The sequence below is a fragment of the Phalacrocorax aristotelis genome, chromosome 3, assembly GCF_949628215.1.
Source record: "Phalacrocorax aristotelis chromosome 3, bGulAri2.1, whole genome shotgun sequence".
NCBI classification, from domain to species: Eukaryota; Metazoa; Chordata; class Aves; order Suliformes; family Phalacrocoracidae; genus Phalacrocorax; species Phalacrocorax aristotelis.
This window is the reverse complement of record NC_134278.1, coordinates 125013098-125134993: the sequence shown is the minus strand read 5'-3', so window position 1 is coordinate 125134993 and position 121896 is coordinate 125013098. Positions and strand designations below refer to the sequence as shown.

The 121896-nt window shown below is 44.7% G+C and overlaps 3 protein-coding genes and 2 long non-coding RNA genes across 7 annotated transcripts; 2 read left to right on the top strand and 3 right to left on the bottom strand.

The window, feature by feature from the left end:
* The first annotated feature begins 7126 nt into the window (after nucleotides 1-7126).
* COA6 (cytochrome c oxidase assembly factor 6) lies at nucleotides 7127-9577 on the top strand. Its single transcript, XM_075089473.1, has 2 exons — nucleotides 7127-7519; nucleotides 9198-9577. Exons 1-2 carry the CDS (start codon nucleotides 7376-7378, stop codon nucleotides 9291-9293), a joined length of 240 nt encoding a protein of 79 aa, XP_074945574.1. The 5' UTR covers nucleotides 7127-7375; the 3' UTR covers nucleotides 9294-9577.
* Nucleotides 9578-10265: 688 nt separating this feature from the next.
* On the bottom strand, nucleotides 10266-48867 carry TARBP1 (tRNA guanosine 2 -O-methyltransferase TARBP1). 2 transcript variants are annotated; one of them, XR_012659939.1, is made up of 30 exons: nucleotides 47978-48867; nucleotides 47788-47885; nucleotides 46864-46933; nucleotides 45843-45991; nucleotides 44647-44699; nucleotides 42731-42828; nucleotides 41316-41451; nucleotides 40198-40294; nucleotides 39240-39329; nucleotides 38174-38312; nucleotides 36392-36488; nucleotides 35921-36096; nucleotides 32708-32805; nucleotides 30990-31151; nucleotides 29225-29418; nucleotides 28284-28539; nucleotides 28011-28199; nucleotides 24601-24800; nucleotides 24395-24466; nucleotides 22552-22672; nucleotides 21084-21194; nucleotides 20398-20547; nucleotides 18512-18598; nucleotides 17441-17637; nucleotides 16175-16256; nucleotides 14660-14831; nucleotides 14219-14410; nucleotides 13056-13236; nucleotides 11921-12057; nucleotides 10266-10646 (listed from the first exon to the last, which is right to left on the bottom strand). XR_012659939.1 is itself a non-coding variant. In XM_075089472.1 (30 exons), the coding sequence occupies exons 1-30, from the start codon at nucleotides 48825-48827 to the stop codon at nucleotides 10481-10483; spliced, it is 4764 nt and encodes a 1587-aa protein (XP_074945573.1). In that variant the 5' UTR covers nucleotides 48828-48866; the 3' UTR covers nucleotides 10266-10480. The 2 variants fall into 2 exon arrangements, 1 of the variants encoding a protein (XP_074945573.1); XM_075089472.1 differs by having other exon boundaries at nucleotides 13112-13236; nucleotides 47978-48866.
* A 6806-nt stretch (nucleotides 48868-55673) lies between these two features.
* Nucleotides 55674-66085, bottom strand: LOC142055464 (uncharacterized). 2 transcript variants are annotated; one of them, XR_012659937.1, is made up of 3 exons: nucleotides 65992-66085; nucleotides 59143-59223; nucleotides 55674-57415 (listed from the first exon to the last, which is right to left on the bottom strand). It is a non-coding gene; the product is annotated as an uncharacterized LOC142055464 (long non-coding RNA). The 2 variants fall into 2 exon arrangements; XR_012659938.1 differs by lacking the exon at nucleotides 55674-57415 and adding an exon at nucleotides 57819-57909.
* Nucleotides 66086-94374: 28289 nt separating this feature from the next.
* Nucleotides 94375-100276, top strand: LOC142055830 (uncharacterized). Its single transcript, XR_012660077.1, has 4 exons — nucleotides 94375-94564; nucleotides 95097-95313; nucleotides 97036-97122; nucleotides 97676-100276. It is a non-coding gene; the product is annotated as an uncharacterized LOC142055830 (long non-coding RNA).
* Nucleotides 100277-116086: 15810 nt separating this feature from the next.
* Nucleotides 116087-120051, bottom strand: IRF2BP2 (interferon regulatory factor 2 binding protein 2). Its single transcript, XM_075089470.1, has 2 exons — nucleotides 118873-120051; nucleotides 116087-118642 (listed from the first exon to the last, which is right to left on the bottom strand). The coding sequence occupies exons 1-2, from the start codon at nucleotides 119903-119905 to the stop codon at nucleotides 117927-117929; spliced, it is 1749 nt and encodes a 582-aa protein (XP_074945571.1). The 5' UTR covers nucleotides 119906-120051; the 3' UTR covers nucleotides 116087-117926.
* Nucleotides 120052-121896: the final 1845 nt, after the last annotated feature.

Genomic DNA, 121896 nt, shown 5'->3' with positions numbered 1-121896 from the left:
GCTAACTTGCACAGATTATTTACACCAAACTCCAGCTTCTGCACATACCCACAACTGACCCAGACACTTAAAAGATTCTTAGAAGATTCTTAAAAGAACGCTAAAAGCTGGATTCCAAGTAGCAGGATTTGTAAGGACTTACAAAACATGAACTTCAGCTTGGATTTCCTGCCCTGCTGGCTATGAGCATACATTATGGGCCAGTGAACATAGCTTTCCTGCCTCCCAGCAACAGGTCTCACTGTCCCTCTTGCTTCTGAAGCTGCCAAGTCTTTAATGACTGCAGTCTAGTAAGCAGAGGAAGTTGCATAATACTCTCCTTGTGATTTTGGGCCAATTATACATTTTAAATGCCTTCCTGACTTGTAAACAAAACCACCTCTCTGTCATTGTGTGATTTTGGATTTGGTCAAAGGCATGTCACTGGTGAGCTTGGCTGCTAAGACAACTGATGTTGGTCTTAGTAACAAGTACGCACATGTTTGAGAACAGTGTTGCCTGTGTGCATATGTGTAGGCCATCCCACCTGGTACAGTACACCTATGCTTCACAGATAATGTTTATAGTGAACATAAGGTAATTGGTGCAGCTGATGGATTATTAAATACAATACCTGAAGGTAAGTATGCAGCTGGATTTTTTATAAAGAATTTTAGGTTGTGTTTCAGTCTCAGAGAGAACTAGGAAACACTTTGCTTTTAGGACATAACATGCCACAGAAATTTGAAGGCATCCAAAGGAAACTCAAAAGACGAGTTTTCTTCGATTCACATTGCTTTGAAAATCGGAGTCTGCTTGCAGAACAGGCAGATTCCCAGTTTCCCATCTAGCTTTCTTGCAAAAAGCTGAGCTTCAACACTGCTGCAAAGCAAGCTTGTCTCTTCCTTGGTCGGCTTGGAGAATTGCTAATCAGGAGCCAACAGAAGAGCAAGAATTAGTCAGTCTGCCCACCTTACCATCGCCTGCTTTTCCCAAAATACTCCTTTTTCTGTTTCCTTCCTTCCTAACAGCTGAACAAAAATGGAATGTTGGCATTAAAAACAAGTGCCTATAATTAATGTAAATGACTTCATCACCTTAAAAGAATCCTAAACCTCCAGTTGTTCAGTTATTTCTTCACCATAATCACCACTCCTAGTGATTTTCAGCCTGCGTTCCAGAGTACTCCACTGACGTCCGTGAGAGGTCACAAAGACAAGCAAGCTTTTCCTCAGCAGGCTTTGGATCACTAAACAGAGGTTTGGAGAAGGTGAAAATCACTGTTCTGTCTATTCTTTCTCCTTCTGTCTCCATAACAGCCTGCACAGATGGCTTAGTCCTTTCTAGTCAAACCCCCTCCAGCACTATCTGATGAAGCCACACACCCAGCCCTCCAGCACCGCAGAAAGGTGTGGTAGCCTCTACATCTGCCTCACCCTCAGCCTCCCAAGCCATGTGCTTAATTCTCTGTGTTCACATCACATTGGCACTCGCTGGCACAGGGGTCCTCATCACAACACCCAGCAAATACAGCATTATGGGGAAATCAAGGTAAGAGCCCCAACACACATTTAGCTGAAAATAACATTATAATGCACATTCTCTTAGGGATTCAGAAAATTGATTTGCTAAGGCTGCCAAACAAAAGCTACAGTTTTCTTCCTCCTCTTTCTTTATAATCAAAAACCTACATTTTTGCTAACTCATCCAAAGAAGCTTAAGCATGCTATTGTTAAAAGGAAATTCATAAAAGTAAAACTCAACATGAACTCTTTATGAAACAATGAAAAGAAGTGCTTTGCATAAGGCCATAGAAAGGTCAGTATACATTCCTTAAATGTTGAAAATCTAATACGCCTTTTTCAGATCTTTATTTGCAAATGTTTGGTATTAAACATGAGGTTATGTAAAGGGAAAGAAGTTTTATTTATAAACATAGACAGGACAGTTAGTGTTATCTGTGGCTACTAAATAATGAACTTGTTAATTATTAACTATGGAATTAATTAACTGTCTGCCAGTTCTTAAGCAGTTCTCTTACAAAGCTCAGACAATTATTGCTCAAAAAAATCAGTTGTCTTCTCTGAAGCCTGATTCTTCAAGAGGGAGATGTAGTTTTTAAAAGATTTTTTAAAAGCGATTTTAAAGATAAAAATGACCTGTTCAGTTAAAGAAGGACCTATCTGAAAGAGAACTTAAGTCTCACTGAAGCTTAATAAGCCACAAAAATAACCTCAGAAAGCAACATAAGGAAGACTTTAAACAACAAAGATGTGTAAATGCTTCCCTTCCGCAAGAATAGTGTTTCTACACTTGTCTCTGCAGACTCCATCTTCAAAGCTGACACTTCTGCCAAGAGTAATCCGTGAGGGTCTTTAGTCATCAAAAGGATAAAAGTAGAATCTGAAATTTGGTCACACAGGATCTCAAGAGATCCACTCAGAGAGATGCTTGACATTCAACCATTTAAGTAATCTCTGTTAAAACGTTTTCAAAGAGAAGCAGAAAGAGGTGATTACTGTTTGCAGTTCATGGGGTTACTTTGCTTAATTTATTCCTCTTTTTAGTAATAAACTCAGCCACAATTAATCATTGTCATTATTTTGATTTTTTTGTTTAATTATTTTCTTTCACCAGGCATAGCAAGGAACTCTGTAAGACCAAAGGAGTTAGAGTTACATCCTTAATGGACCTCTGCAAAGCAAGAAAGAAAAAAATATTAATATATGGTTCTCTAACACTACATTTTTTAAATTTTTTATTTAAAAAACTTCTTGGTGCTCAACAACAGAAGAAAATGTCCCAGGCTACCTCAGGTAAGATTTTGTTATTATTTCCAGCAAAATAAATAGTGGGACACAGGGCTATATTGCTTAAAGAACTCATTATCAAATTCAGCTCCCTGAAAGCCTATTATGCATAAGGATCATATATCAGAATCTTTCAATGCAAGAAAAACAAATTAATTGAGCTCCTGGTATAAGCACAAAGCTGAACACAGCTACAATACACCAGGAGTGCTTGCATTATTAGTCCTAGGGGCACCTTTAACATGCTAATTGCTTCCAAAGCAGAGGGAGAAATCATTACGGTTGCCAGTCCAGAATCTGCTGGGCAAATTTCAATTAAATATGGGGTAAGTAAGGCTGTAGGTGAGGAGGGCTCTGTTAGATGTTAACTGGAAGGCAAAGCACACACAATGCTGTATCCCAATTAGCAAGAACAGGCACAAAAAAGGGTCTGAGAACTAAAGCACTGTATTACCTCCACACGAGTCACTTTAACGCATTGCTGGCTAGAGTGGGAGATGGGCAGAATCTGAAATTTGGTCACACAGGATCTCAAGAGATCCACTCAGAGAGATGCTTGATGTTCAACCATTTAAGTGGGAGGTGGGCATCTATTTCTTTAACATCTATCTCACTATCCTCTAAATGGAAATGTAATTCAATGGCTCCAACTGTGGCAACCAATGCACCTAACAAATCCGGAATTTTTTCAGCCTCCCATCTTTCTAGAACATTTGCCTCTGCCTGGCTATTATAAATGTTCCACTTATTACTTACTGGGCACATTTCCCAAACATAAAAAGCTAAAGATAGATACTTAGAATTGGCTAACTAACAAAAAGAAAAAAAACACCTCCTTATGATAGCAGTTTAACCAAATAGAAATATTGCCCTTAAAAATGTATTAGGTAAAGCTTTTTTACATTCTTGTACTTTCTAAAACCAGATTACTAAATTTCCATAATGTCCATTACACAGAGTTATTTACAATAGTCTCTAGTGAGTATTTCTCGGGCTACAGGTCATTAAAGAATAAACTATCACAAATATCCCAGATGTGCTATTTGGGCTTTGTGATTAATTATATATAATCATCCCCCCTGTTTCATGAATGCAGTAACTAAACAACATAACACGCACCATAAATTTTGTAATCTAAAACACAACTGACATTTCCTATTATCACATTTCAGTCATGAGAATTAACATTCATTTTCTTTTCAGTATTCATGCTTGTAAAAGCTTGCTTCGCAAAAGCTTGAGTGCAGAAGGGTTAAGTAATCTGTAATATAAATTTACTTCTATATTAATTCTTTTCAACACAAAAACAACTGAAATTCTACTTTCGTAATGACTTCCACTCACCTTCTGCGAGTGGAATTTCTTGTTCTATTAGAAATTAAATTACTGCATTTCTGTCTCTTACCTTTGACAGTCTAGCATAGCCGCATTCGCTTTGCTCCAAAAAAAGTATCCCTTCCAAGGGGTTGGTAAGGTATTTTGACAAACAAAATCCCCTCCAGATCTGTCTGGCTTACAGGTGGCTCTACTGAAGAAGTGCAAATCCTTGGTCTTCTCTTAAGACACCTATCCTTGTATTAAGACAAGTGAGCCACCTGCAAGGAGGACCAGGAAAGCATGCCCACCACCACCAGCCAGAATCATTATCACATGCTGAGGAAGAAAACCAGCTCAAGGTAGGTTGACAGCTACACCCGCTCCCTGCCCCGGCTGCCGAGTGGCCTCACACACCAGAAGGAGCACCGGCTATCAACAAGCTCCTGGTGAAGCCGCTGGCCTGGGAGCTGCCTGGGGCTCAGCACCTTGCAGGCTTGGGCTCTTCCCAGCTGCCAGAATGTCACCCTTCCCAAAACCCGATGTGCATTACTATGGCAACACGTGCCATAGCTTTTAAAACCGCAAAACTGCTCTGCATTGCCAGGTGGCTGATACATAGAAGGAAGACTATCAGTTCCTGGCCTCAGGGACGGGCTGCCACGAGGACATGCCACCAAATCCCAAACAAAATAAGGAAACAGAGATTGCTCCTGGGTGCTCTTTACTGGTGCTGCAGGATTCGTGCCTGGTGTTGCTGCTGGGCTGAGCCCAGAAGGCACCCACCCAGCTGGCCCTCGCTCTTCTGGTGTTATTTTAACACCCTCACTACAGGTAAATATTTCTTCCACTGGGGTAAACCAGTTCTTCTTCCTTGCTTTTCTTGACTTAGCACCAGGGCCCATCCCAAGACACATTTCCAGAGTGTTCTTCATCAGGTGTGGGCAGCCATAGGGAAGCAAAATGGGATGACAAAAAATATTTTTACAAATACATTAACCACAAAAAGAGAACCAAGGAGAATCTCCATCCTCTGTTGGACACAGAGGGGAACATTGCCACCAAGGGTGAGGAAGAGGCTGAGGTACTAAATGCCTTCTTTGCCTCAGTCTTTAACTGCCAGACTGGTCACCCCCAGGGTATTCAGCCCCCTGAGCTGGAAGGCAGGGACAGATTGCAGAACAAACCCCACAAAATCCAGGAGGAAGCAGTTTATGACCTCCTGCGCCACCTGGACACTCACAAGTCTATGGGGGCGGGTGGCATCCACCCAAGAGGATGGAGGGGGTTGGAAGAGGAGCTCACCAAGTCACTCTCCATCATTTATCAGCAGTCCTGGTTAACAGGAGATGTCCCAGACAACTGGAGGCTTGCCGATGTGACCCCCATCTACAAGGAGGGCCAGAAGGAGGATCCAGGGAACTACAGGCCAGTCAGCCTGACCTCGGTATCGGGGAAGGTTATGGAGCGGCTCGTCTTGAGTGAGCCCACCAGGCAAGTGCAGCACAGCCAGGGGATCAGGCGCAGCCAGCATGGCTTCGTGGAAGGCAGCTCCTGCCTGACCAGCCTGATCTCCTTCTATGACCAGGTGATCCGCGCCTGGTGGATGAGGGAAAGGCTGTGCATGTTGTCTGCCTGGACTTCAGCAAAGCCTTTTACACTGTCACCCACAGCATCCTCCTAGAGAAGCTTGTGGCTCATGGCTTGGACGGGTGCGCTCTTGGCTGGGTAAAAAAGTGGGCGGATGGCCGAGCCCAGAGAGTTGTGGTGAACAGGGCTAAATCCAGTTGGCGGCTGGTCACGAGCGATGCTCCCCTGGGCTCAGTGTTGGGGCCGGTCTTGTTTAATATCTTTATCAGTGATCTGGATGAGGGGATCAAGTGCATCCCCAGTAACTTTGCAGATTACACCAAATTGGGCGGGAGCGTCAATCTGCTCGAGGAAAGGAAGGCTCTGCAGAGGGACCGGGACAGGCTGGATTGATGGGCCGAGGCCAACTGTATGAGGTTTAACAAGGCCAAGTGCCGAGTCCTGCCCTTGGGTCACACCAACCCCAGGCAACGCTCCAGGCCTGGGGCAGAGGGGCTGGGAAGTGTCCAGCGGAGAAGGCCCTGGGGGTGCTAGTGCAGCCGGCTGGGCATGAGCCAGCAGTGCCCAGGTGGCCAAGGAGGCCACCAGCCCCCGGGCTTGTGTCAGCACTGGTGTGGCCAGCAGGAGCCGGGCAGGGATGGGGCCCCTGTGCTCGGCCCTGGGGAGGCCCCACCTCGAATGCTGGGCTCAGGTTTGGGCCCCTCGGGATAAGAAGGCCCTTGAGGTGCTGGAGCGTGTCCAGAGAAGGGCAATGGAGCTGAGGAAGGGTCTGGAGAGCAGGTCTTATGAGGGGCAGCTGAGGGAGCTGGGGGTGTTTAGCCTGGAAGAGAGGAGGCTGAGGGGAGACCTTATCGCTCTCTACAACTACCTGAAAAGAGGTTGTAGCGAGGTGGGGGTTGGTCTCTTCTCCCAAGTATCAAGCGATAGGGCGAGAGGAAATGACCTCAAGTTGCACCAGGGGAGGTTTATATCGGTTATTAGGAAAAGTTTCCTTACTGAAAGAGCAGTCAGGCATTGGAACAGGGTGCCCAGAGAGGTGGTGGGGTCACCGTCCCTGGAGGCAGTCAAAGAATGTTTAGACGTGGCACTTGGGGTCATGGTTTAGGAGGCCTGGGGGTGTTGGGTTGACGGTTGGACCTGATAATCTTAGAGGTCTTTTCCAGTTTTAATGATTGTATGATTCTATGAAAGCCAGTCTCTGGGGTTTTAACTAGGCCTTTCACAAGCTGTCGCTCCTCCCGCTGAGAGGCCGCGGCGGGAAAGAGCCCCCGAGCGGGCGTGTGCGGGGACACAACCCCCGCGCAGGGGAGAATTTGGGGAGCCCCGCCTCCGCCGTCCCCACGGCAACGGCGGCCCCGCGCGCGCGCGGGGGCGGGACAGCAGCCGAGCCTGTCAATCTCAGCCGGGGACAGCCGGGCCGCGCCTGCGCACTAGGAAGAGCGCTGCGCCGCTCCGGTCCCGCGCGGTACCGCTTCCGGGCCGTAACCTTGGCCGGGCGAGCGCGGTGCGGTGCGGTGCGGGGCCCGGGGCCTGCCCGCCGCTCGGGCATCCCCTTCCGCCGTGCCTCGGGGCCGCGGCAGCGCGGCGTCGGGCCCCGCTTGCGGAAGCGGCGAGGCGGCGGCGGAGGCTGGCAGCCGGCCCGGGTCGGGCGCCCGCTGTCTGCGTCCGGGTCGGTAGGGAAGATGTCGGCGCCCACGATGGAGGAGAGGAAGGCGTGCTGGGGGGCGCGGGACGAGTTCTGGCAGTGCTTGGACAGGCACGGCGACGATGCCTCCCCGTGCGAGGAGCTGCGGCTGTCCTTCGAGTCCCGGTGCCCGCAGCAGTGGGTGAGCGTCCCCCTCCGCCCGGCCCCCGCCAAACCTAGCGCTAACCCAGCGGAGCTAGTAAGCCATCGACGAGTAATTACATTGACATTGGGAATGGTGGCGGCTCCACCTTCTGGGCTTGAAACGGAACGCGTGGGGTCTTACCCTTTCTCATAGACAACCCAGCACCCTGGTCAAAAGTGGCGTGGCTTGCACGCCAAGTCTTTCTTGCTGGGAAATTCTTGCTGGAGCACGTTCAGCGGAGCCACAAAGATGATCAGGGGACTGGAGCATCTCTTTTGAGGAAAGGCTGAGACCTGGGTTTGATCAGCCTGGAGAAGACTGAGGGGGTATCATATCAGTTTTTATAAATATCTAAAGGGTGGGTGTCAAGAGGATGGGGCCGGACTCTTCTCAGTGGTGCCCAACGACAAGGGGCAACAGGCACAAGATGGAACACAGGAAGTTCCACCTCAATATGAGAAAAACCTTTACTTCACAGTAAAGAAAAAACTCCTTTCCTGTGCGGGTGCCAGAGCAGGGGCACAGGCTGCCCAGGGAGGCTGTGGAGTCCCTTCCCTGGAGCCATCCAATCCCCGCCTGGACGCGTCCCTGTGCCCCCTGCTCTGGGTGTGCCTGCTCAAGCAGGGGGTTGGGTGGGATGATCTGCAGAGGTCCCTTCCCACCCCTGCCATTCTGGAAAAAAAAAATAAATTTAGAACTCCTGAGCAGACCACTGTCTGGCCCAGGAACTATGGACAGTGGTACGTAGTATAAAGGGAAAAGAAAGTAGGTTCTCAAACTTTCAAATAAATATGCAACTATACAAGCATACAGGCTGATTGTTTTAGATAATAAAGTCCTGAAAGATACTTAAGTGCACAGAAATAACTGTTACTGAAGAAGAAAGGCTAATATGGAAGGGAGGTGACACACGGGGCTTGCAGTTGCATGGCATCTTAAGACTGGCGTCTGATACCTTCTTGTGCATAAAAATACCCTTCATACAGCGTAACTTCACAGTAGACCACCTGCTTACATGTAACTCATTCATGTTGTGCTTTTTGGTTTCCTAAGATTGAGCTACAATTATTCACTTTTCTAATAGGCGTTACCTTCTAGTACAGTAGCATCTGAGGGGCTGAACAGTTCCTGTTGGAGCTAGTAGACTGAAGTCGGTTAAAAAACAAGGTACATCTACAGCTGCTGTACTGATTTATACTTTGAATGCTGCAGTTCTGCCATACATCATCTTTAGTGATGGTGGTTTCATCTGCCAGTGCTTTGCACCGTGCACATCAGTGGCTCTAGGCAGTGAATTCAGATGTCACATAATGTGTGATAACAGAAAAGCTGCTGGATTTAGCTTTGCCTTACCACTAATCTCTGTTCATACCAGTGAAAACAGCAAAGCAATAGACTGCTTTTATTAGATGTACGTGGAATGGGAATGGTTATGACAGGGAACTGGAGTTCACTTTCAAAATGCAAAATAAACACACCCACAAAAACCCAACACACCCCAACCCACCTATAGTGTTCTACTTCAACAGAGTGAGAAACTCCTAACAGGTGCATTTAGTTAAAGCCCTCCTGAAGTTCAGATATCAAAGACTGTTTATTCCTTAGTCTTGTATTGCACAAAGCCCCTTCCCTCTGCTGGTTTCTTCTTCTGAATGTCTTTTCTCTTTTTAAACAGGTTAAATACTTCAATAAAAGAAGAGACTTTTTAAAATATAAAAAAAAGCTTGAAACAGAAGGGTATCATCCTGCAGAAGCTGCTGGAAAGTCTTAGATACTCTGCTTTTGAAATAAATCTGGTTGAGAATAACTATGGAAGGAAGAAGGAAGTGACAGAAGCTGCTTGAGCCCAAGAACTGGTATCCTGTCTCCCTCCCTAAACTGCAGGCTGCCTTTCTTGCTGCAAGGTCTCTGTCAGCTGAAGAAAAGATGGGCACGGACAGATTTTTCATGAGTATAAGTCAAAGAAATAGGGTGCAGGGCTGTTCACAGATCTAAGGTTTTGAATGTATAATTAGTCAAATTGTTTCACAGGAATAAATGATTATTTAAGTGTAATGTACATATTTAAAAAGAACAATAAAATTCTTACTGAAAAAGTTTTTCCTTAAAAAAGTGGTATCCTAAGGAGATGGTGGTATAATTAATTTGTATTTATCATTTACCAAATATTTCTAAGTATTTTAAAACACAGTTTAAGTCAGACATCAGTTTATAAAACAGCAGGCATTATACATGATAGGTAATTTACATATTTTGAGTGTACTGTTTACACATGTAAATTAATGTTTTACATTAGCAATAAGAGTCAGTTTTCAATCAGTATCTCTGTTAGAAGTATGGCAGGTTTTTATCACGATACTCACATTATGGCCTTTTGTGTAATTTAGTTGTTTGATTACCTTACTGATGCAACTCCATTAAAGATGCAGACTCTTTACAGCAGGATTAGTGGACTTGACCATAGAAGGCATATGAACAAGGGAAGCACAGGCCATTTTTAAGAATGTAAGTAAATTTACCTTGCAAAAATTATATAATCCAGTATATCTAGATGCTGGAGGCATTAAATACTCTGGCTACAGTAAGTTTTGATTGTGGTTACAGGAAAGTGCCACTTCGAATTCAAACATGGTCATAACAATCAAAGTAACTGCAGTAAAAATCCCATGGTTTAGTTTTGGATTGTTCATGGTACTGTGCTGATGTTCTAACAGTAGGAAAAAAAAAAATCACACATACCATATGCAATATAAATAGTATTTATTCCCAATGCAACAGTTTTATTTAAGGAGGTAAAGTATTAAGGCATTTTAAAATCAGTCTGAACTAGAGAATAAAACATGCAAAACTTAAGAATCCACAGTCACCCTGAGTTTGTATCTCATCTATTCAGAATTCCATGTTGTAGCACCATAGGAAGTCACCCAGCTGTACTATAAGGCACGAAACTCTTGGCAGTTATTTCTGTTGTTTTTGCTTGATCACTTGCTGCCTCGTATACTCCCAAATCAGCAGAGCTCCGCTTACGTGAACATTGAGTGATCGAATAATACCCTGCTGAGGAATTTCCACACAGACATCCAGGTGGTGAATCAGGTTTGCTGGGATTCCTTCATGTTCATTTCTAGTAAAAGAAGAAACAGTGACTTTCATCTGGAAAAAGATCAGTGTTCCAGAAAGCAGAAGATGCAAAAGTCACAACAGCATCAAAACACCATTTGACAAATGGTGTATCTGCCCTCAATAAAACTGATGGGAACAAGAAATGATTTTATTTAAAAGCAGTAATACATTATAGATACAAAGACAACGTGGGAGACCTGACTAAGCTTCGACGCAGCAGAACTGGTAGAACACTTCATGTTTAATTCGCTGTTCCAGCAATAGCTGAACACCCAACATAAGGGCTTCCTCTCTGCCTTTATTTTGAAACTACCCTTACATAGCAAAACCGCTATAGATGAGATGATCAGGACACGAAGCTGCTGGCACAGCAGGGAAGCTCAGTCACGCACTTTACATTCAGTGAGGTCTTGGTGCAAGGGAAGCCTTGAACTGGAAATGTTTCACCTCTTCAGAATGAACACACCAGAAGATACCAAAGGTTATCAGTAATTAAAACTATGTTTTTAATCAGAAGAGAGCAAAGTGATTATGAGAACTACATTCTGAAGACAAGCTACATACAAAAAGGTTTGAAAAACAGGTATTTCTGCCCACTTTGTCCTCAAAGGATGGAGAGACAGGACCTTCCTGGTCTCACTCAGTGACCCTGCAATTCCAGTAGCTTTCTGACTTGTAGGCACTTTCCTCTAGATTTCATGAGGTAGCCTCCCCTTTGTTGCATCTAAGGCTTTCCTCATTATAGGAACTGGTTACTGCTATTATCTGAAGTCGCCCCAGCCTCTGCTTGTACCACAAAAGCTTGCTACTTCATCCTGTGCCTCACTCTTAATTTTTAAAGCATCTCCCAGCTATGCATGCCCCTACTCTGCTCCAGCCCTCCTCACTAAGTTAAGCAGGGCAAACAGGCCGCCCTCCCTGCTGAGGTCACTGCAGCCTACACATACAGGGCCCCATATTACTAAAGAGAACAGATGGTATCTCTGTCCGACCTGGAAAACTATAATCCATGCTGTTGCTAACTCTACCTATTTAAAAAAAAGTCGTAGGGTATGGAGAGGTTATTAGCATGAGGAAGATGATTCAGGAGTAGATATCAATACCTCCCACTCCTCAGCTCCTCAGCACACAAAGCCAAGCTCTGCTGTTTCCATAATCCCTTCCCATTCTAAATCCACCTTTACCAGTGTCAGTTGGTTTTCATTTGACCAAACTCGGAGTAGCAGAAGGGATGCACTGCAAGAGGTCGATTTACAAAAAAGTGTGTGTTCTTACCCCAGCAGTAATAGTGACTTCTCTGGGAAGCAGTATTCCGTAAGATCAAAACTTTTAGCTGTCTGCTCTACACCAATAATAGTGTAGCCTTCTGCTTTTTTCTGCTGTAAATAATCAACAAGCTGAGGTGGTTTCACCTGTCCATCAAAAGTAGAGAGAAATGTACAAATATTTAAATACTGTCATTTATAGATTTCTGAAGTGACTGTAAAAATCAATTTACTTACACAGTTTTTAAGATTAATGACTTCTATCCCCAAAGACTCTGTCCATATACGTAGCTTACCATTTTAAAAACTCTTCAGCGATAGCACACAAGGTTAAGTAATGCCACAAATATATGAATACAATGAACAAAGGCTTTTCTATGTTCTGACACCTACAGACCTCCCGTGAATGTAAAAGAATCACTCTTGTATAGGGATAAGGTGCATAGTTGTTATTTAACCTGGAACCCCTTCCCAAAACAATGTAACAGCCAGTATTGAAGTTATGTGGTTGCCTCACATGCCTGCATGACAACTTGTGATCGCTTGCAGGGAAGGATTTCTTAATTGTCTTCATCCTACTCTCTAAACTGCTTATTTGTATTAAATGACAGTTTCTTCATGCAACAGAAAGTCTATCATCAGTACAATTCAGTACAGAGATTAGGCACGACATCATGTGTCCATCAGCATTCTGTTTTAGGCAGAACAGACTTCAGTTATCTTGTTCTGAAGAAAAATCTTAATAGGATGAAAATAAACACCGTGGAAAAGAAAAAAAAAAGTTGCACTGAATTTTTCAGATTAAACAACACTGATCTTGAAAAACAGATTATAATAAAATATTGCAAACATTTTCTACCAAATACTAAGCATATGGGTTGACACACTCATTTTTATAAGCGAGTTAGTAGGTTCTGAAAGCTCAGCACAAGTTAGCTTCAGGCAACTCAAAGATTACACCGATGAAGTTGCCAAAAGCAATGGACCAAGCAAGATAAATGAAGTGTTATTCAACTTTTATAAATACACATTAAATTCCAACACACCACCATAAAACACACAGTAAGATGTAACAATGACAGCTCACATAATCAGGAGCTTCTGTTAAATAAAAAGGTCGTTTTGCAAGATTCTCAACTATGCACCTGATGAACTGAAGACGTACAGTACACTTTTTAGGTATTAAAATGTTTCCATTCACCTCAACAAGGGGGAGCCACTGCTCTGCCGAAACACTAAGATGCTGAAACTGCTTATCCTGTATATAATGAAGACTGCCGACAACTAGTGCAGATGCCCCAAATATTTCACTTGTACGACACAAGCCTACAAACAGAAGAATTAAAGTGATTTTTCTGTAGAAAATGAAGACCAAGCCAGAATATTTTAGCAAGAGAAAACGGACAAAGATTCGGAAAAAGAAATGGTTACATTAGTACTTTAGTCCTCTATTTTTAATCAGTTTCAGGTGCTTCTTACATCTGTTCAAGTCACACCTTGTTCCGTATAATTTACCAGAAAAAAAAATGTTTTCTAACTAACAGAATGATAAAAATTAGAAAAGCACCATGCCTGACAATGTGCTTCTACAACACTAATTAAACACAGTAATGGGTCAGTGTAAAAGCCTAGGCAGGGATGGATGGACACATACACGCCTAAGATCTAAACCCAGTCCCTGTTAAATGAAAGGCTTAAGAGAATGACACATTACAGCATTACAGCGCAGACAGCACCAGCTTGTGGGCTTATTTTTCAGTAACAGTCTCACTGCAGATATTTAAAGTACCAAAAACAGCAGGCACAATGCAATGAAATATTGCACAAGCTGTGATATAATAAATCCTGCAAATTTTGTGGAGTACTTAATCAGAAGCAGGCACTTTCCTGTCCAACAGTCATGAGAAACTAGTGGGTCTGCAAGATTTGGTTTAATTGTTGTAGGAAAATAATGTAAAAGCATATTATTTCCTTTAACTGCATACACAGTTGAAAAACTCAACTGTAACAAAGAATATAAAAAACAGTAAGAAACTGAGCATGCTTTAGAGCAAAGTTCTTTTTAATTAATGCATGCTATGTGTAAGTACTGGTTGGTTTTTTTTCTTAAAATGTAACTATAGAAATCCCCTTCTTCTGAAGCAGGTAGCATTTCCTTTGGTTACCAGTTTTTTGCAGGATAATTCTCTTTCTCTGAGCAGTACTTAAATAATTTTCTAATTATCAATATACAATGAAATTCATTCTTATTATCCAAGTGGACTCTAAGGTCTAAAATAAAAGTTTACAAACGTGTAATCAACCTTACCTCCTAAATTGGTAGGTTTATCAATAAGTGAAGCCACGACAATCAGTCTGCTGTTTGATTTACCGAGTTTAGCAGCACGATCCTGAAATACCATTTCCAGGTCTAAACTAGGAGTACTGTTCTTCCAGGGTATAATCTTTTTCTGAACATCAGTCCATTCTGTCTGGCTATCTGTTTCAACGGAATTTGAACCTGTAAAAACAAGTATTTGTCATACAGCTATGCAAGCCGTAGTGAAACTACTGCTTCGGTGAAGAAGATTATCTACATGGTAATACTGTAGACACCATTAGTCATCTACTATTATTTTATGGCACATACTCTGCTCACACAAATACAAGGCTACTTGAGCAGGATAGCACAGAGATCAGACTAAATACAGAAGTTATACAGCTACTACCTACAAATAATTATATTTAATACAGATGAGCTATATTTTACCCATGTCTTGCTGAGACCAGTCACTTGGTTTCAGATCAAGAAGTTCTGTTCGAGAACGATACCACTGAAATGTTGGTGGCAAAGCAACGTCAGTGAATCTGTCAAATTTAGCGAGCGAGATCCATTCATCTTCAGCAAGTTCCGAAAGGCGGGGAAGCGTGTAAAATATTGTCTGCAATGTAGCACAGTATTATTAGCAGAGCACCACTAAAAGCAAGCAAAACAGGAAATAAATTAACCTCTGGTAATTTTATCGCACCCATCTTTTGTTTAGTATTCTATGATTTTAATACTTGTTTCTCTTGGCACTTGATATGATTTACTAATATGTCTCTCAATATCCATCACTTTACACATAGTGCTATCGCAAACTTTCATAAATCTCATCTTTTTCTCTCTTGATTAGACCTTTTTTAAGGATCTGCATTGATTACTGTTCTGAAATTCTAGAATACCACAGAATTACTGCTGTGCTTCTCAGCACAGAGGTCTTGTGAAAATGTTTTACGTGTAATGCTAAAGAGTTTTCAGATGCCCTTATGAACTTCTAGTAAAGAATGCGGATTGATTTGATGTCAAAAGGAATATAGTCAAAAGCATTAAAATCTAGTGGTAAAGTCTAACTCAGCACTGCCAATAGATCTAACCACAATCTATCAAGGAGGAACACGCACACCCCCAAGGGAAAGGCTGAATAAGATGACGAGTTTAAAAGCCAGACATTTTGTTTATCCCAGTGCACCCTCAAGATGAAGGTGAAGACGTGCCCTGAATGCATTTAAATACTTAACAAATATTAGCCTTGCTTTTTTTTTTTTTCTTTCTTGTTCAGGATTTTCACTTCCAAAGTTTGCTACGTCATATCTAGTGTATTTAAGTGTTCACAAAAATATTTCACAGAACATCAGTTAAAAAAAAGAAGAAAATTCCTCCTCTGAAGATGGCACTGTTTATGCCAGACTACACGTACCCCTCTTCACATTTATGTTTGTCTTCTATTTTCACCCTAGTTCCTCTATCTCTCATTTTTATCTGCATTTTTGCCTGCCTTCCCTCAGTGTTTATTCAGCTCTCCATTACTTAAACTACAGCAAAAAGGATAGCTGAAAAAGATGCTCTAGGAGTTATATATCTGTATCCCGTTCCCATTAAACAACAATTTAGTTAAGCAACCTCAAATCACTTCCAAGAACAGGACGTGTCTCAAAAATCTTAACAAATGACATGAAATTAAGTAGATGCTCTTCAGTTATTAGAAGTAACTTTTCCAGCCACAAATATAAAACCTGATTAACTCCCACACAGATGGGCACATCCATCACACGTACCTCTTCTTAATTGAGCTAGGTTTTTAACACAGTATAAATTAGAGAATTAAGCTGCAGTCTTAGTCTAAAATGCATCACAATTTAGGTGAAGTAATTTTTCAGAGTTTTAAATGAATAATAGTTGTTCATTATTCATCCTCCATTAGAACTATGCAAATACAGTGATCATCAATAGTCTTGGACTTGCCTCTAGACTATAATCCTCAAGTGGATGAAATGTTGCAAAGAAGAAATGATCTTGGATTCGCTGCCAGTTCCTTCTAGCATTCCTGCAATTGCAGAAAGGAACGCAAGATGAACAAAAAAAGCAACGTTCTAGATTTTTTTTTTTTTATATGGTCAAATTGGAATAAGGCAACCTGATTGAAATTGCTGTATGGGAAAAAAATACTTTAACAGTTAAGTAAGGATCCATTTAAAAACAAGCAAACAAACCCCCCCCCCAACCAATCAACAACAAAAAAAACCCCAAACCCCAAACAAAATAAACAAAAAACTTCAAAAGACCAAAGAAACAGCATTCCAGAAATAAGTTTTATTTATGTTGTTTCAAGAAAGGCCCATAACATGTCACCAAATTCTATTATCGAAAGAGGCAAGTTCCACAAGAAAGGGTATCCCACCTAGGCCCTCTGAAGGAAACAGAATACTATCCTACGGTTCAGCGACAACTTCTGGCTGTCAAAAAAAAAAAAAAAAAAAAAAAGGCAGCAGACTTCTCTGCTGCTGCTTTATTCCATCCCATGTCTTGATGTGGGTGATTTAACAGTGACTCTGATCAGAGAAATGAAAAACATGGGACTGCTGCTGACATTAGTTATGTCAGCTGACAACACTGTCGGAAATTCTAAATAATTTTAAACAACTCCTAAGACAGGGCTAAAAACAAACAAAAAAAGGATATGAACACACCGACAGTACAAAATTTAACTGAATTGTTTTATTTCCAAATCAGTAAGCAGAAAAGCATTTCTGTAAAGCTCATTTAATCATCACCCAAAATTAATTTCCCTATCCATTTTTCTCCCACAGAAGTTCTTTCAAACATTAACACTGAAAAACATTTCAGATTTTATATTTGAGAATTTACCGGTACCAGGAAGTTTGGAAGAATGACTTGTATTGCTTCAAAACCCATCAGGTAAGAAAATTAAGCATTCCTGACTGTCTTTTTTAACCCACCCCTAAACTATGAGCATTGTTTGAACATGCCTTGGTTTTTTCCTGTTGCGCTTTTAGACTGTAATGCTACACTGAATTATCACTTAATTTTCTTTGCTGATCATTAGACTTCCATTTCCAAGTCTTGGTTTCTTTTTTAACAGAATAACCACCCCACCCGACCCGCACAAAACCCCAGAGAAATCAGCAAGTGCTATTTTAGAAAATTACACTTGCTGCAAATGGCTCAGAAGAACAATATTAAGCTGTAAGTCAGAAAAATGTTACTAACCCTGTGCCATGCATGTTTTCCACTTGTTGAAGGCTAGATTCAATAACTGGTGTCAGAGCTTCAAATTCTTCCACATGCAACATTCTGCACATACTCCAAACTTTTTTAAGGGCAACTAACGCATAAAGTCGAACACTGAAATTATGGTTGAAACACCACTGTAGAACAACTATGAGGGCTTTCTTCAAAGCTGGCTTCTAAAAAAAAAAACGAAGCAATTTCTTCCATTTATATTAAGTCTTAACATACCATTTAGAAGTATGGCTCAAGGAACAGCGGTTTCCTCATAAAACAGCCTTTCAGAAAGTCCAAAGTTTTAACAGTACACATATGTGCAAATAGAGGCTTCATAATGTGGTTCTGATTTCCTTTCTTCCTTCTCACTAGGGCACAGACCTACAGCACCACTTGTGTTTTGCAAATTTATTCATTTGGTTTAAACATTATATTTCTGCATACAAGGAAACCTCTATTAACTTCTGATTTTTAGCACTTAGAAAGCTGATCTTGCAAATGTATACAAACAGTAAAAAAAACCCAAACAACAAATGCCTGGCTTGCTACAGGTGTGAAGTACTTGACCTACTGTAACATCTGACTGTACTTCATCCTCTATTTTAAAGTTCAGTTAAAAAATTGAGAATTTCAAATAAAGAATTCTAAATGTAACATGGACTAGCTATTGCCAAAGAACTCCATATCTGAGTGCTATTATTCTATAGCAAGATCACCTTCTTCCAGGTTCTCTCTGCCCAATTTCATGCAGATTAAAAAAGAGCAGCAAGAAAAACAGACCCAGGTGCATCCACATGTTTAGTTAAAAACTGGAGTAGCTATTCTAGAAAACCTCACAGTTAATAAGGTCCTATGTATCAGAACATCTGCCATTTAGTGAATTTTCCTAAGTTCAATATGTGACAGAGGCGACATGAAGAGTTAGTGTTTTCCACATCCAAGGATACCTTGGTAGAAGTAGGTATTAAAAAAGTTTTGAAAACAGACTGCAAAAACGCTTTTTATTTCACATACAGTGCAACTGAATAAAGAAGGAACACTTTTAGTCAAACTTACCTTCTCTGAGGTATTTTGAAGAACAATGTCAAAGTGTGATAACACTGATAAAAATGTACAGATGCTTGTTTTAAGCTTTTCTTCATCCTAAAGCAGAACAGAATGTAACAAAAAATACAGGGTATAAAAACATTTTATATATGTGTAAGTTTTCACAGAATGTTCTGCAGCTGCAATATCAACAGTATTAAAAAAATAGGTGTTTCCATAACAATGTTTACTAAAATACAAAGTTCTATTATTAAGATTTCATTTCCCTAACACATTATTTGCTTTCTACTAAAACATCAATCAGAACGAAGTATACAGCAGTGTAACTGAGCTAAAATTCAACGCAAATTCACTGTATTCTGCCCACCCTGGAAAACCCTAAACTCAATAAAACCTTGGGGATTCTCTTCAGTGCTCGCACTTTTCCACATCAATACAAATGTGGGTATCAGACGCAGAATGATCAGCATCATCCATGGTCTGTACTGGAAGAAATGAGTGTCCACACTTCTGCTCCCCACTTCTCTTCACACACCTAGTTCCTATTCATCCATTTTGCCACAGCATTGCACTGCGTGCTCAAGTTCAGTTTATTTTTCAATAGGATCCTGACAATCCTTTTCAGAGTCACTGTTTTTCAGGACAGCCTCTGAAAATACAATCTGTATTCCTTTTCCATAAATCTACATTTGTTCTGCTTGCTCCATTGGTTTCAGTGGGCCCCCTGTGATTCAGTACATTTGTTATCAGCATGAGATCGTTTTGATCCAATAGATTATCATCTACCAAGACGATAGCAATTCCAACTGCCTGAGCTCTTGGAAAGAATGCTGAAATAGAAAACAGTTACATCCCCTACAGCACTTTCCATCAGTTCAGATAGGCATGACAAGCCATCTTTATGCACTTAAAAAAAAGTATAAATTGTAAAGTGAAAGAGAAATTTTTTCCCTCCAAGCACAAAAAAGAAACAAACAAAACCCCCAAGAAACACAGCACATATCACTGGCAAGCAAAGTTGTCTCAGAGCAGTATTAAAAACATGCCTGGTTTGGGGCAAAAAAGTACATACAGTTTTCCAATTTTTCTATTTGATTTTAATTCTTGTCCTACTGTTCGGCTTTTTAAAAAACTACGGTAGCAGCTAGGCTATTTGAGAAGCAATAAGAAATCTACATTTAACTACTGCGAGTGGTGAGCTTCATGACTTCCTACCCACTGGAGGAGATGCCAGTACATACATTTTCTACTCAGCCCAAATGTATAATGCGAACAAATTCAAGGGTATGAAAATACAAACAATTGATACAGGTCAACTCTTACAGGTAATTACTTAAAGAACCCAAGACATAAAAATAAAATGCTTGTAAGTCAGTTCTCCTCAGTCAACCCTTTCATGACTTTTGGGTACCGTAACTCAAACCTGCCTCCATTTCTGGAGCCACAGTACGGAACTCCATTGTCAGAGAAGTCCATGTTCAAAGCTGCAAATTGAATAGGTGTTATGCAAGTCATGCTCCCACTGACAAACAAGATGCAGAAGACAAAAGCTGGGTGTGGCAACCACAAGTGACTTTGCGGTATCTTCCCAAACTCACAATCTAGGGCATCCATGTGTTCCTTGGTAACTGCAGAGCACTCTGAGCAGAGTAGCATGTCATAAAGGGAAATGTCTCCACTGGAAGAATTCCCTTGTCTTTAGCCACTTTGATGTCACAAATTTCTAAATGCCTCAGACTATAGTCCAGACTGACTTCCAAGTTTAAATTAATCTGCTTGACAACCTACTGCTTCTTAAGGATAATTGGAATATATAGAAAGTAACATATGGGAAGACAATCTGTACCCTCTTTGTTTAAATTACCCTTCAAGTGAATGCCAAAGTTCCTACTTACATAGCAAAAGCAATCCCAGAATTTTTTAAGGAATTGGGGGTATTTATGTAGACTCAGGATAACAAGCCATTCTATGAAGTATTTCACAGATGCCTGATTGTTACCAAATCCAGCCTGGAAAACTTTGTCGAGGGTTCCACATAAAAAATTCTGAGAAAACAGATAATCATTTAGTATATTGTTAGAGTTATTTCCATGAAGAAGAAAAGTCTAAATAAAAGAACATTCTCAGCTTTATCACAGTATTAGAAATATCCTTAATACTCAGATGAAAACATTTTAGAACAATCTAATTTCTGTATTATACTTTGCAAATATTATTATGAAGGGTTAGATGAAACTAAAATTTCTCAATTTTCTGAGTGTTCATAAAGTAACAATATTTTTACTGAAAGAAAAGCTTTAAATCAGATAGTCAGTACAGAGTTTTACCTAGGTTTAATAGGAACAATCTAGTCTCATGTAATTCACACAAATCCAAAACCCAGTTTTCAGTGACCTCTAGAAATGCATCATAAATCCATGGCTTCAGACTGAGAGAATGAAATGACACAAAACTTTTACATCAGCCATAGAGATTACATGTCTTTTATACCCTGCTATAATTTAACACACTCAGTTTGCATGACACAAAATTATTCCTGAAAGTAGGCACTTATTTAAGAATTCATAGTGAGGAGCAATACCTGATCAAGCTTCGGTAGAAGAACTAAGAGTGTCTGCCATACCCGGGTTTTAATTCTATGCTGTAAAGAGTTTGCATAATAGCGTGTTCTAGATCTGGATGCCAGTTCATCCTGAAAGCAATTTAAAAAGGTTTATTACCTATTTTTCCTTTAAAATGGAATACATGGAAATATACTACACTGTACTGAGAAAGCAGCATCTGCTTCACAGCTAGTATCAGCATTAAAGTTAGGAAAAATATATTAATTTCATTTATTTACAATTAAATTTTGAAGCTTGTCCACGAGAAGTTCGGAAAGTTGAAAAATATACGATTCCATTTAGTACTTTTACTTAAGAGCACAAAAATATTAGATATTAAGACTCTTCAAACAGCAGAAAGTTGAAGAATTTACAGCACCTACTGTATATGAACAATTAAAATAGTACTACATAAAACAGAGCATGAAGGCTCAAGCTGTCATTTAGTTATATAAGAACTAAAGATCTAAGTGAAGAGATGAGTATATAAATGAAAACATTTCTACTTTAGTGTCTACATTTAAAAAATGGGTTTAGTCATGCTATCAGTTACATCAGCTTGTAACTACAGCTCTATTTTTGAGACAGAAATTGATATTTTGCAATAAGATGTTTTCCATGAAAGAAAGTAGATGAAATAAAAGGAGCTTTATAAAGATTTGAAACTCCTGTTCTCATATAGCTTAGATTCTTTCCCTAAGTACTCCCTTTTGGCCATCAAAATACACGACTCCCAAAACTATTTCCTTAACTTTTAAAAAGAAAATTACTTGGTGATCCAAGTCTTACATTAATATTAAAATGCAAATGCAATTTTTACATGTTTACCCTTCCTACCTAACAAAGTAAGGAAATCACTTTTAAAGCTCGCTTTTCCTACTTGATCAATCTTACAACACAAATATTAACTATTTTTCTCCAGTAGTTAACTGACAGCACTGAAGGACTACCCATTTCTTGTTCTTCAGACAAAAGCAGAATTCTATAGTACCAGAAATGCATGGGTCATGTTCTAATAGCAGCTGTAGTAATTTACCATTGATTTTACACAAGTGCCAATGCATACGCAGCTATGATATAAATGGAAAAAATCAGACCCCAGCGTCTCCATATAAAAGTCTAAGGAGACAACAGCTCTCTCAATTCAAAAGGTAGTCTGCAATTGTTGAAGTGAAATGTGGTGCTTCAAAATGCAGCCTAAAGGGAGATTCTTAATGGAACAATGGTTACAATTTGGATAATGTTCCATGAAGTTAGAAAAACCGCTAAAAAGAGAGAAATAAACCTGAAAGACAATTTCGGTTTGGCTGAATTAACTCCTGTCTCATAACCACAAAATTATACTACTGGGCAAATCGAGACAGGCCATACAAACAACTGTAAATACTTTGCATGTTAGTAATTCTACTAACATTACATTTATATACCAAGAGAAATGAAGTTTACTTTATCAAGCAGCTTGATGAAAATGTCTTCCATAAATGTCTTATGCAAGGTATTTGATCCGTCCAACAAGCACAGAAATTTAATAGCACAAACCCGAACGTAGTGATCATCTCGATTTGTACTGTAAAATATTAATCAAAAAAAAAAATCAAACTCTACTTGTTCAGAAATAAAGATAATTCCTAAATTATATGTTAAAAAAGCACCTAACATCATCTTGAACAAGTTGTCTGCAGCAAGATAATAGGCAAATACCCAGAACCAAAATTTTAAGTTCTGTTCATCCTTGCTGATGAACAAAACTAGTGAGCTCCAGATAACCTGCCCCGTTTACATCTACAGGTCTTTAATAGCATCTCAGTGTTTAAAATAATTTTCTACAGAAATAGGTGTATCATGGAAAGTTTTTGTAAAGTGTAACCTTAAAACCACTAGTTCATGCTTACAGTTTTGGTCAAATATTCTAGTCCAAAACAACACTTGATTCCTATTAGTTACTCAAGGACACCTGGAATAATTAATGCCAAGAGTAGAATTAATGCCATTACAGGTAACAAAGCATCAGACAGCTGCTGGCTGTTACAACCAGACATTTGGAAACCAAGCAGCTCTTGGGAGAAAAGGCAGGAGTATTGAACTAGAAGTGGTAGTAGATTTTTAGAAACTCAGGTTTTAGCTAACACTTCCCAAAGCACTATGTTTGACTGTTTCTCTGACCTTTTTCCACTAAGTAATGGAGGGAAGCTACAAAAAGAGTTCAATAATCCAATAGCCAATGTCCCTGTTTCAAAAACTGGAGGCAGAACCTGTTGCCTGTATGCAAGCTAAAAAGGCCTACAAGCAATGTTAAAAGGCCAAGCTCCAAGACTGGCTGCATTAAAGCCTGAGTTTAACTGTCTCGTCTACAATGATGAGGTACATACCAGCACTCGGTAAATTATCTGAGTGCTACTTTTATGAGGTGAAACAATGAGGGAGTAGTTATTTCAGTTCCATTAAGGTTAACAAATGGGATATGTTTTCCTGAGAATAGTTAATGTTTTTCTACATTTTGTATATGAATTATGAATGTAACGTGATGTATATCCCTTTTACCAATATTTAAGGAGGTTGTGGATATACTCATAAAAAGCTGACTTCAGAACCAGCATCCAAGAAGGCCAACAGTATCCTAGGATGCATTAAAAGGAGTGTGGCCAGCAGATCAAGAGAGGTTATCCTCCCCCTCTACTCTGCCCTAGTGAGACCACGTTTGGAGTGCTGTGTCCAGTTTTGGGCCCCTCAGTTTAAGAAGGATGTGGAAGTGCTCAAGCAAGTCCAGCAGAGAGCTACCAGGATGATCAGGGGACTGGAGCATCTCCCATATGAGGAAAGGCTGAGAGACTTGGGCTTGTTCAGCCTGGAGAAGAGAAGACTGAAGGGGGATCTCATCAATACCTATAAATATCTAAAGGGCGGGTGTCAGGACGATGGGACTGGACTCTCTTCATTAGTGCCCAGTGACAGGACAAGGGGCGATGGGCACAAGCTGGAACACAGGATGTTCCACCTCAATATGAGAAAAAAACCCTCCCCTGTGAGGGTGCCAGAGCAGGGGCACAGGCTGCCCAGGGAGGTTGTAGAGTCCCTTCCCTGGAGACATTCACACCCGGCCTGGACGCGTTCCTGTGCCCCCTGCTCTGGGTGTGCCTGCTCAAGCAGGGGGGTTGGACAAGATGATCTCCAGAGGTCCCTTCCAATCCCTACCATTCTGTGATTCTGAGATCTTTCCTATTGTAGCATCAGTCATAACAAAGACACAATTCAGACCAAATATTTTAAGTTGTATCCTCAAAATTATTACCTTTCTGTAACAATGTTTGCTGCACATTTTTCTCCCAGATTTTCTATGAAGGCATGCACATCCTGAATAAGTCTTCACAGATGAAAGACAAAGCAACAAAATTAGCAGAATAGTATGCAAATTATTTCAATAATTATCTCAAAGTTTAAAAGAGAACAAAGTGCATAAAATTATAACAAATATAATCACAAAGATTTTTTTTATACCTTTGATCTCTCCTAAATACAGTTCCAAAGACACAAGCCTCAGTGATAAGTTCGCAATAATTTCCAGCATTTAAGAAAGCATTTGTCAAGGCACTTCTCTCATCAACAGTGGGAAACATCCAAGATCGACAACAATGACTAAGGACTACATTGAAGACTCCAGTCTTTGTAGCAGACATATCTATGAGCTTGAGAATTATCTGAAAAGAAGAAGAAATAAAAGATTCAAAATCTAGTTTTCAAAGTGCCAGAATTAGCAGAGTAATATTACAGTGGTATCTATTTTAGCAGATCTGATCTCCTCCTGTAACCTCGAGCTGCTCAAGCTAATGCTGTCTTCAATCCATTTACAATTCCCTGGTTCTAAGGGCAGGTGAATGGGCAACAATTGGCCCAAGACAGAACTGATCTTTGCCTAAACAGATGTAACACCAGGTGCTTTACATGAATCTCCTGATAACTGGAACAAATGCACCTGGGCTTACTTCAGTGAGTACAAACCTGGTGTTTTCAGTCAATCCTTAGCAATTTAGATAAAAAATTAATCATTAAACAAAATTTCTTCTATAGGTAGCCGTATCACTAGTTCTCATCTTCAACAGGGATTATATTAATGTTGATGTTAAAGTTCATATTTGAGCTGGAGTGGAAAAATGTCTTTGTACCATTTACGTTTTTATTTTTTGAGGAGGTTATATTTAAGATATATGAAACAGCTATCTAGGACTTCTCCAAAAACAAGAAAAATACAACAGAAAAAACCAAAGGCCCCAAAATTTTCCTTTCCTACTCCCTTCATTAGGCTAAGTGCAAAAGTAAACTTCAGTTACAAAGTAAATTTTTTTCTAAGGAATTGCAAGCTTTTGGGAGAGGAGATTCAGAATGAATAGGTGGGTTTTTATAACTTCCTTTTTAGACAACATCAGTCAGAGCTGTCCACAAGAATGGCTTTCCAGAAGGTGTGACAGCTCTTACAAGACAAAGCTTCTCTTCCCCACTCTGAAATGATACTTTTGATTACATGACAATTCTTTGACAGTAACTGTTTTTAAAGAGAAAGTTGCTCTGAATTGCTAAGGATTAAAGCACCAAGAAGCTCATGAAGAGCCTAAATTGAAATACTGGAATGGACTCTCAAGAAACCCTTTTTTTTATTTTTGGAGGGGGGGAACAACACTAAAACACATCCTAGAAACATTTGGTCTTTTCACAAAGAATTCGAACTTTTCTTTTAGTGCAAAGAAAGGCATTGTAACTTTCCTAATAATTCCAAAAAAGGAACTATTGTGTTTCACTTGAGGAGAAGAAACAAAACATTTACTACACATTTCTCAGAATCCTGGAATATTTTTCAACTGTTTCATTAATATAGTAAAGTCCAGCACACACAAAATAAAAGAAATTTAAGTTCTAGCACAATTAACATTTGAGTAAATCACAAACAAAAAGGAAAAAGCAGCAGAAGAAATGAAGCCTAAGAACACAGTGCTCCAGGCACCTCTGTGGAAGCCTTTCTGCATTTTACCATAGCAATATTCCATTTTTGGCTCAAAAATACCCCTTTGTTCCACCCCTTCTAACTATTATTAAAAAAAAAAAACAAACCAAAAAACAGAGTGCCCTGTGGTAGACAAAATTAAAATTATCCTTCTGTGACAAGTGAGTATCAGGCAGTTCCATTTTTTTCTTTCTCATTAGCTAAAACTATATAGCCATTGCACAAGAGATCAATGGCATAGAAACTGCCAAGGAGTGGGATAAGAATATACATAAGTCGACACTTGCTTGGGAACTTTATCTTCATTTCCTTATGAAGGGGCAGAAGGTGGCTCAACCAGATGCCCTTTGTTGAGTATAGGAGACGTTCATTACCTCCTTGATGCCTGCTGTCATGGTATGTCCCACTGCAGACAATGGGATAGCTGTCACATAGACTCAAAGACTCTCAACATTGGCAAAATACACCTTACACAACGCTTGAAATACCAACGCTGAAGTTAAGACAGTAATTCAAATAATTTACACAAATTTTAAGATCAAAGAAAAATAAAATACTTCTCATCAGTTAGTACAACACTGAGCATACAATTATGCATTACAGATATTCATTAAAAGCTAACAGACTCGTAGAACTGAAGAGATATTTTACCTTCTTTGCATACATATCTTATTTTGGCTTGGGTCCACATTAAGACTACAAATACAAAGTGTTATCTGCTGCTTAAAATAGATGACAGTAACATTCTTTGAGGCAAGTTTTCAGAAAGAACAAAGAGAAAATAAATGGGACTATATTTTAAGACACTTAAGTCTAATATGGAGATATCACAGCCATTTTAAACTCCTGAGAAGTGTCCATTTTTCTGTATTTTATTAAAAATCATTTTGGCCTGTCTGGGCTGAAAACAAAGCTGAGACATTTGCTATTATTTACAGTTATGAGTGTGACACCAGGACACAGCTACTTATGGTGACTTCAAAGCAAAACCACAACCCCTCCTAGTATGATTTCTGTGCTAAGAGCCAAGCAGTGCATGAGACTAAGTCTAAGCATAGTCTAAGCATAGATATATACTGGTAATTAATTTGTAATGTATTACTGCTCTGGTAAGTCTTGCAGCCATTGTGGACTGTCCAAACACTTAACTGATGCTCAGAGGCTAAAAAAGCAAAACACCCATGAAAGATTATTTAGAAAAGAAATAGTAAACAACTTTCCTGTGTATAAAGCCAAGATGAACCAATATCCCAGTATTCAAAATGCAGTTTTAGTGACTCAAAATGAAAAAAGAGCACGATGACATATGCAAGAGCTTCTGGAGTACAGGAGGCTGCATTCATCTTACAAAAAGAGTAAAAATTAACTTTGTCTCTTCTTAACTATGTAGGCAGCATTAAATTGAACTCTGAGGTGACTATTATTTCTGTTTTCTACACCTGGACCCTCAGAGGAAAAAAAAACAAACAAAAAGCCCTTAAAGAAGCAGCTGGCTTATTCAATAGCATCTATTAAAGTTTTGCACGGTTCTAACTTTTAAGAAAGTATTTTCATTAAAACGTAACTGTTAGAAAAAGGCATAATTTTAACAGAATATTAACAGTTCATGACAGTTTGGGTGGCAAATCCTAAACAAAATATTCAAGAGGACATGCATAATGTAAAAACAAAGACAAAAAAACCTGTACTTTGTACTTTTCATTTTCTGTATTAAAAGAACAAACAATATGGGTTTTTTTACCCTCAATCTAATTCTCAGATCTTTTGCCTTAACACTCTCTAAGTAGTACCCTTTTGGAAGTGAAAAATTCATTACAATAGCTGAAGGGAAAACAAAAACTAAATCACATTTTTAGATCCAGATAAAGTTTATGTTCATATTCTCCTCCCAAGAAAGAAACCTTAAACTGACCTCTTTTATTTTGGCATACGCTTGACCCTTTGCACTTGCAGCAACAGCTAGAACCTCAGTGTCAAAGACAAACTGAACATAAGCTTTTAGATTGGACCAAAATATTAGCTGTGTGTTGCTCAAAGAGGATATAATTTTCCAAGCCAAATCAAATGCTTCTATGCAGAGAGACTCCGCTGAATCTAAAAGCTGAAAACAAAGAGAAGAAAGTGTTACATTTGACAAAACCCACTCTCCAAACTGTTAATACCGTGCAGTAGTTTTATCTTTTACCTTGGGAACGAGGACTTTCATGCAGTCAAACACAGGTAAAACTTGGTCTGAAGGAAGAATAGTCAGGGCTTCTAATGCAGACTCTAGAATTTTTCTTGACCTTTTAACTGTAGATAATGACATTTCTGAAGTTTCTTCATACTCCTGGGCCAGTGTTGGAAATGATTTTAGAATGAAACGAAGGCAAATCCACTGGTCACGAACATAGCGTGCAACAATTTTTCCCCATCCTTGAGATGGTGTTTCTTCGCATAAGCTGCAAGGAGATTATTATTCTAAATATATATTGTACTTCTTTATCCTGCACATTCCTACTCCAACAAGAACAGCTTAACTGTACAAACTCACTATACTTCTTCAAGATGCTAAAATTTACACAGGTTTGAGGGGAGATTGGACAAGTTCATGGAAGAGAAATCTACAAATTAAATTTTTTAAACACAGTTCTGGGCTCAGGCAGACTCATTAGTCATAAATATCTGAGAGAGTATTTAATGGAAACATCACTACATGCTGGCTGTCTTTTTTTGGTAACCAAGTATGTGGTTTCTGGCCCTCAGACTTGCTCTGGGCTCCCCTTCCCAACAGTAAATTATTTCAATTTAAGCTTGTCTGCATACATACTATAGCTTTGTGCAGTGTATATAAATTTAAGCTGACATAATGATAATCAATGTTCAAATCTAGCTCTGGCTTCACAGCACTAGAGGACTGAGCAGAACCACCTTTGGTCTGATCAATTATGGCTGCTTTAACGTTCCAAAACCTGAATGTTAAGACAAAAGAGCAACTGAATGAATAGTTTGTGTTCAGAATTCTTCATTTTTATCTCGACAAAAAGTTATCAAAACAAAACGACAGGAAAAGCCAGCATCTTAACCACTACTTCACATTAATCAGATTTAGTCCAGATAATTACTGAAGCTATAGCACAGACATACCTACTTTTTTCTTCAATATAAGATGGTTTCTTTAATACTTCATTGAATTGTGAAAAGGAAATATATCTCTTCAGAGCATCCACAGCAGGCAAAGATTCAAGGTGCGCTTCAGGTTTCTGATCCATTATCTCACAAACTGCTGAAAGTGAAGCCATGCTAGCTACTTTTTTAATTTGTTCTTTAAGCTTCGGCTCCTAATTAAAACCAAATCATACATGAACAAACATGCGCCAATTTCTTATAAAATGATACATATACATTTGATAAACCTCCTATTAGTATCACCTCAAACATCATAAGGTAGCAGCTCTGCATCTTTCTACTTCCCTGTTTTCTTACCATAGGCACAACACAGCTTTGCTTGGCTGGGTCAGTGCAATCAATCACAAGCTGCAAGCATTGAAAAGAGTATAAATCTTGCAAGTTACAGTCACTTATTCGTTAAGTGCAGGCGCCTAGTTTGACTATGATGGAACGCTTCTATATTGCCAGGTAGCTAGCAATTAGATAGCAATTACAAAAATGATGTGGGTCCACGTAGTCAGAAAACCAGTGCAACGACCCAGCTGAAATTTGGAATATGACATGCTAACTGCTCCAAGAGGCTAAAGGTCACAACACCTGCTATGATTATTTTATGTAACAAATGCATATATTCAAAGAATAATGAAATAAGAAGCCTCAACAGAAAAAATTCAAGAAGCATATAGTTCCCTAATAGTATTTTAATATCTTCAAGTCACTTTCAGCTGAGTAGAGCACAGAAAGATCCTCCTCTGTAATTACTCAGCTTTTTCTTTCTTCTTCTTAAACTGAAGATGTACTATATGTGCAAGTGAAGAAATTATCATGACTATATAATTCCACTGAATTCAAAAGAAGGTGGTAGAGGCCCCCAGTGAACACTAAGTTTGAACCATAAAACGTTTACTTTGAAACTACTGGCATAAGTATGTAATTCGCATAACCAAAGGGAAAAACAAAATACATCTTGCTCTTTGTTTCCTTAGAAAAGTAAGCCTACATACTAAATACTTAGAATTTTTTTATATGTGTTATTAACTGTTCTTGATCAATAATTCAACCCAGAAAAATATCGAAGATTATACTGCCCAGAAATCTTAAATCTCCTCCTTTTATAGAAATTATTGTTTCTTTACCTTTTGAAAATATACCTGTCTCAGATATACTGGCCTAACAGATACAACTATGGGACAATGAACATAACTATATCAAAAAGCCAAAGCAATGCTGGGTTCTGGAATTTTTTTCTTCCTCTATATGTTCCAGCTTGAAAATTCAACAGATCATTAATACAAAAGGTATTTTCATTTAACAGTAACTTCCTTGGTAAGACTGGTTCATATTTGAGGGAAAAGCTTTTGAGTACACGAACTCCATTATTACAACTGAAGTTTTACTTTAGCTATATAGGCTTCTAAAAAATGTAATAAGAAAACAAAAGTACTAAATATCTTAGCTACAAATATTTTACATTAACATTACACTGCCAACTATAGATACATATGCCTTAGGGAATATATACACACATACATATTCACACAAACGTATATATTAATATGTAAAATAAATTATGTTAATAATAAAAATAAAATATTTTAAATTAAGTTCCATTTATAGTATGTTTGTACATTTTATAGAATCTAAATATTATATAAGCATTACAATGAAAATATTCATTTTAATTAGGATTTATCGCTTTATTTTATATTAATATTTACTGTTGTAAATAATGTTAAATTACCTCTTCACAATTTTTCTCCTGAAGATTACGAATAGATGCATTTGTCAGGGACAGAATGAAATTGTTGATAGATTGTACTTTCTTCCAGCTGACTTGCGAGCACAAATTCACTATCTCTGGAATTAAAGCTAAGTAAAGATCACAACGATCCAGATCGCCGACCTAAAAATGAGGAAAGAAAAGGTAAACTGAAGCATTAAGAGAAGGAAACTTAAACTGAAAAGAAAACTAACAGTAACAATGATAGCAGAAGGAAAACAACAGTCGTCATTGTAGTTGAGCAATATCGAGTCTTTAGTTTGGGGTTTTTTTAAAGTTATTTTAAAAATCTTTTCATCTTTCAGGTTGTTTTAGTATTAGGATCTGGAGTACACCTTAGAAGAGACAGTGTGAATTTCTGAAAGAAGTCTCCACTTCTTTTAATTGGTAAGTTTACTTAACTTCCCTTCCTGAGCCCAAAGGAATGCCATGTAAAAACACGTGAGCTAGCCTGAGTATCAGAAGCAGCGTTCAAAGTCAACTCAGTTGCTGGAACACATCACAGCACAGCACCCTGTACACATGCAGCAGTACACCTTGCACTTCTTCCCCAACTACATGTTATCTCATGGCTATATTCTTGTTTTATGGCTTTTTATTCTTCTCTTGTATTTGCAACTTTTCTCCACATATCATAAAAAACCACCCCTGTATAAAGCCATGCACTCAAGGAACTGAATGAAGAAAGATCTTTTCCTGCTTTAGTTCTGAGAGAAAATACACCTTTGAATTTTCACTTAGTTCTCCTGATTCAACCTTAACTTTTGCTTTAACGCAGGACCACTTTTCACATCAATCTTCCATCGCACTCATGTTTTGGAGACGATGCACTATTAGATCTCTTTTCTTACCCTGTGTTTCCCATTCAGTTGTACTTTCCGTACTGTTTCTGAGAAAGTACCCCAGAGCCCCATGCTCCTCTCCAAGACCCTTGCAGAAACACACACTTTCGTTTCCCCTCCACCTTACATACCAATCCCTCTTTCTCATATCTGTTTTCTTCCAAAAACAGTATCATTGTCCTCATCAGCATTACATTCTAATTCTTCTTTCTCCATCTGGAAACGTGTGCAGATATTTTGCTTTACATGTCTTGTGCCTTTCTATTTACAGATGACTTTAAAGCTCTTTAGAGTAGGAAACATGCACCGCACTGCCCCCCAAAAAGCAGCACATTTCTTTCATACATCCAACAGGGTATTTTTAAAGAAGTCAAACTCCTCTACCATCATGTGATTTTGCTTCAAAAGTCACAGGTTTCTCTGGGGTATAAACTTAAACACTGGCCACAGCACAGAGCAAACAGTGGATTCAATAAAGTGGAGTCAATGAAGATGTTAACCAGGCTGAGTACTAAAAGTCTCCAAACTTCAAACATCTTCTGTCCACAACTGTACCAGTAGATACAATACCGTATCATATGATACTCATGATTTCTTACTCTATGGTTTCTTTAGATTTGAGAAGAACCAAGGAATATGAACTACAGGCACTAAACGCTACTTGTCAAGACACCTTTTTTTCCTGTATTCTTAACTGTGCCCATTCAAAGGAAGTGTTTCTATGCAAATTGACTTTCTAGATGTTTAAAGATTTGATCTGAAACTAAACTAGGAACACTGGTAAATCAAATTAACAAGCAAAACCACACCAAAGTACATCTCTTGATAATTACTTACAGTGCTTAACTCATTTGTAGTAAGCCGTCGGAGAACAAAATCAAGAATACTTTCCACAGGTATCATTAGAGATTTCCAGATAAAAACCAATACCCTATCTGTGTGAAGAGAAAAAAAAAAAAAAAAGATATCTTAACATAGAGAAATACACTTTAAGAAATTTATTATATCATGCAGATTTAACTAAGTCACAGAATTAAAGTTATACAGCAATAAGTATTCAAATACCTAAGAATACCTTAAAACAGCTCTGTACTCTTTGGCACTGTAAACTACAGGGCTGAAAGAATCAAACCAGATGATATTCGTTCCTGAGATGTATCATAAATTAGCGACCCAAAACCCCCACAAAAACAGAAGACCAAAGCATAACTTTCCAACTTTTGATGCACACTTTCGCCCTATTCCCAACCCTCTGCACAAACCGCATATTAGTTTGTTCTTCATTAAAAAGTTAAAGTTTACAATAATTGCTGGGTATGTATGTGAGAAAAAGGCAGTTATCCATTTCTAGTATGTACAGCAGTAAAAACCATTTTTTGGTTTGGTGTTTTGGCTTGTTGTTTTTTTGGTCTGGGTTTTTTTTGTTGGTGTGTCCCCTCCCCCATTTAGAAGTAATTCAGCTTTGCCTATAGTCTTAAGATTCCAGTCAAGTAGCTTCCTGGCTTAACATTGTAAATAAAAATGCAAGGTTGTAACACAAAATAGGATACTTTCTCTAAGAAAAGGCTAGGCTACAAAGTATGCCACATGTATATAGCATTTCACAAATGAAAAGACAAGAAATAACACATCAATATGAAAACGGAGTTAAAATACTCTGCATGACCACCTCATTCTAAAAATGTCAGTGATTAGTTTCAATATCTAGGAAAGCTACCCAGAGGTTGTATCTGCTGGCTTTTTTCTGGAGTTAACCCTGAATTGTATCTCATGTAGTGAAATTACTATGAAATGAAAAACCTTCAAAAGGCCGAAATATAAAGGGACAGATTTCCAGAAGTTCCAAATCGATACTGTACTTGCTTTCAATGTTCTCTGTTAAAATGGCTCATTGGACTGCATTTCTAACGCTTAACTTGTTAGGAACAGTTTAACTATGTCAGATTATTATCACATTTCGTAAATTTCAAATCACTAAAACACCTTCTGCAATTAAAATTCAGAAATTCTTCAGATAAACATGCAAGCCAGTAAAATCCAATTCACTACCAGTGGCTCTGTAACACTATCAAAAAAATAATTAGCAAAAACTTCCTGTTTAAAATAGTGAAGTCTAATAATGGCACGGACAGCAAAACCTGTAGAAAAATGCTGCTGCTTTCAGCATGCGTTGCAGACATGTTTATCCCCATTAAAGTATACTTAAACACTTCCCAACTGTTGTTATTTTTGTTTTACAAGCTTAAATTCCTTTCTTCTTCCCTCCTGTTTTACCATTTATCCATTTGACAGATAGGACTTTTCACCTCATGTTTAATCAATGCAGAAGCAAAACTTCTGTATTTCACATTACTCTTCCCATCTCTCAACACAGCCAATTCACAGCTGCGGAAACAAGACTTATTATTTGGCTCTTCTGTGCAGGAGAAAGAAGCACAAAAACATTGTAGGAAATAATACAAGAAAATAAAAGTAATCCTTGTTTAGCTTAACACAAGTCCAATTCTGAAAGCCTCCTGGAAGACTCTACCGACGACGAGGTGTACTGGAATACCTATGGGGGCATTTAAAATGACAGAGACACTGTGATCCTCAGCCTTGCCATGTCTCAAGAGCTCTGTTAGCAGAACTTAACATGTTAAGTCAGGTATCAAAATTCTCAAGGCAGGAGCGATCAATTATATGTCTACATTAGCAAGCAGAGTGGCACATAAGGAAATGATTTACGATCATTTTACTTGACACTAAAAACTTAACATGCGCTTGCACGTGTTTTGGAGGGTTCTGCTTCAGGCTTGCTCTAGCCTCATGCTGTGGACTGAATGCACACTGGCAGTTGAGATACACCTTCCAGTCTAGTTTCACCTGAAGGAATCCACTCCAGCGGTCAGAGACCACCCCACAATATGAACTTCAATAGTCTGCATAATTAGTGCTCAGTATTTCAGTCAAACAGCAAGAATGCAAGAAAGGGGTGACTGTATAAATCACTTTTTAAAACTAAGTTAAACATTTACTTCAGGGCTGCGTTTAGACATCTTTATGAAACCTGGATGCAGAATCTGAAATAATTCTTTTTCAGGTAAGAGCCCAGATCCATGGCTCCTGCTCCAAAATTATTTTTTTATTTCATGTTATAAAAATAGCAAAAAAAAAATCCCCAAAAAATCTGGGGAAGCAGAAACCAAACGACAAGATTCCTCTTGTTCCAGTTCAGCATCCTAATTAATGAAAAAAAAATTTTTTAAATGCAATTTTTCACTTGCTCTCAGGAAAAAATTATAGAACTATTCTGGTTACAAATTGACAAAGTTCTAATAAAAGTAGTACGGGCTCCATAGCTTTTGTTCAGACTCTCCTGAAAGATCTACAAGTTAAAATGCTCAATCTGAGGGGGGTGTGTGTGTGTGTCAAAATTCACAGTCAGATCATCAGGCTTGTGCTTCAGTGGGCACCCCTTAACTAACTTTTTAACTAAGGTCAAATTGAAGCAAGTCAGTTAAGCATGCCTACTGAAATCATGCCTAATACTGTGAAATAATCAAAGGTATCCTGCCTTTTGCTGTCTAATCAGCATTAGTTGAGACGGGTATCTACCAGTTAACTCAGAAAACAGTGTGTCTAGCAGGATCACTGCTCTGGCTGAACCCAGGGCAAATAAGCAAGTTAGGCTGGGTTTCTGTACTAACTTCTTTTTGAAAGGTCTAAATGATTTATGGAATCCATATGTTGGCAAAGAATAGGCCTATAAATATTTGTAATACGGTCACGATCTCCACATTTTAACTCACCACTAATCTAATCCTAATGGGTAACAACTGGAGGGCTTCCACATTCTCAATTCCCAGTCCTTAGGACACCTTCACAAGAGCCCCTGTAGGATTGGACCCACAGCTCAATTTTGTAACAGATACGCCAGATTGTCAACTTTTGCATTTACCACTTCTAGACTAATAATAATTTGACAGTATAGCCTTAAAACATTAAGTACCTTAGCTTTAGTTAGACTATAATTAATAGACGACACAGTATACTGAAGATATCACTAACCATCTTGTGTTTTGGAACATTTTAACGAACGGGTCTGCAATAACTTCAAGAGAAGCTGTAGGCTTTTATCTGTTTTCAGTGTTGGTATGTAAGCATTACTGCCAAGTTTCATCAAGACATCCAGAAGAGGGTTCAAGAAAGCCTCTAGTTCAATCCATTCTATGTTGCTTTTTCCACTACACAAAAACAAAAATTAAAAAGAAAGTCTTCTTCTGAGTATCTGCCTTAAGTGCTGAAGTCACTTATGGAAATAAATCGGACACAGGTTTCCAAGTCACTTAAGTATCTTTAGAAATGTTACCCAGTATGTTTGCAGCAGCAGTTGGACAAGGCCTAAGGAATGATCAGGCTGACCGAAAGTCCACAGAGAAAAATGGACAACTTCCTGACTTGATCAGGCTTCTACTGGATGCTTCAGGAGTAGGGGGGTTGAAAAAGAGAGAAACATAAAGTAGGGTATTTCTTACTTACCTGTATTTATTCCTCATCTCCTCCACATCTGCAGCCAACAGAATCACTGTTGCGACAAGCTTAGCTTCAAACCAGTCAGGCATAAAGCAATTTTCTCCTGATTAAAGATATTTTAAAGTTTCCATAGTATTTAAAAAAATACCTTTAATATTAATTTTTACAACTTTTGGTTTTATAACATAAAATAAATTAGTTGTATAACAATTAATGCTAACAAGAATATTACTACTAATTTTTTTGCATTCTTTTATCTAGATACAAACTAAACTCAAACACAATTGTTTTTCCTCTGAGCCTCAAAGAGGCTTATCTCATTGGCCTCTATGCTCAAATCAACTTTAGGCAATGTGATACGTTATTTAGTAGCTCCTGATAGGCTTTTCTCCTGCTTTTAAAGATACATTAGCATATTCAAATGAAGTTAACCAAGAACATAATTCCACTATGCCTTGTCAGAAACATCGGCTGTGATTTTGACCAGCTAAAAGTTACACGAAGAACTAAAACTATTCTGTCAAAAGGAAATTAAAAAACTAACTGAAGTTACTCTTTTCATTGATCTTCTATGCGGGACCACATCATCATACTTATAAAACTGTTTCTTAAATAGTAGCACATATGCTGGTTTAAGGTTTTTTTGACTGGTATGGTTTTGGATTTGGTAATTTAGAAAGCACAACACACTTTGGAGGTCCAGTTCAAGCAGCTGGACATGGTTTGATTCCCCCCCACTCCCCCTCCACACATAAGCTAATATTCAAATCAAACCAGAAAATTACAAACGTAACTTTTTAGAAGTGAAACACAGATGGTTTGTCTTTGGAATTACAGATAATATAGACCAAGGACTAAACAAACATTTCAAGAAGGAGAGAATATCTGCCAAGATTTTTAGCAAAGCATTTACCTTGGAATATCAATAGCCAAAGTTTGCTCACAACAGGAAGCTTCTGAAGCTATTCATCATTAGGAAATTCTGACCTAGCTTTTCTATTTCCTATAGGTATAATATTTTAAAAGCGTTCAGTTTTTACATTAAAAAACTATATAAAATTCACTACAATTGCAGTACTTAAGTAGCAAATAAGTGAGTGCCACACAAAAGTTAAAGTAGTCAAAAAGTCAATTTGCCATTCCTTTCAATATATCTGAAAGAAAATTCTGCCCTGAAGTAATAATATTTGAAAATGTGGCAGTGAACAAATAAGTCCCTTCAGAATTTATCTGCATATTGATACAGCATGCAAAAAACCTTCTTTGGCTGTAACCTGTGGCGGCTCACCTGCTGCACGTGGTTTAAGATCAAAAGAACCTCACTACACAGGAAGGGGCATAACGAGCTGCCAAACTGCTTAACTGTACGGCATCTCTCTCCATAAATATACTTGGTCATTTTACAAACCTCTGCTGAAAAAGGCTACAGAACCTGTATCTATTTACCTTCCCTCGCGCCTTCCTCTGCCCCCATACTCTAGTATTTTCAGGCACCACTTAAAAAGTAACAAAAGACATCTAACAGACAAGCATCAGTGCAGCATTAATACCAAATATTAAGGCTCAATTTCAGGTAATACTGCAGGACTGCGTTTTATGAAGGAAAACTGGAATTAGAAAACAAAGTTCAAACTAAAGAAATGTGAATACCACAAATTGGACAGAATTTGAATAGGTAAAATATAAATAAAAAACCAGCTCTTCTATCCAAAGGATTTTTGTAATTTTGTCATTTTTTGCTTAAATTATCTTCAAAAATCTTTTTATATTAATAAACATTTAACTTACTTTCAGATGCTGGTGTCTTAAGAAACTCTCCCACAAGACTGCGTACATATTGACATAAAGATGATGTCTCTCCATGTTCAGAATCAGAGGTTATCGACTTTCTGAAGCCTCCATCATTCACTTGTAACCAACTGCAAAGCTAAATTAAAACCAGTATGTTACTATTTAACCATCAATGCCAGTTCTGTACTGACATTACCAACATAACAGCTCACTAAAGCACTGTTAGTTGTGGGGAAATGAGAAGTAGCCAAAAAAAAATGATGTATGATATACAGAAATAACGGTCTGTAGAATCTGATGAGCAAGAGCAGCTTCAGCTGATGATGTTACATCCACTTGGTACCCTTATTAAAGGTAGAGAGAGAAGCCAAAGTCATGGCTCTGTGGATTTAGTAAGATGCTCTGCTTCGCACTCTCTCCATGAAGTTACAGACCATGCAGAGGAGTGAGCACGGATCCCTGATGGGAGAGATTACAGATACTAGCACAGGCTTACCAATAGCAATTTTAGTTCCTACAGTCTTGGCAAAGATTGCAGACTAGGACTGTGATGAACACACAGAAGTCTCTTAAAGGACCAGTATTCAGGGACCAAAAGTCTGAGTAAGACCTGATTCTCATTTGCATTTCAATACGATTACACCCAACAGCTGTAATACCAAGATGAACTCTAGGAAACACAATGAACTGGGGCATACAAGCTCTGATGGAGTTCAAAGAAAGCTCTGCCTCAAGAAAGAGCTTTTCCTTCTGCACAGTTGAGAATTTCTGCATTAAGAAAGAAAAAGTCATATTTTTCTCCCAACCCACCTTAGAATTCTTCTACTTTGAATCTGTTGAATAATTTTTTTAGGGTTAACATTAACATCTCTATAGCATTAAAAAAGAATAATCACAGCTTTCAAGTGAAACAAAACCACCAGGACTCACACCCGGAAATTCCATAATGTACCAATGCAAAACTTGCTAACTATTTAAATATTAAATTAGCAAAAATAAATCATGCACCCATATAGGTACTAAAAAAAAGTTTGACGAACATAAAACCAGCTTCAGTTCTCACCTCCACCCATAACAGAGTATCTCTCCTTAGGGACTCCTCTGGTCTAAGGGACTGAAGAAAGCTTGCAAATTCTGGGAAGGACACTTTCTCCTGGAGAAATTAATCAAGACACAATAGTTGTCAACATAATACACAACAGATAACATCTATATAAGGACTTAAGGAGTTTGCCATCATCTGCCAACAGCTTCAGAAGAAGAAATTGACTTTTCCCTTTCCATGACACAGACTCGTTTTTGCCTCTTTGGGACCAATTTATCTTTACCTTGGAACACAATTCAGATTTCCCAAGTATAAAAAAAACCAACTCTGAAAGTTAATGAATGATTAGAAGAATAGTCCTAGTCACTGATGACACCTTTTAAATGAAGGTACATAAATGAGTAAGAGTCACCAATAAGTACTATTTCTGTATTTCTAAAAGAAATTCTGCTCAGAGAATGGTATAGCCGTAACACACAACATGGAAGGCAATCTACCAATCTAAAAAGCAAGCATGTTATAAAACAACCAAAACATGAATACTTCACTGCATAATTAAAATCTTGCTATTTCAACACTAATGGCCATTTTAGCATTCTGGGATTATGAATACTTTTATTCTTGTAGGTATTTCAGAAAGCCCACTTAGTTTCTATCTGTTAAAACCTGAGTTTACACAACAGATATCATAATAGGATATGATTCCATAAGTACTGCATGAAAACCCTAGAAGAAAACATCAACTAATAGAAGGTAATGAAAAAATACATCTTACAAAAACCAAAGTTAACAGAAGCATACCCACACTTACATAGTACTGATTTTTTTAAGTAGTCAATAGAAGAATTGCAGATCCAGCAGAGCCAGTTGTTCCATGTTATATTTAGCAGTTTTTTGAATCTTGTTTACCCTGTAAAAGTGCTAGTGTATTCCTATTACATCAGAAAGAAAAAAAACCAACCAAAACTAAACTCACCACATCTGTCAAATGCATAGCTGTTTGAAGAAGATAGCACTGAGCAGCTCCACGCAACAAAATCTGATGGGTAATCATAGTACACTGGAGAACATCTCTGGAAAGAGGAAACATAATGCACGGTGGAAAACACACACTTAGGATGTTTAAACATCTTCATGTATTTGCTAATTATTAACCATCTGCGGTATATTAGATTGTATTTAACAAACATTCTACTAAGCATAACATAATGATTGCCTGATCAGGCAGCGTACAGTCTGGAACCAGGACTACTACTATATGTATTTTCAAAAACTGGTATTAAAACTTGGATAAGCATTACCTGACGAGATCAAAAGCATGGTGGGGTGGGGGAGCGCAAAACAAAACTGAAACTACAGGCACAATGCCCATGATCACATCAGTTCAAACTGCTATTTTATTTCTATATTTATTACAGATAGAAATGCAAATACTAAATTAGGTTCGCCACCAAATTCCCACTCTAGCACAAAGCGGTAAGAAACCTGCAATGATCTTATCAGCAGAGGTGTGTCACTTTTGGTTTTTTTTTGCAAACTACTTTTATCCAATATTCCCTCAACCACCAGTAAGATTTTATTTCAAAGCTCAAATTTGATTGAAGTGGAATAATTACTGATTTTTAGTGGCTCTAGGAAGCAAAAGCAGACACTTAGGAAACACCAGCATGATTAAGGACAATATGCATGCCAAGAACTTTCACCTAGCCTTTTATTTACAGGTCTTTCAGTTTCCAGTTTTTTGGGCTGTCCCGATATAGCCCTAACTGCCATAAAACAGTTTTTAATGTAATTAGGAGATATCAGTTAGGAATTATGGAAGACAAGGGAAAAATTATGCCAAAAAAAAAAGGCGATAACAAAAGACTGAAATGCAAAACACCCATGCTTTTAAGTCACACAGAGACATAAACACATTGGTTCTTAAATTGCTTTCCTCTGTGAATTAGACATAAGGGAGACAGAACCTTCCATTCCCATGCACAGCCACCACATCCTCCCATAAGTAATAAACATTAATTAAATCCTGGCTCCCCAGATGTTCAGCACATTTCTTTACAAATCCATAAGAACACAATGAAGCGTACGTTCTACCTTAAAGCATGAAGTCCTTCAGAGCCCAGTACTTTACACGCAGGGATATATGCCAGAGCCATAGAAAGAAACAAAATGGGAACAGCACACCAATGCCTGTTTGTCATCTTCTGAATAAATTTTAACAGGAAACTACCTTAAAATAAAAGTAAACAAAACAAACAATCCAGAGTGATTTCTTGTTCTCCAATGCATTTAAATTACATGGACCCCAGCAGGAGAGACTTATGATCATTTCTGAAAATTAGATGAAAGACAAGAGAATAATTTCCTAATTATTTCAATGAAAAAAGTATGTTCCAAAGAAGTCTGTCAATAAGGTAATACGATAAGGAGATAACCAGAAATAAACCAAATTTTGGCTTTGGTGATCTAACTAATCACCACATTCAGTAATGGAATTTTAACTCTGATTGTTTTGACTACTAGATAATGCCTTTTTTAAGCTGCTACTCAGCGTGCAATGGCAGACCAAGGTACGTAGGGATTCAACCAGTTTAATGGGCGCTGGCATGGCCAAAGCAAGCCTCATCAAGACACCGCAACTACAATTTGCAGAAGCAGGTCACCCAGTCTCAGGGTTGCTAATTGCAGACCCTCCATTTTGTGATAAAATACATGCCTGGGACAGGGCAGAGAAATGGGGCATTACAAACCTTAAGGCATTTCCTACCAGAACATGTACCTGCAGATAGAGGGTACTGAACAGAGCTGGTTCTACTGTTATTTAATCCAGTTAGACCAGATAGTAAATTCTAGTCTGTCAAAGGCTGCTCCTTCTTTTCAGCATACACTAACACCAAAATTTTGAACAATCTCAGAAATCTTGCTTCATCCAACCTCACAATAACAGAATCCTTACTCAGCTTCAGACTTGGAATGGCTCTTTTGAATGACTAACTACACAGGTTGTGACCAAAAAAGTCTGCAGATAGGGTAAAAAAAAAATCAAAAACCAAAAAAACCCAAACAAACAAAAAACCAGACAAACCCAAACACAACAACAACAACAAAAAAACCACACCAAGACCCCCAAAACAAACAAAAAAGCATAGTTCTAAAGATCCTGCTCAGCAGTATTATTTACACTGACAAATAAAGAAAAAGAGAATCTGCAAACACTGTTCACCTTCAGAACTTAGGAGTCTGTTTGGGTTTTTTAATAAAAAAGTGTCTGCTTCAGCTTGCCCCTAAAACAATTTTGTAGCTTAATACTGCAGCATCCCTCAAAGCTTTTGAAGACCTCTCTCTTCTCTGGAAACTTCACTGCCACAAGAAGAACTACTCCTTCTTTTCTCTCAAGTAATGTAGAAATACAGTGGTAAATGTTTATATGAGATCCAGAAAATAGGTCCATAATTTTTATTTGGTTTCTTTATTTAAAAAAAAAAGATAAAGGTGAAATTGAAACATACCCTTTTGTTCCTCTGGAAGAAGCATGACATAAGTAGTCAAAAACTTCTGTAGCCTCATTCCCAAAGGAGGACAGGCTCCCATTAAGTGACCTGGTGTCCTGTTGTGTTTTAAACATCAAATACACAAATAGCATGTTAACAGCTACAAGTAGGATTGCCCCTAAACAAAAAGAAAGTGCAATTCAGTGGTTACTTCACTGCAGAGACTGCTCCAACAGGCCACAGAGATGGAGTGCATCAGCTTACATCCTCCCACTTATCCCAGTATTAGAACAGCATCCAGCAAACACAGAGGATGGGGACAGTCACAACAGCATGACTCTCCCAGGCCACCTACAAGGATGTGGTGGCAGCACATCGGAATTGAAGCGCAGCCTCAAGTCAAGTTATCAGGCCTGAGAGCATCTTACGTTGAGCCCACAGTAAGAAATGGCGCTGTCAGGTCAACCCCATGCCCACACCCACAGAATGACACAGGGCTCCAGGAGTGGGTGGCCAAGCCCCACAGGACAAGGCCAGTGGTATGCAGCAGGGATGTGACCAGTCTGATCTGGAGAACAGCAAAGACAGATTACCTACACAAGCGTGCTAGGGAGCAGGATTTTAAAGTCAGTATAAACCAAACTACCAGCCAGCACAGAATGTTTTATGTCAAGATGCAAGAAATGCTCCACGAGACCAACAGAGACAACCTGTGTCCTACCAGGAGTCTCAGGATCCTGACTATCAACGATTAGCATCAGACAGTCATGAGGTATTACAGTTTCCTCTCACACAGCCTGACATTAACCATAACAACTCTGTATATTCTTGCTATACTCAGACATGCACCCTCCTCTACACATCCCAATGCTTTCACCAGAAATACGGAAGCTAAGAGAGATTATAAAGCATCGATCCAACACAGCTCTAACACACCCCCAAACACTCAGCACAGGCATCAACTTCTGACTTCCCGTCAGTGTATGCCCATGGAAAAGCATACCACAGCCAGCTAATTGAGATGAGAAATGTGTTAACTGCTGCGAAACCCAGAGAGGTCACATTTGTCCTGTCGTGTTTAGAAGAAACAACCTATTTTGACTACACTTTATCCAGAATCACCCAATTCAAACTTACCACAAGTTTAATAAGCGACAGCCACATTTTTCCCTCCCCCAAAAAAGAGTGCATAAATAGACAGTGTCAACTTTTGTAGCTGCCTAACAAGGTCAGCCAGTCGAGGCTCCTCCAACACTGTTCTGAACTGAGTTTCAGAGTGCTAGCTGAATCACCCACGCCATTGCATTTGGCAAAATGCTGAGTGCATGAAGTGCATTCAGCACTTTACATTCTCAGTACTCTCTGTGCAACTAGCACAAAGGACTGAATGCCATCAGTACACTGAACGCGTAGCAACCTGCAATGCCTAAACTTTTATCTGTTCTTCATATATTTACACCAAGGAAGGCCACTGTCATCTGTTGACCTCAAATAGTTTCCTGGGAAAGAGTGTTAATTTCCCAAAACCTAGTCAGGCACCGTTGAAAAAAACACCTTATCAGTTATGAATTAGTAATAATTCTTTCTGTATGGCAAGAAGATAAAGAAGTATTTTTTTATCTTCTCAAATTATTCATTTATCGTATCTCAATTAATTTCCAAATTAGTATTTCAAGATCAGGTGTAAAGTAGGACCTTGAGGCATCCCTATGTTGTTATTACTAGGATAAAATTGAACCTACTTCATCTCACTCAGAGCCACCCACCTTTCCTGAAACAGTCTTTACCTGTCAGGGAATTTAGTAACACCTTTTGTTTATTAATGCATTTTCTTTATCCAAGACCTTACCCACATACTACTAAAACTGGTATTATTAGAATACATTTCCAATAATCGATATATTTATTAAAAAAAATAAAAAACAGTGCCTTACCTGCTATACAGGGAACTTTCTGAGAGGGCATCCATTAATGGTCCAATAATAAACTGATCAAAGGAAACAAGAACAACGGCTAAATGTACACTTGCAACACACTGTTACATAGAGGCTACATAGACTTATTTCACCAGACTTAAAAGGACGAAGTCAGAAATCAGAGAACGTTCTAGCAAGTAGTAACTAGCAGAAGCAAGAAGAGGAGGAAGCTAAAGAGAAGGGGGAGCAAGAGAATAAACAAGCAAAGCTTTTTTTTTTTAAACTGGGAACATTTCACAAAGCATTGTGAAAGGTGCAGACAAATAAAAAATCCTTTTGGGAAATGGAGGAAACATATTTCAACATGAAATAAGAGAAAGACTGGGGCCAACACAGGTAGAAAAATTTAGGGGGTGTTTTTAAGGTTGACTGGATTTCAAGTTAGTCATCAAGAGGCTGACTTAACTGGTATAAATCAAAAATGTTAACTTCTGAGGGCAACACTCCTTCTATGAAGGAGGGAAGGAAGAAATAATAGTACAATATATATCATTCCTTACTAAGGTGTAGGCTGGTTAGGGAGTTAACCTACAAGCAACACTAAATAAAAAAATAATTAACATCTTAAAACATTTCTTCCCACATACAGGATATTTTAAAGTGTGTTTTTTTTAATGGGATACAGTAATACACTGACAGTCAGATACTCTGATACTACAGAGACATTCACCTCCTCACTTGGTTATCTAACAATGCATCTTCAAAATCCATCCTTGTGTAGGAGACACTATACACAGACTTGAAGTCTGTTGACCAGGTTTATCCAAGACTTGTGTTCAATCAATTAATATTAACTAATGATTTTTGAAAGGTTCAGAGGGCTCTGAAAATCTGAAGCATCAATCACCCCTCTGAGAATTTCACTGCTGATAACAAATTTCAATAAATTGGGAGCCAACTTCAATTAGAGAGGATTAGCTTGAAGTATAGGAACGAACCGCTGCACTCAAAAATGTGCTCCCTTTAGCCAGGCCATTTTTCAAGTAATTACGTATTTGACACCACTTACAAATACTGCTATCACTTCCACAGCTAAGTAAGATGGTATTTTTACAGAATGTCTCTTATTTCAACACTACTGAGGCAATCGGTGTTAAGATATATTACAAATTAGAACATCTGCTTGTTCTGGCAAGTAAGGGTAACATACTTACCTCTGAAAAACCAAATGCATTTGGAAGATGCTTTGTTTCATAAAGCTCCAGAAAATGAAGAACGCCTTCCTTCATCAATGTTTTATTCTCACTCTCAAACATTCGTTTATAGATGCACATGTGCCATGATGGGTGAAACAACCAAGAACCTGTTAAAAAAGCAAACTCTTCTAAACTGACACAGAAATGAGAGGGACACATTAACATACTAACATACAGCATACTGATGTTCTGGACAACATCATAGCCAATTCACAGGACATTTGAAAAAGATGATTACAGCTATTAGACTTATAAAAGTACCCTGCTAAATCTCCAATAAAAAAAAAAATTATTAACATGGCTTTCAAAACTTACCCTCTAAATTTCAGTAGTTACAAATTAAAATGACTAACAAATGCAAAAACCATGGCCTTTTTCCTGGAACTCTCCTCATCTCAACACTGCATTCACCTACAACACCTTCAAATTAGCAGTCTTCCCACTTTACGAATCTCTGAACTTTAACTTCTAACATCTTGTACTACCTAATTAGATGTATTCCATCTCCCCTACAAAAGAAGACATTACTTCCTTCACCCTGCTGTCTCGGCAGTCGCTTTATTTCTCCTCTTCCCACTCCCAATGAAGGAGTTGTGCATGTAACTTGGCTCATATGACCCACCCCAAGAACCTCTGGCTTTCTTTTACTTTCACATTAGCTTAAATAAAGCAAAACATAGTGAAAAAGGACCATTTAGTTGGGTTTGCTGACAGAAAAAAATATTTCATTATGACATAAGCGATAAGCATATACTAGGATTTCTTCTTGTTGCATCTCTGAGCCGAGCAGGAACTGCCCATGCGTGTTTGCCAAGCAGCCTACGCATATAACAGACCCACAAAAACTGGAAGAGCCACCTAGAAAACGGCTAATCTGAGAAACAAAACATAACAAAAAGCTGCTACTAAAACGGTAAAGAAAAAAGTGTGACTCAACTGCCTAATATTTAGGAGATGTTTCAGAAACGTTCCTTCTTACCTTTCTCCCCCGATACAGCATGCTCATACAAACCGTTTAGTTTTGGTAATACTGGCTTTATGACATGGATCTGAAATGCAAATGAGATGTAATTTAAGTAGTCGGTATACATCTCAAACCTAAGAACTGGTACTTAGTCATGGGCAAGAACTTACTAATATATAGCATTAATATAGTAATTTACAATATAACTGCATTTAAATAAACCCTCCACACCTGTGCAACCGAGCCCAGCACCTGGTACGTAACACTCAATGGTAGGTTAGTGCTGAAGAAAAACTGATACTTCTGCGCTACTGTATCGTAAGAATAATGCTTCCTAATAACCAACCGTGCTGTTCATCGAAAGTATAATAAAACAGTACAAATCTCTATAATTAATCATTTCGGTAAATGCTATTTCTCTCTGTTACGGGACAACGATGTACAAATGAAGTAACTACAAAGAGGTACTTGTGACTAACAGTTAACGCCACAATACCATACCGCTACGGAAGCCTCGGGTCAAGAGGAACCTTTTTGCCAAGTACACTGGACGCTGAGTCAAACTCAGTGATTTTCATCCAAGGCCACTAGTGCTTCACTACACAGATATAGTCCCCCCTCTACTGAAAAGAGGTTATTAAGTTGCAAGAGTCTGATTTTCACTAAGAAACGGGTTGCCCCTAGTCTTGCACAATAAAGCATTCCAGGTTGTTCTTCCTTAGTTCAACCCATTGCTTTAATCAGAATTTTTCCAAAGACGGGAGAGTTTTGCATTTATTCCTGATGAATTACACGTACCATACTTTAGGCATTTAAAATTAGAACTAAAACCATTCCTGTTAATGCTTACTTAGCTACCCTCAATCACAAAAACTGGACATATTTCAACCAATAACAACATACCAACCCTGACAGCCGCAGATTTGGTGGTGCCCCTACCTGGTTTCCTTCCAAAGTTTCCATTATCAAAATGTAGGTTTCCCAAAACTGCAGGAGTCGCTCATTCTTCTCGGCAGACCACCAGAACAGACTCGATTCTAGTAAAGAAAGAAGAAAGGAGGAGGAGCGGTTGGTTTCCCCGCGCCGCCGGGCCGTGCCGGGGCCGCGCTCCCGCCCCGCCGGGCCGTACCGTCTCCGCCGTCCGCGGGGCAGCGCAGCTCGCCGCCCTGGCCGCCGCTCACGTCCAGGGCCCGCTGCAGCAGGAACCGGGCCCGCTTCCGGCACAGCCCGTCCCGCTCCGTCAGGCCCTCCTGCACCAGCCGCCAGAACCGCGGGCACAGCCGCGCGTCCGCCACCGGCCCCGGCGGGCCCCGCGGCAGCAGCGCGTCGGCCAGGGCGCTCAGCGCCAGCAGCGCCCGCCCGGGCGGGGACGGCGGCCCGCCGGCGCCCAGCAGCCCCTCCCAGATGCGCCGCAGGGCCGCCCCGTTGCCGCCCAGCGCCGGCAGCAGCCGCCCGGCCACCAGCGCCGCCGCCGCCTCGCCCTCGCCCTCCTCCCGCACCAGCGCCAGCGCCGCCGCCACGCACCGCCCCACCAGCTCCGGCTCCTCCAGCCGCGGCGCCGCCGCCACCAGCGCCTCCACCGCCGCCTCCGCGCTCGCCCCGCCGCCCGCCGCCAGCTCCGCCAGGGCGTCGCGGGCCAGCCTGGCCGCCAGCGGCGCCCCGCACAGCTGCACGCAGTGCCGCAGCGCCCCCCGCGCCGCCCGCGCCACCCGCACCCGCTCCCCGCACCCGCCTCCCGCCGCCCCGTCCCCGCCGCGCAGCAGCGGCCGGCACCGCTCCAGCGCCACCTCCCAGGCGGCCCGCCGCAGCGCCTCGGCCTGTCCCGCCGCCGGCGGCGGCAGGCCGTCCGCGGCCAGGCGCTGGAGCAGGAGGCGCAGCGCCTCCGCCCGCTCGGCGGAGAGCGGCGCGCTGACGGCCCGCAGCAGGGCGCAGGGATCCCCGCCGGCGGCCAGCAGCGCGTCGGCCAGCACCACCTCCATCGTCCGGGGGGACGGCAGGGGCAGCGGCGCGCCTGCGCGCTGCTGAGGGGCGGCGGGAGGAGGCGGGAGGCGAGGCGGGCGCGGCCGGGCCCGGCCGGGCCCCTGGGTCGGTCGCAGGAGTCGTGCGGGGGTTGTGGCTGTTGTCCGAGGGCTGAGGGCGCTCCGCGTGCGGGGCTCGCGTGGGGCCGTGTACCCCCACCGGCCCGCTCAGGCACGGCCCTCCCAGTTGTCCTGGCTGCTGAGCAAAGCCCGATCCCCTCACGTCTTCTCACGGCTGAGCACAGGCGGGCCTGGCAGACATCTCAGGTGTCAGCCCCATATTTGAGGGGCTGAAGTTCCTTCTTCATGTACCTTAGAAACTTTCGTTAAGCTTCATGCACATGGCAACACAAGATCAAGCAGCAGTAATATACAAAATGCTCAGGTTTTCCGTCCGTTGGGCTTAAATTTATGCCAATATAAGTTGTTGAAACCAGTCTACGTTCATAGAATTGTAGAATTATTAAGGTTGGAAAAGACCCCTAGGATCATCTAGAACAGTGGCACAGGCTGCCCAGAGAGGCTGTGGAGTCCCTTCCCTGGAGACATTCAAACCCCCCCGGATACGGTCCTGTGCCCCCTGCTCTGGGTGTGCCTGCTCAAGCAGGGGGGTTGGACAAGATGATCTCCAGAGGTCCCTTCCAACCCCACCATTCTGTGATTCTGTGATCATCAAGTCCAACCATCAACCCAACACCCCCAGGCCTCCTAAACTATGTCTCCAAGTGCCACATCTAGACATTCTTTGACTGCCTCCAGGGACGGTGACTCCACCACCTCTCTGGGCACCCTGTTCCAATGCCTGACCGCTCTTTCAGTAAGGAAACTTTTCCTAATAACCGACATAAACCTCCCCTGGCACAACTTGAGGTCATTTCCTCTTGTCCTATCTCTTGATACTTGGGAGAAGAGACCAACCCCCACCTCGCTACAACCTCTTCAGGTAGTTGTAGAGAGCAATAAGGTCTCCCCTCAGCCTCCTCTCTTCCAGGCTAAACACCCCCAGCTCCCTCAGCTGCCCCTCATAAGACCTGCTCTCCAGACCCTTGCCCAGCTCCGTTGCCCTTCTCTGGACATGCTCCAGCATCTCAATGTCCCTCTTGGAGTGAGGGGCTCAAAACTGAAGCCAGGATTCGAGGTGCGGCCTCACCAGTGCCCAGCACAGGGGCCCCATCCCTGCCCGGCTCCTGCTGGCCACACCAGTGCTGACACAAGCCCGGGGGCTGGTGGCCTCCTTGGCCACCTGGGCACAGCTAGCTCATGCCCAGCCGGCTGTCAGCCTCCACCCCCAGGGCCTTCTCTGCCGGGCAGCTTTCCAGCCCCTCTGCCCCAGGCCTGTAAATTGTCATCACAGCATCCCAGAAGTCTACCTGAACACCCTGTGTCTGCCTCAAAAAGGGACTGGAGGCGTCCCTGGGCGCTGGCTCTGTGGTGTTGGCTTGTTCCAAGGGTCCAGGCCACGGGCACTGGGGCCTGAGAACAACTCCCAAGCAGCTTAATGTACTAGTGCAGCCAAAACATAACGAGGAAAAGCAACCCAATTTCCAGTAAGTGTAAATTGACTGTACAAGACTGCAATTCCCTTGAAAGAAGTGTAGAGATCGGCACGTCAGAAATGGTGGCAAACCACTCTCGTAGAAGACATGGTCATAGGAAAGGGCAAAGCTGAAACCTTCCGATCCTGGGAAAAAAATGTACAGCAAATTCCCTACGCAGCAGCACAGATACAACATGGTTTCCAACGGGTACGGGAGTTACCTCTGCTAAGCTGTAGCTGCCCAAGCATCTAATGCAGAAAAAAAGTCTCATGGAAATTTTTCAGTGTGAGCTCCCACTTGATCACTCTCTCCAAATCACATCAGTACAGTCCCTCCTTTTCCTGGCTGTCCATTTTCCCCAAACTTTATTAGAAATTTGTTATCTTTCAGAGACTACTGGTGGCAAAATGGATGAAGCTTCTTATTAGAAGCGCACCTGTAGTGCGACTATATATGCAATATATTCCAGAAAAAGAAGGTGGAAAGGAATTATTTTAAACCTGCTAGCGAAGACAGTTTCCATATGCTTTACCACTCTGCGTGTGTTGTTACATATAAAATACAGAAAGCTCAATAAAACAGTTAAAGCTGATAAGTTTACTTAAATGTAAAGTAAAACCTAGGCCTTTGTTTCACATGGAGAAAAACGTTTTTTTCAGAGGAGGAATGAGTATATTGTATGTTAGTAAATAGGATGCTTACAGTTGAAATCTCTTTCACACCATAATACACTTTGTTTGCCTTTCCATTAGCTCTGATGTCTTCAGTAATTTTTCCATTTCTTACTTAGAGCATGCAGTCTGATGAACTGTGGGTGTTTCTTTTATCAGGCTTGAAAAAGTGCCAAGCAGGGTATACCTTCTTTATTACAATCTTGCTCTTTCCTTCCAGGCACCTGTAAAACTTAACTAAATGAAGCGTTAAAGGTCTGCACAAGTAGTAATCAAACCGGAATAAAATACTAGGTGCTGTGCTGTTTCTCCATTATTGTCTGAATTCTGCCTTGCCTTTGTTTTTATCACAGTGGGGCGCCAACCCTGAAGTCTTATTACATCAGGTTAAACATCAGCATTTAAATAAAAAGAATTTAAATTGAACTGTTTCACTGCAGATTGTTTTACCAGACAAAAATAAGTGGGTGAGAAATTAAGCCCATGGGGGATTAGGCTGGGGAGCTTCAGAGTGGAACGTGATGTGGAGAGATAAACAACAACAGCAACAACAAAAAAACCCCAGAGAGGTAGATATGGGAGTTAAGAGAGAGAAAAGGAGCAAGAAGCAGCATTTTGTAATTTTCAAATGGCAAGAGTCACAGCGTTTGCACCCTCGCACCATACAAATTAAGTGTCCTCATGCTCGGACCCTAAATCTGTGCTTTCCAGCCCTATGCTTGCAACACGTACCCCTACCTCACCAAAGACCAAGTCCCATTCTGTTTTCTCCACTTTCCAAGCTTATCCCAACCCTTTTTGTGCCTTCTTCCCACGCCAGCCCCGCTCACAGGCCCCCAGCCTGCCAACTGCAGCCACCTCTGGGATCCCAAAGCCCTTTCAGCTGAGGCTTACCGCACCAGCCTCAGCACCCAGAACATCCCACACCTGCCAATCTCTCATATACTCTGCACTCCTATTTAGAAGATATTCCCTATTCCCTGACCTATCCTGGTCCCCTCCAACCTCAGCATATGGGGTAGATCAAAGGTTGAAATAGCTTGGGATTTTTTAAAAGAGGACAGCCTGCAGCTGCTTTCATTATTTCTGCCACATGAGATATTCTCTCTCAATCAGATTAATCTGTTTTAGAAACCTAAGATTAAGAGGAATTATCTGAAATATCAAAACCAGTCCAGTGTCTCTTTGTGCCATTTAATACCATTACTGAGCCTATGGGAGGCAGGGCAGAGATGAGAAATACTTATTATTGTTTATTCTTATCTGAACTTTGTAACAGCACCTTTGCTGGTGATTTGGATTCCCAGCTGACCAAGTTGGGGCTGATTTTACAACTCGGATACGTAACAGTAATAGTTTATTTATTGGTTCTCATCAGGACACATAGTGCTATACCAATTCAGCAATACAAGAGGACTGAGGTTCCTTCCTCACACCCCTAGTCAAAAAATCAGTGCCTTCGTTACCTGTGTGCTCTTTTAGACAAATATATACTTGTTCTGATGTAAATATTTTACCCCGTGATCACACAGTCAGGCAATTCTGTACCAGGAACAATCTGTGGATGATCATTCCAGAGGTTGGTTGTATTGGAAAAGGATAGTGGAAAAAACTAGAGATGATTATTTATAAGTCTTGGAAATCCCCACTTACAATTTTGGACACATGTGTTATGCCATTGCCTTAAGCCACTGCTGAGCTGAGCCACCACATTAGATTATTAGAGTCCAGGCCAAATATATGTCTTTAAAAACTTTCATGTTGATGGTGGTTTTGGATCACACACAATACCTTTCTTCTCATGAAAACTCTTACAGTCCCGTGCTACCACCTGCACATTTACAGGTAATTCTGCAGTTTATGCGGAGGAGGGCTTAGCTGACCCTGCAGCGTGATTTTCTTTCCTTGCTGGAGCCCATGGGAGCGTGTCTGTATAGTATAAGCTCTCTGGCAGGGCTGGGTACAAAACACAGCCTTTTCTCTCCTCTCCCACTGCGTGCAGAAGTCAATGGGAGATTTATGAAAAAGAGTCATGCACAAAATTTCCTGCCACATCCCTATCCCACAATAAAACAGGAGAATGAAATGAAAAGCACCGATGTGCACCATACAGTAAACCTTACCAGATATTTAGGTATATTCACATTGTCTTCTAGATTTCCTCAGTGCTGTTGTTCAAGAAACCAGCAGCGCGCATGTATCTCGCTCCAAGAGAGCACTTGCAGTGAGAAGCGCACAGTGGAAAAGGGGACTGGGTACCATGGTAAAGGTTCATACCCAAGTACAGACATAGATACATCTTCTAGGTCTAAGTGAAGCTGGACAAGATGAGTGGAAGTGGATGGACTAGAAAAGGGCAGTTGATGAGAAACTTCTGCTCTCTTCCAGGGAATAAGGAAAAAGAGAGCTACAAGAGGTGAGAAAGGGAAGGAATAAAGTCACCTAATTTTTGTCAGTTTGCCCTAAAGTCCTTCAGCGCCCTTGCTAAGAGGAATAGAGGCAGAAGTGTTCAAACTGAAAGAGAAAATAATCGATTTGCAGCCAGAAAGGCTGGTCACATTTCTACAAGGTGGCTGTGCTGTTATCTCCTGATCCTCTCATACCTGTTTCATTCACCACCCCTACATTGCTTCTAAACGTTTCTTCTGGCTCTTTAGTGTCACAATGCAAGCATGTCTTAATCTTTGCTATTTTAAAATAAGATTCAGCTTGTCCCTCCAGCTGTCACCTTCTCTCCTTCCTCCCTTTAATTTCTGAACTTACTACCCACTTACTATGAGCCTGGAGTTTGTCCTCTCCAGTTCCGATCAGTGTTAATTTCAACACTTGCATCCTAGTCTGATTTTTATATCACAATCTGACTAACAGTATGTCTACTGTTGTTATAGTATGTCAGCTATCACTGCCACCAGCTACCTGTTGAGTATCTCCACGTTTCTATCACCAAACTCCACTGTGAAATACAAACAAACCCTGTATCTTGCACATTCTGCCTGCAGAATTTCCCTTAAACAGGCCCATTCCTATCCACCCACATACTTAGAATTATTGTCTGGGCTGTCATCATACCACATCCCCATCCCCTTCCCTGGCTTAACAAAAGCAATCTTACCCTAATTAGATCTTGCCATTTCGAAGATCTGTTTCTTAGCCTGCTGTTTTGACCTTGCCACCTCTCCCTTTATGTCCCTCTGCTGGCTCCCTCCTCTGTGCTGCATCAAACACATGCTGCTTCTCTTCCCTTTCCAGATTCATGAGTCTATCTTTCCCCATCCTCTTATCTAATACCAAGGCATCGACTTCCACACTGACCTACCCATGCTGCCAGTCTTAACTGTCCATACATTAGACTTTCAAATAAGACTTCATGCTTCATGCTTTTTCTCATGCTAACTCCCACCTCATTTTCCTCTTCTGTACACCAAACACCCCTTTGTTGTCACAGTGACAAATTTTAGGCAGCCTCTAAGGCCTTCTGTGGTTGATGGCCTTCTATGTGGGCTGATAAGCTGATCCTCTCTCTGTGTGCACCTTGTCATCTATTTGGCCTGCATATTTCCCCTGGTGACAGTCAGCGCAGTACTATCAGTAGGGAATAAGGGTAACACTAGTTGTGATAAATAAACAAAATCAGAAACTGGCAACGTGTCAAGCCACCGGGAAGGAAAGCAAAAGTAGCCTAAGTTTTGCAACTGAGCTTTTATGAGGAGAATAAAAGACAAATGTAAAGGTGCCTCATGGAGGTAAGTGCTATGAGAGCTAAAGTTTTTGTAGCTTTTCATACATCCATACCCCCCCCATACATTCAGACTTGTTCAGACATTGAAACTCATGAAGAGTTAGTTCAGATCTAGCTCTAGCTCCACATTTTTCAACCAGACCCATCTCCGAAGGACTCACAGAAACATGAGAGTGAAGCCTTCATGATCTCTGCAGAACAGAAGATGGTGCTGTTGTCACTGACATGTGCCTTCCAATTTTTTTTTCTGGTGAAAAGAAAGCAAGTGATAGCGGAGAAAAGGAAAGGAGGGGAAAGTAAAAGGAAAGGTATAGGAAGAAAGGTAACTGCCATTTCGCCGATTTTTACTGGAGAAGTTTAGAAACTCAAAGAGAAGAATGATAAATGCAGTGAAAACCAAAAGGACTATCTAAAAGAGAGCCCAGATTTGGAATTTTCAAGAGGTGTTAGTACAGAGGGAGGTATAAAAGCAATTAGGAGAAGCAGAGAGGCAGCACAGACTGTATGCTGGATGCACTCTTCCCCATTTCCCTGAATATACTATAAACTAGGCTTGGGAAGGTGCTGAATACTGTCAGTTCACCATTGACTCTGTGAGGAGCTATTTTTGATCATCAACGCCTGGGAAGATCAGGCTCAGTGTGTATTGAGTCAGGCATTTGAAAACAGAGACATCAGAAAACAGTGGGAATTTTCAAAAAATAGCTTTAAATAATTGAGCTGGGAAGAAGGAAGAACAGAATCAGGCAGGCAGTGAGAAGCTGTGACTGCAGAACGAGCCCTCTCGCACTGAATCATGGACTGCACGCTTTCGCCGTTATCAGGGCTGTGCTACATGGCTTCCCTTCTTTATCTGCACAGGAAAGAACCAGTAAGGTATCTTTAGGACAGCTCTGTTAGTATTGTGCTGTGAGATTACCCACATCTAGGTAAGAGATTCCAGCCTGAAATTCATCTTTGCCTGAGCAGGACAGATACATTCACCAGAAGCACTCTGATATTCCTGGGCTTTTTAGGATGTTTGCTTTAAAAATGAAGCTGGAATTCTACCATTGTAACACTGCAAACATCATTCAACCAGAAGCAGCATTTAAAGGCAGCTGATGAAAAGCAGTTGTGACCAATTAAACGTTCCTAATGATGGGATGTTGCAAATCTATACGCGGTTTGTCACTGTGAGTTATGGAGAGGAGGTTAGGTTGGTATATCTCTAGTCAGACTGAGTGCAGTGGAATGGTCAGGAAAAGATAAATTAGGAAAAAGAATTAGATATAATCCTTTGCCATCTGTCTTTATCTTGCTAACCTACTTGACAGGACACTACAGAAATCTGCAGTCATTTTTTATATGCTTCATGTAGCTGAACAGCGTTTGCGGTACAAACTGGAATGAAAATGCTTCCCAGTAACAGTCAGCTTTCCCATTTGTTGACACCCTTTGCTTTCCTTTTAAAAAAAAAAGTAGGACTTTCCATGCAGCTGTAGGCTGCACCATTCAGTTTTGGTCTCTCCCCTTCGCTAGGACTCAGGGCAGGTGGTAAAGCTGAAATAGATTTTACCATTGGCTCTTCAGGGAAGTAAAAGGGCTGTTAAAATGTAGGTAACTCATGCTTCTCCAGCTTTCAGCCTGTAAAGGATATGTAGAGCTGGAAGAGATGTGACAATTGATCAGTATGGTATCACAGTCTCTCCATAACAGCTTTTGTCTATAGGTCTAGCAAATCATGTAAACATGAGCTTATCTCTAAGCACATGCCTGAGTATTTTGCTGCCTCTGGATTTTAGTGTACACGGGATTCTACTGATAATGAACCAGATAAGAGGATCTACTGTAGTGGGGAAAATACTCTGTAGCTTCTGCATGAAAATTTACCAGCTGCAACCCTGGGAGCCTTTAGTCTTTTTAAAGCCCTGGTGTTATTACTGGGAGTCATACTACAGGAAGGCAGTTAAAAAAAATTACCAAATATAACTGAAGCAAACCTCGAGGACCAATCCAGTTCTCAGTTTTGTAGGAATAGAGCAGAATGCCACTTTATCTTTGGGAGGGAGGAAAGAAGGAAGGAAGAGAGGGCAGGAGGCAGGGAGGAAGCTTTCACTTTATTTCCAGCTGCTGGGTATTTTTCTTTGCGAATGTGAAGGTTTGCAACTCAGTGTCTTTTCAGAATGCAGCATATGAAGAACTTTGTAGCTCCTTGGCTTCAGAAAATACAGCATAGGTGAGTAGCTCTTCAGGCATGAGCTGAAGTTAATCTGCTGTCCCTTCTGGGATCAGAGAGAGCGCCCACTAGGTACAGAGAAGTTACCCTCGGTTTTCAGATCAGTGGAGGAATTGGTCAGGCACTGGTTGAGAGCAAGGTTATGTCCTCAGTGGGAAGTCAGGCCATGAAAAGCCCAGACCACTGCTGCTTTCCATGTCTCACGGTCTTTTACATCAATGTAAAGCAAGGGAAAAGAGGTTTAAAAGAGATTATGCTGGTTTAACTAACCTCACAAGGAAGAAAAAGCAGGAGTCAGTTGTGTCAGGATGTAATTTTCACATTTTTGACTGGTGCATTAGACTTCAAAGAACTTCTTCCAAGTTTATTTTGAATTTCCCATACTAAAAATAAAGACACAGAGCAACTCATCAGTTTAGCTGAGAACAGCAGCTTTGAAATCATTAGGCAAGAAGAAGCCGTAGTGTTTTGAGAACAGCTCCTAATGCTGTTGTCTTTAATGGGGATGGCTAATCTTCCCTGTTTCCTCATATTCCCAGTGATTCTCTCTAATTGGAAGCCTGCCAGTTATTCTGCAAAACTCCTGACTCACTCTGACATCATTTAGGGCCTTCTTAATTGATGGCAGGATAACTTCAAAGTCAGAGAAGGGCTCTTGTTTGATGCTGTAAAAGGTTTTCCAAGAGGTTACAATCTCCAGTTTTTGTAGCATACTTTAAAGATAGTGGGATCAAAGGACAAACCCCCAGATCAGCTCGGTTTTAGAATACCTCACTTTTACAATTTCATTATAAAGTCAGTGGGTGACTTTTATTTTTTAATGTATCAATTAATTAATTTACCTTGGCCTTGCAGTCTATCTTGGGTTCTCTTCCTGCTGTCCATACAGGAATAGTAAAAAAGAGGCATTTGTTATATTGTCACGTTTCTTTTTTGCTTCACCCCTTAAATCTCAATCTTGTAAAAAATTATAATACTAGTCTTTTACACATTTATGAGGTCTTGCATTAAAGTTCATTCAAAGCATTTTATAAACAATAATATATGAAGGTTCAAAGCACACTGCTGAGGCATTTATTACCACATTTTTACACTCAGGAAAATATACCACAATAATCACTCATCTTGAAGACCACAATAACTGGCCATCAGGTTTTGGGCAATAGAAACACTTTAATGGAACCCAGCATTCAGAAGCTGAATCATTTTCTGAAAGCGTGGCTCTCGTCTAGTAACTGCCCAAGAACGGAGGCATTCAAAATGACTCTCCATCTTTGAGAATCGTGACGTTAAGATGTTTTCTTTGACCTCCACCTCCCGTCACTGCGTCTAATTAGTTCTTTTTTTTTTAATTCAGTGTTGCATAATTCTTGAATCTTCCCACTGTAGAGGCATAACACTATATTGTGAAAAACGCCACTTTATTTAAAAACAAAAAAAAAAAAGAAAAAGAGATGGCATTTTCCAGAAGCATTTGGCCTCAGCCTAGACCCCTTCTGGTTTCCATTGAAATTACTGTATATATGAATGCTGAGCAAAGTTGTTTCTTTGGAGATCTTGCAATGTTTTTCGTGGGAAACTTGTTTTATAATACATGCTCAGATTGGAGTTACATTTGTAAGCCCACTCTAGAGATCTCTGACCATGTGTGCTTTAAAAAAAAAGGGTGGTTACAGATCATGGTGCAGATTTTCCCTCACAAAAACATTTGGAAAACAAAAGCCAGAGAGAAAACTCCCAACTTTTTGTAAGCTTTGCAAGGAAGTTCTCAGAGGAACTGTCGTAAAAGCCCATTTTAGATTCAGTGTCATTAGCAGGCCAAAATGCATATTCCTTCTTTACCTTTCTGAGGAGGTCCTCTCACATACCAAAAAGATCCTAACGATCTGTGTTGATACATAGTTTTTCACACTAAATGCAAAAATGCTAGCTAGCTCCATATTCTGGTCTGTAAGGCATCCTAAAATGTGCTGCTACTAAGAAAAGCAAGTCTAAGAACAGCATTGAGGTGTGTGCATGTTTGACTTTGTGTGGGGAAGGGGAATTCAGCATTTCTCATCTCCTGATATTCTATGTCAATATAATCAGTTTATATTATAAAAACACTTACCCCACCTAAACAGCATTGAGGCAGATTCATCCTGGACTCATAAGACACGAAACATTTGTGTAGCTTCTAATTTGTGGATCGCTGTTAATAAAATGTTGCAAAAGGTACTTGGTTAGTCATGGCTTATGATATGAAGTCCAAGCCAAATCCTGTTCATGCCAGTATGGAGTAATATGGAGTTAAGAAAGAGTCAGAGACAAGGAACAACCTGCTTCTGTCAATAAAATATTCTTTCACCTTAGAAAGAAAAATAACCAAAAACGAGTTTTTTTCATACTCTCAAAAACAAACTAAACCTTTCCCTTCTCTTAAAAAATACCTTTATATCTGGCAATAAATTTGGTAAGATACAACATTTCAGTAAGGATTAGCAATACTTCTTCATTCAGAACTTCATAAGTGACAAAATTTACCTGAGAGATGAGGGAAAGGGAGATTAAAATAAGTCATCATGTTCTTAAAAAACAACCTGACTTTTAACTCGTGCAATAACAAAGGAAACCCAGCAGATGGTGCAAGGAGACCACAGTGCTAAAGGAGCTTGTCATTTTGCTCCACTTATGGACATCAGCCCTTAGAGGAGTTACTGTCTTATTATTCATAATGCACTGTAAGTGTTTAAAACAAATAGGACAAGAATTGTTTCAACTATGCATTCTGTGTCCAAAATTTTAGGTTAGATCGTGTAAGACTGATTTTGACTAACATGGCAAATGTATTCTTTTTAACTGTGAAACTGAGGCTTTGCTTTAAAAGCAATTAACATAAATGACAGTACAAAATTACTTAACTAATAAAAATGCTGGTGACTGCTTTTATTTTGAGTCTAATTGTTGTTGGGGAGGCAGTGTATATTATTTATCTGTCCTTTTTTGGGGGGAGAAATGTTTTTGTTTTGTAAGCATTTTGACTTATTGTTCCGCTGGTAGCTGAAGATCGTACCTGCATTACCCGAAGATGTAACAAGAAGAAAAAGACATTACACTTTTCAGACCATAGTTGCCCTCTGAGTAACAAGACCCTGCAGAGCTCCCTATCTGCAGCAGCTCTCTCTCATGAGTGCCAGCGAAGACCTGGAATCCAGCAATATGTCTGCTGTAATCCTACAAAATGTACAACTGGGGGCTGGCATCTGATTTTTTTTGGTTCATTCTTTAAATATTCTCTCTCTCGAACTTCTATGTCTGGCTTATGCCATATCAAGATAGACATTAAACACCTGAGAGATGATCCAGATCAAAGGCACCCCAATTTTTCTCTGTAAACTCTTATATAAAAAACAGTAACAGTGTTATTGCTATTTTGGTTGCACTTTCAGTTATTAGAATGGGCTTCAGAAACACCAGGACAGAAAAGTTGGCAATGGGGAACCCCTCTCTGCAGTGCTCTGCAGAAGCACTGGGCGACAGGAGGTAGGTCTGAAGTATCAGTATGACACACCTCTTCCTACTCATCATTTTGGCACCTAACCCTCCTGTCCCACAAGCACCCCAAGCACTCCTTGGCCGTAGCAGGCGGCCTGTAAAAATACATCCTCCAAATATGTTTTCAAACAACTAGGCTTATTTTATTCCAGCAGGCTGAAAATAAAACTGATGGGAGCTTAGGCCCTTTTTTGATTAATGGACGTCCTATCATTTTCCTGTTTGGTGCATGTATCTCCTACTGAGTGACTCTAAGAGGGTTTATTTTGGTGGGTGCTTTTTGCAGCCTTGGTGGCCGAGGCCCATGGACACCCACTGCACAAGCTTGAAAAGCTTGCCATCATCACACCATCTTTTACAGTCCTCGGAGACGAACAGTGGTTGCTTATTCCTGCCCTCAGTGTAGTCCCCTAAAAGGACATATTTATAAGGTGCACTTCCAAGGTCTCCCAGGGCTGACAGGTACGTCGGTCCTCCTGCCCTTTGCAGCAGGCAGGGAAGCCTGACCGGCCACGTCTGCGCTCCCTGATGTACTGGGGCCCTGCTGAACCCTGCCTCCTCCCTGCCTCCCACCCAGGCTGCCGGCTGCCTGCTACCTGCAGCCCAGCGTTCCAGTGCCGCAGGTTTATCCCTTTCTCTGTGCCTCCTGTGCTTCTCATCCAGCGCTTGCTAAGGGGACATTATCCTCTGCCTGAGCATCCAAGTCCATGGCAAGTCCCAGCTGGGCACTTCAGTTTTGTAGCTTTGGTCACAGTTGATACCACAGCGATAAACATGAATAGCACAACCTGTATGAACCTTTAAGGTAGCATTGTACATGTTTAACATCTGCCTCATTTTATAGATAATGTACCAATTTGTTTTTTGGTTTTTTTTCTGTTCACTTCTTTTGGGAGCAAGGCTATTTTCCTCTGCGTCTGAAGAGGCTGTTCTTTCATGCCAGAGTACTGTACTGCCTCATGTGTACACCTGGAAGTGGGCTTGATGTTGGGAGTCAGTGCATCGTTCACACATGATCACAGATGACTGCATTCTGCTTGAGTTATTCAGCAATGTGTTTTCTGGGGTATTGTGTCTCTTCCCACAGTTACTGCTTTTTTTCTTCTGCGTCTATCTGTGCCCTGTCAATCAGGCCTGCAGAGTGCGTAATTCACTGCTATCTCCGTGTCGTCTGTGCACAGCAGGTTAATGTATTTGAGGTTTCATAGAAATATGTGTTTACAAATACTATATTACATGAGCAAGAATTTATCTGCTCAAGAAAATAGTTTGCATCCCAGAACACGGTATGTCCAGAGGAAACAGTCTGATAGGAACACCTTCTCCTGCTGGTAGTTCTGGGAGGTCTTTATTTCATCACTCGCGGGGGGCTTTGGCTTTCACATGTTTCTTCTGTTTGCCTGTGATTCCTTTCATTACTGCTAGTCACATTAATGATGCCACTGCTCAAGGCGTCAGAAGATGGAAGCAGATTGAGCCGGGCTTTCTGTGAGACTGTTTCTCCATTAAGAAGAAAGATGCTATGCATTTTCTTTGTGTTCGTCGGCATTAATAAAATTTCAGGCATTTTAAGTGCTAATTTGGCTTTGCCATTTGGTGGCGATGCTGTGGTGATGCTCAAAGTGAGTAAATTTGAGGATGGATTGGAAGCAAACAGATCTGTGTTCTCACTGCGTGGGATATTCTGCCCACTGAAGTACTGCACTGCTTTAAACTCCTCCACTGACCAGAAGACCGAGTAGCAGCCCAAATAGCCAGATTTGGGGTGGGGAGGCGCATTCCTGTTCTCCCAATGGACTGTGGGAAGAGCAGTGTGTTCCCACTTCTTCTTTGCTGGTTGCCCTATACATGCCAGAACAGACCACCAGATGTTGGCTAGCCACTGTCATATTTGGCCAAGAAAGATTATTACTGGCTTCCTCTGCACAGGCTGTAGCTCCAGGGGAGAGCTGGGCAGTTCCCAAAGAAAGTGTCCATTCCCCGCAATCTGGGTATTGTGATTTCCTGTACATTCAACCTATCTCAGTAGATGCAGTACTGTTGAAAATGGGGCCATTTTTCCCTGATTTCTGGCCTTTCCAGTAGAAAAAATGGAGGCCACCACATGATTTCATCTTGGATTTCTTCCAAATCCTTTAGGTGGTGAACTTGGCTTGACTGAGGCTTTCTGTGTCTTTATGTTGTTTCTGTCAGATTCACATTCAGCTGCTGCATTTTTTGGGCTGTGTACAGTGGCAGCTATAACCATGTCAGCCTTTTTCTTCGTGTTGGATACCCAAGGCTTAGCGTGAATGCTTCAGAGGCATGTGCTGAAGGTGATGTGGGGCTGCCAGCAGCAATCTAAAATGCTCGCCAGTAGTTCACAATCACTCTCTGCTCAAGCGGTTTCCTATTCATGGTTATGCTGACAGCACCTTCCACTTGTAGATATTATTGAGAGATTTAGCTCTTCTGTTTGGATGTATCTCTCCATTCTGCTGGAGACAGTAAAATCAAGCTATAGGTTAGCAAGTGGAACGTGTCTTTTTCTAAGATGTAGCACTCCTCATTAGCAATGTGTTATATATCTGGCTCTTTATTAAAGGTGGGATAAATGAGTGTCTGCATTTTCACACGTGTAATAGTTGCATCCTGTGATGATACCAGTTGTCCATACTGCATCTTTATGAAGGTGCGGTATCAATGACTTGCACATACGTGAAAACTGTGGAAGAAAAGTTGTCAGACAGGTTACGAATCCCAACGGACTCTGGATGAAGTCTGTGCATTTGAGAGTAGGAAGCTGCTGTATTGCTCTAGATTGCTGAGGTCAGTCCCAGCCCTTGGGAGATCAACATATGTCTCATAAAGGGTACTGCAAACAATCCCAACACCATTATGGTTTTATTCAGCTCCGGATCTATTCCCTGACTCTTTCTAACCGACAGAAGAAGATGGGATCATGATGTATCACAGCTTCTGCCACACGATCTCTGCCTCCATCCCCAGAACATCAGCAGCCATTACCCTGATCCCTCAGAGTCCTTTTAATACATCTTGCTGACAGTGCTGATGCTTTCCCACCTCACATCTGATCCCAGTGGTGCTCTCAACCATTTGCATCTGCTCTTTTCCTGGATGTGATGAGGTAGTTTCTTTCCTCATCCAACAGTTCTTGTCAATACCCCATGTACCATGAATATGTTTGTTCTCACCAAGTTGGGTATTTCCTCACTTGTAGCCATTCAGTTGAACACTCCTTTAGTGCTTGTTGAAGTTACTTCAGTCTTCAGAAGGGGTAGGTTGTCTGGCTCCTCAACATCCATACTGCTTATGTGACTTGTGGTAGGCCCTGACATTAGTTAAAGATGTCTTCCTTTTCCATTCTCTCTACTGCTCCAATTATTTTTTCCTTTTATGCTGTAGTCACTCCTGGAGGCAGAAGTTGTAAAGATGGAAGTAGATGAAGGCATTTGTATGCCTGGAAGACATCCTCCTCTTCAAACGCTTCTTGATATGCCTCCTAACAGCTTCATTGCAGGAACGCTAGTGGATATTGCCAGCTCAGCATGTTTAATATTTTTTTAAAATTTGTTCTGCTTGCATTGCCTGCATGAGTTGTTTGCTTCAAACTTAGAGCCCTTGTGTGGTGATGAATACACCGGGTGCAGCTGAAAGCAGAGGATTTGGTGTTGCCAGCAACACTGATTTGACTTGCTATGTACTCTGCCTAATGCATGGAGTCATTGAATTGCTTTAATTCAGCTTTGCATGGTTAAAATTCCTTTCCCTCCTTGGCATAGCTCTAAGGAAGCCTTTGCAACCTAACACACTTAGTAATGTCCTACTGTCTCCCTAGCATTTATTCTCCTGACTAAGTGCTGCTGCTGTCTCTTGGCACAGAGCTCAGAGTTTTATTTTTGCCCTTTTGCACCATATTAACGTCATTGCTGTACAAACTTTCCTACCCTGTGCACATTTTTCTCACAGCAGCAAAGGTCTTCCCTGATGTTCTCTGCTTCATATTTATGCATTTGCTTTTGATGTCATTTTATGCCTCTCAGTTCTGCCTTCTGAGCTAACTGTGTCCACACCAACTATGCTCCGCTTTTGGTTGGGTGCTTTTGCAGCAGTTTTAGACACTCCTGTAGTTTACTAGCAGTGAGGACAGCTTTTCTTTCAGCAGTCTCATTGCACTTTTTTCCCACTTTTGACTCTACCACTAATTACTTAAGGTTTTAAGATTGCATACTCGCATGAATCAGCCATCTTCTGCACAGTTTGGCAGCATACCAATCTATTGTTTCTGCAGCTTCTTGATTACACAACTGTGGGGCAGATACCTTCTCTATGTGTCATTTTTCTGAGGACTGGAAATGCTCTGAGACATTTCTAGGATTTTGCATGGTGTTCTTCCAGTCTGCAGTTGGTATACATCCAGATGCTGCAGAAACGCGTGGGAGCCATCGCCCGGTACAGCTAGCAGAGTGAATGGGCTTACTTTGGCTTCCTGTTTACCCAGCCCCATAGCAATGGGTTACATTTCCCATGTGACTAAGGAATGGCTAGCAGAGCTACTGCTGATACTTCCTCTTTCATTTTCTGCAGCTTTGGGACAGGAACCTGGTATGAACCCATGATGTCTTCTCTGTACTTCAGTGTTTTGGGGAAGTGTAGGGCTGTTTGTTTTTTTCCAGTCTTCAGAGCTGCCTGTGACACATGCCCACCTAATCTCTTTTGCCACCATATCCAGTGTCCACACTGGAACTGAATATGAACCTGACACAGAGTACCAGGGAGCCAATCTGATCCCTGTCTTCTCCCCTTTCCCTCCTCCTCTGGGAGTGCTACAGTGGTAAGGAGCTCCCTGGCTTTCAAGCAGAGCTACCTCCTCTTCTGGAGCTCACACAGCCCATCCCAAAAGGAAATTGTCAGCTCTTCCTTTGTGGTGCTAGGGCAGGCTCTAAACAGTCAACTGGGAAGCACTGCTGTAACGGAGACTGTGGATTTTGTATAAGAGTCAAAGCAAGAGACAGCTGTGCAGCCTGAAAGATGATCAGAAGATAAAATGGCAAAGGCTGAATTTCTAAAGACATTCTAATGCCAATTAGAAGTCTGAAATCTTCCTGGCTTGCCCTGCCCCAGAAATTCAGATCAAATAATGCACTGAGTTGTTCCCACAAAAGGAACTGGAAATTCAATAGGTCAGATTGTCAGCTAGGATAAGTCCACTGACTCCAGGGGAACTGCTCCACGCTCTGTCATCAGAGAACCTGGCCCCATGACCGTGAGCTGCAGATTTTCCACATGGCTGTTTCCTTGGGACTTGCATCATCGCCCTGCACAGCAAGGAGAGTCCAAGGTCCCAGCGTAGGAGGATTTTTAAGGAAGCAAAGCAAGAGACCCAAAAAAAGATCAAGTTCATGTTGTGCCTCCATAATACTACCTGGTTTCGTAGCTTGTGGATCAATATCTTCCCACATTCTCAGGTGCTACATGATTGGTGCCAGAGCTCTGTGCAGAGTCCTTCAACTCACGCCAGAAATGGGGGAAGTCAAGGACCCACAGAGCAGCTGTGCTATGGCTTTGCTTCTAGCCAGTCCCACCCCATCTATGATGCAATACTGTGGGATCAGGGTACAGATAAAGAATGCTTTAAAAGCATTAGTTTTCCTCACTGCTGTCTCCTGACCTGCTGTTCATTAATATAGAAAGGAATATCTTGTCTCTCAGTCTTACAGTGAGAACCCAAATCATCAAATAACATGTAGGATTTCTAGGATGAGCAATGCCAATGGAAATGAGTTTTAGAAATTCTGCCAGAAATTCCCAAAGCATGACATTCTCCCTTAGGCAGAGAGCCTGCAGACAGTTCTGTGCATCAATTAATAGGTGTTAAGTCACATATTCAGCCTCATGTGGGCTGCTCCATCAGTGAAATTCAGCTAAAAATCACAGTGAGGAAGAATTTCAGTGCTCCTATGAAGAATAACGATCATTACCTAACACACTTCTCCTTGCAAAGGCATGAATTCAATGATTTACTAGTTCTTTCCCATTACTGACTACTGTGATCTTACACTCTGTATATCATATTAACAAAATAAGAGCTTTGGTGTGATCCCTTCCTGCCCCCTGCTGTCACCCTGAACCTTTTATGTGAGGACTGAAATTCTAAACTGTTTGTTTTAAAATTGTCAGGACAGCAGGGGGAAAAACTCTGGAAAATGAGCTACTAATTATTAATGTGAATGCTTTTCATATCCATCTCCTACTAACTGTCTCGGTGGAATGATTCAGTTGAGCATAGTGCAGTGAGAAGATCCATTTGTCATACTTCTTTAATTTTTTATCCATTTGTAAAGCATCTCAAAACGTAGCCAGCAAAAAACAAGCAAAGAAATTGCCCAAGGCATCCTCTTAAAGAAGCAGTGTGGGCTGGGTTCTGTTCTGCCACAGATTAGTCTAAATCGGTAGTTATTCCATGATGTCAGTGAAACCGAACTGCCGAAATGCAGAGGCGAATCTGGCCCCATGATCTAATTCCATGATGAAATTTCTAGTGTAAATAATGACTGTTGCTGTTCGGCCCTTCCCCCCCCCCCCCCACTCCCCAAAGTGCTTTAATGAATAATGAATTTTATGAATAAGCTTTAATGAATGACTGAATAAACTTTAACGGCCAAACTAGCAGGATCGTAAGTTAGAACACTTTCCTTCACACTTTCCTCTCCTTCTATAGCCCGGCTGCCTTCCTTTGCTTCCTTGAACCAGAGAATTGCCCCTTTAAACTACCTGTCAATCACAAATACAATTACCACATCCCAGAAGGGATTATCAAACTGCAAAAGTGGACAGTTTTTAATTCCAGGAAAGACGTTCCATATTTGTTTTAAACATCTAACTTATGTTCCAAAATACAAGTGCTGAAACAGAACAAACCTTTAGGCATTTGTTTGTTGCTTCCTCCCCTTGCCCCGAGACTAAAATCCATTCATTTCAATCAAGTCATTCAGAGGAAGGCTGTAAAATGAATGACACAATTAGCCACTTAATATAGTGCGTATGGAATTTTAATTCCAGCTGAAAATCAGAGAGGCTTTTCTAAAGCTGTTAACTGGCCAAAAAAACCCCACCCCAAACTGGTATTTGAAGACAAACAACACTTTTTAGTTCAGTGCTACTTTTTTTGTTTGGGGTCCCTAGAACTCTAAGCATTACCGAATAAACCTTGCCTTCCATCAAAAGGGGGCGAATATACCATTACAGACAGAAGGAGTCAGGAAGGCGGTGAGACTGAGGACCTGGTTTTGCCTGGCTACAGTGCAGTCACAGAGAACGAAGTGACTGCTCGTCTGACTGCACACTGTGGGGACCAGTCTGGGGACAATTTTCTGAAATGTCTTCCAAGTGGCTCAAGCACAACATTCAAAACTGGAGGCACCTCCAATCAGTCTGTACTTCTGATAATACTTAGTCAGGCACCCAAAGTCATATGAACCCTGTGTATCTGATCCAGCAGCAGTTTTAACCAAATGCCTTCTGACCGAAGCAATGGGATTTTATGGGTGCAGCTTAAAAAGTAATCAAAATAAACAAATAAAACACCCCTTACAGGAGAGCTAGAAGGCACTGGGCAGTTTGCTATCTCATGAACTTGACTGTCTCTGTAACCAGTCCATCCTGTTCAATCCTGCTGGCCACTCGTTTCTGTTCTGCTTGTATTGACATATTCTGCAGGCTTTTAACCATGGTACTGAGTCAGGTAGCACTAAAAGATGACCCATTAGCCAGTTAGATTAAACAAGAAACACTGAACAGCAGATAATAGCCAAAGGGTAGGGAATGGGAACAAGTCAACATTACTCAAGGGGTTAGCAAGATGTTCCAAAATGCAATCTCAGTGTTCATTTCGTTGAGTAAATATACAGTCCACCCCCGTTTGCACAAGCCTTGATCACATGAAGTAATAATTTCTGGTGAAAAAAGCCACATTCCCCCAGCGTGGATTTTGTGTAACGAAACACTCTCCCCCACACACGCTCTTCCCAGGCTTTGGGAGCGATTTCATTTACCTGCATTACTTTCCCTGTCCGCGGATTGCTCTCAGATCCATGTGCCCATACCAAGGGGAATGCAGCAGGAAACGCAATGGTTAACCTATGAAAAAAAAGGCCCAAGAAAATGCTGGAGACAGAGGGAAAGGTTAAAAAAGCATGTGTTTAAAGTGTTGAAATCCCATGGCATTGATCTATACACCAGATTACCTCAACTGTACCCTTTTCTTTCTTTTTTTATTCTTTTTGTGCAAACCAAAACAACCATATTAAAAATATGCTTACCGGTGTAAATATATATTCTTTATGTTCTTTTTTTCGTTTTGTGTTTTGTTTTGGTTTTTTTTCCCAAGGATTGAACTAAACTTTGTAAACCAAATATGCTCTTTATGCTTCGGGTTGCATGTGGGAGGGTTTTTTTTTATTTTGTTCTGAGAGAGGAGGTGAGGAGGAGCTTCCTGATTCAGACTAATGGAAACCATTGAGGGTTGCCCTTATATCACATCATGTCAATCCCATGCACTTTACTAGCTGCATAACTCCAAGTCACTGCAACATTATTCTCAGCCTAATCTGGCGTGCCTCGTTGAAGGGGAAAAATTAAAAGTGAACCTGATTAAGAAAGCATCTGAAGGTCTGGTGGAGATCTGCAGCATCTAAACTCTAAAAGGTTGTGGGCCATTTTCCTGAAGAATTGCCTGAGTTGAACAGGAGTACAGAGTCTTGTATCACAACTGGTACACAAAAGATGGAAGATGTCCACTGAAATTTTGGCGCTTTTTTTCATGTTCTATAGGCAGTATGAATCAACAGGGTTGTTGGCTCTCTGGGGGCTCTCTACAGGCCTGGCAACACCACTGGAAGCCCCTTCCCAGGACACTAGTGCAGGAGCTTAGTGCAGGAGGCCAGCAGTTGAGAGTCACATGTCAATCTTTCACTCTGGTTGCTACAGAGGATTGATTGGGAAAGAGGAGGGAACAGTCCAGTTTTTCCAGTATTCTTGGCCTCTTGGGGACTTGGTGCTGAGGCAAGAGCCATTGCTCTGATCCTTTGTGTAACCAGGCTGCTGGCCTGGCACACCGATGCTCTGTTAACCTCTGGAGCCCCACAGCTTCTCACCTTGCAGCTCTCTGGTATGGTCCTCAGCTGCTAAGCGTCAGACCTCGAAGCGAAATGCAAACATTTTATTTTTAGATGTTTATAAAGGTCCCATCACAACATCCCTGGCCTCATATAATAATCAATAAAAAACACCAGCAAAGGCCTGCAGACAGTTAAGAAATCTCACTGCAGAGTTAAATTGTACAAGACCTCCAAAATAAACCTTTCCAGCCTGAGCAGATACAGAGCCTGGCCTCGCACTCTGACAGTCAGCATATTTGGAAGCAAATGAGGGATCTGTCACTGATGCCTGGCAGTCTTGGAAATGTAATATTACAAAGACTTATAAAAATGCATCTCAGAGTGCTTCATGCACCACTTTTTTTCTCCTTTAATTATTTGATGTTTTTAACTGCAGGAAACACCCCCCTGCCCTTAGAACAAAAGCAACTGTGTCACAGGGATCATGGTCTCTTTAAAGTTCATGTGGTTACAACATTGATGTCCCACTTCTGTCACAAACTGTGTCACTGCACATCTGGTCTGGTCACGTCTGCTTTCTGCATGCCCTTTCCTGCTTAGGGATCACCTTGAGAGGATGTCGCCCTGCATCCACCGGCTGGTGAGCAGCCATGGTGGCACCTGTCCAACAGAGGAAACTGATGAGCCATCATGTTTCCCCACCCAGCACCAGCAGGGCCCTGGGTTGATTGCTTTCTTGAAAATGCTGCATCCAGATGGAAATTCCCACTTGGAGAAAACTCTCCAAAATGCACGTATCCATAGGACATTACTGGGCAAAACAAGAAAACAAGTCTGTTTGTGTCTCTAAAGCCTGCCTCCACACTAATTTGAATTCAGGCCTCGTTATTCCTGTTGCGCTCACTGCAATAGCTTACCACTGTCAACAGGAGGATTTATCAGGGTGGCCAAGCACTGACTGACTCAGCGTGGTTGGAGCTTAAGAATTGCATGAGGATGGATGGGCAAAAGTTGGCATGGAGGAGCCAGTGTTCAGCCCAAAATGGCTGCAGGGGGAAGCTCTTCTACAGAATAAAATATACCATCAGGCAAATTTAAACTCCTTTTCCCAGCTACAACCTTTCCGTCATTCTGGTCAAAGATTGGAGGCTGTTTCAGCCAGACTGGGGTTTAATACTCCCTGGTCTGTTCTGTGAGATGCAAGAGACATGGCAACATCAAGCTTCAACATGCTGCTTTCCCACAGTGTTGAATTTTGAACCACTGACCATGCTTGCCACCTTTGCACCACACTTCCTGAGTGGGTTAGACCCACAGACCTTTATGCTCCCCTCCATATTACAGACAGACAGCAATCTCCTAATCTCTTTGCTCAAGAAGTCAACAAATAAAAAAACTTGTGGCATGTCTTCCACAACACACATGCTTCTCATAATGGAGGTGTAGACAAAAGCTGTAGAAAAGGCAGGTGAGATACTCTCTGCATACTGCCTAGCTGGGAGGACATTATTTCTGCTTATTTTCCTGGGTTGCCATTTCAAACATGATGCCTTGAGTGGGATTTGTCTCACCCTGCTTTAGATATCTACATCTGAGCCAGTCACCTTTCATATTCAATGAAGAGAAATAGGCTTGTCTGGGGTGTGAATCATCTGATTTACTTTATACGTCTCCTTTAGAATAAGATGAATCACACCCCAGAAGTGCTTATTTTTCTCCATTGACTATAAAGGGAATCAAGATGAATACTCAGATACAGACATCTACATCTGGTCAGATGACTCTTACCCTGCAGCTTCTGTGAAACAGCTTCAGGTAACGTCCTCCACACAGGCAATCACTGCCCTGCCTCTGTCTGTCACTCATCCGTGCCATAGCCTGAAACCAGGACAGGTTTTTGCTCATGCTCCCACCCCAAAATCTACTACATGACCAAAGCCAGCATAGAGATCTGAACACCAGTCTTTGCTAGATGAATCTACAGAAATTAATGGGGGAAATAATTGGGAAATGTATTACTATATTGAAGGAAATCTCAGAATGGAAGGGTCGACTGGAGTAACATGCATGGAAGGAATTATCATTACTGGCATAGCAGATGGGATCCCATTAAAAATACTCAGTTCAGGGTGGGGCTGGGGGGCATCCTCATTTCCATTGGCAACTGTAACACCAGGGACCACAAAAAAAGAAGAGTTATCAACTATCAGCAGATTTTGAATTTTTTACAGAACCCAAGATAAAAGGCAAAGGAAGTAGCCATTTGGAGAACTCTTGCATTCATCCCCACAGAGCTCTGAGAGGGCAGGTATTGGTAAGGCTGATTCCTAGGGCATTCCCAGTGCTGGAGCAGTGATGTGCACAGAGCGCAGGGAAGTGGCAGTGGCAGATCACCTGATGGCACAGTGCTCCGCTACAGCCCACCTACACGAGGACAGCCATGTCAGCCAGCGATCAATGGCCTGTCTCCCTACAGCAGATACCCCTTTCAGCTCATAGCCATCAGCAGCCTGTGAATTCTGCTGAAGTCTAGCCCTGGTTCAGTTATATTCACCCTACATTTGTATGGTACTCTTATTTCCCTGCTTTTGTTCATATCATCAGCCATGTGCTGCTGATAGTTATCACGGGCAAACTGGTTGAAAGATTCCATTGAGGACCAGCTCATCTCATGAACGTGACACCCAGCACATGCTGTGGTTTTTCAGTGAAATCAATAAGAAACATTACCTTGCTTGGTATACATTCATTACCCACAATGCTGTTTCCTTGACCTGTCAGGGCGTTTCCATAGACATCCTTTGCAGCTGTCCTTAAGGTTCAGGAATCTCCCTGGCCCCTGTTCCCATCCATGCCCTCAAGAGCACTCACTTGCCATCAGAGGTGTCAAAAAATACAGCATACACTTCTCACATGAGGCACGTACTAGCCAGAAATAACTAGTGTTTCCATTTGGCATGGCTATCTACCCTTTGATCTTCCAATCATTCACTATACCCACATGCTGCAGCTACACAAGGGAACATTCATTTGCTCCTTTTCCAAGTCTCCAGCAAGAGATTTCCTAAGGGGAATAGGACAAGCTGGGTTTCTGCAACTGACAGACACAGAATCATAGCCCTGTTGATAACCATTAGCACAGACCTATAAAATGTCCAGGACAAACACAAGTTTTGGTTAAAAACAAACAAAAAGATTTTTATAACATTGATGAAGTATTAAAAGATTGGTTTATTTTTACAAAGACAATGCAAAACATCTGGAATCTCAAATAAGTCTCTGTATGCACTGTTTTAACCCAAGTTCCCTGATATTCATGGAATTACCCCCGCACTTCACTCTGAGCGGAGCTGACTGGCTGAGGTGAACCAGGCTTTTTCCCTGCATTAGGAGAAGCAGCTGGACACAGAACTTTTGCTTTGTATGGACAAACACAGTTAGCTGACGAGCCATTTTTTATGGGAACATTTGGCTGAGCAGCCACCCCCAAAACCAGGCCTCAGTTTCTAAATATTCTGACACCACAAAAGGGTATGTGATAACCTTCTTCATGGGCCTGACATCACTCTCCTATGCTACCACAGCACCTGTCATCCTCTCCCTGCAACTTATGAGTTGACTCACCTGTAGATGACTCATTTCAAGCTATACTCTGTAAACAAAAGGCAATATGCTCAGTGCTGGGTCTCTAGATACGCTAGTTACCGCCAGTTCTATCACTTTCTCTTCCTTGAGAGAGGGAGACAGGTGAAGCCAAGGCAGTGGTGTCCTTCAGATTGCAACCTGAGGACCTCTGCTACCCATCAGAAAGCCACACCTTCCTAACTCAGTACTTCCTTGGGCTGCCTCTGACTTTGCTTACAGCAGCAGGAAGTTGCACCGTATGCCACCTGCCCAGAATATTGAGCATTTGGCTTAAAAAGCACAAAGTCATGGGGAAATGATGACTAACGGTAAGGCACCGTGGAATCCAATCCCCAGGGGAGTACCTGCAGACAGCCTAGCAAATTGGTATGGATGTACGTTAGCTTGCCAGACTTGCATCCGGGGCTAATTTAATGGAGTATTGCTGCAGCACAAATAAAGGCAGGAATATTGCCTGGTCCTCCAGTGATCAGTTTCAGTGAGCTGTTTCAGACCATCCTGGGTCAAAACTACTCCAGTTACGTTGGCATGCTTAGATCAGGTGAAAGAACATGATGTGACAAATCTGTGCCAACCTCTGAGGATCGCTTGCTTCAGACACTCAGATTTAGAAGCTGGTCAGCATAGCCCCTGAAGCCTTTCATCTTGGTATTACGCATAGAAAGAGAACATAATAAGTTGAACTTATACAGGCTTTGTAGACTGCTGTCAGTGTTGTGAGGGTACTCCTGTGTCCACTGAGTTGGGTGGTGAGGTTCCCACTGCCTTCCCTGGGCACACAAGCAGGGAGTGTTGAACTGCACCTGGAGACAGGGAGGAAACACACTTGGAAAGCTGATAGGATGTGCAGAGCTCAAGGGCAAGCTGGCACCCTCCTCCCACAGCTGCAGCTACTCGGTGACTGTAAGCAGTACTCTTGTGCGACAGAAGTTTCAGGGATTCAGATATCACTGGGATTTTCAAAGCCTAGCTCTCAGCGGTACAAAAGACCTCAACTTGCAGCTTTCTGGGACTAGGAGGCAGTTCATTCACAGCACCATAAAAATTCAAACCTATTCAAGAGCTGACCTTCATTCAACTATCCATTTGAATAATGACACAAGTCAGGATAGAGCAATTGTGTTTTCAAGGCTCTATTTCTGAAGGTTTTGCCGTGTATTTAACTTTACCTCAGAAAACGCCCTTTGCAGCAGACAGGAGTCTTGTGTTATATATAGAAGTGCATGATAGCAATAGACAGAGAGGAGCCACAGGGCTGACAATAGGGAAGGGTCCGGCCTTTGAAGAAAGGTTTGGGGCTCATCTCACTTGCTGAGAAATCTGGGGTCTGCAGCAGGTGAATGAAGGGAAGGAGGCAGCCCTGGGAGGGATGAGTTGCAAGCTGGCTCAGAGACAGAACCTTTTCACTTCTCCTTGCCCCCCCCACCTTGCTGGCGCTGCTGTGGGGGCTTCTTCTCCCTCAGGAAGACCTACATCACAGAGGCAGTCTCCATCAAGGAGGCAACCACAGCCCTGCACTGGCCTCTGCAGCAGCCAAAAGACAATGGCAGCTACAGCTGGGGTCAGTCCTGCCTCCGGCATCTGTTTTCACAGTGTCAAGCCCAGCTGCTCAGCTGGGGCCTTACCCCTCTCTCTTGCCAGTCTGGTAACCCACAGCCAAACGCCCCTTGATTTGGAAGTCGGTACTCCCCACCTGCCTCCAGCATATGACCCTGCCCCAGTTTTGGATTACCCCGTGAGTCATGTTTTTTTCCACTTCCCTCTCCCAGCCTCCCCAGCAGAGAGGCAGCACAAGGACAAGGGTAGAGCAAGCACCCATCACTATCTGGCTCTGACCCCAGTGAGCAGCAGGCTCTGGGGAAGCTGGGGTGCAGACCAAGCAGCTGAGCAATCTTTATCTCCGGTCGGGGTTCAGGTGTCGTGGGGCTCAGGAGAAAGCCAGTGGAGGGCAAGGTTCCTCGCTGCTAACCTGGGTTGCCAAATCAGGGTGCTCAGGAAGCCACCTCCTGCCCTGCAAGGCTGGCCTAGCTGCCGTAAGGAACCTCCTGCCTCCGCTTGGACCCCAGCAAGCACCTCCCTCCCCCTCTGCCTGCCTGCCCATTTCAGGCATACGGATACCTTCTGCAGCCTAAGGAAACAGCTCTCCGTGGGGTGCTACGCAGGAGGCAAATTCCACCGCTGGGGTCAAATTCCTCAAGCAAGGAGTCTGGAAGTCCTTCAATACTGGATAAAGACTGCAAAATAACAGAGCTCACAGCCCCCTCAGCAGAGCTGAGTTTTAACCAGCAGAGTTGCTTTCTAATCTGGGCCTCATGGTCAGTGCGATTGCATGAAATGCCTACAACAGTGATTATCGCGAACACTTAGTAATGCTCCTTGACCAAAATTAAGTTACTCACAAAGTGATTTCTTAGAATGACTCCTTTGCTTGCTCTTCCTGAACTATTAAATTACAAGTCTGTGATTAATTACTACAGCAACTGCACAGCAAACTTAAAACTGTCACCTAAGAACAAAAGGTCTTTTAGATAGGGGATGTTTACTTTCAGCTGGAAGGGCACATGCTCAAATTTGGTCAAGTGTACCTTACTTGCATTTTAATTCTTCAAGTTGAAAATAGCAGCTGGCTGCATGGAGAAGCAGAAAGGTGAAAATGTCATTGGATAAAACCTCCGACTATTTCTCACAACTGGCACTAACAAATGGTTTCCGGAAGCTAGAGGTCACTGCGCACACAGTCCTACTGCTTTCAGGCATGAACCTGAAGTTATTGTATGTAACTGGAATTCCTAAAACAAGGTCAGATAGTTTATCCCAAATGTTAGCAAATTCCAACAGCTAATCTAACACAGACGCTTTCATTCCCTCCAGTGGGATGCTTCAGAGGCAAAGGAGGAGTGGTTTTGAACAGGGCTGCTGCTTCCTCAGTGCGTACAAACAGCAATCACACTGCAGATGGGCTTTTTGTTTCACCCAGATCTGACTGTAACTGCTGTGACCCTCCCCCAAAAGGTATTAAGCCTAATCTACATAGATATATAATTTTTTAATGCATAGGGCAGCGGGAGACACTAGCTACTCTGTCACCTAAGTGTTTTTGGAAGAGGAAAAAGAGCTATTCAGCATTAAAGATTCAGGAATGTCTGTTGACATATTAAGGAAACAACCTCGGGGGACAGCTGACACGGCTCCAAGAAGCATTACCAAGGGAACAGTGACGCAAATGTCTTCCATTTTTACAGGCTGGCAGCTCGCCAGGTTCCCTCGCCTGATGGCTGATGTAATGCTAATCCCTATCTGGGTTAGTGCTCAGATATCAACCACAGCAGCTCACTCTGCTGCAATCAATATAGCACACTTTTTATAGAAGAGCGTATTAAAAAATTCTGCTCTAATCTACTAGGAATATGTACAGTAGAGTAATAGCAGGGGAAATCTAATGGCTAGCCTGGAGCTCACCCAGCGTGTGCTTTTGCAAGCATGCACGTGTGTGCGCAGGCTTGTACACAAACCCATCTACACCTTGAATAATGGCAAGTCCAGGCGAGGGCCACGCGTTGAGAAAGGGCTGGCTGTTCATCACGTACAAGAAGAGCCTTCCAATTCCTTTATTAAGTGATGTACCAGCAGAAGAAAACAAGCAAAATGGGGCTGGAAAATAAAATGGGCTATCAGTTATAGCATAGAATAAAATGAGGTTTTTTAGGTAATAATGATGACATTTTGTACTTCTATGAGTGCCAGAGGGCTCTGTGGGGATTAATGAAGCCTCACAGGAGCTCTATAGAGTAGACAGCACTGAGGAGGGACTCGCAGTGAGTCACTAGTAGTCCAAACCCATCAGCCCCGCAGCCAGTGTGTCAATTCCATAGCAGACACTGACACTAGTACCAGAAGACAAGACATGAGCAGCAGAAGAATCCAGGGATCCTGAATTACCATGTAATTATCTGAGTAGTCATTTGGCTTGCTCATAAGAGAACTTTGAAAATCTGAGTAACCTCCAGTGGATATAGTCCTGGCTTTACACCTTCTACCACGAAAAGTCCTTTCAGTGCTTAACTGCGCCCTAAAACCAGTCTAGAGCACTGGTTTGCTACTAAGTGGATCATCACCCTCCCTTCTGTCGGTGATAACCCCACACCAGTTTATTTTACAAGGTATTGGTAACTGTGAGAATTTCTATGCGTGTTCTTGTACCAGATAAAATTTTGGGATAAACTCTGTGGGTAACAAAGTAGATGAATACCAGCCTGTATCCAACACCTACTGTGATGAGGACCTTCACAGGTTAATGCATTGTTTCCTTCTCTTCCACCTCTATCACACAAAATTTAAGGGGATTTTAGGAGAACAGTACTTTAAAATAGAAGCTGATGTTCCAGTAATATTAGTCCTTGGGTTAACTCCTGGCAGATGCGAGAAGAATATTAACAACGTCATTCAGGGTTTCCAGAGGGGGTCGGCTTCACAGAACAGCCTGAGATCTTGGTTGGTATTTTGGGAAAATCCAGTTACCGTGGCCCATGGAGATTAAAAAGGCAACACTTTCAGACCCATCCTTTCCCAGGACATGCTCAAGGCAACCTTTCCACCACAGCCACTGTTAATGTGACTGAATGATTGCCCTTACCTTTCACTGGCACTAAAAATGAAGGAAATCAGTGTCTGTCCATGTTAACCCATACCTACTCAAGCAGCTACATGGCATAAAGCTCCCCTAAGATGCTCACCAGCACCCAGCTGCAACCTCACACATCCATCGGGCGTTTCCTTGCTTTTCTGCCTCCCTTTTGCCAGGATCTGCCATGGCACAGTGCTGTTTCTGGCCACCCCTCCCTCCTCTGCTCTTCATTCCCTGCCAGCTGGTCCCTGGCCAGAGCAGCAGTAGCTGCAGGCAGGGCTGCCTGTGGGAGTGATGGGGGGCTGTGGTGTGCAGGGAGGGTTTTCCGGGTCACTCCAGCAGGCAGAAGGGCTCAGGGAACAAAAGAAGGAAGGCAAGAGCGGGGCAGGAGGTACCCAAAACGGCAGAGCAGGTGTGGGGAGATGAAAGCAGGGAGAGGACAGCATTTGGCCTCATAACTTCTTCCTTGGTTTCTATGCCTTCGGTCCCCAGAAGCCATGGCCCCTTCCATCCACCCACCCCGCTGAGGCACACTCTGCTGCCTGACCCAACATCAGCTCCTCTGCCTTTAGTTTTCAAAAAGAATACACTTTAAGTGAATGATTGGTCCTACTACAACAGCCTCATAAACCAGACCAGTTGAGAGCATTAATATAATTATACTAGCCCCATCTCTGATTTGTGAAGAGGTAAAATGTTTGATGACCAAAGAGCCTCCCTTCTCCAACAAAGGATTTAACTGGGTTTGCTCACATGAAAGTAATGGAGGAAAGAGTGTATTTCCCTTAAGTGAAGATACATCTTAGCACACCATATACATGTCAGTGCTCCAGACATGCCCTCCCTTTGCAGCATGTACACACATAACAGGGAGGGAACTGTAGGCCCATTTCTCCTCGCCAGCAGTCAAAGATGACCTCATGGAATTACGATGCAATCCCAATGTGAAAGGAAAATCCAAGTCCTCCCTATGCAATGCATAGGATGTTTGCACAGTTTCTAACATATGTGTTTATATTTCCTTAATTTTTAATGAAATGCTTAAGAAAAAAAACATGTTCTAAAAATGTTGATGCGATTACAGTTTGTTGTGCCTGAATTCTGAATGGAGAACAGTCTCCATTATTTTTTCCACATGCTCATACTACGTTACATTAAAAACATATCCTACTCACTCAGACATGTTGTGTGTTTTATAAACACTTTGACAGTTGGAAACATTGATGTTTAGCAAAAATCCTACCGCCATCAAATGTTACATGGAGAACCTCCTTTGCAGCAAATGGTCTGCAGTCTGATCACAGAATCACAGAATCACAGAATCCCAGGTGGGAAGGGACCTCAGGGATCATCTAGTCCAACCTTTCTGGGAAGAGCAGAGCCTAAACAAGATGGCCCAGCACCCTGTCCAGACGACCCTTGAAGGTGTCCAACGTGGCCGAGTCAACCCCTTCCCTGGGGAGATTATTCCAGTGGTGACTGTCCTCACTGTGAAAAATGTCCCTCTGGTGTCCAATCGGAATCTCCCCAAGCGCAACTTGTGTCCATCCCCCTTGTCCTCTCCATGTGACTCCTTGTAAAAAGGGAGTCTCCATCTTCTTTGTAGCTACCCCTTAAGTACTGGTACATGGGGATGAGATCCCCTCTGAGCCTCCTTTTCTCAAGGCTGAACAAACCCAGCTCTCCCAGCCTATCCTTGTATGGGAGGATCATGGGAGGTGATCACCCTGTATGAAGGGCCTGGCCAAAGGGACTTATTCTGCATCTGCATGCAGCTCAGCTGGGCTCCTCAGGGCCCAGCACTGCTGAGTGGGGTGCTCTCCTCTCCAAAGGACACAAAACTCAGGTGAGAAGTCTCCAGAGAAGTTAATACTGTGGTCTAGGTGGAGTTTGTATTCTTGTATTTTAAAATACAAGATCCATATCAGCATCAGTGCCTTGCAAGGTTCATTGCCTTGCCAGCGTCTCTCACACGTATGGTGTGGTCCAATAATCTGACAATCCAATTAATGTGACTCAGGCGTTATCACACAATCTTTCTTACTCTAATCACCCTACTTCATTGCCATACTCCTAAAATGAGTCAGAGAACTCCAAAAAGATCATCATAGTATTTTGTTTTCAAATGTTCATGCAAAGCTGATGTTCATAATCTCTAGTCACCAATTACTAAAACTAGTAAAACCAGGTGGTCTTTAGGGCAAAGTCCTTAGATGAAATTCACAAGAGTGAGAAAACGTCAGCTTTTCATTCTCAGAGCAAGCATGGTCCTATGTTTTCAGTGCAAGAATCATCCTCACCCAGGCCACTTCATGCGGCAGCTGGGGATTTCCACATTTTCCCTGTGCATAAACAAAATAACTCTGGGGCGTGGATCAGTCTCCGGTTCCAAACCCTCTGATTCCTTTCCAAAGTGAAGGTCCCATCAGGTGCAAAATAGACTCCACTTCCCAACTGGAATAATATGTGTGCTACGTGCAGAACTGGAGTCAGTGGGTAGATGCATGGATTCATGCTGGTTCCATGTTAATGGAAGGGTCAGAAAGAAAATGTTAGCGATCAAGAGCATTTTATGGACCTTCCCTTTACGATGTGTCGTCCTACACCACATAAATATACCTGAGCAGCTTGTGAGAGATACAAGCCAGTTCTTATGCTTTAATGCCTGATGACACCTTGATGTGACATGGTTCAACAACATGCAGGAAATACTGTTGATGCAAATAAGCATTTAGCAAAGAAAAACAAGTGTTTCTTTGCCTAAGGAATGCTGAAATGGGAGCATTCTTTCCTGAATTCATGACCATGCATTTCTTTTTATTCGTGATAGCAACTCTGTGGCAATTTATGACAGTTTTCCTCATGGTTTTCATGTTATACTCTCTTTTTCGATATGCGGTTCCCTGTCCCAGATGCACACTGGTCAGGAGGCAAGGCTGAGATCTGTGAATCCTCCTAGCAGCCCTGTGAAAAGCAGGACCTGTGCTCCCAGTCAGGTGCTGTGATCATGGTCTGTGCAGGCTGCCCACTCCTTCAGCTCATGTCTTTCAGAGTAGGACTGTATCCATCTGCACATGGTCTGCTGGACAGACAACCAGGCTCCTCTAAATGTGTGAGGACCACAGAACACAAAAGTCCTATTCCTAAAGCTAGTGAAGAATCTGCTTTAGCCTAGACCACTGGGGTCTGGATTTCTTTTCCAACTCCTGCACTCCAGGCACGAATGAGCTGGAACAAGGACTCGCCTGTTCTGTTACAACAAGCTTCACACAAAAGTAGGGGATCACTAACCTTGGTCTTAACAGCAGCACCTGCCTCTGAAGGTGTATTTCTTACTATGAAAACACCTGGTAAGGCAAGCATTTACCCTTATGCCTTAAAATGAAGACACAGCTTGCTGGAGAGTTGAGCTGAGACCTGGCCTGGCGAACATTGGCCAATGGTATGTTTGAAGAAGCCAAAGAGAAGAACACTCCTTCATCCTACCCGTTAGGCATTCATGCTCCATCCAGCTGCATGCAACTGCAGCGCTGAGTCTCTGACCATCGGAGGAGCCGTGCTCAGGTCTGAGTATCTGGAATCACTCCACCCCTGGGTCATTACAATATTCAATTATCGTTCCGTACTTAAGTGACACAATAGATATGGGAATTGAAAGCACAAAAACTCCTAACCTCTGATCCTGTCTCTACAGCAGAATCCCTCAGTGGCTTTAGGCAAGGTACTTAACATCTCCGCCTTGGTTTTCCCATTTGCAGAAGGGGGCTAATAACACTCAGCCACCTACTCCACAGGGGAGTCCTGAGGATTCATTACTTAATGTAAAGTGGCTAGAAGATGAAAACCTGCATGTAAGTGCCAAGCATTATTACAGTTACCCAGGATTAGCTTCAATTTTTGAGCCTTGCTTTCCTCCTTGAAATGAGGAAAAGTATTCCTTTTAGTCGATCAAGATTAGTGTTCTAAACTGCATTTCCTACAGAAGTGGGAAGGAGCCTTGGGAGTATGAAAGAAAAGGAGAAAAATGTGTCCCCTTGGATCCCAATCTACCTTTCACATCCTCTCAGGAAATTGTTTTGAAAGTGCCCGACACTCAGTGCAATATGCTGCAGTCACAAGGCAAAAATTTTACTCTTTCAAGAATGTTTTATGAGCCCCAGGAATAAATCATCTCTAGAAGGAATGGTTAAGCATAACGTTGAGAGTCTGTGATTCTCCCCAGAGGTAGAGAAATCATTCCAAGCTTTTCTTCAATTTGGTCATGAAACTTTAACAAGAAAATACCAAGGGCCCTTCTGGCACATTGCTGGGATATGTACATTAGACAAAACAAGGAGAGTGTTTTGATTGACCAAATTATTTCCTTTGATCTCAAATGAGTTAAATGTTTGATTTTAAATGACAGTTCTGGTATGGCAAATTCCTTTCGTGGCAATACAGTCAACATTATGCTTGGTCAGCATCTTTAAACAGACCAGCATAACTGCATTTGACAATATGACAGTGATGGAGAGCAGGGGAACTGGTCATCCTAACACAAGCTGCGCTGAGACTACAATCTGCAATAAACGAGTGCAGCAAACAAAAGGACCAATTCAGTATTTGCAAATGCTAAGATTATTGGAAACAAAGGGAATAATTTTGTCACCCCAGAAAAAAAAAATATGGCCTTTTATGATTGTTCTGAAAAAGCCCCCTGCCATGAACTGCTGCCACTCCTAAGAATTCAGAGCATGCAGCTAATGCACATGGCTCTGCTTCCAACTTCATTAATATGAGATTTTGGCACTGCAGGAGCACCTCCTTGTGCATGCTGGATCTGGATCTGGCCTAAGCACACAATTATGTTTCTGTTGAATTAGTCAGAGCACACGATGTGGTATTTATGCCAGTTTTACGCTGACTGGAGGACAGACGTTACCTGATTTGGTACGGTGTCTGCCAGAATTTGTCAAACATAGCTGAACCAATGTAGTAAGTTTGTGCTTGTTCAGTGCTTGGCAGCACATGGCTGCCATGTCCTGGTCCAGCGCAGGGCACCTTTTATGCCAGATTTGCTATCCGATGGAACCATGGTTTAAGACATACAGTGCAGTCACGTGCCTTGCTTATATTAACTAAGTTGCCCTGTCCCTCTACTGTAAGGTGTTGTTTAATGCCCATATACATAACAGAGGTTATATAATTCCAGAGGAAAGGTTCCCCTTTGATGTTTACTCCAGGGCTTCAGGTTTCTTAGTGATTCAGTAAATGCCAGGTCCGTATGCCTCCTGAATGAAAAATGTTTACACCTCACTTCAATAAGTACATAAAGGGCACCAAGTTAATATGAGCAAAGCATGGAAAGGAGAGGCATGTCAGATCAGAAGAGAAATCTCCTATCCACTCCTGCTTTTCTGACTTCCCGTTGAGTGGAGCGTAGAGCCAAGCCACCCTGCGCTCTGAGTTGCTCCACTTTCAACAAATACTGGTCAAATCCTGCAGGACCAGAGCCAGCTTTGACACTTTGAGATGTGCTGGAAAGAGGATTCTGCTGGGATCCTCCCTTCTTCATCATCCCTCCCAAGCAGAACAGAGTCATTTGCAGCAAAGTGGGTGGGGAGGGTTCAGAAATCTTTGAGCCCCAACAGCTTGCCCGGGCAACATAGAGGCCAGCCACATGTACACTGGGGATGTCAGCATCTCAGCTATTTTCTAGAAACAATTCCCTCTGAAGGGAACAGTCCTTCAGACAAAGCCTTGTGACACATCCGGGTGATTTTTAGGCTGTTTTCTTTTCCTTTCCTTCTAATTACTTAGTCATGGAACCCAGAATAATCAGCCATAAGTGGTCAAAAGAGCCACAGAAACAAAATGCCTCCTGGGACATTGCAACACAATACTGAACTAGTAAAAAGAAACTTCATTAACCTTCATTAAGAACAGTGTGAGTCTCTTTATTTCACCTGCTTTCTCCCATGTCTCTATGTTATTTTTCCTCCTTCCATCTCTGTTTTTATGTCTCTTCCACGTCATTCTCTCTTGTCTTGGTTTGCATTCCGTCTTCTAAAATACTTCTCTACTCTTGCTCATTATGACACTCCTTTTCTTTTCACGGTGGTTTTTACCTACTTGTCTCTTTTTTCCCCTGGTCATTCCCATTCATTCCCGGCCACCATCCTCCTCAGTTTCTTTACTCTGGCTTGGCAGTTCTCCCTTGCTCTTCTCTCCACCCCAGTTCTCCCTGTCCAATGCTTTCTCTTCTTTAATCTTTGCCTTCCTGAGGAAATTAAGTTCTCTTACCCCAAGTCTTACACATTCTTATTCCCCATTCTTGCAGTCCTTCCCTTCCTTACACTGTGGGTTATTCTCATTCCCTCATACCTCACTGCCCTGCAAACCTTTTGTGTCCTTACCCATTAACTACCCTGCAAAATGTCTTTCACAAGCTATGGGTGTCACTACAGTCACAGACGCCACAGTCACGGCAGTGATGTTTGCAGAGACAAGACTGGGCTGAAAAGAAGCTCCCCTCGTGCACACGTTAACTCATGGGGAGGCTATTAGTTGGACTTATCAAAGGGTGGGTCAGTAGACAGGAAAATCCCAAGCTTATCTGTTTCTCCTTTGGACAGCTATGCCTGTTTTGTCACTGTTACTAATCCTCTCCTGCTTTCCCAAAGAGCATTGTCAGTGATGAAGGTCTGTGGTTGCCCCTTCCCTTGCCCCTCGTGGAGGTGGGGATGGTTGCTGTGGTTGAAGGCATGCAGCAGCAGAGCCAGATCCCCTCTTCCACTTATGCTGGTATGCAGCTTGGAGCCGAGTCAGCTCTTTGGATGAGATGCTCTTTCCTGTGGCTGGAAGTTGCATCAGAAGTCCACCACAGAGGACAGCTGAGCCACCAGGCAGCAGCCAGCCAGTGCCTGGCAGGGTGCTTTCGCAATCCTTGCATGGGCTTTACCCAGGTAGTTCCCTGCTGCGCTGCGAGCTGATCCACAGAAAGGACAGCCACGCGCAACCCAAGTGCTGGAGCTAGTCGCTGGCCATATTGAAATTGTGCACAATGTGCTTTTAAGTTGCTGCAATGAATCTCCTCTGCTCATGGCCAGCCTCCACACCAAATGCTCTCTTCACAGTGAAAAAGTCTAGAAGCTACACGGACTGACTCCTTCCCAAGGGCACCATCACTAACTCAACAAAGTTGTGGTATAAATGCATGTGTCCCATTGTTAGGGGTGGGAGAGCCAAAACTGATGGGGGTTTGTCAGGAACACCCACAAAGATCCCTAGGCACAGAGAAACCAAGTTTAAAGCTCCAAAGGCCAGTGCCTTGCAACAGCGGGAGCCAAGCACAGTCAAGCAACAGATGAACATTTGCTTTTCTGCTTCATATCCTTCCCAGTCCTTTCCTTAAGAAACAGAGGATTGATATTTTGGATGCAGACCCTGAGTTCACACAAACATGTATGAAACCGACAAACAATACCCCCATTAAACGCGTGGAGAAGCTCAGAGACTGGAACAACTCACCTCCAAGAGCTTCACCCAAGTCCCACAGGAAGGCTACAGCAGAGCCAGAAATAGAGCCCAGACCTCCTGACTCCAAGCCCTGGGCCCTAACAAAAACACTGGCTTCCCTCCACCATCCCTCTCTTCATACACTACATTGACCAGACTGGAAAAGGCGTTCAAAATAAATAAAACCCACTTCTCGTGCCAAGTTTTAAAAAACATTTTCTTGTCATGGCTGGTTGTTTTTCTCCCGCTAGATGTTAGGCAGTCTCCACTGAGAGAGACAGCTCTCCTTTCTTCTCCAGGAAACACAGTTGTCTCCCACATGTTGCACTCACTGTAGCTCAGACAAATGTTTTAGGAAATTCCCCCTAATTCGGCGAAATTGTTAGCTTGGCAGTGGTGCGCTGGAAACAGGACTGAAAGATTGCCTTGGATTTTTTTTTATTTTTCCCTTTTAAAGTGTACAGGAGAGCTCGGGCTTCAGACGGGCTGCTGAGGAAGACAGAAACTCATGTTACATATAAAGGATTTGGCAGGCCCGAACACAGAAATTTCCAGAAGTGTTTGCGTGGCAACAGCTCTGTGCCAATCCACATTTTTCAGCTATTCTGGCCGGATGCCCGGCCGACAAGAAAGTCTTGTATCTCCACGCAGTTCACTGGCTTCCCTGAGGAGTTTCCATACTGCATGGCAACATGGGATAATCTCATTTGTGCGCCAGAAAAACTCCTGCTACTTACACTGTTACTAAATACCAGATGTGCTTAATAAAGAGTAAGTGGAGCCAAACCTAGGGTAATCACATAACCTATCATTAACATTTTCTAAAAACAAAAAAAAATGCCATTGGAACAGCAGATTACTGTTTTGCTTTGTTTGCTTTACGCCCTGTTACGGGAACCCCTGGGGTGCTGGGAAGGGAGCACGACAGGAGCAGACAGCTCTGGCACGGCTGATGACATTGTTTACAATCACACCCCTGCACATCTGAAACATGTGTGAGAAAGTAAAGGCTAAGCAGATTTCCCCTGTGCTGGAGAGGGAGGGGAGGATTGCAGCAGGAAGTCTACGCCACCGAGAAAGTGCTGGAGTCGTGTTTCTACATCCTGGGGAGGTGGCTGGGGAGGGGGGGAGCAGCAGCGGCAGTGTGAGTTTAGTCCTTCACGACTTGCACATCCCCCAGTCCCCGCTGCATGGGAATGTGGGAGTGGGCCTTGTTCCTTGAAATTTAATGATGGTCCAAATCCTCCAAGCCCATTTAAAACACGTTTTTGTGTGAGTCAGGGGGGTCAGTCACTGCACAAAATGAGCGCGCACATTTATTACAGGTTTAAATGGATGTTGCACATGTGCATATCTGATGCTGACCAGACCCATGAGGGAAATAGTGAAATCACAGTCAATGCGAGTGAATTCTGCTGCGACAGGATGTTATGAGAAGGAAGGAGACAAATGCACTGCAATGATTGCAGCCTCTATGCACCCCTTGCAGCAGAGGCCCAGTGCTGCTCAGCCTGGAGCCTGGAGAGCTGTGAGCCACCTGGGTGCAAGGCAGGCATCCCTCCCCGAAACAAGATTTGAGTGAAAAAGCTGTTTTCTCCCACAGCTGTTTCTGTCGTTGACAGAGAGAAACAAAGTTAAATGACTAGAAAAATAGGTTTTGTCTTTATTTTAGTGTCTACTGCTACCCAGATGGAAGAGAAATCTGGCAAACACATCCTGACTAGGCTCTCCCGAGGATGGCCATCCCTCGCAGGTCTGTTTGCTCCAGCTTGGTGGAAACCAAAGCAAGGGGGTGGGAGCGGGACAAGTCCAGGCCTTGCTTGTTGTGTACATGAAGGCAGGGAGTAGTGAGTCACCCTCATCACACAACAGCCCAGAGCAGTGCCATTGCTCTAGTCTCTCAAGCAAAACTCTGACCCACATCAGTGGGAGGTTGCAGCTATGCAAAGCTGGTATATCTGATGCCAGGAGCTGTGCCAAGGGCACGGGGTGAGGAGGTCACAGCTGGTGTCAGCCTGCCACAGCCTAGGAGCAGGAAGGTGGCCACCCCCCTGCACTCACATCGTTCCCAATGTGACTGTACCCCAGCATTTTCCAAAGGCTGGCTGCTGCTCACAAGAAGAGAAAGACCAGGGAAACACAGTGGTCTTGATGCTGAAAGCCCTGGGCTCACGCCCTTCCCACTCAGCCCCATTTGTAGCACGCACCATGCAAGGTTGGGTCCAGGCCCTGTTTCACCTCACAAATTCAGCAGTCTTAAAGGCTGTGCAAATTGGCTGTGAGTAGCAGTGCCGCCTGTGTTGTTCCCAGGCCAAACAGACGGTACAATCCTGCACTCCCGGTATGGGAGCCAGCTGCACAGCAGGAGCAATGGAGCAGCTGGTCCTGCTTGGGCCAGGCTTTTGCCTGATGTAAGTATTGCCAGGCTGGTCCCCAGCCACAGGCTTAGGGCAGCACATGACTCAGGGCACTGAAACAGTGATGTCCCCACCTCCTATTCTGCCTGCACCGCAGTCCTGGAGAGCTGGGCTTGCTGCTGCCACCACTTAGAGGTCGGGCTGAGGAGGATGTGGTTAGCCTGTTGGGGGGTGAAGCTCTAGGTCACCTGGGTCCTGCTCACATCTCCCCCTTCCAGCTCCATCCTTCTCCCTATCCCATGGCTGGAGTGGGCCTGGCTGCCCAGCCTTCAGCTGGCAAGACTCAGTTTTGCCTGTGCTGCTGAGAAGCCCCAAGAAGGGTCAAAACATCATCCAGTGTGCCAATCTTACTGCTGGCATGTTTCCTGTCTTTGCCACCATAATGTTCTGGGCACTCCTGGAAGGCTGAGGGAGCGGTGTGCGATGTGGCAGCCAGAGCAGGAGACAAGAAGCCACCCACAGCACAGGCACAGAGTGACCAGCTTTCCCAAACTAAAAACCTAGGACAGTAGCAGAGTAGCCAGCAGCTCACTCCCTCGGTGTGCCCACTCCCTGTCAGCCGGAAGATTTGGTATCAGTGGAGCTGCTGGTCCGGGAAAGCCTCACCCCGCCAGCTGTGGGTGGTGTGCAAGAGAGCCAGGAGAAAATTAGGTAGCGGCTGGCCAACACTGCATCACTGTTTCCACTTCAGGCTTTAGGGATCTTCTAAAAGAGTCAGGAAACAGCAGAGAGGAACAGCTAATCAGCTGCTTAAAGCCACTCCTTCCTTCCCCACCCTGCCACCCAGGACTCCCAGCTCCTTGCCCACCCCACCCTGCCAGACGCCTCAGGTCAGCCGCCTCCCTCCTGGCCTCCTCCTGGGAGGCTGAGAGGATGCTTGGGCAAGGCCCTTTGACTGAAAGAATCCAGGTGCCTAGACACAACCTGTCAGATCTGCCCCTTCCTCGCTGCACTGCATAGGCCATCCACTTCAGTTTGTAGGTGAACCAACAAAAAGATGTTTTCCTACAGCTGCTTCCAGGAGTCCAGCAACTGTACTGCTCTTTGGAGTTTGGTTTGTTTGTTGTGTTGTAAAGGGGAACCCATCAGATGGTCCTGAAAATGAACACCTAACCCCATCCCCAGTTGGCAGCAGGAAGGAAGGGCTCCTGCCAAGTAGTCACAAGGCATGCCGCAAACAGCTTTCTTCACCTCCCTGCCAGGGAACAGTCCATTGCCATTAGGAGACTTCAGTCTGCAAAGTAAAGATGCTTCCCCGGGTCATGTTCCTGTAGGTCAGACTCATAAAAAAGCAAGCCCTGCTGCTCAAGATTTTGGTGAAGGCCTTATTTCTTGGATTTAGATCTTCTCTTTTCTGAAAGGTGAGTCTTTTTGATCTACATTGTTGACATATTGACTGTCACTGTGACCTCTTCTTTGCTATGCTTCATGTCCAGTCATGTCACTCTAGCAACACGGGATCCCACGAGCCCAGCAAGGCTGGCCCATGGGACAAGCCCAGCCCACTTGGCAGAAAGGCAAATTCAAAACAGAGCTTGCTGCTCTTGAGCTTTATAGTGGATCGGGATCAGCATGGGGTTTCTCTGTTCTGCTGTGGCAGTGTGCAGGGGCCAGGCAGAACTGGTCTTGCACTTGGCAAGTCCTGGTACAGGCCTGAACCACAGCGCAGTCCTTGACCTGAAGAGTTCTCTCTAGAGAGACGAGGCAATAAAAGGGATTGAACAAGGAAGCAGAGGGGACATAAAGTGAGTTCACAAATACCACCATAGTGCCATGATCAATGTGAAAAAAGGTGGGGTTTGAGGTCTTTATTAGCAGACAGCTAAGGAAGAGGCATGAGGAGAGCAAGGGCAGGAAAGCAGGGAGGGCAGATGAGATGAGGTGAGGGGAAGGAGAAGGGGAAAGGGAAAACAAGCCTGACAGGTCCCACTATACTTTCTTCTGTTCCCTAGCAGACAGGAGATAAAGGGACACAAAATGGGTCTTTACATGTGCAGTAAAGATGCAGGGGGTGACTCTGCTTCATCACTTCAGTTCTTACACTGGTGAGCCTAAGTCGACGCTGTTTTTTGCCATGCCACAGGGCTGCCATATCTGTTGAAACAACTGCTAACTTCCATCAGTCAGGGCCAAAGTTGGATAAGTGGGCAGCACACATGTCAGGAACAACTACAACCTACTGCACACAGGAAAGATCTGCTAGAGCTCTCCAACACATTGACAGGATTTATCTTATCTGTTACCAGGAGGGACAAAGAGCTAGAGGGACAATTGACAGTGAAGGTCAATCAGGCACTTAGGAAAGCTCAAAACAGGGGAATAACTGATTACACTGAAGGACATCACAATTACAATTAAGGCTGAGCTCCAAAAATATGGGGAAAGTAAGCTGTTTCTCTTCCCCAGCCCAGCATAAGAAAGGCTCCCCACTGGCCACACCAAGAACCGTGTGGAAGTGTCATTCCCCTTCGTGAGTCCCCGCCATGTCCTGAATAAGGGAGGATGAGCACTAAGCCTGTAAGTATTTACAAGAAAAAGGCTTAACACAAAGTGCTTCTGGGCACAGCTCTGTTGCCAGTAAAAAGCATGATGAAAAGCATACTTTCTTAGATGAAGGCTCATTCGAGTGGTTTATGGGTAAAGGTGAATCTAGTATATATCATATTTGTCTGATGGCAAACAGACCCGCTTGTGAAATCCATCTGACTAGATGTTCTGAGAAAATCTTCATGAAACATCTGCAAGCCTTGAATCACTCCATTGTTGTGAGGGTTTCAGCTGGAAATTGTTCTGGATGTGAGGGAATGGTGGGTCGCTAATGGCTTCTTTCTTAATAAATGTTTTGGGTTTAGGGACTTTGAGGATATGTAGATATTTTTCTCCTTTGCAGCTTCACATGAAGCAAAATACTAGATGAACATAAATAACTAGAGCAACTTGCCTTTTTGCTTGAGTAGTAAAGACCCAGGTTATTGCTGTGTTAAGAAAATATGTGAAAATATGTGAAAAGTGCCTTTGACCCTCCAGAAGGTAATAGTTCTGTCACTGATCCAGATTAACAGGCCTTAAGATACAACTGCTGTGGGCCAAAGAGGAAACTATGTGTTGTGGTTATGCCCTGGAGAGACACTCAGCATATCTGGCTTAATCTCCCGGCTCTGTTGTTGACATCCTATAATTTTACCTCTCTCTCTTGCTTTAGTACAGGAATTTGAGAACACCAAAACTAATTGATTGTTTGTGTTTTTAGAGTTAGATACTCAGCTGGATGGCCCTTAAATCCTCTAGTCAAAAATGGCAAGTGTAAGATGCCCTTTCTGCTGGCTTCAGTCCAGAGAGAGCCATTTCATGTTCCAGGGAACTGCTGAGAAGATGCATCCACTGGACACCCTCTCCATAACCTCTGCTCGCAAGCAAAGCTTTGCAGGTTATCTCCTATGTTTCACTGGAGGGAAAAAAATGTAGACACAGCTTTCCTAATTCAATCCCCCCTCAATGGATTTTCCACTGCTTAGAGCAACCCGCTGGTGTCCCCGCTAGTCCAGCCTGCTGTCAATTCAGCCTTCTTTCACTTAATTTCCTCGGCTGTTAAATGATGCTGAAGTCACGGTCAGGACTTCAGCCACAGCGAAACAGAGGACCACTGCACTGAAATGAGAACCTCCATGGAAACACCACATGAACATCACATGAAAGGTGTGAAATAAAACTGGCTTAGGTGTTTGAGTGCTGGGCCTGTGTGTCACATAGCTGTGATGTTGGCCTACAGCTGGTGGTAGGAAATTCGCCAGTGCAAGCTGGGCTAGATCAGGTCCAGATCCCCTTGTGACAACTCCCACCACTCCAGGTGCTGGTTAAAGCACTATACCCCTGCCTGCACACCAGGCACTGTCTTGTCTTTTCCCTTGCATGCACAACCTTTAAGATAACCATGAGCAAGCTGGGAGAGCCCACAGCCATTGCTCCCACCCCCTGGGCCCACAGCTCAGCCACACAAGCCACCCTATGCTCACAGCAGCCGAGGGCTGATTGTGATGGGGATTTTGGGGGTGATGCATTGAAAAAGCTGCTTCACAGGCTCACCTGGGGGTTGCTGGCTGGCTCTGCTCCCCGTGCCACCTGCCATGCCTGCAGCTAGGACTGCGCTGGCTGCAGCTCCCCGGGATGGCTGCTAGTGCCAGAGGGAGAACGGGCACAAGCCCTTGCCCAGCCACATCCCTTCAGCATCCTGCTGGGAGGGCTGAGGAGCCTCATCCTGTCCCATCAGTGGGGCTTCCCCTCTGTTCCCCACATCTGTGCCATGGTCTCTCAGCTATAACATTGCTGCAAAGAATGATGTCCAGGCACCAGCGAGATGAGCTCCTTGTAGCTCACCACAGGAGTAACAGTGAGGGGCAATTCTGCAAGATTTGGCCCAGGCAGAAGCAGTTGTCCTTCGTAGCCACATGGCTATCAGGGTCTCCCCGTATCACACAGAAAATGCGTTATATGATCAGGAACGAATCCAGGTTTCCTAATTCCCAGTCCCACAGCAGCCATTGTACTGGTTCCTGCCCAGTACAGTCCATCAGGATCCATTCAGCATTTTGATACGGCAGCTGCCTATATTACTCCAAGGAGAAGCATCTTTCTTTATTTTACAAACCCACTCCAAGTTTCTTTGAGTACCCTGCTGACACCGGGTGAATTTCTGAGAGTAATCTTTCCTCCTTTTTCCCAGAACAGCAAACATCTGGGACTACTGAGATATCATCTTGTGGCGTCGGCTGACTTTTTTCTTTAACGAGTTTCTGTGTAACAACTTCATGATGTTTTTCCTGGGAGGACAACTGTCTCATCTGAAACCTTGTTTCACATATTCCTTTATAGAAGGATGTTTTATGCTAAAGCTCTTGAAAGAATTTCCTTTCGTGCTCCTTCCCCACCTTTCTCTGTTTAATTCCTCCCAAATGTCTCTCTGATGCTTAACCTGCAGGTCGTCCTATTCACCAAAAGCAAAGCGAAATGCTGGTTTGAATAAGCTCAGGATACATGGATGTCATTTCTGAACATTAACAGGCCACATGATACTATCAACTTTATTTGATCCTGTTTGCTGGAGCAGCCCAAATTTCTCAGGAGCAGGTTTTTTTTAATCCTAGTTCATTATTGTTCAAACCCATCAAGCAAATGGCCGTGGAGCGGAAGCTTGAATGGGCTTGTTTAATAAACAGGCGAAGTCATTCATCTGCAGCATAGCAGCTCTGCAGCAAGGCTACATCTTCCCCCTCCTGCTTCTTACTGGGTCTGCGTCGGTAGCAGTTATGTTAAACCCTGGTAGGGAAATGCCAGGGAGGGTAAATCTTTGGCTTTGTGCTAACTGCTTTTGCCCACTGCAAGAAATCCTTGCTGAAGCAAATAGTCTGATTGTTTCCGTGGCTCAGTCGCCTATTTTAAATTTATTTCTCACATCTCACTTGGCACTGCTGAGGATGCTGGCCCCACAGCAGGCTGTGCTCTTTATCTGAGCGAGTGGCGGCCAAAGCAGCAACCCACTCAGGCCCCAAACTGCAGCCTTGGGATCTGTTGATGATACATTTGCAGCTCCCTACAGGTCTTATCAACACTGCCATGGAGAGCTGAGATAGGCTGTGAAACCATGGCACCTGCTGGGTTTGGAAAACTAGCCCTAAGCTGTCAGGATGGGCATGCCCCTGTAAGCTAGGAGCTGCACTGAGCTTCTTCACCCCCTGACTCGCCCCACATTTGAATTAAGGATCAGACCCTCAGCTGGCGTGAACTGATGCATGGAAATTTGGTGGAGCCCTGCCAGGTAGCAGCAGCTGAAGTTCTGGCACCCAAATCTATGTTTTATACGTAAATCTTGCTATTTTTGCATGACCTTTGGTTTTGCAGCAATTCCAGAGAAGCACCTCAGCTGCATTTTCCCTACGAAAGCATGAATGTAAGAGTGTGTCGCTGGACATTTGCATGTAAGACATGTTCAAGAGAGATAAATGCTAGTATCTGTCACGGTGCCATTTCTGCACCGAGCAAAGCACGTGGGAGCCCTCCCTGTCCCCTCTGCTCCCTGCCTGCTAAAACTCAACTGAAACTCATTACATACCAGGAATACCAGCGTCCCCGCAAAGCCTGTGCTGCGCGGAGGAGGCTCTCCCTCACTCCCTTTTTTCCCTGCTTGGCTGGGTCTTTGGCAGGGCCCCAGGACTTTGGAGGGGGGAGCAAAGGGGGGCTTGGGAGGGCAGCAACTTCCCGAGCAAACCCACGGCTTCATTTTGATCTGCAGTACTGCCTGCTCATTTCCACTTCACAGATGCTGCTGAGCTCTGCCACCGAGAGACAAATCCCAGAAGGGGAAGGGAGCATGGTGGGGAGGGAAGAGATGAAAGCAGAAAAGAGCCGCATTTATTAAGCTGTTTTTCTTTCAGTGAAAAGAAGCATTTATCAGTGATTTCATATATCATGTGAGATGTGGCTCCCTGCCAATTTCTAAGGATGCAAACAAGCCACTGACATCATACACTAAATATAGAGCAGCTCCTGCTTTAGGTGAATAAATAATGCAGATGCAAAAGCCCAGGTCTTCAGTTACACATTCATTACCATCTGTCTGTCAGGTTCTCATCATCAGGAGAACAACGTCCGACTCCAGCAAGGAGTGACAGGTGAAGAATGCAAAACAACTGCAGACAATAGGTGATTAAGCAGAATTTCCTTGTTCTTTGCTTTTTTCTTACAGCTACATTTCATTTCGGCAATAATCCACGGTGCAGTTTCTCCAGTGCAGCTCTGTTGCCTCTCTCCCTGTCCCTTCGAGCCAAGCTGGAGTGACAAGCCTGGGTGGGGAGAGCCTGAACAATGAACACGGCCAAAATGTGGAAACTTCCTTAGGCGCTTAGCAGGGGGAAAAAAAAACACAGAAAAAAGGAAAAGGCAAAGAGAACCAAAAAGGCTCTATCAGACTGTACAAGCAGTAAAGCAGCAGCAACCCCCTATGAAACAGAAGTTTTCCATGCCCTGTCAGAGAGAGGTTTTAATTAGGGTCTCCCAATGCTAATCGCTCTTGATTCCTCTAGTGGTTTTATTTAAGGCACCCATTTTAACAGTCGCACAAGAGAACCTGTAGCTGGCTCCAGAGCATATTATTTTAGCTCTCAGAAAGCACCCCGAGAAGCATTAATCTTGATAATAAAACCCAATCAATATTTCCCCCCCTCTCCTCCTTCAGATCAAAGGCACTGAGCAGGAGGATGCATCCCAACCCATCCTTACTGGGGGAGAATGGAGACAGGAGAGCAGGAAACAAGAAGACAATGCGCCATCAAAGCTGCCAAGGTGTTGGATCAATGACAACATCTGCATGAGGGTCTGGACTACAATAGAAGCTGTTACCATGGGAACAGGCAAAAAAGCATCAGGCAGGAAGGAGCAGGCGATGATGAAAGGTAGGAAAGCCAGAGAGAATATTTTTAGATCACTTAGGAGGAATGCTACACAGTGACATCATCCTATCTCATTATTTGCATCCATGCTATATAACACATTGTGGCGTCTGCCCCAGGCTGTTAAATGGGAAAATGTTATTATGGATGTGAATTATAAATACTGCGGTGAAACCTGAGCTCGGGAGTTATTAGACATCACTATTCTGTAATAAAGAAGAGTATTCAATACACTATGCTGTACAGATTCACTGCACGGTGCAAGAAGCATCGTGTCTAGGATTTTAATATTCCCAGAAAGTAATTATGAGTCATCCTTTTATTGTTATTAAGAAGCAGAGTGCAAATAATTTTACACATTTGATATCCCACACATCAACAAGCCTTTTGCACTGGAGAAACATGGCCTAATTTTCCAGAGCGCTGCGTGCCAATGTGCTCCGAGTGAATGTGGTTGCAATCGTAGGTGCTCAGCACTGCCAAAAATCCAACCATCCATGACACATGTGAAAGAAGCTTCATTAATCTCGAAAATACAAAGTGCGCATTTCACTGCCTGTGTTTAGCTCCTTAGGCAGGGCCAGGCCCCTAGCTAAGGACCCAGTAGTTACCCATGGTATCTGCTGAATATAGCCCTGATTTGGGGGGCGGTGGGGGAGATTATGATGCTCAGACCTCACTCCCAGCTGGCAAACGGAGAGGAAAGCCTCCAGCCTGGAGAGGTGAAACAAACTGGGGCTTGTCCGCCTTGCACTGGGACACAGGTGCCTGGAGCCCACCGTACTGGAGAGGCTGGAATCGCTATTCCCGTCACACTGCTGGCACTGAAGTCGGAAGGGTAAACCCAGAGGAACGTGTTTCTTGTGACTGTAAAACCCTGAGCCTGCTCTCTGCCCTGGAATAACCATCGGTAAATGCCGCGCTCAGCCAGAGCGTGTCCAGGGCCACCGGAGCCTGTCACTGGAGCTGGGCAGGGACTGAAATTCCCAACCCATGCTCCTACCCACTGACGCTGCCAAAATACCACTAGGTGAGTGACAGGGCTTGCCCTAGCTTTCTCCCTGCGCGAAGCGAAGCACAGGGGTTCTCAGCCATTTGTTTTCGCACTTAGGACTAACCCTTGCGTCAGCAGGCGAGAACAGGAGGCGGGTAACCGGAGCGGTGCTGGGACCCGGTGCCAGGGGAGCGGGCACGGTGCAGGCAGCGGAGCACTGCCCAGCTGCGAGGGGTGAGCTAGGCTGATGTCATTTTGCAGCACTCCTCCTAGGTGAGCTAAATATACACTCCCTTGCGCACCTCCCTTTCCTGCTCCCTGCCACGGTGCCACCCGTCCCACGGGCGCCAGCGGGCACGGGCGGGCTGGGGGCAGCGGCGGGAGGCTGGGGGCATGCGGCTGCAGCCCGGGCCTCCCCTGCCCTGCCATAAAAGGCACTGATGCGCAGCCCAGCCAACTGGGGAAACAGAGCAAGAAATAGCACAGAGACGATGGCAGATGAGCAGAAGTACAAGTGAGCCAGGGAGTTACCACCTGCCTGTAGGCAGAGGTTGCTTAAAGGAAGGACAACAGGTAGCGAAACCTGATTTTTTTTTTCCACCATGCAATCACAATGTGCTACTCTTGTCTCTGTTTAAGCTCAACTTCATCACAGAAGATCTGGCTCATTAAATATATAATAAATAGCAAAATGTGCTGATGTATGTGTGCTAATTCTGATCCATCTTCAGAGGGAGAAGATGAACGTTACCCAACACAGCGTAGCTCAGATTGCCAAGGGTCCCATAGGGCACATCTACGAAGCAGGACTAGAAAAGGTGAGTGAACTTAGCTGAGCCTGAAATAGCAATACCTGAAGACATTTTCTTGCCTAGTCTAAATGCAATCTTCTAGCTCCAGCATCCCTGAGTCTGTTGTACTTAAATCTCCTGACTTAACTAGACCACGCCTGAAACAGCAGCCTTTTTTTATTATACCATTGGCTAACTTGACCTATTCTGCACATTGGTGTCATTCAGCTTAACATCACCCCCCGCTTCCTAGTTAAGCTAATGCCCAGCACAATGTTGAATAACTTTTGCTTTCTTCCTGGCAGCTGTTTTTTGGCTCTTCTCATTTTATTTTATTTCTGAGGAAGGAGGTTAGGGTTCTACGTCTTACGATATTAGTGTTGGATATAGATGAAACAATATTTCATTCAACTTATCATTTAATTTGTATTATATGTTAGCTTTGGCAGCGCAGGCATTGTAGCCATGCCAGTAAAGAAACTTTGATCTGAATGAGTGTAAAACTCAGCCAGGCTTGATGTAGGATTGCAGAAAATAATTTCAAATATTAAAAATCTGTCCCATGCTTTTGGGGATACAGGTGCTGTTGATGCCCTAAATATCCCATTTTATAAAAGGCATGACCTCTCTGCAAAAATCAAGGACCATTTTAGGACAACATACAACTTGGGACAAGGAGTCATTCTGGACATGTGTGGAATTCACCAGACACATTTTGGGCACTGCCCCAACCTGAATCACAGCAGTCGTGGACATGTATGGCTCGAGGGACCTCCAGAGATCGTCCAGCCCCTCTTCCCCTCCCCTTCCTTCTCTTCCTGTCTAATATCCCTGACTGATATTTGTTTAACCTTTTTAAAATATCTTTGGTGACAGGGACAGCACTCTGCCAGGGCTCACCTCTCCTGCTGGTTACAGCATGTTTTTCCTTTAGCTCCATCCCAGTTCACTGCCACTGAGAAACAGCTCACTTTCTTCTCTGCCTACCTAAAGACTAGGTGGTCTAATGGCCATCCTTACATATTTCACACATTGCCATGTCTGCCCTCATCCTCCGCTCTTCCAGCCTGGACAAACCAATTCTTTCAACCTTTCCGTGTAAGCTGTGTCTTCCAGGATACCACCATGCCCTGCTCTCCTCCATGCTTGCCTGCATCATCCCAGGAGCAGCAGGATGCTGTCCTCTGCCTGTCTCAGCCCTGAGGGGAAGGAATGGTGATTTCCCCAGTCTCACATCTGGCATGACCACTGGCACCTCCTGGTCAGCCTGTTCCCTGTCCTGGACCACTGGCAGCTGCCTTGCTGCTTGCCTGGACCTCCCCTTCTCTGCTGCTGCCAGCCTGGCCCTTCCCCATGGCATTGTTACGCACCTGAGCCCCCCTTCTAAGTGTGTGCTGTGCACTCCCCTGTATTGAATTTCATTTTATTGATCCCAGAAGATTTCTCGCATTTGTCAAGACCACTTTGATTTCTAGCCCTCCAAAGTCCTTGCAAAGTGTGCTTCCCCACCTGGAGGTACCCACAGAATTTAAAGTGTGTTTTCTATCCCATTACCCTCCTCATTAATGATACAAATAACAGCAGCACAATCCAGCGCCGTCTGCTTGCTGGCTGCTCTCCCCTCCCTCTGACCTCTCCCAGTACTGGGGCAGTGAGCCCCCTCACCTGTGAAATGCAGGAGGGACACGGGCTTGCTACGGTGACAGCAGCCCCCTAAAGACAGGGGTTAAAGTGCATCATCCCACACTCAGCAGCTTGCTGCTGCCAGCATTGGGCATTAGAGCCTCGCATCTGATGTAGGCACACCTCCACCAAAGTTAAAAAGCTGCTCCTGTGCATGTGTGCATGTGTGTGGGGGTGTTGAACCTCAAGCTTGTAACCAGAAGACAAGCCGGGTTTGGGTTTGGGTTTGGGTTTGGCTTGGCAGGACCGCTGAAGCTCAAGCTACCAGAAACGTTTACTGAGCAAGTTTGTGCAGTTTCAGCTCAGGCTTGCCAGGGACCCAGCTGAACAATTAAAGGAAATACCAGTTCAGTTGCAGGTTGCAGCACACACATAGCCCTGCCTTCGATGAATAAAATTAATCATTCTCACTGATTCTCTAATCAACCCAGTCCTCAGAGGTGTAAATTACGCTGGCAGATCTATAATCAGGGAAGTTTTCCAAACCTAAAAACACCCCCAAGAACCCACTGAGTCTCTCAGCCTTGGCTGAGCTGAGCAAGGGCTGTCTAAACCAAGTGCAACACAAAACTGGGCAGCAGCAACCATGCCTTGTAAAAGACAATGGAAAAAAGACCACCCTGGAAAGGAGGGCTTCGATTCAAGGTGGCGACAGCCCCTCTGGGCTGGCCTTTCCCCAACGACCCTGCCCAGATGCTCTGGATGTGCCTCCAATCACTGGTTTGCATGGAAATCCCCTCAGGATCCTACACCTCAGCAAGTGCAGGAGCACCTCAGGAAAGATGCCAATCCCTTGGGCCAGCAGACCTGTAGGAAGAAAATAAACCTCAGCACCTGACTAGGAATAAAACACAGAGGGTGGGGGTACGGCCGTCAACTGGTGCCATCCTCTGCTAAATGCATCCCCGCTGGCAGCCTCGGTCCGGCTGTGGGATGCAGGAGGACATCAGCTTGACAGCTTTGGCATGGCTTTGTCTTCTCACTGTTTCTGTGGTGGGAAACACCAGTGCTCCCTGGAGAAGTGAAGGTGGCTGCTGCGTGATAGCGGCCAGCAGACGGCCTGTGTGAAACAGTTATTCATCCACCGACCTGGGTCTGCGAATGACATGGGGTCACTTCCTTTATTCTCCCTGGAGGTGTGGATTGAAATAATGGTACTCGTGCATAATGAGTAATGAAAAAGAGGAGATGTCAGAATTGAAGAGTAATTTTTAAAACGCAGCATTGGAGCCTTTAGAGAAAACAATGAAGCAAACCAGCAAAACCTGAGTTACAAGGGTATTGCCTGTGAGACCTGGGGGCACAAAAAGAGTTCAGATGGGGCCCAGCCTGCTGCTTTATGTACCCACTATTTCATTATGTAAAATAAAAATAAAATGGATTCCAGCAAATAATGGTAAATATTTGATGATGTAATTATGCCTTATTAATGCAATGTTCTTTCTTTTGCAAATTAAATTTTCACAGGAATTCATCACCCATTTCATTTTTATTATTTAGGCCATGAGTATGTCACAGTTGTTTGTTGTGTACTTTCATAACCATTTGATTAATATTAAATGTTTAAAATAAAAACTGCATTTATATTTTAGTTATAATGGCCCTACAAAAATATTATGAATACGAGTCGGTATTTACGACCCACATTAGTTCTTAGTACTACTTTGATATTTTTATTGCTGTGCAGGACATGCACAGTTCATTACATATGAAAAATAGTTTCATTTACAGAAGCTTTGTAACTCTCTGTAAACCTGAGTTCTCCTCGCCATGCTGCACAAGCCCTCTCCATCCTCCTGCTCCCATCTCTTTTATCCTGAAGAAGGCAGACCTGAGGGAGGGACAAACCTACCTTAGCTGCATGTGTGGAAGAGTTGATCTCTTAAAAGGCATGAACGCAGGAGTTACAAGCTTTGAAAACCCCGACAGCACGGCTCCTGTCCACCCAAGCATACAGATCTGGACCACGGCTGGGCAGGAACTGGGGAGAGTGTTGACTACCAGGAATTATCTCACAGGTCTGTAAGGCATTTTTCATGCCTGTTGGATGTGGTAATGAACCGAACCCTGTATGTCTGACAATTACCCCGTACAGAAAAGCTGCTTGTGGCCACTGCAGCAGGTGGCTGCAGCAGGCACCCTGCCGCTGTGGGTTTCAGGCTCTGGAGATGCCGGGAAGAGCAGGATACCCTGTGGCACCAGAAGCAGCATTAGGTTTTCTGTTCCAGTACCTCAGGCAATTTCAAGTGCTTCAGGATTTTTTTTTTTTTTAGTACAGCAGAGAAGTGCTGTGGCTTCTATTTAAAAAAAAAAAAAAAAAAAAGGACCAAAAAACCCCTCCTGAGCACTCCCCCTGCTCTCTGCCAACCCACTGTGAATGAAGCAATCCCATGCAATGTTTTTGGATGGATCAAAACTGCCAGAGTCATTACTCTCCATGTGTAGGATGTTAGTCCTAAAGCAGTACCTGCAAAGGCCGTACTTTCCTTTTGCTACACCGGCTTGGTGCTCTGTCAGCTTTGACAACATCTTTACAGACTCTAAATATCACTGTATCTCCTACCGGCCACAGGCTGAGCACACAGAGCATCTTCTTCCCTGCTCCAGTTATGCTGGATCTCACTGACATGCTAGCATGTTGCCTGCAGGAAGGAACTTGGATCCCTGGACTGGCTAAACATCCTAATGACAGCAGGAGACATGGGGCTGCAGATGACAGCACCTGTCCCCACCACCACTTCCACTGCTGGAAAATGACAGGTCTTGGCTCCCTTGGGACAACAGGGTGCAGATGGGCTTTCCTTGCCCAGCTTCCTCTTAGAGACTTGGAAGAAGCATGCCTACTTCCAGCTTTTATGACACATGGTGGACTTCTGCCACACACCTCGTGCTCGTTTAAAGTGGTGCAAAGTGAATACAAAACCTCCCCTGTCTGTCTTGATGGCTTCCTCTCCGCCTTGCCTTGCTACACCTGACTAGCCGACATGAACGTCTTGCAATGGCTGGTCCGTAAAACAGCAGTATGGTCCTCACCTATGTGAAGCCAACTAAGGTGCCAGACTTTAGCAAGTTAAATAGCCCTTGTAAATATTCTCCACTCCAAGCCTGCTCCTCTGTTTCTGAAATGCTGCCAGACAGCCGTCCTACCTCTGTGGTGGGTAATATCCCCTGTGATTCGGAGTTTGCTAAGCAGAGCAAGCAGACATAGCCAGCAACAAAAGACTTGTATTCTCCTCTGTGGTTGCTGAAGTGACATTTCAAACAAGCAGAGAAAATGTTCCTGAAGGTATAGAGATTTAAGTACCAGAGGTAAAAGCAGCTGCCTCCCCCTGCACCGCCAGCACTTGCTCTCAAGAGCTCATCCTCATTCTCATTTCAGTTCGCCAGGCTCCAGAGGCATATCAGACAGGCTTTCCACTGAAATGAAACCTCTCATTTCAGGTGATGTTTAGCAAAATATTTTCTTTCTGAGGGTAGCTGAGAAACTTTTGGTCTGTGGGAGGACAGGCAGGGTGTGCACGGGCCCGCACATGCTGTTTTCACCCCTTCCCTCTAACCCATGCGCACACGCACTGCCTCTGCCCACGAAGACCACTGAAGCAGGATAGGCTGTGTGTGGCCGTGACCTTGTCATTGCAGCCCGCCGTGGGCTGCTAGGTCTGAAAAACGTGAATTCAAACCTCAGTTTGCAGAGGCAGGGGAGCCAGGACCCCATTTCGAAGTGCTGTTGAAACCCCTGTCAAGGGTGGGGGCCCTCTCTATTGTCAGAACAGGCTGTGCTTTGTATCCTTCCAATGCTGCCGCCTCAGAAAGCAGGAGGGGAGCAGCTCCCAGCCCCTCCGTGGGAGGCTGGCAGGGCAGGGCAGCGGCACCTGGAATGGGGTTTGTGCCCCCTGGCCTCCCATACTGCCCTCCGCTCACTGGGCTGCCGCTTTCCTTTAAGGGCAGAGCACTCTGTGTTTCTCAGCCACCTTCATAAAATAGGCAGGGGAGAGGGTGGCAAAGCAGGAGGCGTGATTAATTTGGTTTGGAGGTAACAGCTGCCAAGCAAAATAGATGGCTGCTTGGCCCCTGGGACGCACCTTGCATCTCTGCTAACTTGAAGGGGAGGCAGCCTTCCTCCATTCAGAAACTTCATCTGTTGGGCTTCGGGATCTTTGAAAATAAATAGAGCTCTGGTATGGAAACTGACAGCAAGAGCCTGGGACAGCAACTAAATTATACTGTTAAAAATACTCAGTCCTTTGAATGAACTGAAGAAAATGTCATAGCTTCTTACAGACTAGGAGAAAGTATGCAGCCACATTATCAGCTAGGGCTAGACCATGCACGGCCTCCATTGTATGATGGCAAGGGGCAGGGGGGATGAAGCCCATCGAGTCCCTTCACCCCACATCATTCCCAAAGTGCAGAGCCTGTCCGTTTCCAGAGCCACTGCCATGCCATGGGGCTGCCTCCTGGGCGCTCTGCTTCTGGAAACTGAAATACTTCAGCTTCCAAATCATGACAGAAGAAGGTGCTTTACTTAGGGGTGAAATTGGAGCCAAAATCTATTCCTGGCAGTGACTTGAAGGTCATGCACCAACAAAGAGTTCCTACCCCGTTGGTATGTGCTATTAGACAGATGCTGCTGTTGCTCTTTCTCTGACAGTGACAGATTTTAGGCTTAGCGTGCCACCCTTTCATGGGTGTGTTTGTTTTCTCCTCCAGTCTGCATTGCTTTCCTAATCCTTGCCCCCAACTCACGTTTCACCCACTTGTGCCCTCCCCAAAGGGATGCAGTTAGGCACAGCTAGTGCAGATCTTTACAGTAACAGCAAACTCCTTCCTGCCTGCAGACTTGACTAGCAATGAGACTTCGCAAGCGTGCCCTGCATAGCTTCTGGTCTGGGTATCCCCTGAGGTGAGCGGAGCAGTTCACACACAGCCCTTGCACCCATTGCAGGAGGCTGGGGACAGCCTAGGGGGCTCAGAAGTGGAAGCCAGTCAGAAACCCCCTGAGACATGTCCGTGGAGACATGTCCCACAGCTGTCCTTGCCCAGCTGGTGGGATGCAGCGCTGCGCACTAACCTCTGAGGTGGCTGTGGGGAGCACAGCTCTGGTTTGCAGTGCTACAGGTCTGTGTCCCTTCCTTAGGTACACAGCAGAGGTCCTTTACAGGGCAAATGTCTTGGTCTTCACACTCTGTGGAGCGGTCCAGGCTCCTACAACGCAGAGGTAGTTTATTACCGAATCTGTCCATTCCCCCTTGCTATTCTCTGGAATAAGACACCCACCATACAGAATACAGGGGAACGAAGCTCCCAGAAGGGCTGCCCTACTACCCCATCCCCACCACTCTGGTGCCTCTCCATCTCAAGAGGATGATTTATTTTTTAAGGCAGCCCTCCATGGGTGTTTGGCATATAAGGAGACATCAGTAAGAAATGCAGGAAGCTGCGGGTTATGAATGGTGGCCATGGGATGGGCAAGTCAATCAGAGATAAATTGGGAGTAAGGAAAGAGGAGCCTGGTGCACTACTGATCCCCATGGACAGAGATGGATTACAGCAAACAGTTGCCTGTATTTATAACCTTCCCAATACCCTGCTGCGCCCGAAGGAGAGGAGAGAGAGGAAGGATCACAAGACCCTCACTAGCTAGGGCTTGGGAAAGGAAGTCTGAAATGTGAACGCTGGACATCCCCCCTCCCCGGGGTTGAGATTTTCCATGGTGTCACTCCCACTGCCACTCACGGGGGGAGCGCTCTGGTGAGCTGATCCTCACTCCCCAGCCCACATGAGAGCTTTTCAGGAGTCCAGAGAGCCAACCTGAAGGGAAGCAGGCAGAGGTATGCTCCTCTGGTCCCTGCCCCTCACCCCCTGCCGCCTCTAAGTGCTGGCAGGGCTAATTGATTTATTACGAGTACAGTCCTTTTCAGTGTGGGTCTGTGTTTATGTTTACTTTTAGGAGCTAGAGATGGTACAGATGGCTAATTTGTTTGTTCGGTATTGTTCTTTCTAGCTGCCTAGAGCTGTTTTTGTACTTCTGTATTTGTCATGGTTACTGCATACTCAAAATCTCAAGTGCCTCTTTTCCTGTACGGGAGAAAGCTTACTGAGTATCAGCTGAAAAATCACGGCTGTTTAGGAGGATTCTCTCTTTCACCCCCCTGCTCCTTTGTCCAGCCCTATCCCCCATGGCCTTTGTTTAGGTGGAGAGCTCTTGGAGGCACAAAACCAGCTCCAGCGCAGAGGTTTCCCAGAACACCAAGAAAACATGGATAATGGGCTTTCCCCTGGCTCTGAGACCCCCCCAGAATGGATCACCTACCCTGCAGGTTAGGAAGGAATATGGACAGGGACAACTAGTGCTGCTGTCGAGAGAAATGGTAGTGGTGGTGAGGGAAGCAGCTGCATTTGATCACACAGCATTGCTGCCCAGTTGCTGCTGGTGGGAAGAGCAAGCTCGCTGATTAGCATTCCCAAGATACAATTAGGAGACAAGGCTATTTTCAGCGGTGTCCCCTCTCATGGCTTGTAAAGACACAAGCGCAAAGAAGCCCAGAGTAGGCGCTTCCTCCACCGCAGGCACTGGATGGCTTATATTAGCACAATGCTCCAAATCCCCTCTAAGTCCTCCCAGAAAGGGAGAGTAAATATAGTTTGTCAAACAGTTATCTTTAGCACACTGTCTCGTCTGCCAGCATGGATCTTTCTGCATGACCTCTTGCTAAGTCAGGGCAATTTCTTCTCATTTGCTTACTCCTGCCTGCAACGCCGTGCCCAGAGGGGAGCCAGGACTCCCTGGGGCTGGAGGGAGAGACTGCTTCCACCCCCTGCGCTGACCAGCCTCTGTACGGACACAGCTGAGTTATTGACCTTTAGGCCCAGTTTTTCTCATCTGTTTTAAAAGGCAAAAAATATGAGATGGAAGTTCATACAGAAGAATGGTGAAGGGAAAGAAAAAGAGAGTCAGCTCTGCTGGGGACCCTCTCTGAGCTCCAGTCCCTCCAGATGAGGGGCATGCTGAGTCCACACCTCTGCACCAAGTTGTCTGTAATGATGGTAGGAGGAGAAACACAGGGAGGTTTTGCAGTGGGCTGAAGAGAGCCCTACATCACACTGTTGCTCAGACAGGCAGTCTTTCCCTCCCCCGGTCTCACTTTGCCACCTCTCCTCTCGTGCCACCACTCATGCACACACACCCACCCCTCCAGTTCTCCTCCAGACCAGGTTACCTCTGCCCTGCCAGCTGCACGAGCAGCAGCATAAGCACAACTAGGAGGGTGGGCAGGTCCCACTTTTGGGGGTTTGCTCAGCCTGGGATGGGCCATGCATGGGGTGCTGGCAGGGCTGAGATGCTGCAAAGCAGTGACTAAACCCTTTTGATCCAAGAAGGAAAGGTGTGGGAGAAATGCCCTCACACACCAGCAGGGACCTCACCTGCTGGATGAAGAGCATCCTTTCTTTTAACAAAATAAAAAGAGTGAAGGACCAAAGTTGACTGCAGCTTTGGTTTCCCACCAGCTGCCATGCAAGCTGGGGCACTGCAGCAGGGCAGACCCCCTGCCCATAGGTCTTCAGCCTCTGCCCCTGTGGGAGGGAGAGGACTCCCGTGGGGGAGGCTGCCCCACTGCAGGGCAGCCCCCTCGCGGGAAGCAGCTACCTGGACAACTTGATAGCATCCAGCAGCCAAAAAAGGCCCCACTCATGTCTGGTTATGGCTATACTGGAAAGTCAGAGGCAGAGCTCACTTTCCCCAGGGTAAGCTGGAGCTGTACGAACGCAGTGAGAGTGCAGGCAGCTCCAGCATGCTGCGGCCGTGGGAGCGCTGGGTTTCACAGCAGGTCTCTTGCGCCCATCAATGCGGGCAGTGACATGCCTCCACACAAAAATACCCATGTCCAAAGCACTACTTTTCAAACAAATAATTTCATTTTTTTCGTCTCAGTGGAGTCTCATCCCTTCAGGAAATCTCCACAGGTGACTGGTGTAACACAAAGCTCAGAGACTCTGACGTAATGAACAGGGGGAGATTAGAGAGTTAATGCCCCCAGCTGCTACTATAAGCTTTACTCTCTGCGGCTGCACTGGGTTTGAGAGGCATCATGTTGCAGCTCCTTCCCCTGTGCCACTCTCTAGCATGGTTGGGGAACTCTCCAGAACAAGAACACCACAGTTTCAGTGCTGTCTGCCAGATGGAGAAACCCAACCATGCTCTTTCATCAGGAGGCCCCCTGCTTCCTCCTGCGCTACTGAGCCGAGCTCTTCCAAACCTGCAGAGGCCAGGCCCTTCTCTGCCATGCTGCTGTAAACCTACAGCGAGTCCAGCACAGCCAGAGTTTGCATGGGGGAATGAAGGACAAGGTTGGGCCTGGCGGGGTGCTGCTCATCACACAGGAGCTGCAGATGGACCAGCTGTCCCAGGGGGAGGCTAGGCTCAATGGTGCTGCAGGGGTGGGGAGTGAACCCGGCCCTGCCTGAGCATCGGGAAGGAGAAAGAAGGAGAGGAGCTGTCTCCAGCATCCAACAGCTTGCTGCAGAGGATCGCATCAGCAAACTTCCCTCTGTTCACAGTAACCAAGGGTAGCTCTATTAAATACGTATCTGTAAGAAACCTACCCGCTGTTGGGTGACTATAGCTAAAGGAAAGTCGTACAGCTGCGTGCCAGATACGCAGCATATAACTGCACGTATTCTGTTGCCCAACCAGTGGAGTGGCACTATAACCATTTCCTACGACATGGGTTGCATGAGAAGCTCCAATCTATGCACTCTTTTCTCTGTTGGCATCACCTCCATCTCCTTTTCCTCCATTGCCTTCAAGCGAGTGAGAGGGGAAGGGAGCACAGGCAGGAGCATATAATTCCCAGGGCGCAGGGGTGCTGCTCACCTCCCTGCAGCCAAGGCATTGCTTAGCCTTCCTCTCTCCAGTGAGGCCTTTTCCAGGGCTGACAAGGTGCCTTCTACTGCTCTCCTGATGGAAGTGGTGCCAGCCCCTTTGCAACCCTCCCCTGCCCGATGTCCACCCAAATGTTCTGCCTTGGCCCTGCGCAGCCACAAGGCACTTCCCCACCTCTCCCTGGTGGGAAAATGAGATGAAGGCAGCCAGACACAAGGCTCCTTCATTCGTGTAGCTCAAACCAAGGCAGCTATATCTTGGTGGCCAGCCTTATTCCCAAGGGATTTCCCACCATCATGCTGTGCTGAAGTTTCCTAAGGTGCAAACGCACATGTGCAGCACAGTCATACCAGCAGCCAGAGAATCACTTGAAGAGCATATCAAGTGATTCAAATGAAGCTCACTGCTCAGTTCTCGGGCTTATTATTTTCATTTCCTCAACTTTGAAGCAGTTCCTGACTTCATCGCACCTTCCATGTGCCTAACCCAGTTACACCTGCCCTGATTCCCACCTCCGCTAGCTCCCTGGCAGGCTCAGGGGTGATGGAGCACACCCCACTGTCGGAGTCTGGTCACCCACCCCACCATCCCAACACAGTTTGCATCCCAGGACTCGCAAAGCTCTTTCCTGTTAGAACAGTGCTAAGGAGACAGCAACAGTAATAAACAGCTCCAAGAAACCTTCCCAGCCCTTCTTATTTATTATAAACCAGTGAGATGCCAGTACCAATGAGTCGAGTATTAAAAATACACGTGAGATTCTGCTTGGAAACATTATATTTTTCTCTCGTTATTCATTAATAAGGGTTGTATTTGCCAGGTAAATTCACTTGAAACCAATCATTATGATCCCTTATATGCACGTTTCTAAAGTTAGTTTAAATGTGAATTTTCCAATATTTCTTGTTCGTTTTTCAAAAGGCCTATCAACCTTGCAGTGACACTAACCCCCCCCTTCCCTTTACCTCGAGGGAAGTAAACACTGTGGAGAAAAGGCAGACTTATGGATCAGTAAAAGCTTCAATTCCTCACCCCTACAGCTCTGCATATCCTTCTGGTTATTCTGAAAAACAGCCAGGAGATGCCCTGCATGGAGCCAAGAGCTCTGCAATGCTGATGACAGGAACCAGCATTTTATTTCACTCATTGGCCACCCCCTGCCCCGTTCCTTCCCAGTTTTTCTATTGACATGCTTGTGAGAAAGTTCAGGCCCAAGCAACTTTGCTCCGCTCAGGCCCAGATTGCTCCTTCACCTTATCTGCGCATGCCGAGTACCCTGAAAAAACCAACATTTCTTCTGAATTATTTATAGTATATGGAAATGATAATAACATAGAATTCTGCTATGATTTAATTAATTATGAATAAGTAATAAGGTAATGCTAGCAATACATTTAACTGAAAAACCTATTTATAATGAAATGATTTCTTATAAATAATTAGAGCAAAACTGTGTGTTGTAACTCATCATTTAAATTAAGGGCCTCATTCTTCCTGCGCTTCTGGTGTAACTTCACCCACAGGGATGCTCCCGTGGAGCCGGTGAAATCAATGGCAGAGCTGTTGGCAGGATGGGATCCAGTTTAGGATTTGGAAGAGAATGGATTACAAAAGAAAAAGGTCACATTTTCTGTTTTGTTTTTTTAAACCAGATAAGGGACAGCAATTCAGTCCCTAAACGATGAGCTTTGCTTTTTGCCTGGAGAGTGAATTCACCTTATTTTGCCTTCCTTAAGCCCACTTTAAAAGCAAATGAAACCCAGATGACACTAACTCTATTTCACATGTATTGCTTACCGTTTGGTCCGCACCCAGTAAGCCTAAACCGCTCTTGCTCTTGCGTGACTCTGTACAGCGGCCCCTGGCAATGCGGACCCTAACTGATACACTCGTGGGTACCATGGCAAAACCCAAAGTTTGGTTGCTGAGACATGATGGGAGAAGGAGTACCTGAAGGAGTGTGCTCATCTGAGCAAGAGGGATTAAATTCAGACTGCCATAAGCAGCTTGTCCCTGGTGCCAGCCTGGGCCTTAGCTCAAAGGAGTGATGAGCAATTCAGACCAGCCTCCACCTCCCACAGTCAACAGGCAGAAGCAGGGATGGATGGCACCTAATTTAGCCTTCTTTTTTTTAAGTAGACGGTCTCACTGCAGTCCTTTATCTCTGCTTTGAAATCAGGCTGGTTTTTAACTCAGATCAGGTGCAAACTTCTTCACGGAAGCAATATGGGTTTTGGCTGTATGCAGTGAACAGAAAGGATGCTTCATCACCATCACCTTCTTGAAAAGGGACAAAATGAAAGAGGAACAGATCTTGCAGTCCTGCTTTCACTGACCTAAGTCAGGGTTTTGCTTAGGAGAGGAGCTCAAGGGAAGCTGGAGAACGCATTTCACTCAGAGGCCCAGCCTGGCTCCACCAGCAACAACCTCAAACATACCTGGTACCCCTCTTTGCCTTTTGCCTTTCTCAGCTGACAGAGGCCTGTGCTGGAGCAGCACCAGTACCTCTTCCTATGGATTAAGCACTGCTGTGGCTTTTGGAGGAGCAGGTGTGAAATTCTCATACAGGAGCTGAAAACCTGTAATAAAATTAGGCCCAGTAAAGGAAGAGAATGCCCTCGGCCAACAAAAGTAGCCGCATGCATAGCCTTTGATAGGTCAAAGGCAGCCCGTGAGCCACTAGCTGAACTCCCTTGGTCACCATCAGGATGGAACAGGCAGTGCCGCAGCAGCTTCTTGGAGTTGCTCAGGAAGAGCTTAAATGAGCCCTGAGGTCACACCCGGTGCGAATGGTGAATACGGCCATTCGCCATCCAACCCTGTCGGACAGCCCCTTCTGTGGACACCTCTGAAGGTGCTCCCCCAAGGAAAGCGTGGCCGGCAGCAGGGGCACCGGGAAAGGATGAGGTGGGGCCGACAGGGCAGGTAACCCTGTCCCTCTGCAGCCAGGGAGCAGCTAAAAAGGGAGCCCGGAAACTTGCCTACACAAAACAGATTTATTGGTGTCGCTCCAGTGCTTCGTGGACTGCTTTCCATCAAAAGCAGCACTGAAATTGGCATTCTTCACAGAAAAGGAAGGGATCCACCCCAAAACACTAAATGTCAGGAAACTTTCGTGACACAGGATGAAGAAACACATGCTGCTACTGCAGTTCAAAATGTTCCTGCTCAGAAGATAACCGGGAGGCAGCGTGGCCAGTCTGGGCTGCCGGTCCACGCCTTCCACCAGCGCCAGGACCATACAAAACCTGCAGAGCCCTTGCTGCGAGTCCTCCCCGAGGGGTGGCTGGAGGCCAAATGACTAACCGCCCAGCACGCACCTCTATTCCCAGAAAGTCTCACTACCTGGAAAGCCTGCTAAGAGGCGGATTTCAGGATATAACCAAATTGTGGAGGAGAGGAGCCGAAGTCAGGCCTCCACATTTGCAAGTTAATTTTACCGCGGTCAGACAAAGAGGTCTGGGCAAAGAGCCACCGTAACTGAAAGAGGCAGAATCAGTGAGGTGAAATAACTGTCTGGATTATAAAAATGTTAATAGGGGGTATAAAGTAGTCGGTTCAGTTATGGGCACAGGTTATTTGTCTCTCCAAAGGAAAGCAGAGGGCTCACACAAATAGAAGGGCTCTCACAATATGAAAGTAATAATCAAAATCGCCATTAAAAAGCACAGCTTAAAATTGTTGCTTCCCGCTGTTTATCATTGTGTGTTTCCTCTGGGAAAGCCAGAAGGCGCAGCTCAGATGCCTAAGCAGAAATTTTGAACTAATTAGAGTCCCTGGAATGACAAGTTAAAGCCCAGCAGGGCCTATCCAGCCCCCTTCTTCCCAGGTGCAGGGAAGCCGATACCCAGCACCACTACTGCATGAAGTATTTTGCTGCCCAGAGTTAATAAAGGTAGCACGGTGCTTTCTGCAAGAAAAAAGAACTTACTTATGTACTTTCCAAAGGAAGGTAGCCCTCACTGTATTGCCATAGGGAAAATGGATTGAGCCCTATACAATCACCACCACAAAATCACAGGGAAGTTAGTGGTTTTTGGTGTTTTTTTTAATTATTACAGTCCAAATAGGTCTGAAAGTGCAATGGAAAAAGTGGTGCTTATGCTGGTTTGGCTTCATTGCAATGCATGAAGTAGGATCTGCAAAGGCATGAGTCAGTGTGCAGGGGCTGATTTATTTCCTGATTTTTGTGAAGGGAAAGAAAGGTGATGTTCAGCATCACCTTCCCCTGCTCCCATTGAAGTCTTTCATACAGTACCCTCATTTTTGAGCTTTCTAACTATCAGCTGAGGGATAATGCACCTTAAAAAACAAAATTTTTTGTTCCTAGTTCTTAGCAGCAGCTGAATTAAGTAAGACAAAAAAAAAAAAAGTTGTAAATAGTCTGGACAAAATTCAATTCCTTATTCCGTTCCGCAGTGGTTGCCTAATATCTGTAAGTCCTCTTACTACTGGACACTCGGAGAATGTGACACTCCTATAAAAAAGGGTTGGAAAAAACCTGGATTTCTGGTGGAAAAAAAATTAAGGGGATCTATTTGAAAAATAAATCAGGCCTTCTTCAGCTCATAAAGATGCAAAAAGAAGAAAAAAAACCCCAGACAAACAAAAACCCATAGGAGGTAGAAGGGGAAAGTCCAGTCTGCTTTCTTGTGCCCCTGGCCACGTGGGTGGCAGGGTGAGGCCCCCGTCCCCAGCTGGGGCGCTCCCGCTGCCCGCTTCCTAGCTGCCAGCCAGCCGCTCCGGCCTGGCAGTGCGGGAACGGGAGGAGGTGTTTCCTGTTGCAAGGAAGCGACCTGGTGAACCAATAACCCGTTTCATCTCTGTTTACTCATCTTCTGTTTTTAAACGGTTGCCAAAAAAAAAAAAACCAACAAACCATGAGGCGTCTCTGGGGCGGGGGTGGGGTGGGCGGGAAATAAGTGTTTTGTAGTGGAAAAGGGTAAAAGAAAGTGCATACTTGGCATTTTTTTGCAGGGAACAGTGAATGCCCTCCTTCCCAGAGGCTGAGGTCTCCCTGAAAATCAGGGGCTCCCCAGGGTTTCCCAGGGAAGCCACAGCTCTCCGCCAAGGAAGGCACCCTGCTGCCCTGCCGCCTTGTGGCAAGCTCCCGGGCAGGGTGCCCCGGGGCTGGGATGAGGGCACCCTGGCCTGCGGACCACTGGGACAAGCTGTGGCAGGGTGGGGGGGGGGCAAAGAAGGGTACCCCAAGGTGGGGGCACGGCTGGGCGCTGTGCCGGGCAGGATGGGTTCTCACCCCTGCCCTGGCGCCGCGTGGAGGTGGGAGCTAGTGAGCAGGGATGCTTCTTGCGGTGTTTGCGGAGTCAAAGGAGATGGGAGGAAGAAACACCTACTGCAGCAGGAAGCTTTCACGAACTTTTCCTGGCTTCTCCATGGGTTTATTTTACCGGGGGCTTCCACTCGATGCAACAGTTTGTGTTTTAGCATGTGGTCTGCTATACCAACCTCTGCAAAACTGGCTCAAGTGGCAGAAAGAAAAGCAAAGTTAGGTGACTTGTGTATAAAAATAGCTGCAGAGTTACTACCCCTTCTCCAGCGCACCTACGCCAAGCAAGCAAGACAGCCATATGGACACCAGCATGCACTTAGGAGATTTCTATGGGAGACATCAGTGTTTCTTCTTTCCCAGAGGGAGGCTTCAGGAGGGTTCAGCCTTTCAGGGAGCTCAGTGATTCAGATCTGAACCCTGCACTTACTGCTCAAAGCCCATGGCTTGCTCCAGAGGCTGCCCGAAGGCAGTGAAAGAGTTACCTCTGGAGCGGCACCCCTGGGTGATGGAGCGGAAAAGCAGGCGCTCCATTCATCTGCTGCACGGCACTGCCTGACCTTGGGCCGGTGCAAGGGAAGGAGAGTGACTCAGGACTCCTGCTGGCCTACATGGGATCCCGGGGAGGGCGGCTGAGCCGCCCCATGGCCCGGCTTGGCAAGCGGCGAGGGCCGCCTGCTGCAACGCACCCACTGCAGAAAGTGAATCCATACGTCGCCCAGACCCTCCTTCTGTTTTAACAGGGGAGAAAAGTTTTGTTTTTTGTTTTTGTTTTTTACTTGCCTTGTTATCTCTGAGAGCACAGACCTGAATGTGTATTTTATCCTGGGCTGGACTGTGGTGTCTAAGCAAACAAGAGTCCACTTTGGGAAAGCAGGTTTTAAAAATTATTTTTCAAAAGCTGCAGCTGGAGCTACCTAAATGCAAATGCTCGGGGAGGAGAAACATGAAATGCTGAGGGCTGAGCCTGATTATTGGACGCCTCCCGCCCATAGCCCTGTTGTGGCGAAGCATGCGCTGAAGCGGTAGGGAGTCACAGCTACAAATGTCTCAATTTACAACAAGCTCAGCTACTCCTGGTGCCATGAATTTCCGCATGGTCCAATGTTTTCTCCTCCCGCCTGAGGAGAGGCTGTGCTCATGTCGGGACTGCAGCTACGCCATAACACCCTGCGGCCCCAGGCACCACACGGGTATCCCATGCCGCTTTGGGGGCGAATTAGACATGGGGAACTGGTGCAACCGGCAGGGCAGGTGCCACCCTGCAGGCGAGCTGTCACCCAGGGAGGGTGAGCGGGTGGCTGGGTGTCCCTGGAGCGACATCCCATCCCGTCCCACCGAGAGCAGTCACCCCGCCAGCAGGATGGACAAGCAGGGCTTGGCCCGGGTGCAGAAGGAAAGGATCCAGGGGCTCTGTTGACATAACAAGCCACTAGAGAGCACTCTCAAATGTATTTATACCCTTTGCCTAAGTGCTAGTTCATAAAAACACGCGGTTGCCATGGCCTGGTTTACAGCACATCTAAAAAGAGAGCTCCCAAACATACCAGGTTTTCTGAGGCCACCGCAAAGGCGGTCAAAGCTTCCCTTGTGCGGTGCCTTTTCCGCCCCCCAGGACCCAGGCGCAGGGCAGCACCCGCCGGCTCTGCGCACCCACTCTTGCCCCACACTGCTGCCTGTTTACAAACAAGTGTCAGAAATAGTTTGAAGATAATAATAATAATTTTAAAAATTATTGCACTTGGGCAACTATAGCTTTTTCAAGTTTTCTTTTTCTGTATACAAAAAAGTGCAAGAAGTATTTAAAGCTCCTAGTTTCCTTATATTTAATGCCAGAAGTAAAAAGAAAATATGTAAAAATGGCAGGTTAGTTCAGCAGCTACCAACAAAAGCATTGTGCAGGTAATCTGCCAGGAAAAAATATCTTTGAAAAAAATGTGATGGAAGTGGGTTTGGAAAAAACCAAAAAAGCACACATTCTTCATTAAAACACTTTTAATACTACACAAATTACAGTATCACCTTTTAAAAAGTTTAAAAAGGAATATTAACAGTAGCACTGTTGCAGCTAAAGCACTTCAAAATAATAAAAAAGAAAAAAGCTTGTAGCCCAGGAAGTAGTAAACTGCTATAAAGGGAGAACCCACCAGAGCGTTATTGTAACTCAGTAAAGCAACAAAACTGAAAAAAGCAACACTGAATGCGAGAAAAATGAGCTATGTATGACACCCTCAGATTTTAACTTTTTTCCTTTTTATTTTTTTTTCTTTTGCAGTTCTGAAGTTTCACGGTGCAGATTAGACTTTTGGCCGAGGTATGGGGGCTGAACATCAGCTGAGCGAGCGCAGCCACCGCAAGCCATTTCTTTTCCAGCTACGTTGCTCCCGGGCCGCCGCCTGGCATCACCAGCCGGGGAGTTTCCATCCTCTCCAGAGGTCACAGAGCTGGTGGAGTGGGGCAGCCGGCGGGGGGGAGGAGGAAGGTGCGCTTCCTCATGGGCCTCTCCGCCCAGTCACACCAACGTCCCTCGGCCCCAAAACAAGGGTATGCTTTGTCAGGAGCAGGTCTCACCCTCGGCGGGCTCAGAGCTGGGCCACCTGCTAACACAAAAGGGGGGCCTTTTTAGGGAGGCTTTGGGGTATCAGTTTTGCTTCTTTTTTCTTTTTAAGAATAGGGATACCACCTCAATCAAAAACGTGAGCTTCATCCCACGTGATGCATTATGCCAAGCAACTTTGAAGAACTTGTTACCATCTATCAGCTCAAAATCCATTTTTTTTTAATAAAGTGCCTAAATACACATTTACACAGATCATAGTGGTTCCAAAGAATCCTTTACAGATTTTTTTCTTTTTATATATAGGTATATATATAGGTGTGTATATATATATATAATGTGCGTTTTCTTCAAATTGGCTAAATGTGTTTACATAAGACACCAATCTTGACTATAGGTATAAGTTTTAAAGCGTAATATTGACTCAATGAATTTGTTTATCATGCAAGTCTTATCTAATATTACATTGACCTGTAATATGGAACACAATGTAGTGGGTGTGCTCATAAACACTTCATAAAAAATTACTGTGCATGTGCAGTTCTGATCTTCAAATACTAATAATGACCATTTCTTTAAAAAAAAAAAAAAAAAAAACAAAAGAAGAAAAGTCGTCTTCCAAAGAAGACCTACTCTGCATTAAATTGCAGTCTGAACATTATCACAATAAGAACAGTTTACTAAAAAGCACCCAAAACTCTTCAAATTATAGTTGGCTGAACAGATTTTTCCACCTCCTCCTCCTCTTCCGATACTGGAAGTGTTTATTAGCCCGTCCCCGGGAAGGGACGACCTCACCACCCTTTTGCTCAGAAACAACCGCTTATAACCGAGTTATAAACACCTCAACAGAAGGGCTCGTACAGCTGCAGCGTTGCCAACGAACTATAAACAGCACAAAAACATCACTGTAAGACTCGAACTATTTCTAGTAACCAATGATTTATTGATTTTAGAAGTCTGCTTGGTGATGCAGAAGCGTGATCAAAAGAAGTGGCTTTACAAAAGAGTTCTCCAAAGTAGCTTAAAAGGCAGGGCCAGGGCCATTATGTGCAGCCCTAATTGCTTTCATTTCAACCAGTTTATATTTTCATTTTCAAAGAATAGCAATAGGTTTGTTTCAAGCACACGTAATAAGGAAATTACAGGCTTCCTCCACCCACATTTGGGCTGTCATTGATATGCCCGCGGGCAATCTGGCAGAGCCTCAGTCACCGCTGTCACTGTACCACACCGTACCTGCCACTACTTGGAAATACCGGGTCAGCGATAGTAACAATAGCAACAGCACTAGAGGTGACTGATAAGCAAACTCAAGGTCCACCTGCACTATCTGAAAATTAAAGTAAAATTTATGAAAGGAAAAAAAAAAAGTTTCTCCCCCACCTCCCCAGCTTTGTCCAAAGACACAGAAGCCCCAGAAGTGACGCTGAAGACCTTCAGAGATGGCAGTGCTACAATGGCGCCTTCACCGATCGTATAATTAAGTTTGCTATCAAAATTCCACGTTATGGTATGTAATTGGTGCATAAACGCAGTTTTGTAATCTTACAACTGATCACGTGAACTGCGGTCAACTTCGCCTTCAAAAAAAAAAAAAAAAGCACCAAACCGAAAACAAACAAACCCAGAAAACCCTAACTCAACAGCGCCTCTGGGACACCTCTCCACATCCTACTCTGGAGGCAACTTCCCTTGAGAAACACGGAGGAATTTGGGACTGGATCTGCCGGACCTGCCATCGCAACCCGAGCCGCACGTTTCTGGGAGAAAGCCCTCCTGCTCCCTAAGCTCGCCTGGCGGGCGGGATGGCAAAGGGCATCCCCACCTTGGCTAGCCACTCTTCTCCCCAACCGCCTCAGACCAAGCCTGCATGCGACCAGCTCTACAGGACAGGGGCCAGGAATAAGGAATCACAGACAGTAAGGCAATCTTTACAATGTCAGAAAGTGTATTTGGCATTAAAAAAAAAAAAAAACAACAACAAAAAAAAAAAAGAAAGAAAAAGAAAAAAAAAAGAAACAAGTGCATACAAATACAGCTAGAAGCATTTCTGGTTTGCCAAGTGCTCTCTAAAAAAAGCAGCGCAAGTCACAGCCTACATCGAACAGTAACTGTCACCAGGGAAGCACAACAAATAGTTGCTATAACAAAAGGGAAAAAAGAGAAAAACGAAACAAACCCCCCTCCCCAAAAAGAATTAGAAGAAATGCCTTTATAATAAGTACATACCTTTTGTCTTCAAAAAATATAGAAACACAATGTATTCAAAAAAATCAAAATTATACAGCCATGTTTATGAAGTCTACATTTCCCTTGTCTTGGAGATATATATATATTTATATATATATATTTATAGATATATACAGAATTCGAGCAGTTCGAGTTCAAGGTGACGTCGGGCGGCGAGAGCAGGCAAGTCACGAGTCCCTCTCCTTTTTCACTTTCACATCTCCGGCCAGGATGGTGGCGATCTCCCCCTGCATGAAGGCCCAGGGGACGTTGGAGCCCACCAGGGGACACTTCTCCCCGCTGGGACAATACACCTCCCCGCTGGCTCCCTGCTGCTTGATGCTCTGCCGGGAGCAGGGGAAGCAGAACTTGTGGGAAGGGACGGAGGGGCACTGCACGAAGTGGGTGTCTTCCAGGCGCTCGTGGCAGAGGGTACAACACAACGGGACGCTGGCGGCGAGGGACGAGTCCGGCAGGCTGGCGGGGTGGACGGGCTCCAGCCCGCCCGCCGCGTTGGCCCCCTGGCCCGGCACCTCCCTGCCGGGGCCCAGCCTTCTTTGGTTCATGGCGGAGGGCGAGGGGGGGCTGCTGCTGTTCCTCCGCGTGGTGGAGTGGACCTGGTTGGCGTCTTTGGAGGCGTGGTTGCCCCCGGCATTGTCCGCCACCAAAATGAGGGCGGCCATGGGGGACTGGCCGTTCTGGGCCGCCTCGGGCGGCGTGGTCCGGTTGGAGTGGGGCGAGGCGGTGGACGGCGGGGGCGACATGAAAGGGGTGGCCGTCAGCGGCAGCTTCATCCCTTCCGACGAGGTGGGCAGCCAGGGCTGCGCCTCCCCGTTGATCTTCGGGGGTCCCGCCTCGCCCTCCGGCTCGGGGGAAGGCTTCCTCTTCCGGGCGGCCCGGGCCCCTGCAGAGGCAGAGGGGAGGAGGAGGGTGAGAAGGCAGCAGAGTTGCAACGCACCGCCGAGCGCAGGGGTCACCGCCGTGCAGCCGCGGAAACGAGTGGCCGCGGCCACCCCGCCACCCCCCGGAGCCGTCGGGCCGCCGCCTCGGGCGCCCGAAGTCGCCCGGGAACCCCCGCCCCGCATGCCGCCAGAGGTCCCCCCACCCGCAGCCCCCCGGCCCCCGCCGCCTTACCTGGCTTGGCCACGGCGCCGTTGGTCTCGTAGCCCAGCAGCCTGCCGCCCGCCATGCCCGGCTCCTTCTTGAACTTGCTGTCGAAGGGGGGCACGGCGTGGCCCCCGTGCTGGTGCAGGGCCAGCAACGTGTCCCGCACCGTCTTGGGCTTGGCCAGCCACTCCTGCTCGCCGCCCGGCCGGCCCTTGCCCTCGGCGGCCAGCTCCGCCGCCGCCGCCGCCGGCAGGCTCTCGGCCGAGCCCCGCTTCTCCTTGGCGCCGCCGTCGTGCTCCCCCGCCGCGCCGCCGCCGCCCGAGGAGGAGGAGGAGGAGGAGACGGAGCCGGGGCGCTTGTGCCCCAGCTCGCCGGGCTGCCCCGCCGCCTGCCCCGCCGCCTGCGCCGCCGCCGCCGGCTGCTGGGGGACGGGCACGGCCATCGGGGCGGGCGTGGCGGAGATGGCGGCCAGCGAGGCGGCGGCGGCGGCGGCGCGGCTGCCCAGGCCGCCGATGGCGGCGGGAAGCCCGGCGCCGTTCACCAGCGGCACCAGGGTGGGCGGCACGGCGTGCGTCCGCCGCGGGTTGGGGCTCTGCCGGTTGAGCTCGGGCGGCTCCTCGGGCTTGGGGAAGCCGTTGGGCACCAGGATGCCGTTGACCTGCCGTCCGCCGCCGTACTCGGCGCCCAGGCGGGGCGGCGGCCGCTCGGCCGCCAGCGAGTAGCGCTCCAGGGGCTGCGGCGGGGGCCGCGCCGCCGCCTCCGCCGCCGCCGCCGGGTGGCCGAGCTGCTGCTGCTGCGCCAGGAGCTCCTTGGCGGAGAGCGGCGGCTGCTTGGCGTGGGGCGGCGGCGGGGCCCGGCCCTCGGGGAAGCAGCCGTGCGCCCGCTTCAGCTGCCGCGCCGTGTCGATGACGAACTCCACGCGGTCGGCGCCCTCGTAGTTGACGCAGCCCCGGCAGACGGGCTCGGTGAAGTCCCAGATCATGGCCCAGGGCATGCGGGGCAGGTCGCACAGGTAGCACGACTGCCTGCGGGAAGCAGCCGCCACCGCCGCCGACGACATGTCCCGGCCCCGGGGCAGCGGCGAGCGCCCCCCGCTCCGGCTCCGGCCGCCGCCTCCTCCGCCCCTCGCCACCGGAGTCCCGACGGGGAGGCTCGGGCGCCGCGGCCGCAGCGGGACCGTCCGCCGGGCCCCCTCCCCCTCGCCTTCCTCTTCCGTGCGTCGGAGCGGGGCGCGGCGGGCGCCCCGGCAGGCAAAGCCGCTGCGGGGGACGCCGCTCCCCTCGCCGTCTCCGCCGGCGGCGCTCACAGGGCGGCGGGGACGCGCATCTCCGCGGCGCGGCTGGCGCAGGGCTGCGGCCGCTGCCGCCCGCACGGCTCCCCCGCTCGCTGGCTACTACGGGGCGGCGCGGGGCGGCGGGGGCCGGCGCGGCGGGGCGGGGCGGGGACTGCCGCGGGGGCCGGGGCCGGGGCTGGCGGCGGCGCCGTGCCGTGCCGGGCTCCAGCCGCCACCGCCGCCTCTGCGCGCCGCCGCCTCGATTCTTCGACAGTGCCGGCCGCGCCTGCGCGATGGGCGCCCCCGCCCCGCCGCCGCCGCCGCCGCGATCCCAGCCCCGGCCCCGGCCCCTGCCCGCGCCCCCGCCGCCGGCACCGGCACCGGGGGTTCCTGCCGCCGCCGGGGGGCCGCCGCGCCCCCGCCCCGTCTCGCCCGCGGGGAGGGCTGTGGGAGCGGAGAGGGACAAGGCGGGGGGCGGGGGTGCGCTCCAGCTCCCTCCTTCTCCTCTGTTATTATTACTATTATTGTTGTTGTTGTTTTTATTACTGTTTCCTGCGCCGCCGAGGGGTTTTGCCGAACCCCGCCACCCGCGGTCGCAGAGATGCGCGGGGCGCCTTCCGCAGTGCGGGGCTCAGCGTCCCCCGCCCCGATCGCCCGGTGACCTTGGGCACGGCGCGGCGCCCCTGGCGCGCCCAGCGGCTGCGGGTCCGTGTGGCTGTCACTTGTCCCCCCCCACCCCTGCGGGGCCGGTCAGCGCCACCTCCGGGCAGAGGCCGGCGCCCTCCCGCGCCTCTGGCCGGCTTTGTTCTCCCCGCCTGGGCGGGAGGCACCATTATAAATAAATAAACCGATTACCATTTTTTTTTTTAAACTTGTCATTGTGCACAGGAAATAGGACGTTCTAGATTTCCTGTCATTTTCGACCACAAACCAGCGGTTCTCTAATGCAGATTAGCAAAATTCACACAGACTAAGCAAACGCCGTCTCCTCCTCCCCCCCCCCCCCCAAATAAGAAAAACCTGCGGACACGTTTCCCTGTCCCCCTTCCACGCAGCGACTCGCTCATCCGCCGCCCGCATCCACACCAAAACACACCGCGGGGGCGAGGGAGGGGGGAAAAGAGGGTGTTTGCGCTCTTCCCGTTTGCCGCGGGCGGTGAAGCAACCCCTCACCGGGCGCATCCCGGCACGTAGGGCCGGCTGCACGCGCCGGCCCGGACACGGTAAACACGGCGGAGCCTGCTCCCCCCGACACCCGTGCTCGGGCCGCCCTTCCCACGGCGTTATGTAGGTTACGGGGGAGGGAGGGAGGGAGGGAGGGAGGGAGGCGGGGGCCGGCCGGGGCCGGGGAAGCTCTGACGTCCTCAGCCGCCGGCGGGAGGTGCCTCCCCGCCGCTGGCAGCCGCCCGATGGCGGGGCCGGGGCGCTACGGGGCCGGGGGCGCTGCCGTCGGGCCAGGCCGGCCCCGCGCAAAGCACCGCGTCTCCCCGCGGTCGCTCCTCGGCCCGGCGCGGGGATTAGGCGTGGAGCGGGGGCTGCAGCCGCCTCCCGCTCCCTCCTGCGCCGCCCGCCGGGGCCCGGGCCCGGGGCTGGGGGGCGCGGTCGCCCCTGCGCCCCGGGGCCGGGGGGCGGCTTGCCTCGCCCTACCCCGCCCTCGTCCTCGCCTTGGCGCTGGCTCCTAGCGCCGGCCACCGTGCCAGGTTGGGTGACTTTGCAACTGCACGCCCGGCTGGGCGTCCTGCAGGCGCCGGGCTCTTAAGAAGCAAAACGGACCTCCG

Coding starts and splice junctions, on each gene's coding strand:
- COA6 (XM_075089473.1), top strand. CDS start 7,376: ATGTCGGCGCCCACGATGGAGGAGAGGAAGGCGTGCTGGGGGGCGCGG. Junction 7,520..9,197: donor CCCGGTGCCCGCAGCAGTGG/GTGAGCGTCCCC, acceptor CTTTTTAAACAG/GTTAAATACTTCAATAAAAG.
- TARBP1 (XM_075089472.1), bottom strand. CDS start 48,827: ATGGAGGTGGTGCTGGCCGACGCGCTGCTGGCCGCCGGCGGGGATCCC. Junction 47,886..47,977: donor CCCCGCGGACGGCGGAGACG/GTACGGCCCGGC, acceptor TTTCTTTACTAG/AATCGAGTCTGTTCTGGTGG. Junction 42,829..44,646: donor GAAAGTTCCCTGTATAGCAG/GTAAGGCACTGT, acceptor AAAACACAACAG/GACACCAGGTCACTTAATGG.
- IRF2BP2 (XM_075089470.1), bottom strand. CDS start 119,905: ATGTCGTCGGCGGCGGTGGCGGCTGCTTCCCGCAGGCAGTCGTGCTAC. Junction 118,643..118,872: donor CGGCGCCGTGGCCAAGCCAG/GTAAGGCGGCGG, acceptor CTGCCTCTGCAG/GGGCCCGGGCCGCCCGGAAG.